The sequence below is a fragment of the Pan troglodytes genome, chromosome X, assembly GCF_028858775.2.
Source record: "Pan troglodytes isolate AG18354 chromosome X, NHGRI_mPanTro3-v2.0_pri, whole genome shotgun sequence".
NCBI lineage: Eukaryota > Metazoa > Chordata > Mammalia > Primates > Hominidae > Pan > Pan troglodytes.
Genome location: NC_072421.2, coordinates 127507715 through 127615226, shown reverse-complemented (window position 1 = coordinate 127615226; position 107512 = coordinate 127507715). Strand labels below are relative to the sequence as shown.

The window sequence follows — 107512 nt, the reverse complement described above, 5'->3', positions numbered from 1 at the left end:
GCAAAAGAATCAGGAAGGCTTCGGTATCAAGTAACTGGTGTCCTAAAACCAAAAAACAAAGTGCGATGCCGGGGCTACGCTGTTGTGAGATGCTGTTATCAGTTCCCGTCACCAACACAGCGGCAGCACCAGGCACAACCGCCAATCAAAGCGGCCCCACGAGTCCCTCCTTGAACAGGTTCCTTAACTCGTTCAGTCCAACACTGTGCCACAAACTCGCGAAAACCGGCTACCTAGAGCCAGCGTCTTTGCAACCTTGCGGCCAGCTAGTGCATGCGCAAATCCTCTCGCCGTGCGGACCAATCGCAATGCGGCAGCGAGTGCTACGCCTGCGCAGTAGGCCTCCGGTCGCCGTTCCCCTTCCCCGGCTCTAGCAGGCCGGCTTCTCTGTCCAATGCCCACCCGGAGCTGGGAGGAGGAGTCTGCGTAATGTGCGTGTGAAGAGACTGGGGGAGCTGGCCGGGGCTCGCGGTGTTTGACCCGTCGGTCGTGCGTGAGAGGAAAGGGAAGGAGGAGGTCCCGAATAGCGGTCGCCGAAATGTTCCGGTGTGGAGGCCTGGCGGCGGGTGCTTTGAAGCAGAAGCTGGTGCCCTTAGTGCGGACCGTGTGCGTCCGAAGCCCGAGGCAGAGGAACCGGCTCCCAGGTGACTGACCCATTCCAGGCAACCTCCAAGTCCGAGGGCCTGGCGCCTTAGGCTCCCTGTGCCTTGCAGCCCTCTACCCCCGCGTCCCCGCGAGAAACTTAACACATAGTCACGTGAATTCCAAATTGGCAGACTCCGAACCCTGAGTCTTGCAAGCGGAGGAATTGGCTCAGCCATGCCGACCTGACCTTCAAGAGATTTGAACCCAGTAGTCGGCTTGAGGCCTTTTCCCGGGAGCGTTTGCTGTTCAGGGATCCCAGAACAACTGGCTGTCGGCGCCTCCCCGGCATCCCCACCCCCCACCCCCCTTTTTAGAGCAATGAGGTCAAGTAGACTTTGTCATTTACCGATTGAGACTTTAAACAGGACGTTTAAGCCCTACGCCTAAGTTTCTTGTGTAAATGAGGGTGTTATCTGCTCAGCCTTCCAAACCACAGATGAGATCCATGGATTTGAATGCCCAGTGAAACAGAAACGGTGCAGGGCAAGTAAGGAGTCGGTTGGTTGTGTACCAGACACCCAGAGAATTGGCCCAGACTTAATTGGAGATGCCTGAGCCGTGTACTTCTTGGTGGTCTTTAAGACTTCAAAGAAACAGTTTGCAGAACGCATTGTATTTTGTTCTCCATTAAGTTGTTTCATCAAATTTTAGAGCTGGAAGGGATTTTGTGGTAAAGGTCAACCCACTCATTTTATAGATAATAAACTGAGGCACAGAGAGGTGAAATTACTTGCCAAAGGTCACATAGTTAATTAATAGGTAGAGCTAAGGATAGTTTGCTAGCCTCCAGGTCCTTAATCCCTTCGCTGCAACTCCATACTGCTTCCTAAAGTTGACCTCAAAAAGTTAAGAATGAATTCGGGTCTCTTCCCAGTAAGTAGCCCATTGTACATCAGATATCCGTGAATTTATCTGAGCATGGCTTGAGCCTGCTTCTTTTCGTACTGCGTTACTTCATGGGGGCAATGAATGATCCACCTGTAGGAGTTGCTTTGAAAAAAAAATCAGTAATCCTTCAATGTCCACCCCTAGGGCATTTGCAATGTCAGAAGTTATCCTTGAAGCTTTTACAATACAGAAACACCTGGGTGCTTTAAAAATAAAAAGTGGAAAATATTTTCCTTGGGTTATTAGGGTCTTTGCAAATGTGCATTTGAACAGTTTTTCCAGTTGCTATGCACAATGAAAATGTTTCCTGATAGGTGTATTTGAGTTATGTCCTGGGACATACTGCTCTTGGAACTTAAAACCTCTGCTTAGCTTTTAAACTAATGCCTTATCAATGGATGTCATCTTTGAGGGTTTTGTGTATTGAAATGATGGTGCTCTGTGCTTGTTGCACAGAAATTGAGATAACCTGAATTTTTTTTTTTTTTTTTTTTTTTTTTTTTTTGAGACGGAGTCTCGCTTTGTCGCCCAGGCTGGAGTGCAGTGGCGCGATCTCGGCTCACTGCAATCTCCGCCTCCCGGATTCACGCCATTCTTCTGCCTCAGCCTCCAGAGTAGCTGGGACTACAGGCACCCGCCACCACGCCCGGCTAATTTTTTTTTTTTTTTTTGTATTTTTAGTAGAGACAAGGTTTCACCATGTTAACCAGGATGGTCTCGATCTCCTGACCTCGTGATCCGCCCACCTCGGCCTCCCAAAGTGCTGGGATTACAGGCGTGAGCCACCGCGCCCGGCGATAACCTGAATTTTTTCATCCACACTGGCCTTTCAGACTTTGAGTAGTTGTTTTGCTTAAGTCTCACAACTTTTACCAGCATTCTGAAGTCTGACCAAAAGTTCTCATCAATTAAATATGCATTTGCAAAGTTAAGTTGATTTATTAGACATTGGAAAGTGGTTGGTGTTGTTAGAACTACTGAAAAATACAGACTCAAATGGTTTTTTCCACTGCATGTCTTTGTTTGAAGGCAGTCTACTGTAGAATATATTCGGACTTCCTGACATATCCATCCATCTCTTTGCATACACTTGTTCTTTGTCCTTTGGCCGTGCACCAAAGTATGACATCATCTGCCTTTAAAAATGGGTGAGGGTAGTGTTAAATTTTCAAAAAGAAGTTCTGATACTCTCATTTTAGGAATTAACTCTGTTTTGTGGCTTGATTCCTAACTGCTTTTAATCTGATTTCTTTTTCATGTAGTAGCATCTACCGTGTGTTTTTGCACAGGTGGGAAAGAGCAAGGTTCGTTTATACACCATTTCTCCCTCCACCTTACCTTTAAACTTTTTTTTTTTTTTTTTGAGACGGAGTCCCGCTCAGTTTCCCAGAGTGCAGTGGCACGATCTTGGCTCACTGCAACCTCTGCCTGCTGGGTTCCAGCAATTCTCCTGCGTCAGCCTCCCAAGTAGCTGGGACTACAGGCATGCACCACCACACCGGGCTAATTTTTTGTATTTTTAGTAGAGACGGGGTTTCACCATGCTGGCCAGGCTGGTCTCAAACTCCTGACCTTGTGATCCACCTGCTTCAGCCTCCCAAACCTTTAAACTTTAAACCTGCCTTGCAACTATCTCGTTGACATCTGTCACCATTGTCAGGTTCATTTCCATTATGTGTTGCATTCTGCCTTAAAACCATGATAGCTACTATTTGTTTATTTACTTTATTTATTTGGATGCTCTGCCTCCTTCCAGAGATGATTGAAGGTAACTCATAGTCATCACTCTATGTCTGCATTCAGACACAGAGGAGCAGATAGGTTAGATAATAGACATTTTCTGTTCTATAATATTTTGTTTGGTCACCAAACAGTGCTGCCCATGTTATCAAACTGATCACCGACTCCCTGACTTTAGGTTCAAATGTTTGAACATTTTTCTCTATTTGGAATCCTTCTCACCTCTTTAAAAAGGAAACTGAGCTCCTTGTGGGCAAGGATCCTGGCTTCCTGGACACTGCCAAATGTGACTTCGTTTTGAAGCCTAAAAGATGAGTCTTCCCCCGTTGTTTCTGCTGAGACAAGGCTTTGCAGAAGAAATTCTTTGGCAGCTCAGCCCTTTCTGTAACCAGTTAATAAGTTACATTTTCTAGAAATGTTCTAACTTTTTGAGGGAGTTACTGCATGTCTTAGCTTTCTTCTAGATCATGTTTCCAAAAGTTGCCTGGTCATGTGAATCGAGTAGAGGACCAGTTCCTAACCTTCTCCAGGAGATAATTCTGGGAATCTGTATTTTAACAAGCCCCTTGACATTCATATGATCAGGCAAGTTTGGTATATACTGTTTTGGATGAGTAGTGACTCTTCCCCTTCTGTTTTGCTGACGTAAGGATTAAAAAACCAAACTGAGCAATCTGGAGTCTCTTGTGATTTGTATCAAGCTCATTTTCTCATATTCAGAATAGTAGCAGCCATTCTCCTAAATTAAACACTACCTGAGGACATGGATTATGTCCTATTTATTTTTGTGTCCTTAGCATCTTGTACCATCTCTGGCACATGGTAAATTCTCGTGACTGAACCCTAGTACAGCATTGTGAAGGACTTAACTTTGCAGAAGAGAGATTTTATTTTCTGTTATCTAAATAATTTTTCCTTGTGTGTCTTTCATCAGAATGGTTCACGCTGTACTATACTTATTACTACTCTGTTTCTTCTAAAATTCCAGCAAGGGTTGATATTAAAAAATAAAAAAAGGCTGATAGCTAGGCGTGGTGGCTCACGCCTGTAATCCCAGCACTTTGGGATGCCAAGGTGGGCAGATCACTTGAGGTTGGAAGTTCAAGACCAGCCTGACCAACATGGAGAAACCCCGTCTCTACTAAAAATCAAAAATTAGCCAAGCGTGGTGGCGCATGCCTGTAATCCCTGCTACTCGGGAGGCTGAGGCAGGAGAATTGCTTGAACCCGGGAAGTGGAGGTTGCGGTGAACCGAGATCACACCACTGCACTCCAGCCTGGACGACAGAGCGAGAATCTGTCTCAAAAAAAAAAAAAAAAAAGGCTGATAAATAGTTGTTGGATTCCTTGTAAAGAATCATTTATCTACAATGGACAGACTGTCTAGGCTTGTCCTGTGTTTTTTTTTTTTTTTTTCTTCAAACAGAGTCTTACTCTGTCGCCCAGGCTAGAGTGCAGTGACACAATCTCAGCTCACTGCAACCTCTGTCTCCTGGGTTCAAGTGATTCTCCTGCCTCAGCCTCCCGAGTAGCTGGGATTACAGGCACCTGCCACCACGCCCAGCTAATTTTTGTATTTTTAGTAGAGACGGGGTTTCACTGTATTGGCCAGGCTGGTCTCGAACTCCTGACCTCGTGATCCGCCCACCTCGGCCTCCCAAAGTGCTGGGATTACAAGTGTGAGCCACCGCACCTGGCTGTCCTGTGTTTTCTCCATGCTGGAAAAATCAGTTTGACACTCAGGAAACAAGTCTCAAGAACGTATAGATCTCTTAACCATTTAGGATCCCTGGGTGCCTCAATTGTGAAGTTGTGTTTTTGGAAAACGCCTTTTGGGAGTATGGAAAAACAGGAAATCACAAAACCTACAGAAATGAACTTGCTAGTTTAGCTACTGTTCTAATGCTGGTCTATGGTGTTTGAGATTACTCATTTATGATTAAGCAACCCAAAATAAATGGAATCTGGCTAAAGCTTTTTTAAAAAAAAACTCGTTTATTTTTTCATTTTATTTATTTATTTATTTATTTTTAAGTAGAAACGGGGTTTCACCATGTTGGCCTGGCTGGTCTCAAACTCGTGGTCTCAAGTGATCCACCAACCTCGGCCTCCCAGGGTGCTGGGATTACAGATGTGAGCCACCGCGCCTGCCCTGGCTAAAATTTCTTTGCAAAGAATTATTTAAAATATTCAGTTATCCGGGCACGATGGTGCATGCCTGTAGTCCCAGCTAGTCTGGAGGCTAAGGTGGAAGGATCACTTGAGCCCAGGAGTTTGAGTCTAGTCTGGGCAACATACTGATACCTTTTCATTTAAAAAAAATTTTAATAGTAATAAGAATGTTCAGTCAATATCAATAGAATTAGGAAGAATTTCTATTTCCTTCATTCATTAATTCAACAAATATTTATTGAGCAAACATCTGTGTGTCGTCTGGCGCTGTTGCACAGGTCAAACTGGCTTCTTAAGAATGAAATCCTAAGTGTGAGGAAGAAATTGCATTGTATGTGTGGTCTGACTGCAGAAAACCTAAAATAAGTAAACTGCTGCCATGATGAAAAGTCAAGGAGTAAGTTGGCTTTTCCATGTTAGTAAGACAAGTGAAAAGGCATGTTTCAGTTATGATGTAATATTTCCTAAAATTTTGAAGCTATGGGGAGAAAGGTTTGGGAGGAATTTCATAGGGAAAAGAAAATGTGGGGAGGGGGAATGTAAGCAAACAATACTTAGTAGATTTTACAAAATTAAAGTCACTTTGTAGGTATGTAAAAAGTTTTAAAAGTTGGTTTATTAATGAGAGTAGTGTATTACATTTCTTTTCAAGCAGTAGTTTAAATATTAACCAGTTTACTTTTTTTTAAAGTCAATTTACTTTTCCAGCCTGGACAACATGGTGAAACCTCGTATCTACAAAAAATAGAAAAATTAGCTGGGCGTTGGTGGCTCACGCCTGTAGTCCCAGCTACACAGGAGGCTGAGGCTGGTGAATCGCTTGAGCCCAGGAAGCATAGGTTGCAGTGAGCCGAGATTGTGCCACTGCACTCCAGCTTGGGGACAGACTGAGACCCTGTCTCAAAAAAAAAAAAAGTCCATTTACTTTTAAATGCTTTTTTCTTTTTTTTTTGGCAAATTGAAACAAAAGCTGCTGAACTTTCCTAAATCTACACTGTTAGTATTATCAGTTTGTGAAAAGCAAGCAGAAGGAGAATAAACATGAGTATGATATTAAAACAAATTTGTTATAATGTCTGTATTTAGGGTCTTCTGGAGGAATAAACAGAATTAAAAAAAGAAAAACAAAAACAAAAAAACATTTATTTTTAGTAAATGAACCAGGGGTAGAGGTGGAGGACAAACTAAATTCATTGAACTAAATCACATGGAACTTTTCCTAACCGGTTTCATTTTCTAAGCTCTGAGAGTTACCACTTTCTACTTCTGATGGTTCATTATTTTTGTAAGCTTCTGAAAATCAAAAGCTTGCCCAGATTGAGATAAGTTTCTGCCCCGCTCACGTTTTTATTTTCATGATTTGTCATTATTTCCAAATCTCAACCATTTTATTTCATGTGGTGATGAAGAGTTCTAAAAGCAGGTAAGAAGAACAGTAAAGAAAAATACATTTCCTTTTCTAAGAGTGTAGATCTAAAGTCTCTTATCTGTAATTCAGAAATTGAAATTGTAGAATGACCAAAATTTAAGACTATCAAGTTTTCATAACTCATTTGCCAGTAAAACCTGACCTGAACTGGAGAGAGGCTACTTTATAATCTTTTTAAAATATCACTTAGCGTGATTGGTCATATTAATATGTTTAACTATGAATTGCTGCCCTTTACCTTGCTAGGTGTCACTATGTGGTATATGCCCCATATACTTAAGACCAGATAATTCAAAGTTCCAAAATATACATGGTCCCCAGGATTTCAGATGAGAGACCACAGATCCACATTGGGCTTGTTTTTACCCGTCTGTGGCCTAACGTTATGAAAGCAAGGGGGAAATTCATTCTCTAATCTCTGCAAGTATACATGGGATGCTACTACCAGTGTCCATTCTGTTTGTCTTTTAAAGCCTAGACAGGACAGGGACATATGTATCAGCCTCTAGACTAAGCTTGTCCAACCTGCAGCCCAACACAAATTTGTAAACTTTCTTAAAACATTATGAGATTTTTTTTGCGATTTTTTTTTTTTTTTAGCTCATCAGCTATGGTTAGTGTTAGTGTATTTTATATGTGGCCCAGGACAATTCTTCTTCTTCCCATGTGGCTCGGGGAAGCCAAAAGAGAGGATATACCTGCTCTAGACAGATGGTTCTCAATGTGTGGTCCCCACCCTAACAGCAGCAGCAGCAACAGCAGCATCCCCTGGGAACTTGTTAGAAATGCACATTCTTGAGCCCCATCCCAGATCTATTGAATCAGAACCTCTGGGCCTGGGGCCTGGCCAGCTTTGTTTTATAAAACCTTCAGGGCATTGGGATACACTCTCAAGTTTGAAAACCACTGCTCTAGATCGGGGTCTGCCAACTACAGCCACAGGCCAAAGCCAGTCAGTCACTTGCTTTTGTATGCCCCAGGAGCCATGAGTGGGTTTTGCATTTTTTTTCTTTTTTCTTTTTCTCTTTTTTCTTCTTTGAAATGGAGTTTCGCTCTCGTTGCCCAGGCTGGAGTGCGATGGCACAATCTCGGCTCACTGCAACCTCCGCCTCCTGGGTTCAAGCTATTCTCCTGCCTCAGCCTCCCGAGTAGCTGGGATTATAGGCATAAGCCACCACGCCCGGCTAATTTTTTGTATTTTTAGTAGAAACAGGGTTTCTCCATGTTGGTCAGGCTGGTCTCTAACTCCCGACCTCAAGTGATTCACCCTCCTCGGCTTTCCAAAGTGCTGGGATTACAGGCGTGAGCCACTGCGCCCGGTCTTTTTTCTTTTCTTTTTTTTTTTTTTTTTTTGAGACGGAGTCTCACTCTGTTGCCAGGCTGGAGTGCAGTGGTGCGATCTCGGCTCACTGCAACCTCTGCCTCCCGGGTTCAAGCGATTCTCCTGCCTCAGCCTCCCGAGTAGCTGGGACTACAAGCGTGCCCCACCACACCTGCCCAGCTAATTTTTAACGGGGTTTCACCATGTTGGCCAGGATGGTCTCGATCTCTTGACCTCGTGATCTGCCCGCCTAGGCCTCCCAAAGTGCTGGGATTACAGGCGTGAGCCACCACGCCTGACCTACATTTTTTAAATGGCTGAAAAAAAAAAGAATTTCGTGACACATGAAAATTATATAAAATTTAAACTTCAGTGTCCATAAAGTTTTATTGGAACATGGCCACATCCATTCATTTATGTATTGTCTTTGGCTGCTTTTATGCAGCATCAGTGGAATTGAGTAGTTGCAGCAGACACCAAATGGCCCAGAAAGCTGAAAATATTTACCATCTGGTTCTTTGCAGAAAAAATTTGCTGCTCTAGGTTGATAGTCAACAAACACGAGGAGTAATCACAGAATAATCAGAGACTGAGACCTTCCTTTATCTGAAAATGTCAGCGTCTCCCTAGAAAAAGAAATCTACAGAACTCTTATATTTCTATGTACAGGTGCTGTTATGATCATCACATCATTACATAGCTCTGCATAGTTTTACGTCAAAATAACCTTTGTATTATTTTGGAGGAGTAAGAGTCAAGGAGTTGCTGGACACTTTACATTTTGTCATTATAAAAAATATTTCATAGTCCAAAATTTTTTAGTTCTTTGGGGGAGAGAAACTCATTAAAATTTTTTTTTCTGATTTTCTTCTGAGCTTTAACATTTCTGTATTCCAGGACGCATTACCTTTCATGCAAGATTGAACTGTGTCCTGGTTAGAGTGTTGCGTTTTATTTTGTGCAAGATTGGAACCATCTAGATTACTCCTTAAATGGTTGTTATAATGTCCCAGGTAGCCCATGGTTAACTTTGTATATCTACCTATTCAGTCATCTCTCTGTGTTTACTTAATTTATGGGAAAGACATGAAGGGAGAGGTATTTGATGAACTGTTCATGTTTTTCATGATCTTTTCTGGAAGCTGAAAATTTTCTCACTGGACAGCATTAAATTTTACTCTTAAAAACTTCAGCAACTTAAGAGTGTTCATTCAGCTGTCTGTAGTATTTATATATGCAGTTTTGATGATATTTTTCTTGATCATTTAACGGTGAATATCTGTGGGCAATAAGTCTTGTACAGTGCATTGACATTTAATCATAAATATGTATTAACTATTTTATTTTTGTATGTGTGTGTCTTAATAAATTATGTTTCTTAGGCAACTTGTTCCAGCGATGGCATGTTCCTCTAGAACTCCAGATGACAAGACAAATGGCTAGCTCTGGTGCATCAGGGGGCAAAATCGATAATTCTGTGTTAGTCCTTATTGTGGGCTTATCAACAGTAGGAGCTGGTGCCTATGTAAGTAGAAAAGCAGCGTGTATAAAGAAGCTGCCAAACAGCTCCCATTAATAGACTCGATAGTATTCTGCTTTAAAACTTTTGCAACTAATTCCCCTTTCTCCTTTTGGAAAAATTTTCAAAAAGCTTTCTCTTAAGTGCCTGCTGCCTAATATCTTATGGGAGCCAATTCTGGAATGACTGAAATTTAATCTCATGTTGATTGATTTCTGCTCTTTTCACTTGTCTTTTTCTTCTTTACTTGAAAGCCACTGTGTTTTCCTAGATTCGAGTAACCCACAAAATTGTACCTGTTTTCTTGGATGTCACACACTAACCTGTGAATAAAGTCAAAATCCATTGCAGCTCCTTAGCACAATATTTGATTTTGACCTATTTGTCAGACATTTTATTTCCTCAGCTTGAGGTTCACATTAAAAAAACAACAGCCTTCAATCAAAAATATTAAGTGTTCCTAAAAGGAAAGCTATCCCTGAATCTCACCCAAAGACTAAATTACAGAAGCAGGGCTAGTATCACTGATTTTAGAATGGAGTTTGTTTGAGGTGAGAAATATGGTGTTTAATTGCTATGTAGCATTAGCACCATTATATCTCCTTAAATGAACTCCGATCAGCTTAGCAGGTCACAGAGGAATTATTTTGTGGGTGTTTTTTTCCTAACTTGGCAGGGTTTACTGTGACTAAGCCGATCAGTCTAAAGTTGGATCCTGTAAGGTTGAGTGAACCAACTTAGATAACACCTAGTAACACCCTTGATTGAAGGAAGCTGTTTGTTTTACTTAAGCCATTACAAGTTTAGGGGTTTTTTTCTACATTGGTAAGACAATGAATTTATCTTTGTTCCTTGGTTGCTAGCTTAAAGAAAGGGACATGAAAATTATTTGAAGCTACCTATATCCTCATCCCCTGATGTGACTCCCAAACGGACAAGAAAAGTAGATAGTTCTTGCCTATTGTGAGTCAGATCAGAGTAAGAAATAGGCGAGAGCTGTCTGATAATGTGGTTTGATGAAATACACATTCTGCAATCCTGGAGCAGCATTTTTTTCTTTTTCCTTTTTTAGCACAGGGTAACCAAAACTGCTTCTCTGCCTTTGTATTGAATGTTTCTTCATTAATACTTAGTACTCTGTTTCCTTTTGTTTCTCTCTTGGCCTTATCTTTACCTACAGTTGTGCAGTCTCATCACCTAGGATCCCCTTCTAGATCACTAGCATCTACAGGTGCTTCTGGGAAAGATGGCAGCAACCTAGTGTACTTCTTAATTGTAGGAGCAACAGTCACTGGGGCAGGAGTTTATTATGTAAGATGCTTACACTAAAACATATTTTGGGGTAGGGTGGGTGAGCCCATGGCACTAATGAAAACTTGATACATTAGAATATAGTAAAATATTCACAGCATGTGCTTTCTCTAGGTGTTTATTAAAGGGACATTGTCAGTCACTAGAGAGTCCTCAAATCTCATTCTTCAAACTGTTGAAGTCCTACCAGATATAGCTAAAGCCACAAGTCTAATGATGATCACAAATCCTCATCATTAACTCTTTCTTTGAAACTTTTGCCAATTTTATAATGATTTTGTGTGATACCAAATTATATTGTGCTTTAGTGCTGCATATCTAACAAGACAGTCTCAGAGTAAATGTTAAATAAGCAAATAAAGGTAATGTGAACATCATCCATTTTTGAATCATTTTAGGTAAAATGTAATGTTTGTGTTTTGTGGGAAACGATCAACCAGACTTTGACTATGAAAAGGCATTTTATTGAATGCTTCTGAGGAGATCCAAAAAGCCATAGAAACTGCAATATTCTCCCCATTCACCTTTCCACCCACAGCCTCTATTTCAAAGTAAATTCATTTGGCAGTGTCCCTTTGTAATCTCTAATTTGGTCAAACTAGTGGCTGAAGCGGTACAAGCTAACACATTCATGTAGATTGCTTTCTGTAATGCCTCTCATTCGTAATTCAGATACTACCCTCTGAGCCTTACTTTTTGCATTTCATATCTCTCAACTTTTCCCATCAGTTCCACCCCATTCATTCAAAAATAGATTTAAAGCCTTTGTGTTCAGTATGTTGGTAACAATTTAAACCTGATAAATTCCTGGTCCGTGTTGCTGTGCCAGAGTTGGATGGCCTCCACAGAGTTGACCATGCAAATTTTCTTGATGCCAAGCTACAAGACAGGGCTGGTCACTGTTCCTTTCTCCTGCCTTAGAAATATCTAAGAAGCACAAGTTCCTCTCAAGTCATTCATTTAAATGCCTCATTGTACTCTGTGTTTATCCAACACTGGTAATAATAAAGCTACCGTATTATAAAGTGGTTCCAGGTTAAATGATAAGCTTTTGTCTGCCTACAACTGTTATTGAACTGTTATGTACAGTTTTGTTTTAGGTTCTAAATTATTGAAAACTTGATCTGAGGTGGCTTAGTTTTTTTGTCCGAAATTGGTATTAGTCTCAAGAGAACTATGAACTTAAAATCAGTGTTCAGATTTGATGAGATATAGCTGTAAGTTGTTGAACGTTTGTATTAGTTTCTTGGGCTGCCATAACAAAACACCACGGACTGAGTGGCTTAAACAACAGAGGTTTATTTTCTCATAGTTCTGAAGGCTGGAAAGGCCAAGATCAAGGTCACACAGGGTTCAGTTTCTGGTGAGGTCTCTCTTCTTAGCTTTCAGACAGCCTACCCTCTTGCTGTGTCCTCACATGGTTTTGCGGGGTGGGGGACGGAGAGGGAGAAAGAGTGAGCAAGGGAACTCCAGTGTCTTCCCCTTCCTGTATGAGCTCCAGCTCTATCTGATTAGGGCCCCACCCTTAAGACTTCATTCAATCATTATCACCTCCCCAATGCCCCATTGCGAAATACCATCACATAGGGGGTTAAGGCTTCAATATAGGAATAGGAAACATTCAGTCCATAACAGTGAATAGCGTTTCTTCGTAACTTTTTTCTCTCATTTGAAGAAATGTTCCTAACTTAAGTATAACTATTACTTTGGCAATTCCTGTATTGGGAGCTCTTTACCTCCCTCCCACTTTACCCTCCAAAAAAAGGGAGTAAACTGCCGACTTTTTTTTTTTTTTTTTTGAAACGGAGTCTCTCTGTGTCGCCCAGGCTGGAGTGCAGTGGCGCGATCTCGGCTAACTGAAACGTCCGCCTCCCGGGTTCATGCCATTTTCCTGCCTCAGCCTCCCGAGGAGTAGCTGGGACTACAGGCGCCTGCCACCATGCCCGGCTAATTTTTTTTTTTTTTTTGTATTTTTAGTAGAGACGGGGTTTCACCGTGTTAGCCAGAATGGTCTCCATCTCCTGACCTCAGGTGATCCACCCGCCTCGGCCTCCCAAAGTGCTGGGATTACAGGCGTGAGCCACCGTGCCCAGCCTAAACTGTCGACTTTTAAAAATTTTTACCATGATCTGCAGTGAGAAATACATTTCTTTTACAATCCATTTTATGACTACAAATACATAAAACAGAAACAAAGCTTCAAAAACTACTCTTACTAGGTATCATACACTTACTCTAGCTTCTGTTCTCTTCTGTTTGTGTTTGCGTCTAATGCTGGTTGCAGCCTACTAAATTGACTTCACAGCCCACTAATGGCATGCAACCACAGTTTGAAAAACACTGATTTCAACAGTGCTTCTGCTGCTCGGATTGTAAATATGAACTTCTGATTCGCATTGATGTGAGAGTTTTTCCTCTTTTTGCTGGTAACTTTCCCTAGGACCTGAGGCAGATTCCCAAATCTCAGTCCTCTATTTTTTGTTGGTGGGCAGAGCCAAAGTGGCCTTTAGAATATTTAATGAGATTTAGTATTTGGGCCCTTTGCTATTGTTAAGCTATAGGATTGCATTGCCTCACTCAGAAAATGACCTGTTTCCTTTCAAATCCCATTAAGTTGAATAAATGCCACCATATTCATCTGTTTAGAAAAGTTGTCTTCACTAATATTTTTCATAAATTTGTAGTCTTTCTTAACCTGACATGTATTCATGTCATTAATTGGAAATCTGTGCAAACTAGGAGTACAGAAACCCTTGGGGGAAAGGTAAAGAAATAAATACATGTATATATATATATCAGACAGATCGACCTCATTCTTGCCCTTTCCCCACTAAACCTCTAGATATTTCTTGATCTGCTCTTCCCTTCATGTGTGAGCCATTAGCAAGTGTGAGCTGGGCTTAGGCTATTTTGGGATATTCCTCTCAATGAACATGGCCCCTGTTTATTTCTCTTTTCATTCATGTTGACCAGAGTAAGCCATCTTTTTAGGTAAAACTTTTCTTTTTTTTCTTTTCTTTTTTCTTTTCTTTTCTCTTCTCTTCTCTTCTCTTTTCTTTTTTGGAAAAGCTTTCCCCTCTTGGTTTTTTTTGTTGTGTTTTTGTTTTTGAGACAGAGTCTCGCTCTGTCGCCCAGGCTGGAGTGCAGTGGTGCAATCTCGGCTCACTGCAGCCGCCACCTCAGGGGTTCAGGTGATTCTCGTGTCTCAGCCTCCCTAGTAGCTGGGATTACAGGCGTGCCCCACCACACCCAGGTACTTTTTGTATTTTTAATAGAGACGGGTTTGCTCTTTTGGCCAGGCTAGTCTCGAACTCCTGGCCTCAAGTGATCTCCACAACTTGGCCTCCCAAAGTGCTGGAATTATAGGCATCAGCCACTGCGCCTAGCTAAAGTCCCTTTCTTAAAAGAAATGTTTTTAAGATATGAGGAAATACTGGACTTGTGTATAGTATCTGATACCAAGATAAAAACTCTTCCTGAAATTAATGTTAATTGAATTCATTTATTCGATACATTTAGTAGTAAATTCAAGGAGTAACTATTGTCTTTTCGCATACAGTACTTAACTTTCTACTTCATTTGTCACAACGTTAAATGCTTCCAGGTTGAACCCAGCTCTCAGGGTTCAGGTTCCTCAATTGCAGCACATTGCCTGATGGGCTGTTCTGGAAGGAAGTCATAGAAGTATTCTTAGAATATGTTTTATGGGGCCGGGTGTGGTGGCCCACGCTTGTAATCCCAGCACTTTGGGAGGCCAAGGTGGGTGGATCACAAGGTCAGGAGTTCAAGACCAGCCTGGCCAACATAGTGAAACCCCACCTCTACTAAAAATACAAAAATTAGCTGGGCATGGTGGCATGTGCCTGTAGTCCCAGCTACTCAGGAGGCTGAGGCAGCAGAATCGCTTGAACCCAGGAGGCAGAGGTTGTAGTAAGCCGAGATCACGCCACTGCACTCCAGCCTGGGCAACAGAGTGAGACTACATCTCAAAAAAAAAAAAAAAAAAAGAAAAGAAAAGAATATGTTTTATGATAGTTCCTCTGATTGTCTTTACTTTCTCCTACAATTAATCTGAGATTTCATTTGACATATGTTCACCTAAATTCCTGTTTTGTTGACCCTGTGGGGTACAAAAGAGCAAAAGCATTGTAGGTTTTTCTTTTCTTTTCTTTTTTTTTTTTTTTTGAGACAGAGTCTCACTCTATCGCCCAGGCTGGAGTGCAGTGATGTGATCTCAGCTCACTGCTGCAACCTCCACCTCCTGGGTTCAAGCAATTCTCATGCCTCAACCTCCCAAGTAGCTGGGACTACAGGCGTGCATCACCTCACCCAGCTAATTTTTGTATTTTTAGTAGAGATGGGGTTTCACCATGTTGGCCAGGCTGGTCTCAAACTCCTCACCTCAGGTGATCTGCCCACCTCAGCCTCCCAAAGTGCTGGGATTACAGGTGTGAGTCACCGTGCCCGGCCAAAAGCATTGTAATGTTAAGTCATTCTTGCCTACCTTTTCTTTAAAAAGTCTCCAATAAACTCTGGTACTGTATGTTAAAAAAGAACAACACACAACTGGTCATAATGGTAAAATTACCCTTTTCCAATTTGAAAGGATAGAGAAGATAGAATATTTGAAATGTAACAGGTGTGTTTAAGCAAGGTGTTTGACCCCCTAGTAAATATCTGTGTGTAGTTTTTCTGAATGAGATTCCTTCTACCTCGTGAGTTTAAGAAAAGGATAGACCATTGAGGGAATGATGGGTAACTCTCTAAAAATAGAATACAGGCAGCCATGTTTCTGACCACTGTGTGAGTACTTAGCAAAAGCCGGAATGTTGACCAGGAAAACTTATGTCCCAGCTTCCTACCCGGGACCCTATAGATTGATTTCACAGCTAGTGTCCAGCGTAGTCCAAACCCCGTTTCTGTGCTTCATATATAGATTAGCCCTTTCTAGCACTTTATTCTTCTAGTATAAAATGATTTTTTCTTTTTTCTTAAACTGTACCTTCAGAATAAAATATGGGGAGAATTCTTTACAGAGAGCCTAAAAATCTGAAACTGGAATATTTTCATCTGCTTACACATATTTTTTCCATACCAAGCATGTGCACACCCAGTATTTTTTATTTCTTAAGAAAACAACTTTGTCTTAGTGGTTTTGACATAGAGGAACTAACATCAGATAGACAAAAGCTTCTCATTTAATTGAAAGGTAATATTACTTACAGTATGAGCTAGCTGTATGATGAAATAAACTTTCTCCATGTTTGGATCTGCAGGCCTACAAGACTATGAAAGAGGACGAAAAAAGATACAATGAAAGAATTTCAGGGTTAGGGCTGACACCAGAACAGAAACAGAAAAAGGCCGCGTTATCTGGTGAGTATTCCCTTAAGTCTTGCTATGATTTGAGACTCACAAAGGGAAAGTTATAAACAGTTTGGGTGCTGTGATTTATGGATGTCTTGTAGAAGCAATGGTGGTATGAGATTGCAAGCATCTAGAAAGTATGGTATTACCCTAGAACTGGGAGTGATTTAAAGCATTTGGCTGAAATTTGGGTTTGAGAATAAAGCTAGTGATAATTATGATTGGTTGTTTATCTGTATATTAATATTAGTCTCTTGGCTGGGCACGGTGGCTCACGCCTGTCATCCCAGCACTTTGTGAGGCCGAGATGTGCGGGTCAGCTGAGGTCAGGAGCTCAAGACCAGCCTGGCCAACATGGTAAAACCCCATCTATACTAAAAATACAAAAATTAGCCAGGCGTGGTGGTGCACGCCTGTAATCCCTGGTGCTCGGGAGGCTGAGGCATGAGAATCTCTTGAACCGAAGCGGCGGAGGTTGCAGTGAGCCAAGATCACGCTGCTGCACTCCAGCTTGGGTGACAGAGCAAGACTCTGTCTAAAAAAAAAAAAGTCTCTTAAAAGGCAAGCTTAGCAAGGAAAACTATTGGAAAAGATGGAAAAGAGATGAAAACCTTTTTTTTTTTTTTTTGAGATGGAGTTTCACTCTTTTTGCCCAGGCTGGAGTGCAGTGGCCCGATCTCATCTCACTGCAACCTCCGCCTCCTGGGTTCAAGCAATTCTCCCGCCTCAGCCTCTGGAGTAGCTAGGATTACAGGTGTGTGCCACCATGCCTGGCTAATTTTGTATGTTTAGTAGAGACAGGGTTTCACCATGTTGGCCAGGCTGGTCTCAAACCCCTGACCTCAGGTGATCCGCCTGCTTCGGCCTCCCAAAGTGCTGGGATTACAGGTGGGAGCCACCACGCCCAGCCGAAAGCTGTTTTTTAAATGAGGAAATTCTTCTAGTCTGTTTTGTTCCCCTTTTGAGTCTTTGCAGTTTCGAGTTGCTAAAGGTATATTTGCTTTCCTAAAGCACATACCCTAGCCATCACTTCCATTTCACATGATTCGCTTCAATTTTCAGAGAGGAATGTTTTAATCCTTTAATAAGCCCCACAACTCTGGGTGGGCAATTTGTTCTGCTTTTTTCAAAAGCACCCCCTTATTCTTGAACATTGTATGATAATCCCCAATTGACCTCCTGGATTTTCTCCCTTTGTTGCTAACAGAAGGTGAAACTGAGCCTGATATTTTCCTGGTGATCACTAGGAAATTGATGGGAAGGGCAAAAGCCTACTGATGTATACTTTCTAAATGTTTTAGAAGTAACTAAATATTTAAGCTATGTCCTAGTACCAGTTCAGACCTGATGAATGAATGACATTGGTGAAATCATTCTCCTATTTTTCACTTATGAAATGAAAGGGATACTTGCTTTTCCTCTCCCATCAGGATGCTGTGAAGATTGTTAAGATTAGCGTAGGTCGTATGTTTTGCTAGCTTTATGTGGAGGATTGAGACAAGTGCAAGGTGATTTTTTTTTAACAGTGGCAAAGAATCATCTGAGACTTCAAGAAGATTCATCCAGTCTGTTCTGTTGCTTTCAGCTTCAGAAGGAGAGGAAGTTCCTCAAGACAAGGCGCCAAGTCATGTTCCTTTCCTGCTAATTGGTGGAGGCACAGCTGCTTTTGCTGCAGCCAGATCCATCCGGGCTCGGGATCCTGGGGCCAGGGTAAGGTGCATGTTTTTTTGCTTGGCACAGAGGGTACAGTCTGCAAGCATTTAGCTAATGTGAATGCTTTGACATTTGCCCCTTAAATGACTTGGCTCTGATAAGCGTCATGATTTTTATGTCTGAAGGTACTGATTGTATCTGAAGATCCTGAGCTGCCGTACATGCGACCTCCTCTTTCAAAAGAACTGTGGTTTTCAGATGACCCAAATGTCACAAAGACACTGCGATTCAAACAGTGGAATGGAAAAGAGAGAAGGTGTGTTTGCTTATGTAAAATGAGCCTATCAACTTCAGCTAAGCACAGAGAATAGGTTAGGATTTTGCCACTGACTGTGTACAGTAATAGGAGGGATGGCTTGGCTGTCCACTAGAGTCTACTGTGGTCCACACTTGGTACAGCTTAGAGATAACAGTCTACAAAAGGCAAGAGTCCTGGATTCTGTTACCAGATCTACCAACAGTTGATGGTGTAATGTTGGCCTCTGAAATACTAATGCTCCTATTTCTGGAACCTTTATATTAAGCTTCTTTAGGTGAAGATCAACTTGGCCTGTATTGTCACTTCTTTTTTTATTTTTATTTTTTGAGATGGAGTCTTGCTGCTCTGTCACCAGGCTGGAGTGCAGTGGCGCAATCTCAGCTCACTGCAACCTCCACCTCCCGGGTTCAAGCAATTCCCCTGCCTCAGCCTCTCAGGTAGCTGGGATTACAAGCACGTACCACCACACCCGGCTAATTTTTTGTATTTTATAGTAGAGATGGGGTTTTATCACATTGGCCAAGATGGTCTCGATCTCCTGACCTCATGATCCGCCTTCCTCGGCCTCCCAAATTGCTGGGATTACAGGCGTGAGCCACTGCCCCCAGCCATCACTTCTTTATACTTGCCTAGACATGTCCTACAAGAGCAGAAGAAAAGAAACTTTTTAACGGCACTCTCTTTGACAGCCTAGCAGGCATTTAGAATTTCAGGAGTAGAGTAGGAAGGCTGTAAGGAAGAGCCTATGTTAGAATTTTTGCACGACAGACTTGGAGATACATGTCCAGAAGCTTTTTCCTTTTGATGGACAACTTAGATCTCAATTCTAGTACCATGTTCTTTGGGTTCCAATTTTTTTTCTCATTAGTGACCCCTTTGATACCTGACCAAATTTTACAAACTTACCCTTTTCCCTCACCCCCACTAGTTCCATTTTCAAACAGGATGTATACTTTCAATTAAGTTAGTGGCTAACTTTATATGTATACATATGCATACACACACACACACACACACACACATATATTTTTAGAGACAGGGTCTGGCTCTGTCACCCATGCTGGAGTGCAGTGGCCGAATCATAGCTCACTGCAGCCTCAAACTCCTGGGCTCAAGTGATCCTCCCACCTCAGCCTCCCGAGTACCTAGGACTACAGGTGCGTACCACCACATGCCTTTTATTAATTTAACAATTTTTTTTCTAGAGACGAGATCTTGCTATGTTGCCCAATCTGGTCTCAAACTCCTGGCCTCAAGTGATCCTCCCAACTTGGGCTCCCAAAGCGCTGGGGTTATAGACCTGAGCCACTGCACTCAGCCAATATTAATATATTAACTAATTAATATTAATATGTCATAGTTGATAACTGTTTGAGGCAGAGTCTTCTCAGGAGCTATAATTAGTTGTTCCATTGAAGAGCACCATTCTGGACAACCCATTTGGGTGGATATGTGAATACCAGCTCTTTGGGTGCTCCACTTGTTCTTACTTTGAAATGAACCTAAATCTAGAGCAGGATCCTCAGCCTCAGCACTATTGACATTTGGAGCAGGATAATGCTTTGCTGGGGGTGGGGAGCTGTCCAGTGCATCATAGGATGTTTAGCAGCATCCCTGGCCATTACCCACTGGATATGAGTAGCATCCCTACCCAAGTTATTACAACCCAGATTGTCTCTGGACACTGGCAAACATCCCCTGGGAGCAAAATTGCCCCAAGTTGAGAACCACTGATCTGGATACCTGTATGTAAGCAAGTCATGACCATGATTTAATAGACTTGGAGACTTACTTTGGAAAACGTCCCTTAAAGTTTCTGATAATGGAAACAGTTTTATTAAAGCTACGGGGGAAGCTGATAACAGTTCCACATGCTTATAATATTCTCCCTCTCTTCTCCATACAGCATATATTTCCAGCCACCTTCTTTCTATGTCTCTGCTCAGGACCTGCCTCATATTGAGAATGGTGGTGTGGCCGTCCTCACTGGGAAGAAGGTGAGCTAGTAGACCGCTTCTTTTGTCAGGCTCTACGTACTTGCCCACCAGCCAGTATGGTGATGTGTGTTTCCATTACCATTTATGTCTGTCCTGCCATTGTAGTTCATCAAAGAAGGATCGAGCTGCTTTAGGTTTAATAATGCTGAGCGTGTCTTTCTGGGGAAAGCACTAGTATCAAAGCCTAGGTTAGCATGCTGACTCAACTTGACCCTAAAAGCTGTTATCTCTCCTATTTGCTCTTCTGCCCTTCCTCATCCTTCCTGTTTTCCCACACTAACTTCTCTCTGGGATTATCGATGAGAAAAGATTGACAAATATGTATTACTCATAGTAAAATAATTTGGGCATAACTCAGCACGGAATATATTGTTAGACTTTAAAAGGTGAGTGTCTGAGTAATAAGGTCACTTATTAGCAGGTGTTTGTGGAGTCCCAGGATGGTTTTGTTATATTTTATTGTTGTTAATGGCAGGTACTAGAGTGTGTGTGTAAACTAATGGCAGTGTTCCAATAGGGACGCATTCTCTGAAGGAGCAAAGCCCAGAGTAGATGAGATACACAGCATAAGTGGAGGGATTGTCCTTCGTTAGGAACATACCCACTTCTCCTGTAAGGGGACATTAGACAGAGAAGATGGATATAGGTTTGTTGATAAGCCAGTAATGAGACATTTAGTGTCCCCTATGTGTAAACAACATTCAGGCCCTGCCCTCTAGGGGCTAACTGTATTAGGCAGAAACATAAATACATAATCATAACACATAGGTGTGTAGTAAGAGAGATCTGCGCAGTATGTTGTGGGAAATACTGGGAAGGGTGCCCAGTAGAGTGATGACATCAGGAAAGGCTTTCTGGAGGAGAAGGTCTTACAGAATGGGCAATCTTATGGAATGAAGAGGCATTCACCAGACTAGAGAAGACTGAAGAGCATTCAAGTAAAAAAGAACAGCATAAGCAAAAGCACAAGGGCACAAAAAAGCATGTTTGGTGCCAGGAAATAGAAGCAGCTCGATACTGATAGAGCAGTTAGGTACAAGTTAGGAAGTGGCAAGAGATGAACCTGAGAAGTTATGCAAGGGGCCTGATCGTGGAGGGCTTTGCGTGAAAGAGCTTTTTCTGCACTGGGGAGCTGTTGCATTTTAGGCAATTGAATTTTAAATAATCACCATTGGCCGTGAGGAGGATGGATTTCAGTGAGACAAGACTAGAGAGAGACCATTTCAGAGATTATTGCAATAATCTAGGCAAGAGATGATGAGAGCCCAAATTAGAATAGTAGTGGTGTGATGATGATGAAGAAGAAGAAGAAAGTAAGAGGTAAAATTTGTATAGTACCTATTCTAATCTTGTAAGCACAGTTCTTAAATGCTTTATGTGCACCATCTCATTTTATCCTCCCAATAATCTTATGAGGTAGGTATTATTTCCCTCTTACAGAGAAATAAGTTGAAATTTTTAAAAATAAATAAATTTTAAATAATTTGCCTAAACTCACATAGCTAGTAAGTGGTAGAGAGAGAATTTGAGCCCGGGTCTGTCTGAGCCACAGAATTGGAACCCAGATATTCTGATTCCAGAGCCTAAGCTATTAATAACATCAGTGTACAGTGTACAGTACTTTTTTTTTTTGAGACAGATTCTCACTCTGTCGCCCAGGCTGGAGTACGGTGGCATGATCTCAGCTCGCTGCAACCTCTGCCTCCCAGGTTCAAGCAGTTCTCCTGCCTCAGCCTCCCAAGTAGCTGCATGCGCCACCATGCCTGGCTATTTTTTTTTTTTGTCTTTTTAGTAGAGATGGGGTTTTACCATGTAGGCCAGGTTGGTCTCGAACTCCTGACCTCAGGTGATCCACCCACCTCGGCTTCCCAAAGTGCTGAGATTACAGGCATGAGCCATCGTGTCCAGCCAGTATTACTTCTTGATAGAAAGGTGATGAGAAGTAGGGAACACACTTGAGGCATGCTTAGGAGTCATGCTTGATGAGGCTTGGTGGTTGGTTAAAGGTAGAAGATGAAGGAGATGGAGGAGGCAAAGATGATTTTCTAATTTCTAGCCTGCATGTCTGAGTGGATGGCAGTGTACCCACAGCTGAGAAAGACATTACAAGAGGAAGAGCTAGTTTAAGGGGGAAGATAAAATTCAGTTTTGGACCATTAAGTATGAAGTGGAATATCTGCGTGAAGGTGTCTTCTGGGCAGTTGGACATATGACTGCCACGCCCAGGGGACCTGGGCTCAGATAGAGAGCTGAGAATCATCTGCATATGTGTAGAAGTTGAAACCATGAGAGTAGGTGAAGCCTCCCAGGGAGAACTGATCTGGTGAGAAGAGGAGGAAGGCAAGGATAGAGCCCTGGGGAATCCCAATTTTTAGGAGGCAGGCTTAAGAAGAACCCACAAAGGAGACTAGGAAAGAACTTAAAGAGCAGTATGAGGAAACCTGAGGACAGGAGCCAAGGTTGTAGGGAGTTTCAAGAAGAAGAATGTGATCCACAGTGTTACCGTGGCAGAGGAATCTGGGAAGAAAAGAACCGTAAAATGCACTGTGAGATTTGGCGGTTCAGATACCTTTGGGAGGCTGAGGCAGGTGGATCACTTGAGGTCTGGAGTTAGAGACCAGCCTGGCCAACATGGTGAAAACACATCTCTACTAAAAATACAGAAATTAGCCAGGTGTGGTGGCGCACACCTGTAATCCCAGCTACTCAGGAGGCTGAAGCACGAGAATCGCTTGAACCCAGAAGGCGGAGGTTGCAGTGAGCCAAGATTGCATCAGTGCACTCCAGCCTGGGTGACAGAACAAGACTCCATTTCAAAAAATTAATAAAATAAAACAGATACCATTGGGAAGTTAGAAAAGAGGGTAAAGCACTCTTTCAAAAGATTTAAATGAGAAAAGAGAGATGGCAATCGGATAAAAGCGTGAAGAGGACATAGAATCAAAGGTGGGACCTATTGGATGGGACAAGCATGTTAATAGGCTGGACGGGGGTGGTGGGGAGCCCTCATGCCTCATGGGAAGCTATGGAAGATCACATCTAATGGCTTCATTTGTTTTTGCAATACAATAGAACATAAGATGGTTATCTGAGAGCGAACACCGTGAGGGTTGAGTAGCGGGATTGGATTGAAGAGGGAGCTTACCAAGGACAAATCAAAGGAGGCTAAAGAAGCTGCTTATCCATCAGATCTCAGTTCATGTCATTGCCTCTAGAAAGCTTTACCCAACCCAACCTGACTAGATGCACATGTCATATGTTCCCAGCGCTACCTGCACTGTTCTTACCACTTATATCACATTTGTCACTCTTGATTATTGTTAGTGCTTGTTAAATTGTCTTGGCCACTAAACTCTGAAAGCAGCAAGGATCACTGTCTCAACTTGATACATAGTAGGTGCTTAATTGAATGGTCTCAGCTAGTAAAGAGTGGTGCAAAGACTGGGGCCCTATTCTCTCTGACTCCAAAGCTCAAGCTCTTAACCATAAGAAGGAGTAGGGTGCAAGGGAATTAAAGGTACTGGCAAAAGAACAGTTTGAGTGTTCTACCATTGGCCCAAATTAGTTAGAATGGAGCAGCTAGTCAAATAAACAGAGAAAATTGAAAGCAAGTATAGGAGACAGACTGAGCGAAAGCTGAAGGGATGGAAAATTGTGACCAACAAGTAGAATAATTGAGGTAGGAGGAGAGGTTTAGGAGATAACAAGATGAGGAAAAGTATGAGCCAGGTTCCAAGGTCTTCAGTGAATCAGGAGGAGTAGCCAGGAGGTGGCTCAAAACAGTGATTCGTAGGAATACAGGACTCCTCTGATGTCCCTTAGAAGAGAATGAAAGTACAAGAATCTGGAAGCAGCAGACCAGTAACCTCAAGAAGCTTGCAGAATGCCAACACCTCCTCCTGGCCTTGTGATGTGGAGTGTGGGGGAACGAACAGCCTCTATGTGTAAGCTCTCCTTAAGAGAGAGCCAAGTTTCCGTGAAGGCTACAAGTTGGAGAAAGCATTCTGTAAAAATGTTGTAGATCTAGGAGACTTATTAATAAAGTAATAATAAGTAATTCCAAACAGCCATATAAGAAAGGCTGTTCCGATTCTCCTTTTCCACACATGGGTCAGGGCTTTGGGACTGTCATGACTTGCTCTAATGTTGCCTGCCTTCTCATTGCCAATTTCCAACATATGACTGCCTAAAAAAACTGGGTACCAGAAACTGTGGTTCCCATGATTCCTTGGATATGGTTTCTTAAGATCGCTTTAGGTCAAGAACTAATTCTTCTTATCGGGCTGACAACTTTTTTTGTTTTTGTTTTTGTTTGTTTTTGTTGTTGTGGTTTTGGGGTTTTTTTGTTTTGTTTTGTTTTTGAGACAGAATCTTGCTCTGTTGCCCAGGCTGGAGTGCAGTGGCATGATCTCGGCTCACTGCAACTTCTGCCTCCCAGGTTCAAGCGATTCTCCTGCCTCAGCCTCCCCAGTAGCTGGGACCACAGGCATATGCCACCACACCTGGCCAATTTTTGTATTTTTAGTAGAGACGGGGTTTCGCCATGTTGGCCAGGCTGGTCTCAAACTCGTGGCCTCAGTGATCTGCCTGCCTCAGCCTCCCAAAGTGTTGGGATTACAGGCATGAGTCACTGTGCCTGTCCTGGGCTGACAACTTCTTATTGACCTGGAGTTTTGGGGTGGTGATGGAAATGTTCTGAAATCAGATAGTGGTGATGGTGGCACAACCTTGTGAATATACTGAAATCCACCGAATTCCACACTTTAAAATGGTGAATTTGATGTGAATTATATCTCAATAAAACTTTTTCAAAGCTAATTCATCTCTACCTCTTTTGTGTATGTGTGTGACTGTACCAGGTAGTACAGCTGGATGTGAGAGACAACATGGTGAAACTTCATGATGGCTCTCAAATAACCTATGAAAAGTGCTTGATTGCAACAGGTGAGCATTTCTGGAGATGGCTTTCTTCCCTGATACAGCTCATTCAAGTTTTAGAGTCCAGCCTTCTCTATGGAAGGCATTACTACTTAACAAAATGGAAACCCAGACTCTCTGAAGTGAGTGTCTTCTCTTGGTACAAAAGCTGGCTGTGTCAAAGCATCCTGGATCACCAGCCCTTCTGGATGATCCTTGCTGTTCTCCCGGTAGAGGCATGAAGAAGTTGCCCTTTTTTCTCTCCCTGCTTAACCCTCACCCTGTGCCCTGTGCCCTGAAAGTGATGTCGTTTGTGGCTTCATTGCCAGTTGCAATCAGAAACCAAGAGAGGAGACAGAAGCAATTTATCAAACCCATGTAGCTATGCTAGCTGGCAAATCCTCATGAGAAACTAGAAGAGAACATGGAAGCCAAAAGTAAGGCCTTTTGGCCACCTAGGGGCAGGGTGTACCCCTTGAAGACAGACTCTCAAATCTGCTTCTCAAAGGAAACTGACAAAAAGCCTGCTGTGAGGCAAGCTGAAGGCAAACAAAGCCTTGGTATCCTATCCTGTTGTTGCCGCCATGGTGCTAAGTGAAGAGGGCTCCACCTTTGTGTGGTGGAGGGAGTATTGTTTGGGCTGGCTCCTGCTTGTTGGGCTAAAGGGTTTTCCTTCTCTTATTTCCAGGAGGTACTCCAAGAAGTCTGTCTGCCATTGATAGGGCTGGAGCAGAGGTGAAGAGTAGAACAACGCTTTTCAGAAAGGTAATTGTCTGCTTTAGTGTTTTCCTTGTGTTGTTTTTGAAGAAGTAGTATAATCTTGCAGTCCCCAAGTGCCCACCCGGGACTTGGGAGATCCAAGTTCTATTTATGGCTCTTCTCCAGACTTGTTATCTGGCCTTGAACAAGTCACTTCCTCTCTCTGCACCTCAGATACCTCACTCAAGGGTTTTAAGCTCCTAGGGAAAAAATGGAGTGTTTGTATTGCTTGCAATAGATCCTTCTGATTGCTCTTCCATAGTTGTTTTTTCCTGATGTGTTTGATTCATTGGAACCCCTTAGAGCCTCTTGGCATTTTTCATTGCAAGTGCTGTGTAGAGACTTCTGAGAAAAAAGTTAAGAGTACCTAAATAAAAAGCAAGGAGGTGTTCTGCTTCTTAACACTGTGCTTATAAAAACTGCTGTCATTTTTCAGGGATAAGATTTGTCCTGTCTTTTTTTTTTTTTTTCGAGACTGAATCTCGCTCTATCACCCAGGCTGGAGTGCGGTGGTGCGATCTTGGCTCACTGCAACCTCCGCCTCCCGGGTTCAAGCGATTCTTGTGCCTCAGCCTCCCAAGTAGCTAGAATTACAGGCATGTGCCACCACGACCAGCTAATTTTTTTTTTTTTTGTATTTTTAGTAGGGACATTTTACCCTGTTGGCCAGGCTGTGTACTGTCTTTTAAGTTCTTCCTAGAACAAGGCTTGTCAGCCTCTGCAGTATTGGCATTTTGAGCTGGATAATTGTAGTGGGGGCTGTCTTATGCCATTGTAGTATGTTAGCAGCGTCCTGGCCTCTGCACACTAAATGCTGGGAGCACCTACTTGCCCTGACAACCAAAAATGTCTTCAGATATTGCCAGATGTCCTCCTGGGGAAGATAGGGACAAAACTGCCACCAATTGAGAACCACTGTTTATAGAAGGAATTTTACCATGAAGAAATAAATTTGCATTAATAACATAGAAGTTATAATTGAGTCACTTTATACAAGGAGAAAATTTACTTTTGCCAAAGATTTAGAAGAAACTACTTCCTAGTATTATTATCCTATGCCCCTTTTGGAAATTAATGGACTAAACTGATGTGATCCTGCAGATTGGAGACTTTAGAAGCTTGGAGAAGATTTCACGGGAAGTCAAATCAATTACGATTATCGGTGGGGGCTTCCTTGGTAGCGAACTGGCCTGTGCTCTTGGCAGAAAGGGTGAGTATTGAGGAGTGACCTTGATTTTCTTTCTCTAGTCTTATATAGCTTTTCTGTGAATCCCAGAGATGTGTTTGGCAGGATCAGTAGAAAGAGTTTAATTAAGGTTTATTTATTTATTTTTTTTTGAGATGGAGTCTCGCTCTGTCACCAGGCTGGAGTGCAGTGGCGCGATCTCGGCTCACTGCAAGCTCCGCTTCCCGGGTTCAGGCCATTCTCCTGCCTCAGCCTCCCGAGTAGCTGGGACTACAGGCGCCTGTAACCACGCCCGGCTAATTTTTTGTATTTTTAGTAGAGATGGGGTTTCACCGTGTTAGCCAGGACCGTCTCGATCTCCTGACCTGGTGATCCGCCCGCCTTGGCCTCCCAAAGTGCTGGGATTACAGGCGTGAGCCACCACACCCAGCCTAATTAAGGTTTATATAGTGAAAAGCTAAGCACTGAGATTAGTTCTGGTGAGGGATCCCTTGGTGACCAAAAAGCTGTCACCTGAGCAACTTAACAGCGATGCTTTTTTTTTTTTTTTTTTGAGATGGAGTTTCACTCTTGTTGCCCAGGCTGGAGTGCAATGGTGTGATCTCTGCTCACCACAACCTCCGCCTCCCAGGTTCAAGCGATTCTCCTGTCTCAGCCTCTGGAGTAGCTGGGATTACAGGCATGCACCACCACACCTGGCTAATTTTGTATTTTTGGTAGAGACAGGGTTTCTCCATGTTGGTCAGGCTGGTCTTGAACTCCCAACCTCAGGTGATCCACCCACCTCGGCCACTCAAAGTGCTGGGATTATAGGTGTGAGTCACTGCACCTGGCCAACAGCAATACTTTCTTTCCTTTCCTCTACCCTCTATGCCAGGACTCCTTAGAAATAAAATATTAAGGAAAGTGAGTTATGAAGATGATAAGGGCAATGCAGACTACAGAATTATGGGTGTCTTTGAACTGCTGCTTCCTGTAAAATGCCAAAAACTTCTTTGGGCACATGATGGTTCCCAGCTTGAGAGATCTGTGAGCTCCAGTTGGAATGTTTCATGGCAACTAGTTTTCTTAATGTTCTTTTTCAGATATATGAAATCAGGGCATCTTTTCAGGAGGATGCTTCCTATTCAGAGGTTGCAAAGCACTTATGTAAGCCTTAGGTGACTGCATGGGTGGAAGTGCACAGAGTTCACCATCTGAAGCTTAATCTGGGGCCAGCAGTTCTGATACTTGTTGTATTTGCGTTACAAATGAACTTGAGCACCGAGGCCCTCATGCCCACTGTCCTGTAAGTGGGCGCTCGGCCTGGATTGCAGCTCTGCCCTGTCTGTAGTGAGGGCTGCCTGCTGCTCCTTTACTTCTCTTCCTGTCTTCCTAGGATTGACTTTTGCTTCCTGCTGTAACTACTCTGTTTTTTCTTCCCAGCTCGAGCCTTGGGCACAGAAGTGATTCAACTCTTCCCCGAGAAAGGAAATATGGGAAAGATCCTCCCCGAATACCTCAGCAACTGGACCATGGAAAAAGTCAGACGAGGTAGAGAGACTGTTTCTATATGCTGCCACTCTATTTCCTTTGAGTGTGACCTAAGGCAAACTTTGCTTCTATAGGAACCCCCTTGACATAAGCCCTATCACCTGGCCTGTAAAATGTTTCCACCATTCTCCAGTCAGCTAAGTTCATCTAGGTGTTCTGAATCAGATGCCCCAAATTCCTGGAAGTGCTGAAAATGAACCATGGGTGTAGGTTCTTGCAGCTCTCCAAAACTGCCTGTGTATTGATAATTGGTTTTACCGTGGAGGAGACCGCTGGTCAGCTTTCCTACTTCCCATGAAAGTGATAGCCTTGTAGGCTCACTCTCAGGTCTTGTTTGCCTTTACAGAGGGGGTTAAGGTGATGCCCAATGCTATTGTGCAATCCGTTGGAGTCAGCAGTGGCAAGTTACTTATCAAGCTGAAAGACGGCAGGAAGGTAAGGAAGGAAAAGATAGTCTGCCAAGAGGCCTTCCAGTTCTCCACTCCCCTTGCCTCATTCTTACTCCTTCATTTGACACCAGTAGATTAGTTTTCCTGGCAGTTGCCATTAACCTGATATAATTTTCTGAATTAACCATCCCTCCATTAAAACAGAATGATGAGAGCCAGAGTAGGCTCCTGTGAACCACTTTCCCTTAGCCCCATTCTATCTGTCTCACAGAGTTTTGAGTCCTGGCTAGGGTGGCAGATTTCTGTTCGAATGACATGGGGGATGTGCATGGGATGGGGTGGTGGAGGCTTATGAAATAGAACTTAAAATCCATTTATCAGAGGTAAGTTAACCCATGATTTTTTAAAGTCCCAATTCTTAATGGCATGAAGGGCCATTGTTACGCCTGTAGGCATAAATGGAAACTGTGGTAATTGACTGAATTATTTCTTTTTTGCCTCAGGTAGAAACTGACCACATAGTGGCAGCTGTGGGCCTGGAGCCCAATGTTGAGTTGGCCAAGACTGGTGGCCTGGAAATAGACTCAGATTTTGGTGGCTTCCGGGTAAATGCAGAGCTACAAGCACGCTCTAACATCTGGGTGGTAAGTGTGCTACAGCATGACCAGGCATAATTCATTCTCCCTAGCCTGTGAACAAGTCTGCCCGGTGGTGTGCTAAAGCTCATCAACAGCCTAACCAAATAGGGTCAGAGTGTTTAGAGGCTGAGGGTACAGAATAGAAATGTGTGAACTGCTTGATTCAGAAGACCAGGTATGGCCTCATCTGCAAGCTAGTGGCAGATGAAATGAACAGTGTGCATGCCTGCAGGGGTAGAGCTCTTCCGGTTCTACTTATTGGCAGCAGCTACTGGCATAACCCCTGGTGGGCATGCACATAAGCCTTCAGATGGATCTGCTGTTCCCTTTGCTCAAACGTGAATCCGGAGGATGGAGGATGAAGCAATGTTATAACCTGTTCCCTAGAAAGGAAAATTACTCTGTTTTCATTTTCCTTGAGTACTATTTTTAGCTGTTTTTTACAATCTATTATGACATAAACAAGACTATAGTATGTAGGAACCATGAGGTAATTTCCCCATTGCTAGTTACAAGTGTATTGTGTTTGTTTATGGACTCTGCAACTAAGGACGTAGGTACCTTGGAGGAATTTTTTCCCCCCGCCAAACCTTGTTTTTTTTTTTTTTTTTTTAAAAAAAAAAAAAAGATGTACTGGATTTTTTTAACCTGTTATAAAAGTAATACGTGGGCCAGGAGAAGTGGCTTACGCCTGTAATCCCAGCACTTTGGGAGGCTGAGGCAGGTGGATCACTTGAGATCAGGAGTTTGAGACCAGCCTGGCTAACATGGCGAAACCCTGTCTCTCCTAAAAATACAAAAATTAGCCGGGTGTGGTGGCACAGGCCTGTAATCCCAGCTACTTGGGAGGCTGAGTGAGGCAGGAGAATCACTTGAACTAAGGAGGCAGAGGCTGCAGTGAGTGGAGATCATGCCACTGCCCTCCAGCCTGGGCAACAACAGAGCAAGACTCAGTCTCAAAAAAAAAAAAAAAAAAAGTAATATGTGGTCAATGTAGAAGACAGACAAGAAGGAGAGAGGAGAGGAAAGTCACCTGCAGCAACCATTAATATTTTGGTGTATTTCCTTCCCTTTGTTTCCTTGCATGTAGGTTTTATTGTTGGTTTGTTTTATTCGTGGCAAGCATACTATATATAATATTCTGCTCTTTTCCACTTAACACCATAAATGTAAGCATTTTCTATGTTGCTTCAGACTTTGTAAACAGTTTAATGACTATATATTCCATTAAGCGAATTTCACAGTTTACCGTTGCTCACTCGTTGGATTTTTAGGTTGCTTTGGGGGAGTCTAAATAGCCACAAAGATGAACAAAGGGTTAGAGAGCTCAAATGCCACATCCTTCGTGAAGCTGGTCCAGTTCATCCCCGGCTGGAGGTTCTCGCCCTCTGCTTGAAATACTTGACTCCTTTAATCTGTACCTCTCATATGGCACACTACTGTTTACATTGCTCTGTAGTTGTGAGCAAGGCTGTATCTTTCTGTACTAGGTTGTATGCTCCTCATAGTCAAGGTCCATGTCAGTTTTGTCTCAGCAACCCGGACAACATAATACTTTTGTATATAATAAGTACTCCATAAATATTTGTCAAATGAATGAATACTGAATGACAAAAAGAAATCTAAGAAAACATTTCTAGGTGAGAGGCAGTCACATCCAAAAACTGGTTTCTACATATAGAAAAGAATATTCTGCAAATCATGGTTATTAAATATCCTGTCTGTTAAGGAAAGAACAGGAAGTAGACATAAGTAAACCGAACTATAGAAGATTTAGGTTAGCTTTATGGAAGCAGAATAGATTTTTTTTTCTTTTTTTTTTTGAGGCGGTGTCTCGCTCTGTTTCCCAGTCTGGAGTTCAGTGGCACGATCTCGGCTCACTGCAACCTCTGCCTCCTGAGTTCAAGCCATTCTCCTGTCTCAGCCTCCCAAGTAGCTGGAATTACAGGCGCTTGCCACCACACACGCCTAATTTTTTGTATTTTTAGTAGAGATGGGGTTTCACCATATTGGCCAGGCTTGTCTCGAACTCCTTGTGATCCACCCACCTTGGTCTCCCAAAGTGCTGGGATTACGGGCATTTGCCACTGCACCTGGCCTGGAATAGATGTTTTAAAATGAGATCTCAGGCCAGGCGTGGTGGCTCACGCCTGTAATCCCAGCACTTTGGAAGGCTGAGGCAGGCACATTGCTTGAGCCCAGGAGTTCAAAACCAGCCTGCACAACATGGCAACACCCCATCTCTACCAAAAAAAAAAAAAAATTTAGCCAGGCATGGTGGTGCATTCCTGTAGTCCCAGCTACTTGGGAGGCTGAGGCGGGAGGATCATCTGAGCCTGGAGGTCCAGGCTGTGGTGAGCCATGATCGCACCACTGCACTCCAGCCCAGGCAATAGAGTGAGACCCTGTCTAAAAGAAAAAAAAAAAATTTAAATGGGTTATCAGCTGTTTTTGTTAGTTTAAGTACAACTCTGGCCTGTAGATGGAAAACATGAATTAGTTACCATTACAAGTGTTCTTTGAGTCCCCAAAGTTTATATTTTGTCTTTAACTTGCTTTTTTTTTTTTATCATGTGTTCATGTTAAGTATTTGTTTCCACAGGCAGGAGATGCTGCATGCTTCTACGATATAAAGTTGGGAAGGAGGCGGGTAGAGCACCATGATCACGCTGTTGTGAGTGGAAGATTGGCTGGAGAAAATATGACTGGAGCTGCTAAGCCGTACTGGCATCAGTCAATGTTCTGGTAATAGTGGTGTGCCTTGGAGACCCAACTGATTACAACTCAGTATCTCTAGGACCATAACACAGAGTTATGGTTTGGTTTTATTATGAGCCAGTTAGCTTCATACAGAAGGGAAAAAAGTCCATCTTATGTCCACACATTCTACCCTCAGGTAGCCATCTGGCAGAAGTGTCCTGTTTAGTTTTTCACCAAACTGATCCTTTTGTAAAACATTAAAAGAGAAAAAAATTATTTTAAGTGTTCTGTCTGGCGTATGTTAGACTAGGTGAATGAATGGAGATGGCACCAGCACTTCCGGCAAAATAGGTCAGAGGCCGAGGTGGGCGGATCACGAGGCCAGGAGTTTGAGACCAGCCTGACCAACATGGTGAAACCCCGTCTCTACTAAAAATACAAAAATTAGCTGGACGTGGTGGCGCATGCCTGTAATCCCAGCTACTCGGTAGGCTGAGGCAGGAGAATTGCTTGGACCCAGGAGGTGGAGGTTGCAGTGAGCCGAGATCACACCACTGCACTCCGGCCTGGGCGACAGAGCGAGACTCCGTCTCAAAAAAAAAAAAAAAAAAAAAAAAAAAAAAAAAAAAAGGAGTGTCAGAAAGCATTCCAGTCCTAAAAGATGAAGGCTGGTCTGGTATGGTTGCTCATGCCTCTAATCCCAGCACTTTGGGAGGCCAAGGCCGGGGGATTGCTTGAGCCCAGAAGTTTGAGACCAACCTGGACAACATAGCAAGAGCTCGTCTGAATTTTTTAAATAAAAAGTTTTTAAAAATTAAAAAAAAGAAAAGTGGAGGCTAAGGGGAAATACTGTAGGTTAATGAAGCCATAAAACATCTCAAATTCTGAATTCCATAAATGTGGAACGCTCTTTAAAGCTTCAAAAAGGGAATTTCAAGACAAAAGTAGTGAATAGCAAAAGTGGGAACCTCATCACTTTCCAAATGTGGCATGGGATAAAAGCACGAATAAATTCAAGAACGTTTCAATCACCGCATGGATATGTGGTTGTGTATAATGGCTTTTTAAGGAAAAGTCAAAGCTATTAGGGTTAATCTTACTTTCTCATGGTCATCCCTAGATGCTCTAGCAACAGCAGATCAGTTGGCATCTCTCGTGATCTGCATACTAAGTTCTTTGGTTGGCATAAGAGTGCGGTGTTGGTCGGGTGCGGTGGCTCACGTCTGTAATCCCTGCACTTTGGGAGGCCAAGGCGGGCAGATTACTTGAGGTCAGGAGTTCAAGACCAGCCTGGCCAACATGGTAAAACCCCGTCTCTACTAAAAATGCAAAAATTAGCCAGGCGTGGTAGTGGGTGCCTGTAATCCCAGCTACTCAGGAGGCTGAGGCTGGAGAATCTCTTGAACCCAGGAGGCAGAGGTTGCAATGAACTGAGTTTGCACCCATTGCACTCCAGCCTGGGCAACGAGTGAAACTCCGTCTCAAAAAAAAAAAAAAAAAAAGCAGTGTCATGGAGAATATGTGCTACCGTGTCATTCCTTACAGTCCCTTGACAGAACACCCTCTTCTCTCTTCTTAGGAGTGATTTGGGCCCCGATGTTGGCTATGAAGCTATTGGTCTTGTGGACAGTAGTTTGCCCACAGTTGGTGTTTTTGCAAAAGCAACTGCACAAGACAACCCCAGATCTGCCACAGAGCAGTCAGGTAAGAAAGTCCTAGCACTCCTCTTGGAGAGTGTTGAGAAGCAGTGGTCCAGATTCTCCTGAACAAGGGGTTTCTGTATTGGCCAGAGGGGCTTGTTAGTGAAAGCCTCTCTTCATGTTGTGCTTTAAAAGAAACCAAACCCCAAGTCCTCACTCTTTAGTGGTCTGAGATTTGGCAAAATCAGGTATCCTGGTCAAAGCATAGATTCAAATATTGTGGGTATCTGTCCTAGACAGTGGACAGTGGCTAGCTCAACGACACTGCTGTTTTGTGTGTCTCTGGGAAGACCTTTCTAAGGAAGAAAACAAGAAAACCTGAACTTCTTAGATTGCGTTTTTATTTTTCTTTCTTTCAGTTGTCATTTTTATTATTTTGCTTCAGGCGAATCTCAAGAACACAGCCTGATAGGCTTAGCTTAAGACTGGCTATCCTCCATGGGTCCTGGGCAGGGAGGAACTGGGCTGAGTAGTTATTTAGCTGCCTCCCATTCCATTTGGCAGATCTTAGTGCCAGGTTTTCTTTAGATGGGAGGCACCTCTCTTGGAATGGACTTCTCTCCCACACATGTCTCTTTCATTAACTCCGAGACCTTATTCCTTGACCTTAGCTCAAGTTATTTAACTTCTGCATCCTTTTGCCAGAGGTGTCTCAAGGGCAAGGTGCTGTTTAAGAAGGAGAAAGCAAGACATTATATGGATATGTAGGTCCTTTTCCTGTGTAATTCTAATGTATTCCATATTCCTTAATTCTGATCTCTCCTAGTAACCTAGTAAGTGGATTCATGTCACTGCTTTGTCCACTGGACAGTATTATTTGGAGGCTGGTGGTTCTCAGCAAGGTGCCCCCTTCCTATGCCACCCTTCCCTTCCCCTCTTTCTCTAGGAAGAAATGCCTCCACTATGGTTTTTCCAAATGGAAGTGCCTTCTGCTTTGTCTAAAGTACCTGTCTAATAGCACTGTCCAATAGAACTTTCTGCTGCGATGGAAATGTTCCATCTCTGCTCTGTCCAGTACGTTAGCCACCAGCCACATGTGGCTTTTGAGCTCATGAAACATGGTGAGTACAGATAAGGAACTGAATTTTACATCTTACTCAGTTTGAAATGATGTTCATTTACATGGCTGTGGCTAGTGGCTACTGTATTTGGACCATGCAGCTCTAGAATTATTTCTTAGAGGACAAGAACCAGCCTTCTGCAGTTTGAAGAAATCCAGATACCAGGAAATATTCATAGCATGAATTTAAAATGAGATAATAAGGGAGGGAAGTTTAGGGTCAGACTGACCCTGTGCCTAGGAGCTGGCAAGGAAGACCTTTCCTTGGCTTTGTCACTGGAGAGGGGCTGGTGAAGGCCAGGGTTTACTGAGGGGGCATAGAGAAATAAATCCTCTAGAAGTAGCTTGAAGCAGGCCTCGAAAGACTGTTGGCTTCTAGAATTTCCCAAGCTCATAATAACTGAAGTTTTGATTTTGCTTCCATGTTTATTTGTTTTGGGGGCTGGCCACAGGAACTGGTATCCGATCAGAGAGTGAGACAGAGTCCGAGGCCTCAGAAATTACTATTCCTCCCAGCACCCCGGCAGTTCCACAGGCTCCCATCCAGGGGGAGGACTATGGCAAAGGTGTCATCTTCTACCTCAGGGACAAAGTGGTCGTGGGGATTGTGCTATGGAACATCTTTAACCGAATGCCAATAGCAAGGAAGGTAGGTGCCTGTCATAACTCTTAGAGGAAGATGGGAAGTACGGCTTAGAAACACTCCTGTAACTTCATCGGGTGCCCTGAGATGCATTGTCCACCGGCCAGGTCAAATTGTGCCTGAGCAGAACAAAGGTATAGCCTTGGCTCAGGAACATTCTTTTTCACTTGGGACTTGGCTGGGTGACCTGGGAGTTGGCAGGCTGCTTGTTTGGGGTTAGTAGACAACTGTTCCCACAACTCCCTCCCAGTGTGATATGGGGACTGCCCCAGGTAGCCCCATTGTGTGGGCATGGCCTGAACGCAATGGAGTGAGTTAGGGACCTATTGTTACTCTCTCTCCCTCAGATCATTAAGGACGGTGAGCAGCATGAAGATCTCAATGAAGTAGCCAAACTATTCAACATTCATGAAGACTGAAGCCCCACAGTGGAATTGGCAAACCCACTGCCGCCCCTGAGAGGAGGTCGAATGGGTAAAGGAGCATTTTTTTATTCAGCAGACTTTCTCTGTGTATGAGTGTGAATATTTTCACACTTTGTGAATAATTTCACAAAGGACAAAAAAAGTCCTTTGTGAATATTTTCAACTATGTAGGTAAATTCTTAATGTTCACATAGTGAAATAAATTCTGATTCTTCTAAATTAAATTCTGTTCTCTTGTCAAGGGGGCAGGTGGGTGAAGGTGGAAATCCACGCATATTAGAAAGCAAGCAAATTGCAGCACCGACCAAGCATAGGATTTTTCTCAGCCATGTATTCATGCCCTACTCCAGACGCAAAACTCCTTTCATTTCCGAACTTCCCTCACCCCTCCAGACCTCTTTGCACACACCTGCTGTGGCCTCGGCCCACAACACTTGACTCCCCTCCTCTCCTCTCAGGAAGTTCACTATCTCTGAAGACTTTCCCAGCCTTCCAAGCCTCATCCTTGTGTATGTGTCTCCCTGCTAGCCCATGACTTCCTGGAAGCAGAAGCCCTGATGTTAAGGCCTTGCTCATGGTTTTATCTCCAGAGCTTAGCACAGGGTCTGCTTCATAGTAAGTGCTTCATAGATCATTGTCGAATGAGTGAACAAATAAATGTATGGAATAGACTCTGTTTACCTGGAACAACTCCTGTCCCAGAACTGGACTGGGTCCTGCAGGGGACAGAAAGGGCACTTACTACAAATCTGAGTTCAGAGACCTGGTGCTTCACAGTTAAACCTGGAGACAGACTCATGGAAGGACCATCATCTCTTGACTCTTCTGCCTGCTGTCCTCATGCCAGACATCTGTCCTCTCTTAAGCTCCTTTTCTCTGAAATACGCTTATGGGCATACCTCACTTTACAGATTATTTCCTGGGAATACGATTCAAAGTTTCACAAGTCAACTCATTGTTTGGCATTTTAGATTGCTTAACTTTTAAAAATCAAATCTTATTATTATTATTTTGAGATGGAGTTTTGCTCTTGTTGCCCAGGCTGGAGTGCAATGGTGCGACCTAGGCTCATCACAACCTCTACCTCCCGGATTCAAGTGATTCTGCTGCCTCAGCCTCCCAAATAGCTGGGATTACAGGCATGCGCCACCACGCCTGGCTAATTTTGTATTTTTAGTAGAGATGGGGTTTCTCCATGATGGTCAGGCTGGTCTCAAACTCCCTATCTCAGGTTATCTGCCCGCCTCGGCCTCCCAAAGTGCTGGAGTTACAGGTGTGAGTCACCGCACCTGGCCTAAAAACATCAAATCTTATTTAAGAGGAATTTGTTACTACTTTCAAGAGTCCTGTTGTGAAACTCCATGTATATAAAGAGAAAATTATTACCAGTCTGGATTTTTTTTAAATATTGGGTTTGATTAAGGGCAGTTTCAGCTTCAACCAAATCCCTTCTGAACACTGGGAGAACAGGCCAAATCTCCACCGTAAGAATTTGCAGTACAGGTATACCGAACAATACTATATAGATACAGGTTTACTCAAATGTGATCATATCCAAATGATATATCCAAATCTATATGTAGAAAACTCATCTAGGGTTGCGCACAGTGGCTCACGCCTGTAATCCCAGCACTTGGGGAGGCCAAGGCAGGTAGATCACCTGAGGTCAGGAGTTTGAGACCATCCTGGCCAACATGGTAAAACCCCATCTCTACTAAAAATACAAAAATTCGCCAGGCATGGTGGCATGCACCTGTAGTCCCAGCTACTCAGGAGGCTGAGACAGGAGAATTGCTTGAACCTGGGAGGCGGAGGTTACAGTGAGCCAAGATCACACCACTGCACTCCAGCCTGGGCAACACAGCGATATTCCATCTCAAAAAAAAAAAAAAAAAGGAAAACTCATCTAGTATCCTGTGACATCGAAATTATTATACAGCAGTAATTGCTGCTTACAGAGATGGGGGTAAGACTAAGATCCTAGTGTTCCACAAATCATTAAGAAAAGATCAAATTGTGATTTGTCTTGCTTTAGTGTTGTATACAGTTTTGTCAAATTCTTTGACAGTAGTTATCCTTGTATAGTATGTCATTGTAGTTCAGTGGATTGAAATTAAATGATCTATTCATCTAATCAGTGTTCATTGGGTGCCTCCTGTGAGCCAGGTAGATGTCAGAATAGAAACATACATAAAACATAGCCACTGCTTTTAAGGACCTCCTGGTGTCCGTGAGGAATGCAGACACGTGGATGCAGAACTCCAATACAATGAGCTACGTCCACAGAAGGACACAAAAAGTACTGTGGCCATGCCAAGAATGGAGAGATCAGCCACAGCAGCCATCCTGAGTCAACCACTGCTATTAGACCACTTCCTAAAGCACCACTTGGTCCATGTCCCCTCCCTGTTTAAAAATGTACAGTGATTCCCTGTCACCAACCACATCAGGTTCAAAGTCTCCTGTAGTACTAAGCCCACTCTGTTTGGCTGACTTTCCGCATGACTTTTAATATGGACACACACACACACACACACACACACACACACACACACCTGGTTTATTGCCACCTTTAAACTTGTGTTCATGCTCTTCACATCTGGAACGCCATCCCTCCTCCCTTTATCTATCCAAATCCTACTCATCTTTCAAGGCCTACATCAAGTCCTGCCTTGGTGGCATGGTACCAGTTGGACTAGTGCCCATGCATGATTTCTCTCTGAACTCCAGTTGCACTTAGCACCTTTGAGTGTAATTGTTCTTTAAGTCATTCTAAAGGAATTGTCACCTGTCCCAGAGCAGAGCCCATGTTTTCTTCTCAGGATGGGGACCATATTGCTGCACCCTGGTGAAGTGCTGAGCAAGTCCTTGGTTGATTGGCTGGATGATGCTAGATAACAGGGCTGACTGTAAAAATGCACCTCTGTCTTGTAACCTCTGATCTCTGTAATTCAGGTTGTTTATGGGAGGATGTTCAGATCATCACCACTTCACTCAGCTGTCACAACTTGCCACTTACCCCAGGATGCATTTAATCTGCCCAAGCCCCTGAGGATCCTGGGGTCCAAATTCTTTCTTTCTTTTCTTTTTTTTTTTTCTTTTTGAGATGGAGTCTCGCTCTGTTGCCCAGGCTGGAGTGCAGTGGGTGATCTCGGCTCACTGCAACCTCCACCTCCTGGGTTCAAGCGATTCTCCTGCCTCAGCCTCCCGGGTAGCTGGGATTACAAGCACACGCCACCACACCCGGCTAATTTTTGTATTTTTAGTAGAGATGGGGTTTCGCCACGTTGGCCAGGCTGGTCTCGAACTCCTGACCTCAGGTGATCTGTCTTGCCTCGGCCTCCCAAAGTGCTGAGATTACAGGCATGAGCCACTGGCCTCTAGGGTCTGATTTCTGACTCCACAGACAAGCAGTGCCAGTCGAGGTTTGGCCCTCAATAGCTGGTCTGTGATAAGCTGGGCCACACCACAGTGTGGTGCAAGGCTAGTCCCACCCTGGGAAGAAGAGGCAGGCTTTGCCCAAAGAGCAGTCATCTAGAGCCCACCCATTTGACTTCAACCTCGCTTTCCTTGGCCATTTCATAAACGGTATCAGATGGTCCTTGGCACCACTTAGTGATGGTCCTAACCTCTGCCTGGCTACCTGTAAACCACAGCAGGGGGTGTCCTAATGTTTTTAAAGGTGGAGAGGTGGAACTGAGGGAAGGAAGGAAGTTTGATTGGAAAGGGGTTAGATTAAGCCTCTTAGTGAAGGATGAGGTCAACATTTGTGATTTTTTTTGTTGTTCTAATCAACAGGGCCTGTTTTGGAGACAAGAGGCTTTAAACAGAAAGGGCTGGGGGTGGGACTCCACAGTGACCTACTGCAGGCTGCTTCCTTGAAGGAAAATCAGCAGCTTCTCAAGAGACCCATTTATACAAAGGAACTCTCCCCTCCCTTCCCCCACTGCCCCTTCCCTTTCCCGCTCCTCTCCAGTTTGGCTGCTGCCATATCCCTTCTGTACGTCCTTCCCTGACTCCACCTAAAGCCAGGCACCCTTGCTGCCCTAGAGATTGTTGGGACTCGCTCCCAGTGCCTTGCTTTCTGGGCAGAGGGGAAGTTCTGCTGGGCCCAGAGGTGAATTAAGACTGCCTCTGGTCTCTTTCCCATCTTATCAGGGAATTCCTGGCGGGCACAGACACGCGTACACAAAACCACACACAGATACACTCAGCCCAAGCCAGTGATGACGTTCCCCTGCCTGGCTGGTTCTACGTATGGGTGTGACTAGGTCAAAGAGGACAGGGAGGGTCTAAATATTTAGATACTGGACTGCCAAGCCCTCGATGGAAACCAGAGATCCTCTCAAAATGAACATTTGCTGAAAGAAAAGCAGCCTCTGGCGTCTCTGGAAGCTCGCCCGGTACTGTCGGCCAGGACTTGGTGTTGCTACCAACTGGCCTGGCACTCACAGCTAGATCTGGGTGTTGTGCTGAACATACATTCATAGGGCATCAGCATTATACAAGGCTACTCTGTGACCATGGTGGATTGAGACAAAAACAAGACCGCTCCATAATCATGTGAACACAGACAAAAACATGAAGATTGCCTGAACCTTGAAAATGACCGAACACCCCCCACCCCCATCCTGGTTTTTCTGAGTAGCTGCTGCTTCCTTACCAATTGTGGCTTCAGCCTCGCTCTTGTCTGCCTTCCTCTTGGATAAGATTGAGTTGATAAGATACCCAATCCAATCACAGAATCACCAGCATCCAGTCCAGAACAAAGCCTGACTTCCTTAAACCTTCCTCCAAATCCCCTGACCCAACCTGAATCCTCTAAGTCTTTTCTAGCGCCCTCTTCCTGAAGCATGGCATAGTTCCCCCATGGGGCGCCTTCTTTCTTGCTGCAGTGAGCAATAAACCTAACTTGTTTGACCGTGTTCCTGGTGGTCTTTGACCAGAAGGGGTTGACAATTTGGACACAAATAGCCAAAATATCCTCTGGAGGACCACTATCAGGCAGAGACCCCAGTGAATTTCACCTAGTCCTGTGTCTTTCTGAAGACCTTACCTAGTCCTGGTGGAGCCTCCAAGGTCTGTGTTTCGGTTGGGGAAAGCCCAGGAGTTGTGTCTTGTGTTGGGGGACAGAGGTACCTGGCTTCCCAGGCAGGTTCTCACCTAGGATGTCTTGGCATTTGCAGTACAACACAGAGATGCTTCTCAGGGAGTATCTAGCATACGTATTGAATTTATAAATAATATACAAATAAATGTATTCATTTCTTTAACATTTTCTGAGCAACTAATGTATGCCATAGTACTGTACTAGGCTCTGGAGATAGGAAGATGAGTAATATATTGTCCCTGTCTTCCTTCAATGGCTTTATAACCGAGTGGTGGCCACAGACAAGTCAACAGGGATTATCAGTGTCACCTAACTGCTGGGAGTATGATAAGTGAGTTCCGATTGGAACTTCATTGCTTCTCCAGTTGCTTTACTGTTCTGCTTCTATCTATTCTAGGCATTTTTAAAAATAGAGATGGGGTCTCACTTTGTTACCTAGGCTGTTCCCAAACTCCTGGGTTCAAGCGATCCTCCCACCTCAGCCTCCCATAGTGCTGGGATTACTGGCATGAGCCACTGTGCCCGGCCTATTCTAGGCTTTTCCTTCACCTACCAAATCATAGTTCCCCCGTTTTATGGTTGTGTTTTCTCTGTCATCACTTTGGAAAGAATATGGAGAGTGCTCTGCTTCATAGAGGATGGTGCTGACATTCCTTTCACCCAGAGATTACACATCTTCCTCTTCACTCTTCCTCAGATCTTTCATTCTCCCTCCTCCTCTCAGAATCTCTGCAGTCTTCCCCTCTTGTTTTCCTTTTTTTTTTTTTTTTTTGAGACAGAGTCTCCCTCTGTCACCCAGGCTGGAGTGTAGTGAGTGGTGTGATCTCAGCTCACTGCAACCTCCACCTCCCGGGTTCAAGCGATTCTCCTGCCTCAGCCTCCCGAATAGCTGGGATTACAGGTGCCCACCACCATGCCGCCATGCTAATTTTTTTTGTATTCTTAATAGAGATGGGATTTCGCCATGTTGGCCAGGCTGGTCTTGAACTCCTGACCTCAGTGATCCATCTCGGCCTCCCACAGTGTTGGGATTACAGGCGTGAGCCACCGTGCCTGGCCACCCCTTGTTTCCCTTTTCCCTGTGTTTCCTCTTTGGGTTCCAGGGGCTGCTCCCTGCTCGTGTGTTTTCTCCCAAAGCAGAGGAGCACAGTGAAAAGAACACTCTTCCAGATTTCAGCCGCAGTGCTGCCGCTCACTGCCTGGATGGCTTTGGGCAACTAGTTTCTGAGCTCTCTGCTTCCTCATCTGTAAAATGAGAGAACAGACTAGGTCATCTCTCACCTTCAGCCCTGACCTCCTTTGTCTGCAACAGTCTTTCAGTGTTTGCATGGGACTTTCTTCATCTCTCCATCTCTCAGTTGCTGTTTACCTCTAAGGTCTAGAGAGGCTGCCAATGGAACCCAAAGCCCTTGGCAGCCATCTCCCCATGCCTCTGCTGTCCCTTTGGCTCTACTAGATGTACAGGTTTTGCTGGTTTTTGTTTTTAGTTTGTGGCTTTTGTTTATAGTTTATTTTTCTTTGACCCACCCAGTTACATTTGGACCTGGGACCCCTAGAAATTGTACATTGTACATTGTACATTGTCTTATTTCCTCTCCATGGAGAGTTTGACAGCCTCGAAACTGGGTTCCATGAAACAGGTCATCCTTCAGCCCCTAAGCTAAAGTTTGGCTTCAAATCCAGAATTTCCCCCAAGGAAGGCTTGACAGTGGGACTGTTGTCAGCCATGATCCTAGCACATACATTCCTACGGGCTCCCAATCCCCAACAAACATGCCCTACAGAGCTGCTGTGTGGACAGCCATCATAACCCAGGCTTTCAACCTAATACCAAGGTAGGAGCTCAGAAAAGCTCCCTCATGCCATATAAGCCCAAGCCTTGAGACCAGCCCTTCTACCTCCCACCCCCCCTTGCTCCTAGTCCATGGCCATTTCCATATTGACCATGGCCTTGGCAGAGCCGTGCCCTGAAGTGCAGTGACAAGCAAGTCAGGAAGCTTGCAAACTTCAACACCCAGCTTTGGCTCTTATCATACAGACAAAAGGCAATTGCATACAGGCAAACAATGCCAATCCAGTACCATGATTTGCTAGGTGGGAAAGGATGCTTACGGACTATGCCCCTCTGGAAGGAAAGGGGAGCTTTAGGTGTTTCAGAGGCCAGCAGGGCTCCTCTAGCTTGAAGCCTTCCCTGGCCTGGGCCTGAGGCCCTTAGGCACCTTGTTGAAACTAATATTCTAAGCAACCAGGGTGTGATTCTGGTTTCCCACCCCAGTGGAGAGGTGATGAGACAATCCAATCCTCTCATCCCTTCCACTGTCCTCAAATTAGTGTCACAAGGGGGTGGTATGAAAACCCGGACTCCTGGGCCTCCAAGTCACCCCCACCCTATCCTGAACTGGTCCACTATCAAGTTCCAGGAGAAAGGGCCAGTGACCTCTCAGATGATCGGCTCGACTTGCTGCTGGGGTCCAGAACAGCTCAAGGCTCAGAACACTCCACACTTGTCCCTTCAGTGGCAGAAGCTGTTCCAAATCCCGCCTGAAGCAAGCCCATGTTCTCACTTGTTCATTGGAACAGGTGGTTCTAAAGAAGAGCCACCAGCTTCCAGGTGAACTCCTCAGGCAGTCCCAAGGTTCTGAAGAGGGAAGGGGATCCCCAGACCCCTTCCCTTGGGCAGGCACTCCCTGAATGCAGTGGCTAATTACAAAAGGATACCTTAGTGAGAGCTTTGCCCAATCTTGCAAACATGCAATTCCCTCCTGGGCATTCCCTGTGCACCCCTAGAACAGCACAGGTGGCCAGGTTGGAACAGGGGCGCGGAGGTCTCCACGGGGACTCCCACCCGCCACCGCCCTCCCAGCCGCCCCACCGAATCCTTCCCGGGGAGCCCAGAGCCGCTCCAGTTCGCCTGTCGGGACGGGAGGAAGAGGGGAGGCGGGAGCAGAAAGAAAGGATTCCAGCACTTTGGGAGGCTGAGGCGGGCGGATCACCTGAGGTCAGGAGTTCGCGACCAGCCTGGCCAACGTGGTGAAACCCTGTCTCTACTAAAAATGCAAAAGTTAGCTGGGCGTGGTGGTGGGCGCCTGTAATTCCAGCTACTCCGGAGGCTGAGGCAGGAGAATCGCTTGAACCCGGGGGTGGGGTGCGGAGGTTACAGTGAGCCAAGATCGCGCCACTTCAGCCTGAGCGAAAGAGCGAGACTCCGCCAAAAAAAAAAAAAAAAAAAAAAAAAAAAAAAAAAAAAGAAAAGAAAAAGAAAAAAGAAAGGATTGAGGGGAAGTTTCAAAGGGTGTGCCGGGGACCGGGGAAGAGTCTCATTCTCATGAGTCAGCGGATCCGGCCCAGTGTGACTTCACCGCTTCCCCAGAAGAGGCGCCCAGGGCAGGAGGCCGCTCAGAGCGCAGCAGCAGGAGTGGAAGCTCGGGGCGCTGGCTGCCTGCGCCGGGCAGGGCGCGGGACAAGGCTCGGGGCTGGGCTGGTCAGGCCGCTTGGGGCTGAGGCGGCGAAGGGAGGCCGCGTGCCAGCGAGGAAAGCTGGGGGCAGAGGAGCCGATATCTCCTCCTCCTGCTGCTCCTCCTTGGACGCCAGTTCCCGCCGCCGCCGCCGCGTTCCGCGTGCAGGTGGCGCTGCAGAGGCGCCCGGGCGCACTGCTGGGCGGGTGGGCACGCTCAGCCCCACCAGGATCCGGGCTTGGACGGCGCGCGAGCCCAGAAAGGGGGTAGCGAGAAAAAGGCCACCAGCCCCCGCTGCTTCTCAGGCCGTCCCCGAACTCGAGAGAAGGACGCGCTCCCACCCCACTGGCGGGAGAGTACGGAGATCAGCCCCGCGGCCGAGCGCCCCAGGTCGGGGGCTGGTTCCTGCGCGCTTCTGCAAAGTCCCTCGAGCCACCTCGCAGGCCCCACAGAGCCCCGGGCGGCTCCTAACTTCAGCAAAGGAATTGCAGTTTCGGGCGGTCTTTGCTCTCTGGGGATGGCGCTCTTGACCCGCAGGCAGTAGAATGGAAACTTTGAGTCGTGTCTGGGGCGTTGGGGGTGGGTTTCCCTGAACAGCCACTCTCTAGCCTGGCTCCCATGAGACTTAGAACGCATCTCCAGCACAGGGATGCAGACTGTGGCCAAGGCTGGGGCGCAGCCTGAGACTCGGCTCGGCCGACATGAGAGGTAGAGGCTCTGCTTAAGTCCGGATCTAGAGGGACAGTTAGGTGTTCCGTGCTTGTCAATCCGGTCTTCTGCAGCTATATAAGGAAAAAAGAAAAAAAACAAAAAACAAAAAACAAAACAAAAAACTAAGGGCTTATCTGGGGCTCAAACTTGCAACCTCTGTCTTCATAGATAGAACTTCGTGTCCTAACTCCTTGCAGGCCCTGAGCTCTAGAAGCCATGATGCTGCCTTGGACATCCTCGTGGTGCTTGGTGGTTATGAGGTGGCTGTTTAGTTAACATATTGAGAATATCAAGGCACAAAAATAACCTTGTGGCCAGAACCTGTGGGGAAAAGTTGTTGAGGGCTCCAACCTCGCCCTTTCCAGAAGCTAGAGTGGCCACTTCTGTGATACAACTTGACATATAAAATCTATGGGCAGAGTGTGTCCCTCTTTTCTGTGCCAAGAAATAAAAGCTGCACCCCGTGTTAGCATTCTGGGTGCCTCTCCTCCCCTCTCAGTCCATCCAGTTCTCTTGCTTTCAGGGTGTGCAAAACCATCTGAGAAAGTTATCTAAAGACTTCCCATAAAGAAAGGGAAGGGGCGGGGGGAATCCAAAGGATCCTAAACGTTCCCAGGTCTCACTGTGTGCCAGGAGAAATACCGCCTGTCTCCCGCCCAGACCTCAGAGCCCGGGCCTTTTTCCTACAGGGCGGTGCCCAGCTATTCCTGGAAGCCCCCTCCTTTCTACCAGACCCCTCCCCAAGGTGTCTCCTCCCAGAGCACCACCGAGGAGAAAGATCAGATCAGCAAAGCTTGACGTCCCCCTGCCCCCTCTTTCTGTCCCCAATGTGACCTGCAGTCTCAGCCTCTGCCCTCTCCTGATGCCACGGCGCTGGCTTCTTCTCCCAGAGCAGGACCTGAGCGGTGAGCTCTTCCCCAAGCCCCCGTAGGTGACCAGGAGAGGATCTGATAAACTAATTTGTGTTAATGTGATAATGGGAGCTAATGGGGTCACGTGCTAACCACGGGTCCAAGTTCTAACTCAGTATCACAAACTCAACCCCAAGTTAAGGCTGCAGGGATGGGAATTTTGGGCTGACTAATCTCCACAGCTGGCTGGAGGGGGTGGGGGAGTGGGAGGAACCGAAGCCCCTGGACGATCCCAGGGTCTGGTGCCTTTGAGCTGCTGTCTCGGTTTCAGTTTCATCCTTGGCTGACACATTCCTCTGAAGAGTGGAATTGCTTTGGTTTCCCTCCAGCCCCTCTCCCGTCCCTGGCCATCTCCGTCTTGGACTGCTAGCTCCCCTCGGTCAGCCCTTCTCTTCGTGAGGGGAGAGATGGGAAGATAATTTGGCAGCGACGAGGAAAAAATGTACACGTAGACATCCTGAGACGCACAGGCTCACATACCATACTGCTTTGCAGACAGACATGTGCACATGCCCTCCACGAACACACATGCATGCGCGAGGGGACCCGACATCCAAGACTTGAGCCCACACACACACAGGCATATGCACACACATGCACACCCCGAACACAGTTATGCCCTCACTCACATCTGTGAGACCCACACAGACACGCACATAGGCAGGCAAGGCCCAGAGAGCCATGTTGCACACAGACCCACATGCACACTCATACACCCTCACACACACAAACCAGCAGCAGCCGCCGAGTTGGATGGCTTCCTCAAAAGAGGGCTGGAAAGCTTGTTTGCTGCCAGCAAAGGGGCCTAGACATTCCGTGAAGTGACTCATACTGCACCTTTATATACATTGTTATATTTTTCTGCATTCAACAACAACAACCCTCAACCCTGATGTGGGGGCAGGGTGGGGAAACTGAAGAGTGGCTGCATTTCCACTGGGCCTCTGCTATGCCTCTGTCTAGCAAATGTTTCAGGCCTGTCCTCACTTCCCAGTGGATTGTGGCAATCCCAAAGAGCAGAATTGTCTACCTCCTGGTACAAACCTCAGCCCAGGCCTGCCCCTTGGGAGGATGCAGAGTGGATGAAATTGGGGGCTAATGAGTTCCCCTCATAGACAATCCCCCATCCTACCTCATCCCTAGTCCTGGATATCTGGGGCCAGGCCCCATGGTCCCCTGTGGTGTCCCAGTCTGAGCCCCTCCTGATCTCTCCTCTCCAAGTGCCCTCCCCAACTCTCCTGAATCTGGCTTTACTGCCACCTGCTTGCACACTTCCGGGCAGTGGCATTCACTTTATATAATACGTAGAGCCCCGTGCAGTGTGACTGGAGGCCCCTCCCTTCCCCTGGGTCTCTTCTCCATCTGAGGAAGAGATGTCAGCTTGATGGCTACTTGTGTCCCCATCCCCCAGCACACTCAAGGGCCTGCAGAAATTCACTTTGTGCTCACTCCGGCAAAACCTCCCTGTGTTGACAATCTTGGTCCGCCTGCACCGGGCTGTGGGGAGATCAGCTAAGGCCAGGGCCTCCCCAGCTTCACTCTGAGGACACATCAGAGGTCAAAGAGACGACACAGGACAGGTGTTGGGCCAGCAGATATTCATGGCTGAGGGGTTAACTCTGGCACCACTGGACAGAAGCCCCAAACCCCTGGATGCTGCATTGCCTCTGATAGGAGCCCAGGGTAGGTGCCTGCCTCTTTGTCCTGGTCCCAGGGACTTTTGCAGGCTGAGCTTTGGCTCCAAGGTAGGAGTTGGGGATCAGTGGAGTTAGAGACTCCAGGGGGCTTGCCCTCATCTCATTTGCTGACTCTGCCTAAAGCCACTTCGTCCTCACTTTTTTTTTTTTCTTTTCAAATGAACCACAGGTTTGGGTCTTTCCATCTCCCACATCCTCCAAATTTCCCACCATCCCAGAGGGCCCTCCTGAAGAACACGGAATCTGTTTCCCAAACAACAGGCCCACTCCCCAGCTGTCGGGGGTTGAGGGGTAGTGCCTCCCAGCAGCCACCACGCTCAGGGTGAGCACCTACTCACAGCCAGCAGCGCCTCCTGTGTCGGCATCATCCCCTCCAGGCAGCCAGCCCTCCTGAGCTGCTGTCCAGCTCGAAGACAAGTGAAAGCCGGTGATCTTCTGAAGTTTTGTAGGGGCTTTCATGGTGCTGGGAGGAGACATGTATAACTGTTTTTTGTTTTTTTGTTTTTTTGAGATGGAGTCTTTTGCTCTGTCACCCAGGCTGGAGTGCAGTGGCACAATCTCGGCTCACTGCAAGCTCCGCCTCCCAGGTTCACACCATTCTCCTGCTTCAGCCTCCCGCGTAGCTGGGACTACAGGAGCCCGCCACCACGCCCGGATAATTTTTTGTATTTTTTAATAGAGACAGGGTTTCACCGTGTTAGCCAGGATGGTCTCGATCTCCTGACCTCGTGATCCGCCCACCTTGGCCTCCCAAAGTGCTGGGATTACAGGCGTGAGCCACAGCACCCGGCCAATGTATAACTGTTTTAATGATTGTAAACTGAGCAGGGTGGGCTGCAGGGACCGAGTGGCTTTCCAAGAGCCCCAGTCAGGCATGTCTCCCAGCCTATGAGGGTGGTGCAGATGAAAGTTGTGATCTGGGAAGTGGCTACCAACTCCACCCTCTCATCTGCGTGCCTGTGCTTTAACCTGAGTCCACCTCCATCCCCAGTACAGGCCAAGGCCACAGACCGTCATCTGTGAAGAAAAGCTTTGGTATAACCAGCCCATGTTGCACACAGATCCACATGCCAAGGAGTTAAGTGAGGAGAGGGAGGAAGAAACCAGCCACCTTGTCTCCAGAACCTGGGGTGGCCAGGCGCGATGGCTTACGCCTGTAATCCCAGCACTTTGGGAGGCCGAAGCGGGTGGGTCATGAGGTCAGGAGTTCGATACCAGCCTGGCCAACACAGTAAAACCCTGTCTCTACTAAAAATACAAAAATTAGCTGAGCATGGTGATGCGCACCTGTAGTTCCAGCTACTTGAGAGGCTGAGGCAGGAGAATCGCTTGAACCCGGGAAGCGGAGGTTGCAGTGAGCCAAGATCCCGCCACTGCACTCGAGCCTGGATGACAGAGTGAGATTCCGTCTCAAAATAATAAAAATAATACAAAAAATTAGCTGGACGTGGTGGCAGGCGTCTGTAATCCCAGCTACTCGGGAGGCTGAGGTAGGAGGGCTGAGGCAGGAGAATCACTTGAGCCTGGGAGGCAGAAGTTGCAGTGAGCCGAGATCGCGCCATTGCATTCCAGCCTGGGCAACAAGAGCAAAACTCTGTCTCAAAAAAAAAAAAAAAAAAAAAAAAAAAAAGGACCTGGGGTGATTTGCAGGAAAACATGATGGGCTATCAGGCACTGCTTGAAGAAAGGAATTCTGTTTTGCAGCTATTCAACAAGCTTTTTAGAACAAACACTGCTTATGCTGACCAGACACAACCTTGACTTGGAGATCTCTGTGTGCCACTTGGATACCCATGGCCTTGTCATGTAAACCCAACAGATGCAAACCTGGGGTTATTGAATGCAACAGAAGAATGAGTACTGGCTTTATAGGAAGGATTATAGGGGGTTTCTCAGATTTATAGGTGGGAGGCTTCCTTTAACACCATAACCTCTCTCCCAGCTTTTGAATACACTCCTCATTCCAAAAGTCTAATTGATAGGCAACTTTCCTTTTCTTTCTTTCTTTCTTTCTTTTTTCTTTCTCCTTCCTTCCTTCCTCTCTCTCTCTCTCTTTCTTTCTTTTTGGCAGTTTCTCTCTGTCACCCAGGCTGGAGTACAGTGGCGTGATATCGGCTCACTGCAACTTCTGCCTCCCGGATTTAAGTGATTCTCCTGCCTCAGCCTCCAGAGTAGCTGGGATTACAGGCGCCCACCACCACGCCCAGCTAATTTTTGTATTTTTAGTAGAGATGGGGTTTCCCCATGTTGGTCAGTCTGGCCTTGAACTCCTGACCTCAGGTGATTCACCTGCCTCGGCTTCCCAAAGTGCTGGGATTACAGGCGTGAGCCACTGTGCCTGGCCAATAGGCAACTTTTCTAGTATGTGTCTATGGTGATATGTTCGGGCTCTGGCCACAGAAACTGTGGCGTTGTGGTATATTGCTCTGCCCACAAGTTTGAATAGAATTTGCTGAGGACAAGGAGTTAAGTGAGCAGAGGGAGGGAGAAATCAGCCACCTCATCATCTCCAAAGAACCTGGGGTGATTTGCAGGAAAACATGGGCTATCAGGCATTGCTTGAGAAAAAGAGATAAAGGCCAGGCATGGCGGCTCATGTTTGTAATCCCGACACTTTGGGAGGCCGAGGTGAGAGAATCACGGGAGACCGAGGTGAGAGAATCGCTTGAGCCCAGGAGTTCAAAACCAGCCTGGAAAACACGGCAAAACCCTGTCTCTACAAAAAACACAAAAATTAGCCAGGCATGGTGGTGTGCATCTGTAGTCCCAGCTACCCCGGAGGCCAAAGAGAGGGAGGATCGCTTGAGCCCAGGAGTTGGAGGCTGCAGCGAGCTATGATTGTACCACTGCACTCCAGCCTGGGCAATACAGCAAGACCTTGCCTCTGGAAAAAAAGAAAAAGGAGACAAAGAGGGGCTCTGAAAGCTGTTAAAGTGGAAGGGCAAGTTGAGTGTGCAAGTAGGGAGGTGGAACTACATGGGCTGTGGGCAACACAGAGGCCCCTCCCGCTCCTTGCAGGACTCAAGTTTTGAGACCCGAGACCACCCAGTCAGGGTTGGAGACTGGGGGAAGCAGGGCTGGAAGGAGAAAGGCTCGGAGTGCTCCGCTCATGGTGCAGGCTGGGCATCCATGGGCAACTCGAGAAGGGGAATTCCTGCCAAGTCAGGGAATGAGCCATTGGTAGAAACAGTGTGGCTGTCGTCAGGAGAGTGGTGATCTCAGCCTGGCTGGCCCCACCTGGCTTGGGCTCACCCAGCAGGTAGGTGGAAGAGCGGCAAGCCGTGTGGGGAAGGAGAAGGGCAGCCAGGAAGGTCATTCAGGTGGCCCACGGCTCCCCAAGGCGAGGTCAGCCTTTTTCATCAAGGGGGGTGGGGCTTGCTTTGGCTGCAACGCGCAGATCATGGGGCTGTGGTTAGTTCTGAGAGGCTGGGGAAGGTGGGAACTTATGGGATTCCCACAAGCCGTGGGCTGCAGGGCGCTGGCAGGCATTAGGGCCAGTCACCATGAGCTGGTTGGCAGTGCTGACCTCTCTTCCTGCCCTTCCCAAAAGGAAAACCTCTCCTTGCATGCTGCCTTGAGGCTATAGCCTTGGTTCAAACTACATTCACTTACGGGAGGGATCCACCATTAGTCCTAAGCAACTTCAGCCCTGGCCCTGTCATACTTTCTCCTGAGAGCTGGGTTGAGAAAGGGAAATGAAGATGAACATGACACCTAAGAGAGCTAACATTTATTGAAGACTTACTGGGCACCAGACACTGCCATAGACATTTGTTATCTCATTCAGTCCTTGCCACAGCCTTGGGAGGTAGGTTCATATTGTCTCCAATTTAAAAATAAGAAAAGTGAGGCTGGGGGCAGGGAAGTGCAGATGGTTAATGGATACAAAAATATAGTTAGAATGAGTAAGATCTAGTACCTGATAACACTACAGGGTGCCTGCAGTCAACAATAATTTATTGCACATTTAAAAATAACTAGGGCCAGGCGCGGTGGCTCACACCTGTAATCCCAGCACTTTGGGAAGCCAAGGCAGGCGCATCACCTGAGGTCAGGAGTTTGAGACCAGCCTGACCAACATGGAGAAACCCCATCTCTACTAAAAATACAAAAATTAGCCAGGTGTGGTGGCGTATGCCTGTAATCCCAGTTACTCGGGAGGCTGAGGCAGGAGAATCGCTTGAACCCAGGAGGCAGAGGTTGTGGTGAGCCGAGATCACACCATCGCACTCCAGCCTGGGCAAGAAGAGTGAAATTCCGTCTCAAAAAAAAAAAATCTAAACTAAAAGAGTATAACTGGATTGTATATAACACAAAGAAAGAGGCCGGGCGCAGTGGCTCACGCCTGTAATCCCAGCACTTTAGGAGGCCAAGGCGGGCGGATGACGAGGTCAGGAGATCGAGACCATCCTGACTAACACAGTGAACCCCTGCCTCTACTAAAAAATACAAAAAATTAGCCGGGCATGGTGGCGGGTTCCTGTAGTCCCAGCTACTCAGGAGGCTGAGGCAGGAGAATGGCATGAACCCGGGAGGTGGAGCTTGCAGTGAGCCGAGATCGCGCCACTGCACTCCAGTCTGGGCGAAAGAGCGAGACTCCATCTCAAAAAAAAAAAAAAAAAAAAAAAAAAAAGAAAGAAAAAAAAAGAAAAAGAAAACACACAAAGAAAGGAGAAATGCTTGAGGTGACAGATACCCCATTTACCCTGATGTGATTATTACACATTGCATGCCTGTATCAAAACATCTCATGTAACCCATAAATACACACACCTACAATGTACCCATAAAAATAAAAAACAAAAATAAAAAAATTAATTTATTTAATTAATTTATTTTTTTGAGATGGAGTCTCACTGTGTCATCCAGGCTGGAGTGCAGTGGCACGATCTCGGCTCACTGCAACCTCTGCCTCCCAGGTTCAAGTGACTCTCCTGCCTCAGCCTCCCGAGTAGCTGGAACTACAGGCATGCACCACCACACCGGCTAATTTTTGCATTTTTAGTAGAGATGGGGTTTCACCATGTTGGCCAGGCTGGTCTTGAACTCCTGACCTCAAGTGATCCACCCCACTCGGCATCCCAAAGTGCTGGGATTACAGGCATGAGTCACCACACCCAGCCTAGTTTTTGTTTTTGTTCTGTTTTAAAGAAGAAAAGTGAGGCTCAGAGAGTTTAAGTGACTTGCCCGAAGTCACACAGCTGGTAAATAGTGAGCTGGAATAGGAACCCAGGTCTGTCTGAGGTTACAGACCACTGAGCTCTTAGCAAAATGGGAAAGTGTGTGTGTGTGTGCACGCGTGTGCAGACGTGTCTGTCCATTCGTGAATTTCAAAGTCAAGGTAAAGAGGGCTTAGGGACATCTGGAACCTACCCCAAATTTGAGGGGGGACCCTCGTGGATGAGAGGCCAGCAGAGAACTGTGTGTCTCCAGGATCTGGAATCCCCTGGGAAAAGCATGCCCGCTTGGAAAAGACAAAGTGCTTGTTTTGGGGACTTGATTCTGAGTATCCAGGAGGTCTCAGGGGCCGGCGCCCCAGTCCAGCCACAGGATCTTTCCTTGGGAACTTGTAATCTGCAGCTGCCTTTGTGGCCATCATCCACCACCACTCCTGTCCCCCAGTCCTGCGCCTGAGATGATCCTTTCCTAAGGCAGGAGAAGCAGGCCGATGCTGGAGGCTGAGTAGGTCCTTCAACCTCAAGCCCTTTAGAAGGCCCCATCCCCTGGGGCTCCTTCAGTCTTGATGTTTTCTGCCAAGGCTTAGGCCTTGCTGCCCCCGCCCCCAAAAAGGCCACGTGGAACTATACAGAGTAACAATTCCCAGCGCACTCTCTCCAGAGCCTCCTATCAGCAGACCCACGTAGGCGGCGGTATTGATGTTGAGGCAGGTCAGAGAGGGCAAAGGGGAGATAGAAGGGGAGCGTGCCTGAGTGGCTTTCAAGTGGGCGCGTGGAGCAGAGCAGCTTGGCTTTGGACAGGGGAAGAAAGGTAGGCATGGGCTTTCTTCCAGCACCCGAACTCTGGCTCTCTTTGCACTTGCTGGGCCAGCCCCTCTCCCCCTAGCCCTTCCCCTGACTCATATCTTGCCAGCGTCCCCCACCCCAACTTCCCGCAGGAGTCCTAGACTCGACTTCCCTAAGAAGTCGCCGAAACTCTCCAGTCACCCCAGGTGTTCCGCCCAGGATTCTGCGGAGTCGTGCATATGGTTCCAAAATTGTATCCTCTGGGCATCTCGCGGCCTCCCCCGCCGCACGGCCCGCCCTCCCGCTGGGGCCCGCACACCCCAGGAGCTCAATAATGTGGAGCGCAGGGCTTGGCCCAAAGGCGTCAAGCAAGTCTCCACTTGCACGGGCCGAGAGGGCTGGACGAAACCTTCCCGAGTCCGCGGGGAAGGGATTTCTCTGCGGGCCGTTGTATGGGGGCTTCGCACCGGGAAGGGCGCGGAACGAGCAGAGAGCTCGGAGTCTCGCTGGCTAGAAGCAGAGTGGGGAGCGCCCGCCCGGGCGGCGGCGCACGACGCGGGCTCTGCGGGCGCCCTGCCTCGTGGTCTCCCGGGCGCGAGCGAGCCGCGAGGGGAAGGAGAGGCCGCGCGGGCCCCTGGCACGGCTCCCCATGCCGTGCTGGCGACCGCGGCGGGCGGGCCGGGGCGGAGGGGCGCTGTTTCCACCGAGATGCCTCGTCCCTCCCCCACCCCGCCCGCCCGCCCGCGGTCCCTCCCGTCGGTCCCTCCCTCCGGCTCTTCCCTCCCTCCCGCCCTGCCTCCTTCGCGCCCGCCCCAGCCGCCGCCTGCGGGGACGTGTGTGTCTCTAGTGCAATTTCCCCTTTCGCTCGCTCGTTTCGGTGCAGGTCTGCGCCGGTTCGTGCCCCCTCCCCGGGCGCCCCTGCCGCCCCGTGTCTTGGCCCGGCCCTCCCCGGCGTCCGCCCCGCTCCCCGCGCGCTCCACCCCGCCCCCCGCCCCGTTTTATCAGGGGCGCCGCCGTCTCACCTGGTATTTGCATCTCTCCCTCCAACTTGCCATTGGCGGCGCGAAGTGTGGGAGAGCCCTGCGCCTCGCCCGCCCGGACCAGCCTGCCCCGGCGCCGAGGTGAGTCACGGGCGCGGGGTGGCGGGGGCAGGCGGGCGGGGAGGAAGGGCGGGCGGGGAGGAGGGCGGGGGACGGCGGTCCCGGCGGCCGCGGGGACGGACCGGGCGCCGCGCTCAACTTCCACTTCTCCTTTCGCCGGCGCCGAGTTCCCGGCGCCGCTCGCCCGGCCCGGCTTCCGAGGGGAGAGGACGGCCTGGCGGGGCTGGGGACCCGCGTCTCGGCCCACGGAGCGGGGACCACGGAGACAGACCCCGGCCCGGCGACCGAGCTGGGCCCGTGAGCCACTCGGCCTCAGGTACGTCGATGGCGCCGGTTCTTCGAGCCTTCGGGGACCTGGAAAAGTTTGCTTGAGGGCGGAATCGAGAGCGCCGGGGCCCCGGCGTGGGGCTGGGGGCCCAGGGAAGGGCGGGAGAGTCGCGGCGTGTCGCGAGCCGCCCTGGCGTCGCCCCGCCGCGCGTGTGCTGGAGAACCCGGGCTCCCGATCCCGGGATGGAAGTGGAATGGATTCCCCGAGTCGGGGAGTCGGGGTAGGGGCCCCTGTTTTCCCTCGCCCCCGGCAGCCTGGGTTCCGTGACGGGGCCAATCATGACAGCGGGCCCCCAGAAGCTGGGCGCCCGAGGGCAGAGGAGGTGGGGCGGACCGCGGCGGAGCTGCTAGATGGATCCGACTGCCCCCGGGGCTTCTGGGGCCAGGGCTTTAGGGTCACACGCACACACGCGCACGCAGACCTATGATTTGGAGAACTGGATCGCCAAAATAGAGACCTCTTGGCAGGGGCCGGAGTTTCCGTGTGAGCCAGCCGCCAGCCTTCCCGCTCCCGCGTTCCCGCTCTCCCCGACTCTCCCGCCTCCGGGTTCCCTCCTGGGCCGCCGCCTAGGGGATTCAGCAGCCGTACCGTGCGGGGTCCCCTCACGCCAGCGCCTTGCTTTGGAGGCTTGAGGGACTGCTGAGGCGGTGACCGCTTTATGAATTCCTGGCTCCTCCACCGCACCCTAACCCTGACTCCCTTTTCTCACCACCGTATGCCTGCACATCACCTTCCTGACCAGAGTCACCTCCTGACCCCTTGGCACCTCGGCTCAGCGAGGTCCTCCTGGGCCGCCCCCGTCCCGCACCATACCCCAGCTGAGGGATTTGATGGCCATTTGATTCCTGCCCCTCATCCCTCGGCCTGTGATAGAGGCCTGTCTGGTCCTGCAGCCTCTTCTGGTTAATGTTTGACAGTTCATTGTGGCTAATTATTTTAATTAGCTCTTAAAGTGGGAAGGAACAGTTAACCTTGGACTTCTCGATTTTGGCCTGGTGGGGCCTCAAATGGGAGGAGTGCTGGGGAGGTGGGGAGGTAGGAGCGGAAGTGAGGTCACCAACCCAGGGCCTGAACCACCACTGCTCAGCCCCAACAGCTGGTGGGCACGCCCATTGGGGACTCACCCCCTGCCAGCTGACCCCTGGCCCGAGTGCCAGGTTGGAGGTGGGTGAAGGGAACAGTTCTAGCTCTTCCCTTTGGGGAGACTTTGGCACTGAAAATGCCCGGGGAACACATATGTCCAGCAAGAATGCCAGTCCTTCCTTGCAGTTAGTTACACTGGGTTTTCCTGGTTATAAAGTGCTTTCTCAACCATTAATTCAGATTCAGTGCATCCAGTACAGGAGCAGCGTAGGGGGAGCTCTCTGGAGTTCAGTGAAGATTATCAGGGAGGACTTCCTATCCCAGCCAGCTGGTGTGAGGAAGAGGCTACCTTGCATCTGGTTGTTTCTGGGGCTGGATTCAGAGCCTGGGATCTCTTGTTGGGGGCAGGGGTGGGGGGGACCATGAAGTAGGCTCCATGCTACCACCCTCACCCAGCCTCTTGCTGTGAGCCGAAGGAGTGGCTTGTTTGCAACTATGTCTGGCATTCCTCCCTGTGCTGCACTGTTTGCTTGGTGGTTGCTCAGGAACTGGCGCCCACCCCTGGACAACCTAGGGGCCCAAAATCCACTCTCCCTCACCTAGTGCTAAGTGGTGACACAGTGGCTTCTGTCTTCTCTGGCATATATTGGGATCTAAAATAGAGGGTGCTGTGGTCTGTCTCTAGGGGCCTGATTGATAGCATGTCCAAAATGCCCCTCATCCTGCAAAAATCAGGCCCTGTGTCACACAGACCCAGCTAGACACAGGCTGAGGAGTTTGCTTTCCTGGGGAAACCTCTGCTCTTCTGCTCTTAAGCTTGGCCTTCTTCCTTTCCACATCCCCTACCCCCGCAATGTAATTTTACATCCAGTTTTTGTTTTTGCGTTTAGAGTGTTGTTTTTTTTTTTTTTTTTTGGTTTTTGTTTTTTAATTCAGGGTCTCACTTTGTCACCCAGGCTGGAGTGCAGTGGCACAGTCACAGTTCACTGTAATCTTGAACTCCTTACCTCCAGTTCTTTTTTTTTTTTTTTTTTTGAGATGGAGTTTCACTCTTGTTGCCCAGGCTGGAGTGCAATGGCACGATCTTGGCTCGCCGCAACCTCCGCCTCCCGGGTTCAAGTGATTCTCCTGCCTCGGCCTCCCGAGTAGCTGGGATTACAGGCATGTACCACCACGCCCAGCTAATTTTGTATTTTTGGTAGAGATGGGGTTTCTCCGTGTTGGTCAGGCTGGTCTCGAACTCCTGACCTCAGGTGATCCACCCGCCTCCGCCTCCCAAAGTGCTGGATTATAGGCATGAGCCACTGTGCCCAGCTACCTCCAGTTCTTAAAGCCTGGCTGTCTAGGTTGAAATCCCAGCGTTGTTATTTACTAGCTATGTGATCCCAGTCAATTGTATGCCCCAGTTTCCTTATCTGTCACATGAGACCACTTTATAACACTTTGGTGAGGATCAAATACATGAATGAATACATATAAGATGCTTATTAGAACAGCACATGGCACACAGTAAGTGCTAGCTGCCCTTACGATATTGCCTAATGCAGCGCCTAAAACTCAGATTCAATTCAGCAAACACTTGCTCAGAGCCGGTCCTAGTACCAGACCCCAACGAAGTGGCAGTGAGGAAAACATGGATGTGAGGAAGACACCACCTGCCTTCCGGGATTGTGTGTACCTTTTCGTGTGGGCTGGAGTCAGAGCAGGGGTACAGGAAGGGGTCAGGGAGAGGGGATACGTCATCTATATAAATAATTGTAATTGGAAGCCAGGATCAAATTCCTGAGCCAGTGTGGGGGATCAAGCACCCTAGACTTGGGGGCTTCTCTTTGCCTGAAGACCCTGGCCAGATTCTGGTCTAGATGCACCTCCCACCCTCCCCACACACAGAGTCTTACCCTAGGATTTGGGTGAATGAGAGGGAAAGGGACACTGGTTTTCTTTTCTTTTCTTTTCTTTTCTTTTTTGAGATGGAGTCTTGCTCTGTCGCCCAGGCTGGAGTGCAGTGGCCCAATCTCGGTTCACTGCAAGCTCTGCCTCCCAGGCCCAAGCATTTCTCCCTGCCTTAGCCTTCTGAATAGCTAGGATTACAGGTGCCCACAACCTTCCCCAGCTAATTTTTGTATATTTTAGTAGAGACGGGGTTTCACCATGTTGGCCAGGCTGGTCTTGAACTATTGACCTCAGGTGATCCGCCCGCCTTGGCCTCCCAAAGTGCTGTGATTACAGGCGTGAGCCATTGCTCCTGGCTGGGACACTGGTTTCTGCATGAGCTACAGGTGGCAATCTTGCAGGATGTCATTTGTTGGGTTCCAGGGCAGGATGGCATTTCTTAGGGACACCCCCCAAACATCCCTATAGCCCCCTGCAGTGGAAGGGGTCATGTCTGCCATGCCCCCTGTCTCCCCAGGATCTCCCACCGAGCTGGGAAAGGCCCTGGGCAGCCTTCTGTCCTCAGGGTAGGGCCTGACCCCAACCCGGGCTTGGCATCTCTCCTGGATTTCTAAGCTGCAAAGAGGTTTCTGGCTTCTCTTCCAATTTATTCTTTTTGTGGTTCTCAGACTGAAAACTACTTCTGCAGGGGAGAAAGGAAACTCCTGCAAGGCACCCAGAATCCCATAGGCGCTTTCCTAGGGGTCAGGGGCTTTTCTCATCAACACCAACCTGCCTGCAAATCTCTGGCCGCTGAGCCTCGTGTGTCCTGTAATAGCAGCCACACTGCTAATGCCCTGTAGCTCGGGCCCCAGTGCTGGTTGCCAAGAAACTGCTGGTTGGGGTGCTTATGAGGGTTCTGACCTCATAGGGGCTGCTGAGTTTCAATTCAACAGACATTTATTAATACCTACTGTGTGCCCAACCGATGCTAGGCGCCGTGGGGGAGATGAGAGAAGGAGGCGCTGGGGAAGAGATGACTAAGACACTGAAACAATCAGAGGCGAGGACAAGCAGCCGGGCCAGTGGCTGGTCAGGTGCTAATTGTGCTTGTTGGAGCAGAGGCCAGCACAGCCGGGACTGGAGGTCAGCAGCAGCTGGAGGAGGGAGGGAAGGCTTTGTGAGGGATGCAGGCCTAGGCTAGACCTTGAAGGGGGGAGAGGGGGAAGCAAGGGGGAGATTTGGCTCAGCAGAAAAGGAAGAAAAGACGCCTTTCTCTCTATTCCCTGGCCACGAACTGACCTTCGAAGCCTGGATGATTGTTTGGCAAATGTGTGTCACATAAAAGACCAGGTCAGCTAGTGTGGGTGGCTCAGTGCAAACCCCTGTCTCCACTCCGGGAGATATAAACTGGCTGGCCAGCCTGCCACCCAAGCTGAGGGGATTTCATTTGAAACCCCTCCCTTACCAGACACACACACACACACGCCCCTGGGGAGTGGGAGAGATGGCAGGGGAGACGTAGGGCACTTAAATGACAGGAAAACTGACATGCCACATGTGCTCATGGCAGTCTCAGGCTGGCTGGATCCCATCTTTTCCCCAGGGTTCTGGGATTTCTCTGGAAGCCCAGAGCTTCAGGTGGAGGAAAGAGATTTTCATAATTGTTCCCCACTCCACCATCTGGGAAATGAAGAATGTAGAGTTTCATGTGTTTCTGCCCAGACCGCTAAGGACTAGCCATATATTGCTTCCACTGATTCTGTGTCTCCCAAGGCTGGACATGGAGGAAGCTTGGCCCTTGTTGGGTTTAATTGGATAAAAAACTCCCGGACATCCCCCTGCCACATACACACACTCATCATTTTCCCTCTCTCACTGCCCTGCCTCCTCCCCAGCACATTTCAACACCAAAGGGACATACCAGAGGGCCCTGACTTCTTGGTTGGGAAATCATGCCCTAAGGTGAGTTTCTCGGCAAAGAGACCCCAGCCTGCTTCCAGGGTGAGGAGGAGGGTCAGGGAGCAGGGAAGGGTGTTTCATGCAGGACGGTCTGCAAGGGAAAGTGCCAGAACATTTCTCAGAGAGGCTAACAAGAAGCAAGCTAAGCAGCTTGTAGAGGCTGAGCAAGCTTTCCCTTGAGTTGCCACCTTCTTTTCTTTTTTTAATTTGAGACAGAGTCTTGCTCTGTCGCCCAGGCTGGAGTGCAGTGGTGTGATCTCGGCTCACTGCAACCTCCATCTCCCGGGTTCAAGCAATTCTCCTGCCTCAGCCTCCTAAGTAGCTGGGATTACAAGCACCTACCACCATGCCCAGCTAATTTTTTTTTTTTTTGTATTTTTTAGTAAAGACGGGGTTTCACCATGTTGGCCAGCCTGGTCTCGAACCCCTGACCTCAGGTGATCCACCTGTCTTGGCCTCCCAAAGTGCTGGGATTACAGGCATGAGCCACCGCACCCAGCCAAGTTGCCACCTTCTTGATGGGTCATTTTCTTGGCCCAGTGTGGGCACTTCCTGCCTCTCAGAACACCTGACTCTCCTGAAGCTTCCTTTCCTCTTCCAGTGTGACCCAATATCCTTCCCAATACACGTTATTGTCTAGAGGAGGAAGAGCACAGGCTCTCTACATTTATATGCCAAACTTACTGGCTGTGTGACTATTTGCTGTTGAGCTAGTTACTTAACCACTCTGGGAGTCAGCGCCCATCTCACAGGGTTGGAGTGAAGCTTAAATGAGACGATGCATATAAAGCACTCAGCAGAGTGCCTGGCATATAGTACCCACCCAGTAAGTGTTCACTGCTGTTATTATTATTCCTGTGACAGTTATTATTATTGTTGTCACCATTTCCCCTTCACACACCCTTGACTTTGCCAGGCTCTAGGGACCAACTACTTCTTCGGCAATGCGGGCAGGGCATGCCACACCCATTTCTGAAACTAAGAGGGAGATTTTCCAGGTTTTTCTGCTTTTTGTTAACCCGGCCATTGCACAGGATAGGGAAAGGATGTAATAGAAGGTGTGTGTGTGTGTGTGTGTGTGTGTGTGTGTGTAATATACTGAATGGCAGGCAGTGCTGTAGTGAAGAGCAAAACTCAAATCGTTAATATTTGTATTAACATTGCCTTCTTTAGTCCTTCACCATTTTCATCTTGAGCATCATTCACTGCAGAAATAAGAGTAAGTTAGTTTCTTTGAGAGAAGGCCTAACGTTGTACTCCTGGGAACTATTTAGCAATCATCAGATTGTTGTTATTATCCTACTGAGTGTAAAATTCTGGGAGCCAACTGGCTGACTACCACTCACTCTCATCCTTCACTAGAATAGATGATGGGTCCATTCTGGGCCAATGCCCAGAGGCCTTGAGTTGAGGCTGGGGCACTGCCTTTGCCCAGAAGAGCTCCCAGGGGACTGGGGGCCAGTGCCCTTCCAGAGGCCTCCCAGAGAGTAACTTGGAGGTTCCATTTGCTATTGACTGGATTGTGTTTGCTTGAGGAGCCTGTGACCACCCGCAGGGACAGGCAGCCTAGGATAAACTGGACCACCCCTGAGTAAAGCACTCCACTCAGTCCCTTGGTCCCCACCCCTCAGTTAGAACTGCTAGGCTTTGGGGGATGGGAGGGTGGCAATTATTCTTAACCTCCCGAAATTCCTGATGACCCGATAACAAGGAGGTATTTAGACATAGAATGAGGAGCTAATCTTTTTCCTATAATGCCCCCTGAGGATAACAGAGGCTAGTTCAGCTCTGCTAATTCTATGAGAATCTATGCACAGAAAACACCTGTCTCATTAGATGACCACTTCTAATTAGCCATTCTAATAAGTGTGCAGTGGTATCTCATTGTGATTTTAATTTGTATTTTCCTGATGATGTTTGTATTGACTGATGATGTTGAACATCTTTTCATATAGTTGCTGTCCATGTGTCTTCTTTGTTGAGGTGTCTGTTCAAATCTTTTGCCCATTTTTAAACTGAATTGTTTGTTTTCTTGTAGTTGAGTTGTGAGAGTTCTTTATATTTTTTGGATACAAGACTTTCATCAGATACATGCTTTGTAAATACTTTCTCGTAGTCTGTGGCTTCTTTTAATCCCCTTCTCAGTGTCTTTTGACTTTAGCAAACATTTTAAATTTTGATGAAAGTGCAACTTTTCAATTTTTCTTTTTATGGGTCATAGTTTTGGTGCTGTATCGAAGAACTCTTCCCCTAGCCTTAGTTCACAAATATTTTGTCTCATATTTTCTTTTATAGGTTTTATAATATTAGTCTTTACATTTTAGTCTATGGTCTGCTTTGAGTTAATTTTTCTGTACGTTGAGTGGTATGGATCCAAATTCTTTTCCTTCCTTCCTTCCTTCCTTCCTTCCTTCCTTCCTTCCCTCCTTCCTCCCTCCCTTCCTTCCTTCCTCCCTCCCTCCTTCTCTTTCTTTCTTTCTTTCTCTCTCTCTCTTTCTCTCTCTCTCTCTCTCTCATCTTTATCTTGCTTTCTTGCTTTCTTCTTTCTTTCTTTTTCTTGGTCTTGCTCTGTTGCCCAGGCTGGAGTGCAGTGGTATGATTATGGTTCATTGCAGCCTTGACCTCCTGAGCTCAAGTAATCCTACCACCTTAGCCTTCCAAGTAGCTGGGACCACAAGAGTGTGCCACCATGCCCGGCTAATTTTAAATTTTTTTTTGTAGAGGTATGTTCTCACTATGTTGCCCAGGCTGATCTTGAACTCCTGGCCTCAAGCTATCCTCCCAGCTTGGCCTCCCTAAGTACTAGGATTACAGGTGTGAGCCACTGCACCCAGCCTTTTTTTTCTTTATGCATATGAATATCTAATTATTCTAGCACTATTTTTTGAAAAAGCTATCATCAGTCTACTACCATTGTCTATATGTGGGCCCATTTCTGCACTCTATTCAATTCCATTGATTGGTCTACTTATTTCTCTTTACATTAACACCAACTGTTTTGATTACTGTAGCTTTATAATCATTCTTGAAATCAGGTAGTATTAGCCTTTCAACTTTGCTTTTGTTTGAAGTTGTTTTTGGCTAGTTTAAGTCCTTTGCGATTTCATGTGATTTTTAGGGCTGACTTGTCCATAACATTTTCTTTTAATATTTACATTTATCCCACTTGCGTTAATTTTTGTTGTAACAAATATGTTTGGTGTTTTATTTTATTTTGAGATGGAGTCCCACTCTGTCGCCCAGGCTGGAGTGCCAGTCGTGCGATCTCAGCTCACTGCAACCTCTGCTTCCTGGGTTCAAGCAATTCTCCTGCCTCAGCCTCCCAAGTAGCTGGGATTGCAGGCATGTACCACCACACCCAGCTAAATTTTTTTTAAAATATATTTTTAGTAGAGACGCGGTTTCACCATGTTGGCCAGGCTGGTCTCAAACTCCTGACCTCAAATGATCCACTGGCGTTGGCCTCCCAAAGTGCTGGGATTACCGGCGTGAGCCACTGCGCCCAGTCTGGCCTTGTTTTTGTTTTGTTTTGTTTTGTTTTGTTTTTTGAGACGGAGTTTCCCTCTTGTTGCCCAGGCTGGAGTGCAATGGCGCGATCTCGGCTCACTGCAACCTCTGCCTCCCGGGTTCAAGCGATTCTCCTGCCTCAGCCTCCCGACCTCCCGAGTACCTGGGATTACAGTCATGCGCCACCACACCCGGCTAATTCTGTATTTTTAGTAGAGACGAGGTTTCTCCATGTTGGTCAGGCTGGTCTGGAACTCCGACCTCAGGTGATCCACCCGCCTCGGCCTTCCAAAGTGCTGGGATTACAGGCACGAGCCACCGCGCCCGGCTTGTTTTTTAAATCTTATTTTATAATCATGTTTGTTCCTTATGTTACCATTATTTTAGATGATGCTTATCTTTTAATTGATATTCTTAGCCTAAAAAGTTACTTAACTTTATTATGCATTTGTAAAATAGGACTACTTATTTGTTATTTGCTCTTCATTTATTACCAATTTTTGGTGAATAAATCCATGACTATCTGCCTCATACATCATTTTATAGATGCCAATCATATTCTTGCTCAGCCTTGTCTGTCCAGAAAACAAAAGGCTTCTTTAAATAAAATTTTTCCTCATATAGTTATCCTCATACCCCTGTTTTCTTGAATCACTTTACTTCTTAGACCTGATCCAGAATGAAGTCTTTCCTGAGGGTTCAGTGATCAACCAATAACCCCAGGGTGGAAACATTGTGGTTTTGTACAAAGACAGAATGCTTTGGTGATGACCTGATCATCAACTGCCTTCTCAATGCCACTTAGAATAAATGACTCTAGCTAATACATCTTGTCCCTAACAGAGGCCTGGAGCAAGAGAGGAAAAGTAACATTGGAGCCCTGGAGACATTTGCCCAACTCTATGGCTACCTTACCCCTAGTCTGTAGCCCTAAGATCTATCAGGACCTGTGGTCTCATTTCTAGAGATCTCACTCTTGTTGAGAATTTAGGTGAACTTCATTCATGAATGCCCAAACCTGTGTTAGTCAGGAGATGAAATGGGCTTTGATCCCGTGGATTTTACTACCTGTTGGGGAAACAAGAGATACACATGAAATAATTAAAGGGCAATTCAAGACCCTGTGGGATTAATAAATCTTGTGGTAGAATTTAAGGGTCATGGGGGCTTAGAGAAGGGGGTTCCATGGGTGCAGACCGTAATTATGAGGGTACAACCAGCTCCATGGGGTTGGTGGATGTGATTGGGCCCTTGCTGGATAGGCACTATTTGATTAGCCAAAAAGGAGCAGCAAAGGCATGGCAGGCCTGAGAAACTCCGTGAATGAGCCTGGAATGTTCCCTCAGGGGACCATGAGGAGACCACTGGGCTTCAAGCCCAGGCTTAAGTTGGGAAATCATGGGAAACAAGCTGGAGTAGGTAGGGTGGGGTCAGACTGTGAAGGACCTTTGGAAACTGAGCAGATGAGTTTGGACATAAGGCTCTGCCGAGTCTGGCTGGTGTGGTCACAGCCATCGATGTCAATGTGTGTCCTGGAGTAGGAGTTGGCGCCAGCTCAGAAGCTGAGGGAGGAGCTAGGCAGAGGCTGGGCCAAGACTGGAACTTGATCTTCCTCACTCCCAGTCAAGTGGGCTTTCTGCTGCACCAGGCCTAGTTTTTAGCTTTCCAAAGGATTTTCACATTCACTCCATATAGCTTCCTAACAGAACCCACAGGTATGGGGTACAGATGGTGAAGACCAGCTCACTCCATGGCTACTGGGGTGACAGGAGGTAGAACCACTGAGAAACACTCTATAGCTCACCTGCTGGTTGGCCCCACCAGGTGACCACTTGCCCTGGAGCCCCTTCTCAGGCTCAAACATGTTAGTTCCAGATGGTCTCCTTAAATGAAAATGTATTAAGAGGCAGGCGGTGGCTCATGCCTGTAATCCTAGCACTTTGGGAGGCCAAGGCGGGTGGATCACTTGAGGTCAGGAGTTAGAGACCAGCCTGGCTAACACGGCAAAACCCGTCTCTAGTAAAAACACAAAATTAGCAGGGCATGGTGATGCGCACCTATAATCCCAGATACTTGGGAGGCTGAGACATGAGAATCGCCTGAACCTGGGAGGTGGAGGTTGCCGTGAGCCGAGATAGCACTGCTGCACTCCAGCCTGGGCAACAGAGTGAGACTCTATCAAAAGAAAAAAGAAAATCTATTAAGGAGAGAGATGACACAACACAATATCAGTTTTTTGGTTTTTTTGTTTGTTTGTTTTTTGAGACGGAGTATCGCTCTTGTCACCCAGGCTAGAGTGCAGTGGCGTGATCTCGGCTCACTGCAACCTCCACTTTCTGGGTTCAAGCAATTCTCCTGCCTTAGCCTTCCAAGTAGCTGGGATTACAGGCGCCCACCACCACACCCAGATAATTTTTGTATTTTTAGTAGAGACGGGGTTTCACCATGTTAGCCAGGTTGGTCTCGAACTCCTGACCTCAGGCGATCCACCCGCCTCTGCCTCCCAAAGTGTTGGGATTACAGGCGTGAGCCCCCGCGCCTGGCTGGCCTGAACGTTTCGATAGAGGGAAGAAATGTGGAGCCCTGATGGCCACTATGGTCAATAAGCCTGCGTGGAGCTCTGGATAGCATGAAATCTCTAGGGAGGGAGGCCCGAGGCTGCGAGAGCCCTGTGACGTGGCGTGCCTGTGGTTACATAGCCCATTAATGGCAAAATTGACTTAGCAGTTTTTCCAAACTTTCCCACCCAAGTGCTCCCAAACTACTGAAAATTGTATTCTAGAGACCTAGAAGGACAGTTAAAATTTCTTGGAAGTATGACTTTTGATCTTAAATGTGAATGTTGCAATCTACTGCCTCGAGTACATTTTAAGTGATTTATCAGTGAACAAAATGGAGGCCCCTGGAAGATGAGCCCAGTCTGGACTGTGGCTTTGACGCCTAGTCTGGGGCTTGGTCAGCTTTGGCATGCAGGCCCTGTCTCTGTAGGGCCTGCCTGCAGGTGGGTCAGAGGTTGAACTTTCAGAAATTTAGCCTAAAGTGCTGGAAGGGAAATCTGTCACCCTCAGCATCTTCATTTGCTTCCAGTCTCCGTCCCTGTCTCCCTTTGTGATTCAAACACATTTGATGGAAAAATCTAGGCCCTTCTGTCCTGGGGGATAATCTTTTAGCTCACTCAGTGGTTAGCTCTGGCCTCATCCTAGCCTTTGGGTGGGTGCATAGATCCCAGGGTGGGATGGACACAGACAGCTTGGGACCCATGAGGCTCAGAAGCCTGGGTATGGATTGGCCAAGATTGTGCCCAAGGACTTCCCAGCCTCATCTCCTCCATCACAGTCAGCCTGCAGCCCCTCATTCAGCCCCACCTTTAGCTTAGAGTGTTTACAGTGCTCTCCAGTAAAAAACAAATATATCTGCCTGGACTTGCAGTGCCTTTCAGCCTAGAGCTACCCACCGTCATCTCTGGGTGGCTAAGTACAGAAGAGCCGAGGAGGCACTCCAGGTCAAAGTTAGCTTCCTTAGCAGCACCACGTCTCATTCCTGTCTCCATAGCCTGCAGATAGAGAAGGTACAATTTAAAAAGAACGCATGCCCTCTCCAGCTTGAGCAAGCTGCATAAAGCACTACGAATATTCAGGTTTCGCTCTGGCAGGCAGGGCCCCAGGCACTGCGGGCCTGTGCCAGGCAGCAATCCTTCGTCCACACCCCCTGGCTCAGGGGGGCTCCGGGCTGCGGGAGCCTGTAGTGACGAAAGAGCAGGTAGGGCCCTGGGCAGGCTGTCTGGGCCAGGCAGGGCGGGGGCAGCCGGCTGGGTGAGGCCCAGATTCCCCAGGCTGATAAGGCAGCCTGTAAACACCCGGCAAGGGGAGGGGGCAGAGGGCAGGCGACCAGATGGCAGGAGAGGGGGGAAACCGGAGCCCAGGCCTAGCTGCAGGAAGTGGGGCTTGATGTGGAAACACCCTGTCCAGCGGGGGCTAGGCTGGTGGCCATCAAGGATCACTCCCTCCACCATGAAGGCAAGCTCAGTGCAAGGTGGGGCTGCTGGCCTGGGCGCCAGGCCAAGAACCTGGTTCCTGACATCTCCAAAGGACATGATCAATGGGTCTCTATTATGGGTTGCTCTACCACCTAGCACTGCTGAGGCGAAATCAGAACTGAGCTGCCCCTCATGGAGACAGTCAACAGAAGGATTGTCATAGAGAATTTGACTCTCATGGGAAAATCTTCATCATCACTATCAGTGAGGAGCATCTATTGAACACTTAATTGTGTCAAAGGCCTCCTGCAGCACCCAAAGGAGAGCCACGTATCTGACACTCCATTCTATTCTGCCTTACAGTGCTCGCTTTTATTCCTTTCTTTTTCTTTTTCTTTTCTTTTCTTTTTTTTGAGACAGTCTTGCACTGTCGCTCAGGCTGGAGTGCAGTGGCGCGATCTCGACTCACTGCAACCTCTGCCTCCCAAGTTCTAGAGATTCTCCTGCCTCAGCCTCCCAAGTAGCTGGGATTACAGGCATATACCACCACGCCCAGCTAATTTTGTATTTTTAGTAGAGACGGGGTTTCTCCATGTTGGTCAGGCTGGTCTTGAACTCCTGACCTCAGGTGATCTGCCTGCCTCAGCCTCCCAAAGTGTTGGGATTACAGGTGTGAGCCGCCGCACCCGGCTGCTTTTTTTTTTTTTTTTTTTTTTTAATAGAGATGGGTTTCATCATGTTGTCTAGGCTTGTCTCGAACCCCTGGCCTCAAGCCACCTTCCCACCTCGGCCTCCCAAAGTGCTAGGATTACAGGCGCAAGCCACCATGCCCGGCCCCTTGCAGTACTTTCTAATTAGAACCTCAGAGTTTCAGAACTGGCTGAGCCTTTAGCAAAAGATTACCAAACTCGCCTACTTCACTTTACAGATGGGGAAATTGGGATCCAGAGAGGGGCAGGGACTTGGCCACATTAATGGCAGACCTGAAATTAAAGTCCTTAGTTGGAAGTGTTTTCCACTGCTTACCCCAAGGAAAGCAGCTTGCATAAGGTTGGACCTGCCATGCATACTCAGTGACCCTGTACTTACCCTTGCCTAGGATTATAGGGAGGCTGGGAGGAGGAAACAGCCTTGGAGCCATCAACCAGAGGACCTTAGCTTGTGCATGGCCTTCAGTGGGCCGCTGCCCTTCTCTGGGCCTCAGTTAAAAAAAAAAGACAACTGCTTTATTAGATATAGTTATTAGATATAGTTCAAATACCATATAATTCATCCTCTTAAAGCATACACTTCAGTAGTTTTTAATCTATTCTCAGAGTTGTACATCCATCGCCAGAATCCATTTTAGAACATTTTCATCACCCCCAGGCAGGGCATGGTGGCTGACGCCTATCACCTCAGCACTTTGGGAAGCTGAGGTGGGCGGATCACTTGAGGCTAGGAGTTTGAGACCAGCCTGGCCAACATGGTGAAACCCCATCTCTAATAAAAATACAAAAATTAGCCCGGTGTGGCTGGCACACACCTGTAGTCCCAGCTATTTGGGAGGCTAAGGCACGAGAATAACTTGAACCCGGGAGGCAGAGGTTACTGTGAGCTGAGATCGTGCTACTGCACTCCAGCCTGGGCGACAGAGTGAGACTCTGTCTCAAAAACAAAACAAAACAAAACCCAAAACATTTTCATCACCCCCAAAAGAAATCCCATATCCATTAGTATTCACTCCCAATTTTCTCCCAACCCTTGGGCCTCAATTTTGAAGATAACTTGCTACAAACATGTTTTGAGGGGGTGGAGCACCCAGCAATATTGTTTAGGCAGATGGGCTACCGAGCTTACTGGGAACTTCGATACAAAGAGACTCTACCACAGAGAATAGGGTGGGCCCCGTGATTAGTCCCCTGGCCCTGGGCCTGGCACCTATGAGGTGTTCAAGGCTGACTTTCCATAAATATTTGAATAAACATGTGAACCAACACCCCAAGATAAGAGCCCAGACTTACATTATATGTAAGCCAAGAGCAAGTGTATATTTATGGGGCAGGGACCATGCTGTGGCTACTTGAGGTCTGGAGCCAGGAACTCTCTGGAAACAGCAGAGCTTATAGGAAGAGTCGGCCTCCACATCATCAGAGCTGGAAGGCTCCCCCTCCACAATACTCCTTCTCCGCAGCTGGCCACAGGAGCTCACATGGTCACCAATGGAAGTTAGAATTGACTTACTAGATGGAGCTTGGGTTGACATTGAGTCCTTGAGGGGCTTGGGACACAAGCCTGGGAAGCCTCTGTTGAAGCGGCCCCACAGGGGCTCTGAGCTTCGAAGTGGAGAGCTGTGAGCCAGCCTTGAGCTAGGGATCCTAGCAGATGGTTGCTAGCATGGACAGAGGAAAAAGCAGGGACTTCAAGATCAAGGTCACACCGGCCCCAGTTTGAGTTCTGCCTCCATTCTTGGGCAGTGGTGGCCTTGATCATGTTACCTAATCTCTGAGCCTCACTTCTACTGTTTTTCAAATGAAACTGTTAAAACAGAATTATTACCAAAGCAGATTTCACTGAAAACAAAGTTCATTGTGTGTAGTAGTTGGAAATAAAGCTAGGTTCAAACCCCGGCTCTGCCACTTACTGGCTCCTTTGCAGGGACGGTGTAGTGTGAGACTAAAAGGAGATACCTTATATCCAGGGCCTGGTGCTACAGCAATCCCACAGCCCGCACCCCAGAACTACACATCCCTGCCACCTTCCCTGCACACCACCCTGTCATCTTGTCATTTTTACTGTTTGGTCCTCCTTTTCCCGAAGCAGGGGGAGCAACTTGAAGTGGTATCAGAGAGCGCAAAAGAAAATCTTGCCCACCTTTACACAAGCACCCACGCCCCACTGCCCCTCCCCCAGCAGGCCATGCCTGAGACCACAGTGGCCACACCCACCACCCTGGGCCCACCAGCGGCTCAGGTCACTGCCAACCCCACAAGTGCTCACCCTGAGCTGGCACCAACCTCAAGCGCTTCCACCCCCTCCACCCAAACACGTGCCGCCAGCTTTGAGCCAGGCTTGTAACCAAACCCTGGCCCTGGGTTTGTGCTGCAGATGCAGGGAGGGGCTGGCAGAAGCCCAGGTGCACATCCAGATGTTGTTTCTAAGGTTTCCTTGGCGTTCTCCCTACCAGCTGTGAAGCCGTATTCACTCCAGCTTGCAGGAGTGGACAAGCAGGTACTCCCCTCAGGGGCGGCGGGGCCCTATCTGGAGGGAACTGGTTCCTCTTTGTCCTAGGGGGGACATAGAGTGAGAGGGGACAGGGAAAAGTGGGACCCTGCTCTCTCTCTTTTTTTTTTTTTTTTTGAGATGGAGTCTCCTCTGTCACCCAGGCTGGAGTGCAGTGGCGTGATCTTGGCTCACTGCAACCTCTGCCTCCGGGTTTCAAGTGATTCTCCTGCCTTAGCCTCCCGAGTAGCTGGGATTATAGGCGCCCGCCACCATGCATGGCTAATTTTTGTTTTGTTTTGTTTTTGTTTTTTTGAGATGGAGTCTCACTCTGTCACCCAGGCTGGAGTGCAGTGGCGTGATCTCGGCTCACTGCAACCTCTGCCTCCTGGGTTCAAGTGATTCTTCTGCCTCAGCCTCCCGAGTAGCTGGGACTACAGGCTTGCACCACCACGCCTGGCTAATTTTTGTATTTTTAGTAGAGATGGAGTTTCACCATATTGACCAGGCTGGTCTCGAACTCCTGACCTCATGATCTGCCCACCTGACCTCATGATCCGCCCACCTTGGCCTCCAAAGTCTGAGATTACAGGCGTGAGCCACCACACCCGGCCAATTTTTGTATTTTTAGTAGAGACGGGGTGTCTCCATGTTGGCCAGGCTGGTCTTGAACTCCTGACCTCAAGTGATTCACCCACCTCGTCCTCCCAAAGTGTTGGGATTACAGGTGTGAGCCACCGCGCCCGGCCCCTGCTCTCATGACAGGAGGCCTGGCTGGGCAGGGTTCTTGGCCAAAGATACAAGAATATGGCCCCGAGCTGAGAGAGGTATCAAGATCACCTTCTCAGCCATTTTTTTTGCAGGCCCATCCAGAACCTTCATTTGTAGGAATCCCCTTAGCTTCTTGCACAGCTGCTTGAACCTCAGGGAACAATATCACTACGGGGAAGCCAAGGTGATTGTGTCCATCCACCACCAGGCCCCCGAACCAGGCAGCAAGGCTTCTAGAGCCAGCATCACATAGTTCTGGCCTGTCCCCAGGAGGACTGGCAACTGGGCAGAGAGGTCCAAAGCCTCAGGCTGCTTACAGCTGTTCTGACCCATGGCCTTGGGAGGGTCTCACTGAGTGGGTCACCTGCCTGCACAATAACCTCACAGGCACACAGCCCTATGGCTAGGAACCCCACCTTGCAACAGCACCTGGGAGGTACTTAAGAGTGTAAGTCACCACACCAAGTCATCAGCCACCATGGAATGTGAGAGTTTCCTGCTACATCACCCAGAAAATGCCTCTACCCTTGACCCATATGTGATATAATACAGTTGACCCTTGAACAACATGGGTTTAAACCACACAGATCCACTTTATATGTGGATTTTTTTTTTTTTTTTTCTGAGACAGAGTTTTGCTCTGTCACCCAGGCTGGAGTGCAATGGCGCGATCTTGGCTCACTGCAACCTCCGCCTCCTGGGTTCAAGCAATTCTCCTGCCTCAGCCTCCCAAGTAGCTGGGATTATAGGCTCACCACTGCACTCCAACCTGGGAGACAGAGCGCCTGCCACCACGCCATCATGTTGGCCAGGCTGGTCTCGAACTCCTGACCTCAGGTGATCTGCCTGCCTTGGCCTCCCAAAATGCTGGAATTATAGGCATGAGCCATCACACCCGGCCTATAAGTGGATTTTTTTTTTTTTAACAGTATTCTCAAGATTCGAAACCTGAGTACAGGGAGGGCCACCTTTTTGGATTTGTGGGCTCCACAGGCCAACTGCGGGACTTGAGTGTGCATGGATTTTGGTATTCCCAGGTGGTCCTGGAACCAATCCCCAAGTATGCCAGGGGACAACTGTACTTTGCCCTCCGTTGTCGCCTGTGTCCATTGGTGCTAGGGACAAGGCCCCTGCAAAATTACGAAGTGACATTGATTTCAATGTCATCTGCCCCAGTGAACTAACCTCTCATCCTCTTGCTTCATTAAACCTGTCCCTCCATTCGAAGCCACCCTGGGCTAGTCCTTCCTGGACATTGACCTCAGCATTTATATTCCAGTTTTTTATCCAGTCCTCTAAGGCCAGGCTCACTCCACCCCTCAAGGTGACAGCTAGGTAAAGTGATAAAGTCATTTCTACTCATCTGGTAGTAGGAGAGGGTTTGTGGTAGCAAGAGAGCCCCAATCTCCCTCCCAGGTACTGCATCCGCTTGTACCTGCTCCTAGCCCAAAGCAGTCTGGTAGACCTGCCACTGGGGCGTCCCCTTGTGTAGACAGCTGTCTCCTCAGCCTTCCTGTGAGGGATCCTCCCCACTCACCATGCAGGGCCCTCCCCTCTCTGCACTCCCTGACCTGTGTGAGGCAGGGGCGGGGCTGGGAGGGCCAGCAGGCCCCGAAGGGGAAACTGCTGAAACCCCTGGGACAGGAAGTGGCAGAGAAGGGCTGTTTCCGCTGGCAGAGCAGGGGTGCGGTGAGAGCTGGCCCTATCTCCTACTCCACTGCCTGTCTGCTGTGGGCCCTGGGAGGCTGGGGAGAGGTGAGAGTCCTTTCCCTGTCTCCCTCCCAAAAAAGTGGAGGCTTTTAGCCCACCGGACTGGAGGGAGGGGAGGGCTCTTTCAGAGGAGGCCATCTTCATTTTGCAAGGAGAGGAATTCCGAGAGGAGGGCAGAAAGGTCAGCAGACGGGAAGGGTGGGGCAGGGCAGGTGAGTGTGGAGTGAGGGAGGCCCATGGGGGCAGTGGAAAACCACAGCTGGGCAGAGGACCCTTCTGTAAGCTTTTGTTCTGAGGGTAAATGATCAGGACCATGCCTGCTAAGAACTGTGGGAGATAGTAATGCAGTTGATCACTGCCTGTCTAAGTCATAGGGCTAGACAGGCCCTTAGGTCATCCAGTCCAACCCCCTCATTGTGCAGATGAGGTAACCAAGGCACACAAAGCAGAAGTGACCTGCTCGAGGTCACATCATGGGCAGAACTCACGTCTCCTAACCCCAGCCCAGGACCTTCTTTCTGATGAGAATCTGCTGAGTTGTATTTGGCATCCCACACCTCCCTGCAGGCACCTCCATCCCCAAGTGCTCTGTGACATTCTTCTCAGAAATCAACATGATGGGGTGGGTGTGGTGGCTCACGCCTGTAATCCCAGCACTTTGGGAGGTGGAGGTGTGAGGATGGCTTGAGGCCAGGACTTGGAGACCAGCCTGGGCAATATAGCAAGACCCCATCTCTGAAAAATAAATAAATACAAATTTGAAAAAATATATATTTTTTTGAGATGGAGTTTCACTCTTGTTGCCCAGGCTGGAGTGCAGTGGCACGATGTCAGCTCACTGCAACCTCTGCCTCCCGGGTTCAAGCGATTCTCCTGCCTCAGCCTCCTGAGTAGCTGGGATTACAGGCGCCCACAACCATGCCCAACTAATTTTTTGTATTTTTAGTAGAGACGGGGTTTCATCATGTTGGCCAGGCTGGTCTCAAACTCCTGACCTTAGGTAATCCACCCGCCTCGGCCTCCCAAAGTACAGGGATTATAGGAGTGAGCCACTGTGTCCGGCCTAAAATAAATTTTAAAAAAGAAATGAACTTGGTGAATTTATTCACACTGAAGCCTTTAGTCCAGCACTCAGCAAACCTTTCCTACAAAGAATTGCTTGAGCCCAGTTATTTGAGACCAACCTGGACAACATGGCAAAACCCTGTCTCAACAAAAAATACAAAAAGTTAGCCGGGCACGGTGGCGTGCACGTGTAGTTCCAGCTACTTGAGAGGCTGAGGCGGGAGGATTACTTGAGCCTAGGAGACAGAGGTTACAGTGAGCCATGATTGTGCCACTGCACTCCAACCTGGGTGACAGAGCAAAACCCAGTCTCAAAAAATACATACATTAAAAAAACACTATATGTCAGGAAATATTTTTCTTTTGATTTTTCCCAATCATTAAAAAATGTAAAAACCATTCTTAGCTCATGGGCCGTCTAAAAATGGACCGAAGGGCTGGGTTTGGCACATGAGCCATAGTTTATGAACCCCTGCTTTGGTCTAAGAAGTAAAGCTAAGGTGTCATGAGGAGGAGGACAGAATGTGCCAGGTGGGGAGGAAGCAGGGAAGGCTTTGAAAAGAAGGTGACATTTGCTTCAGATCTTGAAGGACTTGTGGGCATTGGGCTTGCAGAAGTTGAAGAAGGGCCTGTCAAGCCTGGGGGACAGTGTGAACACAGGCACGGAGGTGGAGGTGGGGAAGGCACTGTGGAGGTGGGGAAGGCACTGTGAAGGTTCAATGTGCCCTGCATGTGTGTGGCTTCTTCTTCTTCTTCTTCTTTTTTTTTTTTTTTTTGAGACAGAGTCTTGCTCTGTCGCCCAGGCTGGAGTGCAGTGGCGTGATCTTGGCTCACTGCAACCTCCATCTCCCGGGTTCAAGCAATTCTCCTGCTTCAGCCTCCTGAGTAGCTGGGACTACAGGAGGGCACCACCACATCTGGCTAATTTTTGTATTTTTTAGTAGAGACAGGGTTTCACCATATTGGCCAGGCTGGTCTTGAACTCCTGACCTCGTGATCCGCCTGCCTTGGCCTCCCAAAGTGCTAGGATTACAGGTGTGAGCCACCACGCCTGGCCCTAATTTTTGTATTTTTAGTAGAGATGGGGTTTCACCATGTTGGCCAGGCTGGTCTTGAACTCCTGACCTCAGGTGATCTGCTTGCCTCGGCCTCCCAAAGTGCTGGGATTACAGGCATGAGTCACCACATCCAGACAATTTTTTTGTATTTTTTAGTAGAGACAGAGTTTCACCATGTTGGCCAGGCTGATCTCGAACTCCTGACCTCAAGTGACCTGCCCGCCTTGGCCTCCCAGAGTGCTGGGATAACAAGCATGAGCCACCACGCCCAGCCGTGGCTTCATTGTTATTGGCCAGCCCTGAATCTTTGACTGCTGTGTGTTCTTGCCAGAGGAAAGGGTTGCTTTTTTGAGGATGCCAGGAGACAATGAGCAAGGAAGGAGGCAAGGAAGAAGAGTCACTTGGGAGTCACAGTGCAACTAGCTGTGTCACCTTGAGCAAGTCACTTCCTTTCCTATGGTAGCAGAAGTTGGATGATAAGAGGGATGGATGCAATGATCTTTCAGGTCTCTTATAACTTTGATATCCTGGGACTCTGACTCAAGGAGAGGTGTTTTTTTTTTTGTTTTTTGTTTTTTTTGAGCTGAGGTCTCACTCTTGTTGCCCCGGCTGAAGTGCAGTGGTGCGATCTCAGCTCACTGGGGCCCCCACCTCCCAGGCTCAAGCGATCCTCCCACCTCAGCCTCCTGAGTAGCTGGGACTACAGGCATGTGCCACCACGTCTGGCTAATTTTTGTATTTTTTTTTTTAGTAGAGACAGGGTTTTGCCATGTTGCCCAGGCTGGTCTCGAACTCCTGAGCTCAAGCAATCCACCTGCCTCGGCCTCCCAAAGTGCTGGGATTACAGGTGTGTACCACCGCACCCGGCCTTCTAACTTGAGGAGAGGTTTTAATCGTGCGGGTGAGAGAGAAGGAGGAACCCCAGGAGCTCTCGATGACTTCTGGAGCCGAGGCTGCCCTCCCTGTCTGGCCAGGCCCTGGTAGGCTGTCTTCCCACCTCATCCTTTCTGGCACCCCTCCCTTCTGTGAAAGGGATGCTGGAGTACTGCTCTTGTGCCTGAAGTACTGTCCTTTGCTTTTGCTGGCCTGGGGATTGGCCAGTGGCAGAAGGGCGCATTTGGGAGGGGCAGCCAGTGCCAAGCAGGCAGCAACCACACCATGGCCCCTGCTGCCCAGGAAAGTTCCAGATCTGAGCAAGGAGGCTTCACGTTAGTTTCTAGGACACACACTGGGCTGGCAGGGACCTTGACAAAGAACACTGTCCCTTCAATAAAAGTTATCTGACTTAATATCCTGTGGGTACCAACATAGATTATCCCAGCTTCTAAAAAACCCACTAATGAATTTAATTAGTCTCTAGTCAGTGTTTGTTTTTTTGAGATGGAGTCTCGCTCTGTCACCCAGGCTGGAGTGCAGTGGCGCGATCTCAGCTTACTGCAACCTCCCCCTCCCAGGTTCAAGCGATTCTCTTGCCTCAGTCTCCCGAATAGCTGGGATTACAGGTGCACGCCGCCACACTCCGGCTAATTTTTGTATTTATAGTAGAGACGGGCTTTTGCTCTGTTGGCCAGGCTGGTCTCAAACTCTTGACCTCAGGTGATCCACCCTCCTTGGCCTCCCAAAGTGCTGGGATTATAGGCATGAGCCACCGCACCCGGCAATATCTTTTAACATTCTTACAGCGAGAACACCCTGCACATCTTGGGGTCTCTACAGCTACTGTATCTCCCCATAGTCCATCAATTTCTTTACTTTGGGGTGGCTCTGGGATTCACCTCCTGGCTTCCAGCTACCCTACCTGGTCTCCCTCCATCTCCTCCACTCACAGACCCACTCTTATTTTATTTATTTATTTATTTTTTTGAGATGGAGTGTTCACTCTTGTCGCCCAGGCTGGAGTGCAGTGGCGCGATCTCAGCTCACTGCAACCTCCGCCTCCTGAGTTCAAGTGATTCTCCTGCCTCAGACCCACTCTTATACCCAGACCAAACTGCCCTTCCTAAAGGGCTGCTTGTTATGCCCCTCCCTTGCTCAAGAATCTACAGTAACTCACAGTCGCTTTCCATATTAAGTTCTCATTCCACAGTTCCATGGATCCACTTATCCAGCTTCCCAAGCAATGTTCCTCTCTCCCTCTAATCAAACTGGTTTCCTCTCTCTACCATACATTTTATATTTGTTGCTTTTGTCCCCTCAGCCTTCATTTCATCCCGCCAACTCCATTTCCCTTTCTTCCTCTATATCTAGGTAAAGACATGCTAAATGTTTAATGAACTACCACAGCCCCAGAGTAACGAATCAGACCAGGGAATTGGAAAACACGCTGGCCAGGCGCGGTGGCTCACGCCTGTAATCCCAGCACTTCGGGAGGCTGAGGCGGGTGGATCACTTGAGGTCAGGATTTCAAGACCAGCCTGGCTAACATGGTGAAACCCCATCTCTATTAAAAATAAAAAAAATAGCCGGGCGTGGTGGCACACACCTATAATCCCAGCTACTCAGGAGGCTGAGGCACACCCTGGAGGCGGAGGTTGCAGTGAGCCAAGATCGCGCCACTGCACTCCAGCCCGGGTGACAGAGTGAGACTCCGTCTCAAAAAATAAAAAAAGAAAAACACGTTTCGGGCTAACAGAGAGCTTTTGCCTACATTAGCTCATTGGCCTTTTGCAACAACCCCTTGAGCTAAATAGGAGATCCCTGTTTTACAAAAGAGGAAAGTGACTTGCCTCAACCCCAAGGCAGAGCTGGGGCTTCTAGCTGGAAAGCCGATGATCTTAGGATCTGCAGGGGCTTCTGGGGGCTCTCCTAGGCTGGAGCTGGCAGACCATTATACTGGGGTTTAGTGGCTGCCCCACACTTGGGTTTCTCCCTTTTCCTGCAGTGGGTTCTCCCGTCATTGGCTTAGTGCCACTGTCCTGTGCTTCGTGCATGAAGCACTAGAGATGGTGATGTGGTGGCCGCAGGCACTTCCAGGGGGTGCTCTTTTGGCCTTCTCAGAGCAGCTGGGGAAATAGGTTCTCTTTGTCACTAACCCTCCCCCTCCTCTTCCTCCCCTGTGGGGCTTCTGTAGTGTAGTGCTCTTTCTTGCCACATAACCACAACCCAAAGAGCTGGGGCGGGGTGAGGACAGGGGATCCAGTGCGCTGCACCAGCCGCAGCAGCCTGCTCCTCCCTCCCTGCCAGGTCCCCAGCCCAGGCAAGGAGTCAGCCCCTTGCCACCCAACAACTGGAACCCTCCAGCCCCACCCTGTGTATTCTGGAGCCAGTGGGGTCCACCTTCTGGAGCTTAATGGGGCCCACAGCCCCTGTTGCTCTCTGGGAGGTCACCTGAAACTCATCATCTGGATGAACGCTTTTTAATTTTCAAAGTGCTTTTCCACTGCCATCTTTATTCACCCGAGACTCCCTGGTGAGCACCTGCTAAGCCTGGATTACTCACAACCCTCACCTGCTCGAAGGATGACAGAAACCACAGCCCAGAAAGATGGCCGACTTTTCCATGGTCACACATCTTGCTAGGATGCAGCCAGAACGCCTCCCTCCTCCTCCCCGACCCTAGGCAGTCTACACTGTGGGTGGGCTGTGGGTCCCCTGGAGAAAGAGGAAAAAGCATCTCTTTGCCTGGGACCTGCCATCTAATCACTCCTCCTCTGGGACAGATCAAGGCCTGCAAAGAAGGTAGGGGAAGAGGCGAGCTGAGAAGGGTGTGAGAGCAGGGGCTGTAACTGGGGAAGAACCCTGGGCCCACCTCACCATCAGAGTTGGGAGAAACCCTATGCTGGAATCAGGTGGTGACAGAGGAGCAAGGAAGGAAACTGGGTTTCTTGTAAATAAGCACAGAGAAACCCCAACCAACAGAGCTTGCAAAACCTTTCTTTTTTCCCTCCCTCTTCCTGGTTTCATCTCAAATGGAGTGGCTGGTAGAAAGAAAGGAATAGGAGAAAGAGCTGACAAAATAGCGGTGACTAGGGCCCCTTCACTGGGCACTTGCTTAAGTAGGAGGGTTAGCTCACTCATTGGAGTCCAGCCATAACTGGACTGAGGTTTGGGGTTCAAGTCCTGTGGATGGGTGAATTCTGCTCTGTTCAGGACTACAGACTGGATATAGTCCTGACTCTGGCCTTCTGTCTCTTAAATCCACGCCACTGGTCACATGGTACAGCAGGCAGTTCCCTGCTTGATGACTATTCGCCTGAGGACGGGCTGTTTTTCAGTCAAGGGTACAGCTGTTCCTGGGGTAGTTTCCATTTTGCTTGTGGTTGTGGGGGAGGGGTGTTGAGGGAGTGGGAAATGGCATGAAGGAAATTGTCACTTCCTTTCCAGAGAATTCCAGAAAGGTTTCATGGAGGATGAGGTATTTCAGGAGTGAGAGCTGGCTCCAAGGGGACAAGGAACCGGAGAAGGAGAATTGTGCTTTGTGGCCCAGCTGACCATCTGGCCTCCATGTTTCCTGGCATGTGCGAAAATGGCACGGGTGTTACCAGCAATTCTGTGAGAGCCATTGGCTCAGCTGAAAGGGTGTAGATTTAAACTCACTCCACGGAGACTGTGGACGTGGCTTTCACATTGGGGCTATTTCCTGTAAGGGAGGCCCAGATGAGTGGTTGCTGGACACTGCTTGGTATGTTTCAGTGACAGCCCCAGGAAGGGTCTGTGCATGTAAAGGGGGCCGAGTTGTGACACAGGAGCAGCCCAAACCACTTCTATTTTGCTTCGGTTTTGAAATGCAGTCAGAGCCACAGAGGTGTGTATTTGCAGGCCAGGAGGTAGGCGCCTTTGCCTGCACACTCCCTCCTAAGGTCCATACACTCAGAGGGCACCCAGGGGCACATACTCTCGCAAAGGCTTTGCTTTTGGCCCAAGTAAGACAGGCGCTGGGAGTCAGAGACCCTGTAGGGCCTCAAAGGGTGTGAAGGGAGTGGAGCTCTTGCCCCTCTGCGAGGGGACTGTGACTGGAGCAAGCTGTGAGCTGTGCAAGCATGGGGCAGGGTAGGGGAATTCACCACCAGTTACTAAGGGTTCACAGGCTCCTCAATTCGCCGAGCCAAGTGTCCGTGTGTGCTCCCTGATTCGTCCACTTGCTGGGGAGGCAGCATCCAGGGCTCTAGGCTACTGAAGCTGCGTCCCAGCCAAAGGGCCCACTGGAGAAGGGAGCCCCTGGTGGGGGCCTCCCTGGCCCACAGGGCACACCTCCTATGGTGGTGGCATCTTTGGTTTCGGGTTCCTGGGAGAAGGAGGTTATTTTGAAGGACTGAAGCGGGGGTTCACTCCTCTGCTGGGGAGAGTGAGTGAACATGCAAATGAGCCTCTCTCCACCTCTCACTTTCAAATCCTCAAACATCTCAAGGGGGAGGGGGAAACTTTCTGGACTGGACGGTTAGGGCGGATGGTTTCTCAGCCTTGGCCAAAAGAGTAGGACAGCTACTTCCTCCCCCTCCATCCCTTCAAGACCTTAGCTTCAGGCTCAGGGTAGACGATCACCAGGATGAGCCTCGGGTGCTGGGTATAGCCTCACAATACCTCACAATCCCGAGGCAGCAAAGCTTGCACCCACCAAGTCCTGGATTTTGCTACCTCAATATGTGGACACAGAAAAGAATGCCCTGGGAATCGTCTCTCTTTGATTTCAAACCTCTCTGCATTGGTGACCAAGGATTCCATTCAATGCAGTGCAGGGCCCTGGCTGCCTCCCTCCCCCACCAGCTCCCTGGCACATGGACTTTGGGGGTCTCATCCCCGGGACCCATGGGCCACATATCTAGCTGGGGCTGGCATTCTCTTCCTGAGAACCCCACCCCCATCTTCAGCACAGCCACTTCCAGCCAGCATTAGCTCAGGTTTGTCATTCTCACGAAGGCAGCTGAGGCTGGCCCGGAGGAGGAACTGACAACTGAGCTTGCGGCTTTGCTGGCCAGACCAGGGCAGCCCTTTGACACACAGAGGCTCTCGTGCACACGTCTCCACGCTTGGGACACATGCACACACCCTGCACACACATATACCTACAGTGCGCTTGCACACCCACAACCAACGCAAATAGCGCACCTGGGTAAATGACAATGCAAAAACATACAGAGGTCACCCCAGAAGGTATGCACATTTTGCTTATTCTCGCGTAAGGCAGAGTACGTGACACCTACCCGCATCCACCGTATACAGATAAACGTTGCCCAGAAAACACACCTCACAGATGCTGACTGACCCATACCACCAATCTATCCATCCATCCATCCATCCATCCATCCATCCACCCACCCACCCATCCACCCATTCATCCCTTCATTCATTCCACAAACACAAATTTAGTGTCTGTTACATGCCATACATGATGCAAGGTGCTAAGGTTTCATCAATGTCCAACACGGTTGTTGCTGCCCTCAAGGAAGCCCCTGTCTTATGGGGGAGGTAAGGAAGGTGCATAAAAGTAGCCCAGGCAGACAGCACCGGCAGTGAACTCGCAAACATGAAATCCTGATCTGGAAAGAAGAGATGAGCAAGCCCGAAGGGAAGGGCTACAGCGAGTGACCTTGGGGGACGGGACACACACAGGAGTTTCATGTTTAGACAAAGTGGGATTAGGTGAAAGTGATCACCTTTAATTTGATTAGTATGAGAATGTTTCCTGGGGGCAGGCAGAAGGCCTGTGGGAGGGCGGGAGCTGCTGTGGAATGCAAGCCTTGGGGCGCTTAGGCTGGGGGGGCAGGGGGGACAGACCTTCCAAGCATAAATGGCCTTGGGAGGCTTCACAGACCAGTGGAGAATGGGTCGCAGGCAGGGTCTGGTGGGGGTGGGGTGGTGGTGGGAGGAGTGAACCTGGGGCAAGGGCTGCAGTTTCCCAGGCGCCTCCTCCCAGTACTCAGCCTCTCACTCGTCCAAAGGGAAATTCAGACCTGAGAGGTTGAGTTGAGCGACTTCTCCCGACTTTTTGTTGGGGTGGGTGGAAAGGTGTGGGGGTGAGGGTGGGGGTGGGGCAAAGGCACGGCCAGCCCTGTGGGCTAACGGAAAGGAAGTAGGAGAGGCCTGGGTGTCTCCTGTGGGGGAAAGCGGTCATCAGGGAGGTCACCGTGGTCCCCCTCCCTTTCCTCCCCTTTGCCCCTCTCTGAAGTTCCTCATTTCTTTCCGGGCCAGGATAAGGTTTGCCCACCCCGGCACTGCCAAGGGAGTGTCAAGGAGGTGGAGTGCAGTGTGTGGCTTCTGCTATGGTGCATGGACCCACCCACACGCACATCCACACACTCAGAACCGAGCCCAGGGGACCAAAGACGTGGCGCCTGGAAGTGGAGAAGCTCCAGTGATGGGGTGGAGGAGCAGAGCTGGCTGGCGAGGAGGGAGGTGGGAGGGCTGGGGCTGTGGGAGGCAGGCCTGGGTGTGACCACCCACAACACGCAGATGAGGCGCCCGGGCACTGACAGCCCTGAGGAATGGCGACAGGGGAAACAAATGCAGGCCCGGACGCCATGTGACACCGTGAGCGCTGAGGGCACGTGGGGCGAGAGGAGGTGTGTTTGGGCTGCGGCAGACACAGAAGATTTCCTGGAAAAGGGGCCTGAGCCAGCCCCAGAGGATGGGGAAGGTTCCGCCTGCCCCTCCTCCAGTCGGGGCTCTCCTCACCAGTTCCCAGGGTGACAGTTCACTCTTGAAACTGAAAGCAAAGCTAAACCAAGAACACAAACCCACACACAGCACAGAGGCCACGCTCTCTGGTGGGTGGCGGCGGTAGTGGTGAGAGTGGGGGGTGCTGATGAAAACAGGGTATGTGGCCCACCTGTCCCCCAGTCTCCAGGCTCTCTGGAGGCTTGGCTCCATCTGAGAGTCCCATCCCTGAGAGCAGGGTCAGGCCACTGCTGGTCCTCACACAATACAACCCCCACAGCGAGGCAGGCATGGGTGTGACCACCCCCACTTCTTCCTCTGTAGATGTGGCCCCTCAAAGCTAACTGGCCCCCACTCCCAAGGTAAGATTAGGCTGACTTCACCTGGAGCCAGGCAGAGTCAGAAGAGCACTACAGAGTGGGTATACAGATACCCACAGGCCCCCACTCAGCTCCTCACACGATTCTTCCCCAAGCCAAGGGAGTTACAGGGATTCTCCATGCTGCTGCCTCGTCCACGAGGCCAGGCCAGGCGCCCTGACTCCCCCTGGGGATTAGTCTTCAGGGTGGAGAGAGCGCAAAGTTCCTCCATCTGGCAGTTTCTCCAGGGGAAGGGGAGGAGGCAGGGAGGGAGGCTGCTTATCTTTGGGACTAGTGCGAGATGCCGATGCTGGTGACCCAGACGGGCACCAACACTCAGCCACTTCCCACTGGAGGCCATTCAGTTGACTTCCTCTCTCCTTCTTTCTTTCCCTGACCTCTTTCTTCTCTGTCGCTTTTCTTCTCTCATCATCCTCCCGTTTCGGCCACTCCTCTATTGGCAGTCTGCCTTAGCATGGCAGGGTCCCTCTGGTTCATAGGCAGTTCTGGCAACAGAGCTCAAGGAAGGTGACTTACTCACTGTCCCCATCTCTCCCTTCTCTCTAGGTCGCTCCTGTGGTTGGTCCAGCCCAGAATGCAGCCTTGAGCCTGGCTTAGGCCACCACCTACTCCAGCTCTCTCCACCCCCTATTTTACTGCAGCTCAGGGGGGTAGGCTCTAGGCTCCAAAGTACCTGGGTATTGTCCCTTCATCAAGAAAGCCCCACAGCTCTGGAGGGCTCTGATAATCCCATTGTCAGCTCTCTGAAAAGACAGCATGGCTATTACCCTACAGCCCAGTGACCTGATCTTTGAGTTCGCAAGCAACGGGATGGATGATGATATCCACCAGGTATGGCCCCAGAGAACAGAGCACAGTTAGCCCCTGTGGACAATCAGATAGACACAGACAGCCAGGGAGCCAGCTGGCTGCACAGCTAGCCAGTCAGCAAATATCCATCAAGCACCTACTATGCTCAGGGCACTGGCCCTGCTTGCCAGCCAGCCTGCGTGCCAGCCAGTCACTCATGAGGCTGGTCTGGAGTCACCGGGCAGTCATTTAGGGAGCTGGTTGCCCACATGCAATCATTGAGCCAGCCAAACATCTGCTAAGTACATCAGCTGGGCTGTTGGTTAGTCAGCAACATGGACCAAACGCATAAGGGGTACACTGACCATCAGATGCATTTTTCGGCCACTTCTCTTCTCCCAAAGTGTCACAGTGAGAAAGCTGTGGGGACAGCCACATAGCAAGAATGAGCACTGCCAGCTGAACTGTAGACTGGCGTCCAGGCCCTGACATTTTCAGAGTTGTCTTTTTGGCCCCAGCCTGAGGATTCAGGACAAGCTGGAAATGAGGTCTTTTGGTGGGAGGAAGTTGGAAAATAGGACAGGATTCTGGTGCTCACTGAGGTCCCCACTGCTCCATACCTTCCCTACACTGGCACGTTTTCTGTGCACTTAGATGTATGTACCCATTGAACGGTGTCCTGGCAGACTCATCACTACCCTCCATTCTCCTTCTTCCACAAAATGGAGAGAGAAGAGGCATCCAGGCACAGTAGAAAGAATGGAAGATTAGGAGTCAGGAGCCCTGGGTTCCGATCCCAGTTTGGCCACAATGTCACCTGAGCAAGTCCTGTCCCTTACCCTATTTTTTTTTTTTTTTTTTGAAACGAAGTCTCACTCTGTCGCCCAGGCTGGAGTCCAGTGGCGTGTTCTCGGCTCACTGCAACCTCTGCCTCCCATGTTCAAGCCATTCTCCTGCCTCAGCCTCCCAAGTAGCTAGGATTATAGGCACTTGCCACCATCCCCAGCTAATTTTTGTGTATTATTAGTAGAGACCGGGTTTCACCATGTTGGCCAGGCTGGTCTCCAACTCCTGGCCTCAAGTGATCCACCCACCTTGGCATCCCAAACTGCTAGGATTACAGGCGTGAGCCACCACGCCTGGACCCCTATCCTATCTGACTGCTGTTTCCCCATCTTCACCAAGAGGCGATCCAACTGGATTATCTCCAAAGGGCATTCCAGTCTAACTCAGATGCTCTCTATTCTAAATCCTGTGAGGATGGAAAACTGTCCAATCTCTAGCTGCCTACCAAAGCCTGCCCCCTAGTGGCCTTTGAGCACTTTGAACTTTCCGTCTACCTCCTTGCCTTAAAGCAGCTCAATTTTATTGAACATATGTGGTGTGCCTAGCCTCGTGGAAGGCATCAGACAAGGAGAAAGGAAGAAAAATCTACCATACATGAGTTCTCAATGCTACTTGTCATTTTCCATTTGTTTCTAGTCCACTCAGCAACTGTTTCTTTTCTTCATAGAGGCTGTTTTTCACAGAAGCAGTTCTTACCTTCCAACCTATCCCTCCACCCTCAGCGGACAGCCTCTCCTCCAATCCACAGAGAAGCTCAAAGCCCAGGACGCCCTCAATTTCCCTCCCTTCTCTCTTTTTATCTGTAACATCTCCTGTTCTTGTTTCCTTCCCACTGGCCCAGGAGAAAGAAATGTTACTTTTCCTTGCAAGGGTGACTCCCAACCTCTGTACTTAATCTGTTCTCTCCTGCATCCTTCAAGACCTCAAACCATCCATCACTTCCTCTCTCTCGTATCTTTTATTTTTTATTTTTATTTTTTGAGATGGAGTTTCGCTCTTGTCACCCAGGTTCCAGCACAGTAGCACAATCTGGGTTCGCTGCCACCTCTGCCTCCTGGGTTCAAGCGATTCTTGTGCCTCAGCCTCTGGAGTAGCTGAGATTACAGGCACGCATCACCAAGCCCAGCTAATTTTTGTATTTTCAGTAGATACAGGGTTTCACCATGTTGGGCAGGCTGGTCTCGAACTCCTGACCGCAGGTGATCCACCCGCCTCGCCCTCCCAAAGTGCTGGGATTACAGACGTGAGCCACCGCGCCTGGCCTCTTGTATCTTTTAGACCTCAGATTTCTTTCCTCAACTTTGAACATCTTCAGGTGTCCCAACCCTAAAAGAAAACCTTCCCTCCCTTCTGCTCCCACCTTCAAAATTGCATCTTTTTATACCTTTTTAGTTCCTTTCTTCCCCCCAGGGTAGTCTCCACACTCTGTTTTTACTTTATTACCTGCCTTTCACTCTTTTTTCTTTCTTTCTTTCTTTTTTTGACAGGGTCTCACTCTGTCACCCAGGATGGAGTGCAGTGGCACAATCATGGCTCACTGCAGCCTCGACCTCCCCAGGCTCAGGTGATCTTCCCACTTCAGCCTCCCAAGTAGCTGGGGCAACAGGCACATGCCACTGCGCCTGGCTAATTGTGTGTGTGTGTGTGTGTGTGTGTGTGTGTGTGTGTGTGTGTAGAGAGAGAGAGAGAGTTTTGCTCTTGTTGCTCAGGCTAGAGTGCAATGGCGCGATCTCGGCTCACTGCAATCTCCATCTCCTGGGTTTAAGCGATTCTCCTGCCTCAGCCTCCCAAGTAGCTGGGATTACAGGCGTGCATCACCATGCCTGGCTAATTTTGTATTTTTAGTAGAGAGGGGGTTTCACCATGTTGGTCAGGCTGGTCTCAAACTCCTGACCTCAAGTGATCTGTCCGCCTTGGCCTCCCAAAGTGCTGGGATTACAGGCGTAAGCCACCATGCCCGGCCTAATTTTTGTATTTTTTGTAGAGATGGGGTCTCACAATGTTGCCCAGGTTGGTCTCAAACTCCTGAGCTCAAGCAATCCTTCTGCTTCAGGCCTCCCAAAGTGCTGGGATTACAATAGGTGTGAGCCGGTCAGGCGTGGTGGCTCACACCTGTAATCCCAGCACTTCGGGAGGCTGAAACAGGCAGATCACCTGAGTTCAGCAGTTCGAGACCAGCCTGACCAACATGGAGTAAACCTGTCTCTACTAAAAATACAAAATTAGCTGGGCGTGGTGGCACATGCTTGTAATCCCAGCTACTCGGGAGGCTGAGGCAGGAGAATCACTTGAACCCGGTAGGTGGAGGTTGCAGTGAGCCGAGATCGAGCCATTGCACTCCACCCTGGGCAACAAGAGGCAACACTCTGTCTCCAAAAAAAAAAAAGAAAAGAAAAAGAAAAACAACAGGTGTGAGGCACCGCACCCAGCCCCTTTCACTCCTTTTAGGAAGCTACTTTTATTTTGAAATACATAATACATGCAAAAGGGTGCATAAATCATATTTAGATATAGACATGTATTAAATGAACACCCAGGCCCTCACCACCCAAATTAAGAAATAAAACATTACCAGTCTCCTAGAAACCTCTGATACCTAACACTTAATGAGAGCTTAGTCTACGCCAGGCCCTGCTCTGAGTGCTTTATGTGTATTGATCTGTTTTAACAATCCTAGGGGGTCAATCATGTGATCACTCTCATTTTATAAATGGGGAAACTGATCCACAGAAAGGTTAGGTAACTTGCCCAAGGTCACAATGCTAGTGAGTAGCAGAGTTTGGTCTCAAGCCCAGGCACTCTGGCTCTAGATCAGCACAATCCAACAGAATTCTCTGGAATGAGGCCAGGTGCGGTGGCTCACGCCTGTAATCCCAGCACTTTGGGAGGCCAACGCAGGCGGATCACGAGGTCAGGAATTTGAGAACAGCCTGGCCAATATGGTGAAACCCTGTCTCTACTAAAAATACAAAAATTAGCCAGCGGCGGTGGCCTATGCCTGTAATCCCAGCTACTCAGGAGGCTGAGACGGGAGAGGCTTGAGCCCAGGAGGTGAAGGTTGCAGTGAGCTGAGATTGTGCCATTGTACTCCAGCCTGGGCAAGAAGAGCAAACCTCCATCTCGAAAAAAAAAAAAATTCTCTGAAATGCTGGAAATGTTCTATGTTTGTGCTGTCCAGTATGGGGCCACTAGTCACACGTGGCTATAGAGCACTTGAAATGTGGCTAGTGCAATTGAAGAAATAAATTTTTAAGCTCTCCAAAGTTTTTATTTACCTCTAAATTTAAATAGTCACCCGTGACTAGTGGATATCATCATGGACAGCTCTAGATGCTGGGACCTTAATCACTACCCAACTGCTTACCTCAGTCTGTCCTCACTGAGATCCATTGCAACTTGGCCTGGGACCCTAGCACTGCTCTGAAACTGATCTAGCCAGGGTGACTGACCATGGCCAAATCCAAAGGTCTTTTATCCATTTTTGTTTCTCTGGATCCCTCAGGAACACTACACAGAGAGGATCATTCTCATTCTTTTTGCATGGGAAAAAAAAAGAATTATCATCCACAAAACAGATCTTGAGACTAAACAATAACAACAAAAAGAATTAACATTCCCATGAAAGAAAATTTGGAAAATACAAAAAAGTAGAAAGGGGGAAAAAATCATTCAAAACTCCATAATGAAAATAAAACTATGGCCAGGCACAGTGGCTTACGTCTGTAATCTCAGCACTTTGGGAGGCCAAGGTGGGTGGATCACTTGAGGTCAGGAGTTCGAGACCAGCCTGGCCTACATGGTGAAACCCCATCTCTACTAAAATACAAAAATTAGCCAGGTATGGTGGCAGGCGCCGGTAATCCCAGCTACTCGGGAAGGTGAGGCAGTAGAATTGCTTGAACCTGGGAGGTGGAGGTTGCAGTAAGCCAAGATCGTGCCACTGCACTCCAGCCTGGGTGACAGAGCCAGACTCTGTCTCAGAAAAAGAAAAGAAAAGAAAAGAAAACTATGATTAACATCCTGGCATATTTATTTATTTATAGAGGTTTTTTCTTTTTAATTTTTTTTAAAATAGAGATAGGGTCTTGCTGTGTTGCCCAGGCTGGTGTGTGAACTCCTAGGCTCAAGCGATGCACCTGCCTCAGCCTCCCAAAGTGTTGGCATTACAGGCATGAGCCACCACATGCAGCCTCTATATGGAGTTTTTTTAAAAAAACACATGCAGTCATACTGCTTTTTAATTTCGCTTTGCTTAATTTCAAAACACTTCTGTTCTCTAGGGGTTGAATTCTCATCTCAATTTTCTTATCTACTCCAAGGGACTGAACGACCACCAGCTCCCTTTTGAACTGTTAGACACTTATTTTTGACTCCCTGATAGGCATCTCTATTTCAGATGTCCCAAAGGTACCTCAAGCTCACCACATCCAGACATTGTAGCCCTTATCTTGGTCCACAGCCTGCTCTTCCTCCTCCTGGGCCCTCCCTTGGCATGAGCAGTATCTCCATGTCCCTGTTGAATGAAGCTGGAAATTGAACCCCTCTCCCCCATCCAGGCAGTGACTGAGTCCTGACATTTCTACTTCTATAATGCCTCTGTTCTGTCTTCATTCCCACTATCATTGCCACAGACGGAGCCCGAAGATGTCTGAGCCCCTAACTCTGGCTGCGAACTAGGTCCCCAGCCCTGACTCTAGACTGAATCCCTCTTGTCCCCTGACTATAGGTTGAGCCCCTTGCCCTTGCCATCAGCTGGTCTATTCCCAATGGCCTTAGAATGAATCTAATCCTCATAGACTGAGCCCTAACCCGGCCACGGGTTAAACCATAACAACTACAACCAGTTAAAAATACTTGCCTGGCCGGGTGCAGTGGCTCACGCCTGTAATCCCAGCACTTTGGGAGGCCGAGGTGGGTGGATCACGAGGTCAGGAGATCGAGACCATCCTGGCTAACACGGTGAAACTCCATCTCTACTAAAAATACAAAAAATTAGACAGGTGTGGTGGCGGGTGCCTGTAGTCCCAGCTACTCGGGAGGCTGAGGCAGGAGAATGGCGTGAACCCAGGAGGCAGAGTTTGCAGTGAGCCAAGATTGCGCCACTGCACTCCAGCCTGGGCGACAGAGTGAGACTCCGTCTCAGAAAAAAATAAAAATAAAAATAAAAAAAGCTTGCCTTTGGCTGGGCGTGGTGGCTCACGCCTGTAATCCCAGCACTTTGGGAGGCTGAGGCAGGTGGATCACCTGAGGTCAGGAGTTCGAGACCAGCCTGGCCAACATGATGAAACCTTGTCTCTACAAAAACTATAAAAATTAGCCAGGCATGGTGGCACACACCTGTAATCCCAACTACTGGGGAAGCTGAGGTAGGAGAATCGCTTGAACCCGGGAGGCAGAGGTTGCAGTGAGCTGAGATCATGCCACTGCACTCTAGCCTGGGCGACAGAGCGAGGCTCTGTCTCAAAAAAAAAAAAAAATGCTTAAAGGGCTGGTGGTGCAGAGCTAACCCATCTATTCATCAAGAACCCACTCAAAGCATCACCTAATGAGGCTGGACCCAGAGTTATATCATCCTATACAAAGGACAGTCCCTGATGAACCCAAGAATAAGGACTTGCACAGAGGGCCAGATTCTGGTAAGGAGGGTTTGCTGGAAGAGCTGGGTGGGTCTTGAATCACATCCCTATCTTCTCCATAGCTGGAAGACCCCTCTGTGTTCCCAGCTGTGATCGTGGAGCAGGTACCCTACCCTGATTTACTGCATCTGTACTCGGGACTGGAGTTGGACGACGTTCACAATGGCATCATAACAGACGGGACCTTGTGCATGACGCAGGATCAGATCCTGGAAGGCAGTTTTTTGCTGACAGGTCTGTTCCCTTCCTGGGCAGAGAAGGTGTGGTAGAAAAACGGGCTGTGTCTTTAGGGAACAGCAGCCCACAATGGCCTCTAGTAACCCCGTGCAGAATGGGCAAGGCCACCAGCCAAAAAGTTGTGCTGCTTCACAGAGGAGGGAACCATCTTAGTAGATTCATGGTCTGTGGAAGTGGGGTGGGACAATGAGGAGTGAAGACCAGCTGAGGGGGTGGAGAGTTAGGTAAGGAGGGGTGCTGGGCCCTTCCTGGCTGTCCCTCAGTACCTCTGGTCAGGGTCCCCTGTTTCTCCCTCACTTAGCACTCACTTCAGGGTCAGCCCGAAGGATGCTTACCACCATCCTTTCTTCGGGCTGGCCCTGATTATAGCTGTACCCCCTGCCTTGTGCCCTGAGGGAACTTTTCTTCTCTCCTCCCACCATGGAACCCGGACCAGATGACAATGAGGCCACCTCGCACACCATGTCAACCGCGGAAGTCTTACTCAATATGGAGTCTCCCAGCGATATCCTGGATGAGAAGCAGATCTGTAAGTTTGAACCCCAGTGCCTGAACTCAAGGCAACAAAATAATTCCATTTAAAAATATGAAATCCATGTATTGGTTTCTCAGGCATGTGTGCACACAGGTATACATGCACCACACCCACCGATATACATATGACTTTTATCTTTTTGTATTTTGGTGATGGGTTTATTTCAATTAGCACGATGTCCTCAAAGTCCATCCATGTTGTAGCACGTGTCAGAATTTCTTTCCATTTTCAGGCCAGGCACGGTGGCTCACGCCTGTAATCCCAGCACTTTGGGAGGCTGAGGCGGGTGGGTCACCTGAGGTCAGGAGTTCGAGACCAGCCTGACCAACACGGTGAAACCCCATCTTTACTAAAAATATAAAAACTTGCTGGGCGTGGTGGCGCAAGCCTGTAATCCCAGCTACTCAGGAGGCTGAGGCAGGAGAATCACTTGAACCCAGGAGGCAGAGGTTGCAGTTAGCCGAGATCGCGCCATTGCACTGCAGCCTGGGTGACAAGAGCGAAACTCTGTCTCAAAAAAATAATAATAATTTATTTCCATTTTCAGGCTGAATAATATTGGCCAGGGTGCCTTTCTCAGGCCCCTCTGCTCTTTTGCTTAGCTCCCAGGAAGACTGAGATATGCAGCATGTGGCTCTTTTAGAAATAAGTGATCCAGGCCGGGCGCGGTGGCTCACACCTGTAATCCCAGCACTTTGGGAGGCTGAGGCGGGTGGAATACGAGGTCAGGAGTTCGAGACTGGCCTGGCCAACATGGCAAAACCTCGTCTCTACTAAAAATACAAAAATTAGCCTGGCGTGGTGGCACATGCCTATAATCCCAGCTACTTGGGAGGCTGAGGCAGGAGAATCGCTTGAACCCGGGAGGCAGAGGTTGCAATGAGCCGAGATCACACTATTGCACTCCAGCCTGGGCGACAAGAGCAAGACTGTCTAAATAAATAAATAAATAAAATAAAGAAATAAGTGATCCTTGCCCATCCTACCAGGCTCCTAACTCCCCAGAGGGCCCCCAAGGCAGGCTCTTCCCAATGACCCCTCAGGCAGATGCACAGGAGGGTTCCCCCAGATTGCCTTCTCCCAAGGGGTGGTGTGGTACAGTGAGGGAAGGCAAGCCATAAAGCTGAAATCTGAGAGATTTCTAGTCCTGACTCTCACCAGTATTCATCCAGGATCCAATAATGGGTGCCTATTTGTACCGGGCACCAACTTGCTGTGTGACCTTGGGCACATGACTTCCCCTCTCTGGGTCTGTCTCAGTTTCCTCATCAGGAAAACACAGGAATGGGGCTACATGATCCCTAAGGCCCCTTTGAGTCGTAAAATGAGCCAAGGACTAAATCAAGGTGGCCCTTTACCTGGGGTGCCGCCTAGAACTTCCCTACCAACAGTGGGCTATAAATGTGGCAGCTGTAATTGGGGCCAGCTTGTGCCCACAGCTCTGCAGATGTTTCCTCTCCTCGTGGTACAAGCCACATGAGGCATTTTCAGGTGTATCCTGTGTCTGGGGCTGGGGGGATGAGCCCCCCGCCCTCCCTTGGAACCTACCCGTCTCTCCAGCGCTGGGAGACCCCGCTCCAGCCCTGCCTGGGCCCCGCCCACCTCAGGCCTTTCTTCTTGCAGTCAGTACCTCCGAAATGCTTCCAGACTCGGACCCTGCACCAGCTGTCACTCTGCCCAACTACCTGTTTCCTGCCTCTGAGCCCGATGCCCTGAACAGGGCGGGTGACACTAGTGACCAGGAAGGGCATTCTCTGGAGGAGAAGGCCTCCAGAGAGGAAAGTGCCAAGAAGACTGGGAAATCAAAGAAGAGAAGTAAGTGGGGGAGAGTGAGTGTATGTGTGTCTCCGAGGGGATGGGCGGGGCGTGGGGGGGGCAGTCAGGGCTCATGGATGTGTTAAGAGGCCAGCTCTCTGGTGTGACAGAGATGGACCAAAAGGCCTCCCTTCTGTAAAACCTGGCCTCATCCGTTAGTCTACCTGTAGCCTGACATTTCCCATGCTGCCCCTGTCTGCCTGGGATCTGCATAAACTCTTTCAGAAACATTAATGATCTCGATGGATTGAATCCTAGGCTGGGAGTTTGGACACCAGGCTCGGCCCCCTGGCCAGTCCCCGGACCTCTGGGGCCTCAGCCTATAAAAGACCAGTCATGCCGGGTGCTTATCTCCCTTCTGCAGAGCTTATAAAGCCGAGGCCATATATGAGAGAGGACTTTGGGCTTTCCCAAGCCCCGGTGTTATTGATTTACTCAGGCGATGGCTGCTTGATACTGCCTTGTCAGCATGGCAACCAAACCTCAGCACCGCACTTACCTGCACAACACTGGTGCCTTTAGGCTGCCTTTCCGTATCAGAAGTTAGGCTAGGCAGATTCTGTTCTCACAAAGGTGACTTATTTGCAAGCACCCGGTTTCTCCACATTGTAGCCATGTTGCAGTGCTACCCTGGGGGCCTGAAAATGAGGGTGCAAAGGCCTGAGGGCTGTGGCTGTAGAGAGCGATCTGGGGCCTCCAGCCCCGGTGACCTGCCTCCTCCTTGTTGGCTTTGTCACAGCCAACTTGGCCAGCTCCCGGGCCCTCTCTTGGGAGCTGCTCCTCATCCTACTCACCTTTCCCTCATAGTCCGGAAGACCAAGGACAACCGAAGTACCTCACCTGTCACTGACCCCAGCATCCCCATTAGGAAGAAATCAAAGGATGGCAAAGGTATGAACAGCTGGGACTCAGGTGAGGTGGGGAGGGAGCCCCTTCCCTGCTGCCAGGGTGCCCCAGCTGCCCAGGCTGCCCCTCACGGCCTGCCCCTCTGCAGGCAGCACCATCTATCTGTGGGAGTTCCTCCTGGCTCTTCTGCAAGACAGAAACACCTGTCCCAAGTACATCAAGTGGACCCAGCGAGAGAAAGGCATCTTCAAACTGGTGGACTCCAAAGCTGTGTCCAAGCTGTGGGGGAAGCAGAAAAACAAGCCTGACATGAACTATGAGACAATGGGGCGGGCACTAAGGTAGGAGCTGTTGGGATGATGCAGAACCCCTGCCCTGGGGATCACCAGTCTTTCCTTAAGTCCAAGGAGTCCTCCTCGCTTTCATGGAGACCTGATTGATCCTAAGGAAACGAGTCTCGTAACTTTCCTCTTAGCTTGCTCCTATGTCTGTTCCCCAGGCCCCCTCTGGCAGGAAGAGGCCCCTCCTCTTGTATCTGACCTGGCCTTTTTTCTTTTCCTTTTTCTTTCTTTCTTTCTTTTTTTTTTTTTTTTTTTTTTTTTTTGAGATGGAGTCTTGCTCTGTCACCCAGGCTTGAATGCAGTGGCGCAATCTCGGCTCACTGCAACCTGCACTGCCTGGGTTCAAGCGATTCTCATGCCTCAGCCTCCTGAGTAGCTGGGATTACAGGCACATGCCACCACGCTCAGCTAATTTTTTGTATGTTCTTTTTTTTATTTTTATTTATTTATTTATTTATTTTGAGACGGAGTCTCGCTCTGTCACCCAGGCTGGAGTGCAGTGGCACAATCTCGGCTCACTGCAAGCTCTACCTCCCGGGTTCACGCCATTCTCCTGTGTCAGCCTCCCAAGTAGCTGGGACTACAGGCGCACGCCACCACGCCTGGCTAATTTTTTTGTATTTTTAGTAGAGACTGGGGGTTTCACCATGTTAGCCAGGATGGTTTCAATCTCCTGACCTCGTGATCTGCCCACCTCGGCCTCCCAAAGCACTGGGATTACAGGCGTGAGTCACGGCGCCTGGCCTCATTTTTTGTATTTTTAATAGAGACGGGGTTTCACCATGTTGGCCAGGCTGGTCTTGAACTTCTGGCCTCAAGTAATCTGCCCACCTTGGCCTCCCAAAGTGTTGGGATTACAGGCTTGAGCCACCGCGCCTGGCCTCCTTTTTGCTTTTTATAATGGAAGAGCAGTTCAGCACCCCCTCTTCCCCAAGAAGGGCTTTCTTCACATCTGCAAGCCAGAGACCCGGGGAGGTGGGCTTGAGTTGTCCTAGAGGTGGTCTCTCAGGCTGGGGGATTGCTGTTCCCGCCATCCATCCCCTCACTCTCAGTTCTCTCCTTCAGTCATTCCCTGTCCTCTGCCCCAAAGCAGGGGGTTGGAGTGGGGTGACATCTGAAAACCTTTTTGTGATCCTTTGAGTTCTCAGGGGGAAATCGCAGGAATGTCATAAAAGCCTTCCAAGTCCAGGTGTTGACATATCCTTTCCCTTGCCCTTGGGCCCTCAGCTGGCTCCCCAGCCAGCCTCACTCAGCCTCATGCTTGCCTAGCCCTCGGGGAGGAGCACTGGGGAGATGGAGGTAGAAGGTCTCCCACCCAGCTCCCGGCTAACTCCCAACTCCCTGCCCCTCTTCCTCTAGATACTACTACCAAAGAGGCATACTGGCCAAAGTGGAAGGGCAGAGGCTGGTGTACCAGTTTAAGGAGATGCCCAAGGACCTGGTGGTCATTGAAGATGAGGATGAGAGCAGCGAAGCCACAGCAGCCCCACCTCAGGCCTCCACGGCCTCTGTGGCCTCCGCCAGTACCACCCGGCGAAACAGCTCCAGGGTCTCATCCAGATCTGCCCCCCAGGGCAAGGGCAGCTCTTCTTGGGAGAAGCCAAAAATTCAGCATGTCGGTCTCCAGCCATCTGCGAGTCTGGAATTGGGACCGTCGCTAGACGAGGCGATCCCCACTACCTCCACCATGCTCGTCTCTCCAGCAGAGGGCCAGGTCAAGCTCACCAAAGCTGTGAGGTAAGGGCACCCAGGTCAGCATGAGTCTTCACATAGTACATCATGTTGGGGTTCAGTTTTCTTTTTTTTTTTTTTTGAGATGGAGTCTCGCTCTGTCACCCAGGCTGGAGTGCAGTGGCATGATGTCTGCTCACTGCAACTTCCGCCTCTCAGATTCAAGTGATTCTCCTGCCTCAGCCTCCCGAGTAGCTGGGATTACAGGTACCCACCACCACACCCAGCTACTTTTTGTATTTTTAGTAGAGACGGGGTTTCACCATGTTGACCAGGCTGGTCTCAAACTCCTGACCTCAAGTGATCTGCCCGCCTTGGCCTCCTAAAGTGCTGGGATTACAGATGTGAGCCACCATGCCTAGCAGGGCTCAGTTTTCAACTTCTTGCCAAGCTCTACTCTGTCTCCAGGCTCATGGGATCCTCCCAGAGCTGTGGAAAAGCCAGTAGGGCACTTGTTGGTCAAGAGAGGGAAAGTCACTTGCCTGACGTCACACATCCGGGGGCTTACACGAGAGGGGCTCCCCAGGGAGCCACCAGGGCGTCCGTGTCCTGGCCCATCCTCCTAAGCCTCCTCCATTCTAGAAAAGAAGCAACAGAGAATGTTTTAGAGCCGCCTGCTGTGAGCCCCTTGGGACCTCCAGGCCCACCCGGCTAGCTCCAACTACTTCTCATCCCCACTAAGGGGCCTCCGATTTTCCCTGGGAAGGTTGGACTTTGTTGGGTTATGTGTTTGGACCTCCCACTACGCTGGCGCAGTGAGACACCCTTTCGAGGAGGGCAGGCAGTCACTACGCTGGCGCAGTGAGACACCCTTTCGAGGAGGGCAGGCAGTAGAGTGGAATGGTGAGGAAGATGAGCTCTGGGATCACAAGACCTAGTTGTGAGGCCCTGCTGTAGTGCTTACTATGTATACTGGCTGTGTAATCACTAGAGCGGGGACTCACATCAAGGCCTTGTGAGACCCCAGCATCCCCACTTGGAAGAAATCAAAGGATAACATAGGTATGGCTGGTCTTGGAGCAAGTTATTAATACATAACCTCTCTGTGCCTCACTTTCCTCAAGCTGTAAAATCAGATTGTTCTTATCCCACTTGTGGGCTGTTTTCATGATTGAGTGAAATGCTACATGTCAATCATTTAGAATGATCCCTGACCTATATACCTATTCTAAGTACTTAATAAATGTGAGCTACAGCTGGGCATGGTGGCTCACACCTGTAATCCCAGCACTTTGGGAGGCCGAGGCAGGTGGATCACCTGAGGTCAGGAGTTCAAGACCAGCCTGGCCAACATGGTGAAACTCTGTCTCTACTAAAAATACAAAATTAGCCGGGTGTAGTGGTGCTCGCCTATAATCCCAGCTACTTGGGAGGCTGAGGCAGGAGAATCACTTGAACCTCAGAGGCAGAAGTTGCAGTAAGCCAAGATTGCACTACTGCACTCCAGCCTGAGTGACAGAGCAAGACTCCGTCTCAAAAAAAAAAAATAAATTAAAAATTAGCTGGGTGTGGTGGCACACACCTGTAGTCCCAGCTACTTGGGAGGCTGAGTCAGGAGGATCGCTTGAGCCCAGGGCTTCAAGGCTGCAGTGAGCAGTAATCGTGTCACTGCACTCCATCCCGGGCAGCAGAGTGAGACCCTGTCTCTAGAAAAAGAAAAAAACAACAAACAGCAAATAAATCGACAAACACCTTCAGCTCCATTCCTCTCGTGCCCTCCTTCCTAACCAGCTGAGGGACACTTCCTGCCTTAACCAACTCTGTTCTCTGTTTCTTCTCAGTGCATCTTCAGTGCCCAGCAACATCCACCTAGGAGTGGCCCCTGTGGGGTCGGGCTCGGCCCTGACCCTGCAGACGATCCCACTGACCACGGTGCTGACCAATGGGCCTCCTGCCATTACTACTGCTCCCACTCAGCTCGTTCTCCAGAGTGTTCCAGCGGCCTCTACTTTCAAGGACACCTTCACTTTGCAGGCCTCTTTCCCCCTGAACGCCAGTTTCCAAGACAGCCAAGTGGCAGCCCCAGGGGCTCCACTGATTCTCAGTGGCCTCCCCCAACTTCTGGCTGGGGCCAACCGTCCGACCAACCCAGCGCCACCGACGGTCACAGGGGCTGGACCAGCAGGGCCCAGCTCTCAGCCCCCTGGGACTGTCATTGCTGCCTTCATCAGGACTTCTGGCACTACAGCAGCCCCTGGGGTCAAGGAGGGGCCACTGAGGTCCTCCTCCTATGTTCAGGGTATGGTGACGGGGGCCCCCATGGAGGGGCTGCTTGTTCCTGAAGAGACCCTGAGGGAGCTCCTGAGAGATCAGGCTCATCTTCAGCCACTTCCAACCCAGGTGGTTTCCAGGGGTTCCCACAATCCGAGCCTTCTGGGCAACCAGACTTTGTCTCCTCCCAGCCGCCCCACTGTTGGGCTGACCCCAGTGGCTGAACTTGAGCTCTCCTCAGGCTCAGGGTCCCTGCTAATGGCTGAGCCTAGTGTGACCACATCTGGGAGCCTTCTGACAAGATCCCCCACCCCAGCCCCTTTCTCCCCATTCAACCCTACTTCCCTCATTAAGATGGAGCCCCATGACATATAAGCAAAGGGGTCAGGGCAAGTGTGACCCACCAGGCAAAATTGAGCAGCATTTTCATAGGGACCGACTTCAGTAGCACACCTGCCCCTGCATTTCAGTGGGATGTCAATACACTTGACCCCAAGTCCCCCGGCCCTGCCTGGTGTCACTGTGGCCAAACAGTGCCCAGCTTAAGCATCCCTGGCATCAGACTATGGCCTTCAAGAGCACTAGGGCATATGCTTTTGGCAGCATAATGGGCTGACTTGGTGATGGAGGGAAAAAGCCTTGAGCCAGGCAGAAGTTTGTGGCCAGGGTTTGTGCAGCAGCTTTGTGAGAAGAGCCCTTCTACCTGGCTCTATCTCACTGGCTGCATTCCCTACACAGGGAATTTACTACCCTATATGTGAATATCCCTGTATGTACTTGTGTGTACTTGTTGGTCTGTATCTTAGTTTCTTTGGGGAGGACAGGGCTGTAGCTGTGAGGTCTTGTCTCCAAGGGTGTGTGTATGTCTCCGTGGATCAGCCACAGGGATAGGGATTTTGTTTTTAAGGGAAAGCATTCTCTAATTCCCTTTGTTCTTGCCGAGATTCAGTTGCTCTGAGACTATGGGGTACAAGTTTGATCCCCCAAATCTGGAGATGTTGTAGAGCTGGAACGAGTGCAGAGTAGGAACGCTTTGATGCGCATGCACATTGGGGAAGATGCGCTCCTCAGGGACACGAAGGCCGAGTGGGGTAAAACCACGAGGGGAGGGAAGGGAAGTCAGCTCTGGGAGCAGCCCTCACTGGCTGGACCAAGGTACTCTTCCTGGAGTTTGCCGTGTTAGCAACCACAGTCACCTTGCAGTCAGGCTGGAATCTTGGGCCACCCCAGAGTGCTTTGCTGAAGGATTTAGATGGGGGTGAAGTGCCCTCCAGCCTCAGAGCTAGCCACAAAGCCCCCAGAGCTGAATTCATTGAGTATTTGTGCCTAGGGCTTGGGCTGTTTGTGTGATACCGGCCCCTTGCCAGACAATAGCCTTTGCTGACACCCCAGCCTACTTCCCCGATCCTGGGCTCCCTCTTGATTACTTTTTGACATTTTCCAGCTGTCAGGCATCACTGCGGCTAGTCCGGCAGCGACCTAGATGGGGTCCACCCCCATTCCTGCTCAAGCATGGGCACCTACCACATGGTTTCTGCTGCTCAGCCTGCCTGCAACTCACCTCGAAGGCGGACCAGCCTGCCTCTGTGATGACTGCAGCAGACCTCCTTGGGTGTACCAATGCCCCTCATCTCCCACTTTCACACCTAACCCTGACTCCTTCACCAAGAAGACGGGAGTCGGCAGCCAGGAGTTCCCGTGGCACCTCTCTCTCTTCGTGGCTCCCTGCTTCCCCCTTCCCTCTTTCCGAGGAAGGGTCAACCTATTCTCTCTCAAAGCCAACCCCTAGGCCAATTGCCTGGATCTCCTCCCCTCTCCCTTCTTTAAACGAGCTTGCCTCCCTCCTGCCAAGTTTGAGGGCAAGGCTAAGAAATGTCAGCCACGGAAACAACTCTATTATCTGGTGACTTTGGGTAATGTGAATCAGTGCCTGAGGACCTTTGCTGTGTCCTTGGTACAAAACCATCCACTTGACCTAACTACCTCCCCTGGCCGCGCTCTTGCTCTTCTCTTCTTTGTCAAGCCAACAACTATCACCCTCTCCCACTCTTCTTCTCCCTGCCCCCTGGAGGGCACTGTGTTTGGTTGTGCAAATGTATTTACTATGCGTGTTTCCAGCAGTTGGCATTAAAGTGCCTTTTTCTAATAAAATCAGTTTATTATGACAGTTTCCTGATGGTTGAAAGTAAGCATCTTGATAAAAGGTCACCATTAAAAAAAATTTTTGCATAAAGGTGCTGCGTGGGTTGGGGTAGCCCCGCCCCCACCTGAAAACTGGTTTCTGCCACCCCTACTCCAACTCCATGGAAACTCATTGCTGGAAGGTCATCAATGACCTCATGGTGAAATCAAATGTCTTCTTCACAGTTCTCGGGCCCCCGTGAGCCCACACTAGCTGGGCTCTCCTGCATCCCCCATCACCCTTTCCGGGGCTGGTTCTTCACCTACCACTTCCAACGTGGCTGTTCAAGAATCTCATCCATTTTGGGCTCATTTTGGCTCCTCGGAGATGGGTCCTAAATCTAGAGCTCCAGTCCCAACCTTTCTCTTAAGCTCCTGGCTCACATTTCCAGCAATCTGCTGGACATTTCCATGTGGGTGCTTGTCAGCTCCTTAAAGATAGCCCCTCTATCAACAATGTTTTTGTTTGTTTGTTTGTTTGTTTTTGAGTCAGAGTCTTGCTCTGTCGGCTGGAGTGCAGTGGTGCAATCTCGGTTCACTGCAACCTCTGCCTCCCAGGCTCAAGTGATTCTCCTGCCTCAGCCTCCTGAGTAGCTGGGAGTACAGGCACATGCCACCATGCCCAGCTAATTTTTGTATTTTCAGTAGAGCCAGGGTTTCACCATTTCGGCCAGGCTGGTCTCGAACTCCTGGCCTCAGGTGATCCACCCACCTTGGCCTCCCAAAGTGCTGGGATTACAGGCGTGAGCAACCACGGCTGGCCAACAATGGATTTTTAAATTATTTCCACGCTCACAAAAAACCTTTCCAAGATGACGGGTTGATGGGTGCAGCAAACCACCATGGCACATGTATACCTATGTAACAAACCTGCACGTTCTGCACATGTATCCCAGAACTTAAAGTATAATAATAATAAAAAAAAAAATCAAGCAAACAAAAAGGCCGTCATGACTTGCCTATTTCTGTTAATGGTGCCACTGTTTTCCTGACCTCTTAAATTTGAAATTTCAGAGCTGTCTGATCGTTGCCTTCACTTCACCCCCATCCCCCTCTCCCATCTCCCGAAGTCCAGCTTGTGGTTTGCAATGTCCGTAAAACCTCGCCTTTCTTCCACATTCCCAGAAGCCTCCACCCTAGTTCAAACTACCCAAGACACACAGGGGCTCCCAGTGTGATCTGTCTCAACCCCTCCCATTTGCCCTTTGATAAAAAGCCCTCACTGACTCCTCCTGGCCTACAGGTAGGGGTGATACTCAAAATACTTAATCTCTAATCCTTTCTAAACTTAGCCCTTTCGCTGCTGAAGCCAGTCCAGGGGTCCTGGAGTAGGGATCGGGGAGCACTTGGGCTCAGGGCAGTAGCTCCGGAAGTATTTTAAGCTTAGCATCAGCCCTGTCTTCAGGACAAAGCCCCAAGTCCTTGGCCTGCCATCAAGACTCTTCACCTTTGGGTCTTAACTGACTTCCCCAGTCAACTCACCCTGCTCCTTCTGCCACCACTCATACCCCAAGGCACTGCTCCAGTCAAACTGATGGATTTGCTGGCCTGTGAACATGCCTCTGTTTACAATTTCCAAACTCTGTGCTTTTGCTCTTATTATCTACTACATATATTCTAAGCATTTTAAACCTGGAAACCAAGAGCCTCCATTTATCTTTTACCTGCTCTAGGCCATACAGACAAACTCAACATTATTTACACACTCCTGTGTTTTCTTAATGAATATTCTTCCCTTCTATGTATCTTTTCCTTTAGAAATACAATCCATTGGCCATGCACGGTGGCTCATGCCTGTAATCCGAGCACTTTGTGAGGCCGAGGCAGGCAGATCACGAGGTCAAGAGATCGAGATCATCCTGGCCGACATGGTGAAACCCCGTCTCCACTAAAAATACAAAAATTAGCTGGGCATGGTGGTGTGTGCCTGTAGTCCCAGCTACTCGGGAGGCTGAGGCAGGAGAAACACTTCAACCCGGGAGGCAGAGGTTGCAATGAGCCAAGATCGCGCCACTGCACTCCAGCCTGGCGACAGAGTGAGACTCCATCTTGGAAAAAAAAAAAAAGAAACGAAAAGGAAAGAAAGAAAATCCATCCACAGCCAGGCACAGTGGCTCACGCCTGTAATCCCAGCACTTTGGGAAGCTGAGGTGGGCGGATCACCTGAGGTCAGGAGTTCGAGACCAACATGGCCAATATGGCGAAACCCCATCTCTACTAAAAATACAAAAATTAACCGGGCTTGGTGGCATGCACCTATAATCCCAGCTACTGGGGAGGCTGAGGCAGAGAATCCCTTGAACCTGGAGGCGGAATTTGCAGTGAGTCGAGATTGTACCTGGGTGATCAAAGCAAGACTGTCTCAAAAAAAAAAAAAAGAAAAGAAAAAAAAGTACAATCCATCCTTCAAGATCTGATTGGTTCCACTCAATCAGAATGTCCTTCCTATCCTGCTAGTACCAATTAAATTGTGTCCCTCCTTCAAGACTCGATTCATGGACTCTGCCTCCCCAGACCAGTCTGTCCTAAGTGAGTTATTTAAAACTTATTGCAATTGCCACTCTTTCAGCAACTGATCATGAACACCCTGTGACATCTATTATAATGCAAACTGTTACTTAAATCTTCAATGACCTGTACCTATTTAGTGTCCCCAATTAGCACATTACCTCCTTGAGGAGTGGGAGGGACTGTATCAACCACGTAACATGGCACAGTACAAAGGATCAAGGAATGGTTACTGATGGAGCCGGTGGGAGATGGGGACCAAACTTTGAGGTAGGTGACCTCTGACCTCCCCTCTGCACAGGCACTCACCCCAGGTGCTCCACTGCTCTGGGCCTGCCCTCCCTGGCTCAGTGCCCTCATGGTATCCCCAACCCCACCCCCCCATCTTAGCACTCAAAATTTGTTACTATTTTGAACATCGTCTACCCCTAAAGCAACTTCCCTGTCCAGTTTCTTTCCTACTCCAAGTGTGAAACTAGCTAAACCAATTAACCTGTGCTGATACAGTTATGGGAGAGGGCTAGAGGAGAACCTCAGGAGACAGGTTCATTTTAACCAGAGTCATGTGGCAGTAAGTCTCTGCCTTTTCTTGGTTTAATGGAGTCAGGAGTCAAGAGATGACCCTCATCTCCCAGCAGCTGATATGTTACTCCCTCCTCTGGGTTCCCACAGCACTTTGTTTTCTTTATTTTTTTGAGATAGAGTCTCCCTCCGTTGCCCAGGCTGGAGCGCAGTGGTGCGATCTTGGGTCACTGCAGCCTCTGCCTCCCGAGTTCAAGCGGTTCTCCTGCCTCAGCCTCCCAAGTAGCTGTGACTACAGCTGCGTGCCACCACGCCCGGCTAATTTTTGTATTTTTAGTAGAGAACGGGTTTCACCATGTTAGCCAGGCTGGTCTCGAACTCTTGACCTCAAGTGATCCGCCCACCTCAGCCTCCCAAGGTGCTGGGATTACAGCCCTGAGCCACCTCACAGCACTTTGTAAATACCTCTTATGGTAGCACTTAGCACAGTACAGTTCTTTAATTACGTGTTTATGTAGGGTTCCCCGGCAATAGGCTGTGAGCTCCTCAAGGACAGGGACTGTGTGTTAGTCACTGATATATCCCTAGTGCCTAGCACACAGTAGGTTCTTAATAAATGCTTATTGAAAGAAGGAACTGGTCCTGATTTTAATTCTGAGACTTCTGCCCTATGCCATGGCAGGCAAGAGGAGAGGGAGGAGGACAATCCACACTTGGGAGCTAAGGCGGCTTTCTGCCCGCTCCTATAACACTGCAGGCGGCTACTTCCTTTGCCCCTGGAGTGTTAACAGACATCCCCGGATCACAGGGTCCATGAGGAGCCCAGGGCTGCTTGCCAGCTGTGCGTTGCTGTCACCAGGTGCCACGTGCAACTCCTGAACTCCCGCCCTTTGCTGCTGCCCGCTTCCAGGGACTGCCTCGCCACTATTTCCTCACCCCTGGGTGGGGCTGTGCGGTGGAAGTGTCAGCTCCGGTGGGTGGGGCGGGACAAGAAGTTATTCTGACGGTCACAGGCCTTTCTGATCCCATCTTGTACTCCAAAAGAGGCAGTTGCCTCCAGCTCTGAAGCCGCTGGACCTGGGGTGAGTGAGCTCCTTCCCCTCCCAGACTGAGGTCCCAGCCTCCGAGAACTTCGGGCCCCGGCGCGCCGGACGTGGAGGCCGACGTCCAGCAGGTGGCGCTGTCGAGCCAGCGATGGCGGGAGAGTGGCCCGGCGGGGCCCGGGAAGGGAGGGGCAGCCAGGGTTGGGCCTACCGTCCCTGGCGGAGGCGGCCGCGGCCGCGGCTGGCGTCTTCCGGTCCCCCGATCTTGCCCCTGCGCCTGCAACTGTCCCCGGACGGTTCTGGCCGCCACCAAAGCCCTCCGCTGCTCCGGAGCTTCGAACTTTCCCCTCGACCCCAGCCCCCTTCACTTTCCAGGGGGAATTTAGCCGGCCGCCGAATGCGCTCCCCCATTGGCCAGCCGCGCTCTGGCCCCGCCCCCGGCGCCCCCTCCCTCAGCCTCGCGGACCAGCAGGTGAGCACGCGGAGTCGCAGTCACCCAGCCTGCCCTCCGCTCCCCTCGCGCGCCGCCGCCTTCTACCGTGAAGCGGGAGAGCGATCGAGGCGCCCCAGACAGCCGTTTGCTAGCGGAGGGACCTGACCGTCCGCCGCACGAGCCCGGCTCCCAAGGACCGGCGCGGGGCCTAAAGACGTCGCCCCCAGAGGCCGGACGCTGCGGCTCGGCCGACCCCCCGCGCGGTGGCAGCCGGAGCGCTAGGGAAACGAGTGGAGCCCCAGCCCGGATCCTGCTGCGGGATCCAGAAGGCCCGAGCACTTCGCGTCCCCTGCCCAGCAGTTGAGCAGACGCCCCTGGGGCGGACCCCACCCTTCCCCAAACACATACACACTGGTCTTTGCATGGGCGGGACACAGTTAAACACCCACCAGGCCTCCCGGTTATTGGGTTAGAGTATGGACCGAGCAGGAGTTTACTGCCCCATTCACCACCGCCCCCAACCCCACCTACCCCAAATAGGGATGCGGAGACTATCCCTCCTCCCACCAAGACTTGAACAGAGCCTCTCTTTCAAGCCCAAAGAGCGTTCTGATAAGACCCTCATTAACCATAGGAACTTCGTGAGCTCGGCATGAAGGAGGAACTAATTTTGGCTAAACAGATCTTTATGGTCCTCAGTGTGATGCTCTGTCAGTAGGTGGGTACATTGGCCTCCATTTGGCTGATGGAGCAATTAAGGCTGGGAAAGATTAGGTTTTCGCCCAAGGTCAGCCTAGGTAGTTAGGAGTGGTGCTGGCTCTTTCCTCTACACCATACTAAAAGGACTGGGAGATCATTTAATAAGAGGCCACCAAGCCATCCTCACCCCAATCCTGACCGGGGATGTAGATTTAATGCCACGGCCCATACTTCCTGCCTTGATCTTTCCAACCTGGCAGAAGGGCAGTGGGACTCCAGGTAAGCCGTGGGCAAAGAGCCCCAAAAGCAATAAAACAATCTGCTGTTTGGTTTTGCTTTTAACTCCCCTTGTATCCAAGCCTTTGCTCAGATTGTCCTCTCAGTTCAAACACTCTTCCCTGCCACCTCTAATTCCTACATTTCTACTTTTTAAAGTATCAACTAGGCATCACCTCTTCTAGGATGTGTTCCCAGGGCCCTTGCCCATGCCTCTGAGCTCCCATAGCATCCTGGGACTAGTTGAATTCTTATACTCACCACATGGCTTTCATAACCTATCAACATGTCAGATTTCTCGACTTAACTGCAAGTTCCAAGCACAGGATCGACCTGAATTCAGAACCACTGTGGGCTTGTTTGGGAATCTGACAAAGGTGGCTATTGCATAGGGCCTTGGGATCAGAAAGTGGGGAGAGGAGGGCCAATGAGGAAGATTAATGCTATGGTTCAAAGAGGATGATGCTTGGACCTGGGTCGAGCCAAGCTTCTGAGGCTTGAGCAAAGACAGCAGCTTAGAGTTCACTCCTGAGGACGGCTGGACTCCAGCCAGCCAGACGCACAGATCCCTTCGCCTCTACACTCTCTAACAGGGCTCTCCAGACTCGAAAGCCACAGTGAGAAGCCCTAAGAGAATAGAGCTTCAGAGGGCCTCATCCCAGGCCTCTCGAACATCCTCTTCCTCTCAGTCACTGGTGCATTCTGGAACCAGCAATCACAAGAATCATAGCTTCTACCACTGTTTTTCAGAAGTGGGAGGAAAAACTGCAAAATCCAGGATGGGCATCTTGCCTTCATGGTAGCTCGGTGGCAGGAAAACAGAACCATGGAAGGCCTGCACCGTGGGCGGGGAGTACTGGCACAACAGTGAGGGCAGTGATGAGGCCATGCAGCCAGATGCCACCTTGGCAGGGTGGCCTAGGGCAAGCAGGGGACTTCCTTAAGGAGGCTTATTCCCACAGCCACCACAGAGAAGGCTACTTCCTCCAACCCTGCTACTCCTATGTAAACAAGGACTGCCCAGGCACCTGCTTCAACCCCAAACCAAAGCAACAGGAGCCAGATGCTCCATTTGCCCCCACTGGCCCCGCCCCCAGGA

The 107512-nt window shown here is 48.9% G+C and overlaps 3 protein-coding genes across 12 annotated transcripts; 2 read left to right on the top strand and 1 right to left on the bottom strand.

The window, feature by feature from the left end:
- Window positions 1–315: 315 nt before the first annotated feature.
- Window positions 316–36530, top strand: AIFM1 (apoptosis inducing factor mitochondria associated 1). 2 transcript variants are annotated; one of them, XM_016943878.4, is made up of 16 exons: window positions 316–644; window positions 9578–9720; window positions 16302–16401; window positions 17978–18102; window positions 18231–18361; window positions 20271–20361; window positions 25221–25305; window positions 25967–26043; window positions 27139–27247; window positions 28649–28756; window positions 29103–29191; window positions 29649–29789; window positions 32386–32528; window positions 34063–34187; window positions 35696–35892; window positions 36234–36530. In XM_016943878.4, exons 1-16 carry the CDS (start codon window positions 539–541, stop codon window positions 36303–36305), a joined length of 1842 nt encoding a protein of 613 aa, XP_016799367.1. In that variant the 5' UTR covers window positions 316–538; the 3' UTR covers window positions 36306–36530. The 2 variants fall into 2 exon arrangements, with proteins under 2 accessions (XP_016799367.1, XP_024209035.1); XM_024353267.3 differs by lacking the exon at window positions 9578–9720 and adding an exon at window positions 10895–11025 and having other exon boundaries at window positions 412–644.
- A 16856-nt stretch (window positions 36531–53386) lies between these two features.
- LOC134809305 (serine/arginine repetitive matrix protein 1-like) lies at window positions 53387–72291 on the bottom strand. The gene is made up of 6 exons (XM_063804238.1): window positions 72131–72291; window positions 71150–71252; window positions 70049–70357; window positions 55996–56152; window positions 55181–55840; window positions 53387–53841 (listed from the first exon to the last, which is right to left on the bottom strand). Exons 1-6 carry the CDS (start codon window positions 72289–72291, stop codon window positions 53459–53461), a joined length of 1773 nt encoding a protein of 590 aa, XP_063660308.1. The 3' UTR covers window positions 53387–53458.
- ELF4 (E74 like ETS transcription factor 4) lies at window positions 54032–100918 on the top strand. Of its 9 annotated transcripts, none has more exons than XM_054676868.2 (10): window positions 54032–54183; window positions 55227–55279; window positions 84539–84595; window positions 91098–91269; window positions 91709–91801; window positions 93431–93622; window positions 94430–94513; window positions 94617–94809; window positions 96169–96546; window positions 98322–100918. In XM_054676868.2, exons 3-10 carry the CDS (start codon window positions 84575–84577, stop codon window positions 99124–99126), a joined length of 1938 nt encoding a protein of 645 aa, XP_054532843.1. In that variant the 5' UTR covers window positions 54032–54183; window positions 55227–55279; window positions 84539–84574; the 3' UTR covers window positions 99127–100918. The 9 variants fall into 9 exon arrangements, with proteins under 9 accessions (XP_054532843.1, XP_063660298.1, XP_063660297.1 ...); XM_063804228.1 differs by having other exon boundaries at window positions 54152–54183; window positions 84311–84595; XM_063804227.1 differs by lacking the exon at window positions 54032–54183 and having other exon boundaries at window positions 54962–55279; window positions 84311–84595.
- Window positions 100919–107512: the final 6594 nt, after the last annotated feature.

Excerpts from the sequence above, each read along its gene's own strand:
- AIFM1 (XM_016943878.4), top strand. The coding sequence starts at position 539 with ATGTTCCGGTGTGGAGGCCTGGCGGCGGGTGCTTTGAAGCAGAAGCTG. Across the intron at positions 18,362-20,270 it reads TGGAATGGAAAAGAGAGAAG|CATATATTTCCAGCCACCTT; the intron begins GTGTGTTTGCTT and ends TTCTCCATACAG. Across the intron at positions 34,188-35,695 it reads ATCTGCCACAGAGCAGTCAG|GAACTGGTATCCGATCAGAG; the intron begins GTAAGAAAGTCC and ends GGCTGGCCACAG.
- LOC134809305 (XM_063804238.1), bottom strand. The coding sequence starts at position 72,291 with ATGGGTCAGAACAGCTGTAAGCAGCCTGAGGCTTTGGACCTCTCTGCC. Across the intron at positions 70,358-71,149 it reads TGAATACGGCTTCACAGCTG|CAACCATCTGCTAGGATCCC; the intron begins GTAGGGAGAACG and ends TGTCCATGCTAG. Across the intron at positions 55,841-55,995 it reads AATCATAGGTCTGCGTGCGC|GCTGCCGGGGGCGAGGGAAA; the intron begins GTGTGTGCGTGT and ends CACGGAACCCAG.
- ELF4 (XM_063804228.1), top strand. The coding sequence starts at position 84,521 with ATGGCTATTACCCTACAGCCCAGTGACCTGATCTTTGAGTTCGCAAGC. Across the intron at positions 84,596-91,097 it reads TGGATGATGATATCCACCAG|CTGGAAGACCCCTCTGTGTT; the intron begins GTATGGCCCCAG and ends TCTTCTCCATAG. Across the intron at positions 94,514-94,616 it reads GAAATCAAAGGATGGCAAAG|GCAGCACCATCTATCTGTGG; the intron begins GTATGAACAGCT and ends GCCCCTCTGCAG.